Source organism: Fundulus heteroclitus, chromosome 22 (genome assembly GCF_011125445.2).
Source record: "Fundulus heteroclitus isolate FHET01 chromosome 22, MU-UCD_Fhet_4.1, whole genome shotgun sequence".
In the NCBI taxonomy this organism is placed as follows: domain Eukaryota; kingdom Metazoa; phylum Chordata; class Actinopteri; order Cyprinodontiformes; family Fundulidae; genus Fundulus; species Fundulus heteroclitus.
Window position 1 is genome coordinate 10,020,743 of NC_046382.1, and position 144,179 is coordinate 10,164,921.

General features: G+C 40.0%; 1 protein-coding gene across 3 annotated transcripts; it reads right to left on the reverse strand.

Annotated features, from left to right (window-relative positions):
* Positions 1 to 7,627: 7,627 nt before the first annotated feature.
* LOC105926138 (gamma-aminobutyric acid receptor subunit pi) lies at positions 7,628 to 107,667 on the reverse strand. 3 transcript variants are annotated; one of them, XM_036126531.1, is made up of 11 exons: positions 107,642 to 107,667; positions 101,557 to 101,624; positions 73,392 to 73,481; positions 28,982 to 29,094; positions 27,563 to 27,630; positions 23,579 to 23,796; positions 19,607 to 19,689; positions 13,173 to 13,310; positions 12,849 to 13,001; positions 10,438 to 10,631; positions 7,628 to 9,475 (listed from the first exon to the last, which is right to left on the reverse strand). In XM_036126531.1, exons 3-11 carry the CDS (start codon positions 73,442 to 73,444, stop codon positions 9,110 to 9,112), a joined length of 1,386 nt encoding a protein of 461 aa, XP_035982424.1. In that variant the 5' UTR covers positions 73,445 to 73,481; positions 101,557 to 101,624; positions 107,642 to 107,667; the 3' UTR covers positions 7,628 to 9,109. The 3 variants fall into 3 exon arrangements, with proteins under 3 accessions (XP_035982424.1, XP_012717809.1, XP_035982423.1); XM_012862355.3 differs by lacking the exons at positions 101,557 to 101,624; positions 107,642 to 107,667 and adding an exon at positions 90,967 to 91,331; XM_036126530.1 differs by lacking the exons at positions 73,392 to 73,481; positions 101,557 to 101,624; positions 107,642 to 107,667 and adding an exon at positions 29,326 to 29,455.
* Positions 107,668 to 144,179: the final 36,512 nt, after the last annotated feature.

Below are 144,179 nucleotides of genomic sequence, written 5' to 3' on the forward strand. Positions count from 1 at the left end.
GTTTTTTTGTTTTGTTTTTTAGAAAAATGGAAGACATGGTTGAATTTTTGGAAAGTATAAGGATAAAACAAGATGAATGACAAACAATGTAATAAAGGTTTATGTTCATTTTTATATCTTCGCTGCCTAAAAACAAAACAATATAAAAAGAAAGATACTAACGTTAACAATGTGCCAGTCTATCCATTGTGAAGCTAAAGTGGGAATTTCTATGAAAAGTTAATTTAGGTTTCAAAATCTTATCCAAACTGATCAAAAATCAAAGTTTTATCAAAGGGTATGCCTCCTAGGAGTTTTAAGGAAGGTATTTTTTTAAAAAAAAAGGAAAGAAATTAAGAAGATGAGAATTTCAGTGTTTCTAAACCACCTTTTTATCCATAAAGCTCCCAGCACCAAAACCCTTCCGACACCACTAGAAGAAAAAAGTGCCCACCATGGGTCAGAGGAAGCTTCTCAGTTCCCCAGAACCACTTGTATTCTGTTGCCTCTCGGTTAGTATTTGGACTTGGGAGGTTTGAAGGCAAAACTAAAGAAGGTGTCACTGAGAGCGTGATAACATTTGTAGCTATTTTAATTTCATTTGTCAGGATCTCTAAACAATTTAGAGCAAGTCACTGCTTAACAGAACTAAATGTCCATTCTGCATTTGTTTCTAAGCAGACCAGCACAAAAAAGTAATTTTTACCATACTTCTCTTCCCCCCTGAACCATAAAAATCATAATAAAACAACAGAATACATTACCGGTCATATAAGGTCTGCAAAAAACATGAACTATTCTTCTTGATATAAATATCAAAATTAATCCTTATCTCTATTTTGAAGCCTGAACAGGTTTTTCAGCTGTGGGCCCTCCTGTTAGGTTGGAATGGAGGCAAAGTGGCTCATTTGACGAAAAAGCAGCCCACTCTACCGAACACCTTCAAACAAAATTGGCAAAGGGTCAACAAATAACACGTTAAACCTTTTTATTGCTATCATTCACATTCATACACCAAATAAACATGCATAGTGGTATTATTTATTTACATTAGAGTAAGCAACTGGATCTTACTGGTGTGTAGTAATACATTTGACAAGAAGATGTCTATTGAAGTAAAGCTGTCCACTCAGCTGGAAGCCTATAACTGCAATGTCCTCCACACTGGGGGACAAAAGATGTCTCTTTTTCTCATTTTCCTTTCATTATATCCTGCCAATGTCCTGCCGATGTCCTCCTTCAGTGTCGTGCCCATTGAAAGCATTGTTCATTCTGCGTGGTTGGAGAATAGGGTCGGTATCACAGAGGCCCATTATGATATTTGAGAATGTAGATCCGCTCAGGCAAGGGGTGGGGGTTTCTTGTTGTTGTGGCTTTTTAGCTCCACGTTTGCATGCATATGTTAAACTGAGGTAATTCAGCTATTAATAATAATAATAATAATAATTAAAAAATATGCTGGGATGCTGTAAAAACCAGGAAAGTAAATGTTTGCCAACATCCACAGAGAAGATTCTGCTCAAAGTCTGGTGGAAGAGTTTGATCATTTTGACTTAAAGGAACTATACCTGAATTTGCTTTTGTTTGGTTACGAAAAATGCTGTTTATGCAACATAATATGAGTTAAAAGACGTAATTTGATCATATCAACTGACTGATTGTGTGATTGAGCAAGTCCAGGCTTTTGTGGTAGGAATAAGCAGTGGCACGAGTTGTTGCTAAACAGCATCTCCTCCAGCACGTTTATGACAGGGTATGTAAACAGAACAGCATGGCATGCATGTAAGTGTTGACCATTTACATAAGAAAGATGTAACCATTTATGTCATAGAAAACAAAGAAAAAAATCCATTGATAAAGCCTTGTTTCCTCCTCCGGAGGATTGTGCACAAGCTTGAGGCGTTTGTCGAGGGTTTCTTGGTAAAAAATCAGTTGGGGCGAGGCTTACAATTCAAACTAAACTGTTCTCCCCACATTTGTGCAGGATCAGGCATAGTTCCTTTAGTGCTCATTACTTATGATTGTGAATCAATACACGTTTGGCCACTAGCACCTGCAGCCAACTGGGGCATATGTTGAGTACGAAACTAAACCCATCCTCACAATGAATCCTCAGTTAGGTCTTTACAATGATTAATTCTGTATGTTAAACACAACCAAATGAATAAACGCAGAAGGAAAAACGGGGTTACACCCGAAACCGTGCAGAAAGAAAAATACAAACTTAAACAATACTACTTGTTTTTAAACACCAGGCAAAAGAGAGAAATTGAAATCTTTGTCTAAAGATGGCAGATGGTAAAACAGATATTAAACCATGGAGCTAAAGATCATTGACTGTACATTGACAGTTTAGCTTTCCATGACTGACTAAAGATTGTTTTAAAAGTAACTTAAGGAAAAACTCTGGTTTTATTTCACTAAGTTTGAGTTTCCACAGTAATACTGAGTAAACAGCAAGAAATAAACATGCATCTGTGTAGTTCAGTCTGTGTATTGTGGTGTTCATCCGCTCAATAAATGCGGTCTAAGTATCCTCTAATGACCGTAGAAACAATCATGGAAGAATCTTTTCAGCAAAGCACTTCAAGCATTTGACACTAAAGGGAAACTAACAACAACAAAAGCAACTTCTTTGGTTCAATTTCCTGCGAACAAACAAACCCTGGCATTGTTGGTATTTTAACATTTTTGCACCTGGCCTCCAGATATTTGATGAAGGGGATGCCATCACACTGTAATAGTAAGATGCTGATGTTCCCCTGATTTTGAGAAAAAAATGTAATGTTCTGTTGAGAAATTTGAGAATGTCAAAATATAGTAGACAATTTTACACTTCATAACAGAATGCAACATTTAGCCACTAGGGGCGCTAGACTTGTAATTTCCAGGTTTATCGCCCCCAAAGGCACTGCACTGTCGCAAAATAAAATCTCTCCCTCTTTGCTTTGAAATCTGATAGCAGACCGCTTTGGACCAGCTGATTGAGAAGTCATGGACTTACTTGGAAAGACAAGGCCACATTCACCATTCTAGATTATCCTCAGAGTCTTCCATTGAAACAGGGAGAGGGAGAGGATGAAGCACAGCCAGGGGGAGAGAGAGGGAGGGGGAGCTCCAAACTTTGACTTGAGGATAAGTAAAAGCATTTAAGGTTAGCTCTTGTATTTAAGGGGAGCACTGTAGTTCATATTACCCATTCAGAGCCAGATCTGACCCTCTCAAGTTACATTGGCAAGTTTTTTGAGAAGGGCAGCCTGCACTGAGCACTGATCTGTGTCAAGTGCTGTAGTAAACTGACCTGAAAAATCATTTAACATTGCCCAAATCATGCTAATACTTTGAATAAATCTTACAAACTGCTGCTGTGACAAGCTCAAGCATAACATCATGACTAGCTGCCCAGTATTGGACTGGCTCCATTTTTGTGGACTTAGTAAGACATGGCCTTCACTAGACCTTTGAAAGAGTGCTATGGTATCTTGCACCAAGATGTTAACAGCAGATCTTTTAGGTCCTTCAGGTTCCTACCTTATGGATTCAAGTTTGTCCCGTAGATGCTCATTTGAATTTAGAGTTGGGGGATTTGGAGGCCAAGTCAACAACTCAAATGCATAGTTGCACTCCTCAAAGCATTTCTGAAACTTTCCTATGTGGCAGGGCGCCTTACAGCCATAAATGATCACTGTTTTGCTAATGGGGTCTACATAGCCTACACCAGTGCTTCCAACATCCACATGGATGTTCATTACACTTCAGTGTGTGAAAGTTACCTTTGGATTTGTTGAGGGAAAACATTGGATTCCTGTTCTTTTGTATGTAAATTTGTTGCAAAAGCAAAATTACTGGCTACATGTACATTGATTTTATGGCTTTTAACATGCAAGAGAGATATTATATCCCCCAGGTGCCCAAGTATGATTATGGTAGCCTTTCTTGGAATTGCTCCCCTTTTTTTAACAGTGTAGCAGAAACCTAAATAATAAAAACTAAGAAATGCCATCCATCCATCCATCCATCCATCCATCTTCTTCCACTTATCCGCAGTCAGGTCACGGGGATAGGAGCCTTAGTAGGGAGGCCCAGATTTTCCTCTCCCCAGGTACTGGGGCCAGCTCCTCTGGGGAGACCCCAAGGCGTTCCCAGGCCAGCAGAGGAACATAGTCCCTCCAGCGTGTCCTGGGTCTCCCTCAGGGTCTCCTCCCGGTGGGACGTGCCCGGAACACCTCTCAAGTAAGGGAGGCGTCCAGGAGGCATCCTGACCAGATGCCCGAGCCACCTCAACTGGCTCCTCTCGACGTGGAGGAACAGCGGCTCTACTCTGAGTCCTCCCCGGATGACTGAGCTCCTCACCCTATCTCTAAGGGAGAGCCCAGACAAACTACAGAGAAAACTCATTTTGGCCGCTTGTATCCGGGATCTCGTTCTTTCGGTCACGGCCCAAAGCTTGCGACCATAGATGAGGTTAGGAACGTAGATCGACCGGTAAATCGAGAGCTTCGCTTTTTGACTCAGCTCTCTCTTTACCACAAAGGACTGGTGCTGTGTCTGCTTCACAGCAGACACAGCACCAATCCACCTATCTGTCTCCCATTCCATCTTCCCCTCATTCCTGAACAAGATTCAGAGATACTTAAACTCCTCCACTTGGGGCAGGACATCCTCCCCGACCCGGAGAAGGCACTCTACCCTTTTCCAGCTCAAGAAATGGCATGCTGCTCTTTTCACAGTGCACATAGGATTCTGTGCTCTTCTTATATTCTGGCCATTTCATTCTCACAAAGTCTGGCTACTGCTTTATGTTTTATAAAAACACAATGGGGAAAAATAGTTGAAACGACAGAGACAAATACTGGATAAATGATGTATTGCTCACTATGTCACTCTACTACAAAGGTTGGCAGCCCTGCACATTCACATGGTTAATTTGTTACTCCAGGTCAGGGACCACTGACGCCAAAGCTATCAATAATTTGAGTTTAATATGTAACGATGGGTTGTTTTCCTGTCTTTGTGACAGGTGTTGCAGTAGAACAGATGTAGAATAGAATAATCTTTGTTTTGTCTCCATATAAGGGAAATTCAGTCTAATTTTGGTCCAGTGACAGTAGACAAGAAAGTAATTCACTGAAACTTGACCTGAACAGGCAGCAGCGAGGGTAATATGTTCCATGATAATAAAGTATTACTTCATGATTAGCGACTTGTTCAAAAGCGGCTGATAAAATATTATTTCATTGAAAAGTTTATGTTAACATGTCTTGGTTATGCAGGTTACATTAATTTAGGCTTTTAGCTGTTTTATTTTCCAGGGCAGAACTATGATGCAACAAAAACCCTCATGATTTCAAAAACGAGATTTGGACGCATACCCTTGAATTTGTCTTCCAGAGTCAAAATATTACTTGCAGGCCCAAATATGTGCAAGCATCTCAAAATTGATAAATATTTTAGCCACCAACAATATTCCATCATTCTGGCTGTCTGGGTTAAGGTTGGGGCTTTGGAAATGTTGATATATGGTCTGCCTCCCGGTTTCTTCAGCATCACCTTAAATCAACAGCTAGATGGCTGAAATGTAGATACAACTGGATCTTTTTTTTAATTTATCCTAAAACTGAACTTCTGGAATGGCCTTCCCAAAGTCTCGACCCTAACATTTTTGGACTATGCTTAAAAGCTGTGTCCATGCCCAAAAAACAAACAACAACAAAAAAAAGCAAGTTCAAATAAGCCTGAATGATTCTCATGAGATGATAGGTCAAATATTCCCACCAGAATCATGCCAGAAGGTTTTGGATGGCTACAACTATGAACGTAAAACTTGAGCATCCGATTTGTGATTTGATAAAGATGTGTGTCGTAAGGCTGCACAGCAGTACAGTTGGTAGAACTTCTGCATAGGGTTTGTATAATCCCCCCATGAATGCATGGGTCCAGGTACTGCTGCCTTCTCCATCTTCCAAAACATTGACCGTCAGGTAACTAAGAAGTCAGTATGTGCATGGTTGCTTGTCCTTTAGTGGACAGGTGACCTGTTCAGGGTACACCTCGTCTCTCAATCAATGACTGATGGAGATAGGCACCAGGCACTCCTGGAAGGATAAGCGGGTAAAGACATCGAATGGATGTTGTAAATTGCTCTAGTCAGCTCACTCAAAGACCTTCACATTAGGACCACATTAACCCAATCACACTCACAAACTGACACACATTTATGCACTAATATACAGATCATCAATACACATCATCCGGTGACTCAAGGTCAATTGCCTTGCCCAGGTGCCTAAATTAAGTAGAATTGAACTCACAACTGTAAGATCGAAGAGAGCTACTGTTCCCACTGAGTCCCTGATGAATATTCCTTACACCGGAGCAAATAATTGATTGAAATGAAGTCTCTGAAAACTCAAAATGAATATGACATTCATTCTTATTATTAGTGCATTTGTGTCTGGTGGTGTTTTTATCAGCTCGGTGCATTTTACCATTTTTCACACTAAATGTCTCTATTTCTTCGTCACTAAACTTTACTGATTGAACAATTCTTACATTATATTTTTATGCTTAATGCTATTTAACGTGTACTCTATGTAGAAAATTGTTGAATGTGCAATTCTGAATAGGGAGTAGATACAGGGTCCTTCAGACTATTATGATAACAAACTGGTTTCCCGCATTTCCAGAAGTAAAGGATCAATGGCCACTTTATTCATGGTCTCAATAAAAAAAAATACAGGCAACTAAAACCTTACAGCTCAGTAAATCCTAAGCAACTCACGGAGTGATGGAAAGAAAAAGATTTGTCCAACACTGGCAGGACTGATCATCCTTTGGAGAAAGGTTTATATTTATTTTTTCCTAAACACTATTTCGATGACAAGTCTTCTTCACCTCACAACTGCCATTTGTTTTTTCCCTTCCTCTTCCTAAACGTCGGCACTGCGAACAGAAAATAGAAGGTGAAGTTATAAAATATCATTGATCACTCCATCACAGCAGAGAATCAAAGTGCTACGGGAGTTTGCTCTCACATAACAGCCCTCGTGAAATGTGTCACAAAGCATTAAATCACAGCGCCGCCTTAAAGAATATATCTTGCTTTTTCTTACTTTTGGATTATTAGATGATCAAGCTGTTTGGTTCTCTGGGTAAGGCTGGCCTACTTTTTTTATAATAAGTGATTTATTTGCTAAAGAAACATGGATGGAGAATATACAGGTGAATCTAGGTAAATTAAAATATTATTAAAAAAAATTGTAGGTTTCAAAAAATCCTTTTGCACAGCAATATATTTAAAAATATGTGTTTACTTGGATTATCAGATAGCAGTAAATAAAATTGTAATTTATCAGAAAGTATGAATATTACATGAACAAGAAATAGAAGTATAGTCTAAAAATATGGGCTTTCATAATTAGGAAGAGCACTGTTGATTTGATAGATGTCTAGTAGACAGTCACTAACCCATAAGAGGGTTAAGCAATAAATTGTGAAATGGTCATTGCAACGTTCTGTAATTTAGACAGTGGTGACTCTTCAAAATTGGGGGAAATAAGTATAGATACAGTACACATAAACTGCGAAATGAAAAGTAATTATTACATTTGCTCGCTCACAAAATGTGTCTGACTTTTGATTTTTGAGAATTCCCATTCATTTTTGTTTATTTGAGTTTATTTTTTGTGTAAGTATAAATTCATACATTTTTAATGGCAAGGGATGCTGGCCAAATTAGTGTGTATCCACGTTGTAACACTTTTGGCTTCCATGTAACTTCATGCTGCTCTCTAGTTGGTTATTTAAAGATCCTCTGGGTGCAGCTCTCTGCAACAGTGGCCAATCAACATTTTTTTTGTTTGTTTTTTATTCCATCTATTTAATTACTGATACTTGCGGAAGTGGAAGTAACTCCCCTGTCAACTTAGTTGGACAAGCGTGAATGCCACTCATACATAGAGATACAAGCAGAAGTTTGTATCTCTATGTATGCGTCAGACAACAATGACAAAAATACTGGAGAGAATGGACCAGCGGGGGGGGGGGGGGTTCAATTTATTAACATAATAATAATTTCATGAGGCTTATGCTGAAGGAAAAAAACATATTAAGGAATTCAGACCAGACTGACTAGACTCAATAGTCCAACAGCTGACAGGTGACCATGGATTAAGAAGAGTTAAGAGGGTTGTGTTGTAATCCCTATCCTCTAACGCAACCTCTAATGTTAGTAAGAGGCTTCACAGAAAAAGGAACAGAAGCATCAGATAACTGCAGTCCTATTTAGAGTTCTAGGGAGAGAGCCACAAGAAATAGAGCTTGTCACAAAACCTACTGTGGAAACCCGAAATTTCCAAAGATTTCGGGGGAAAATTGCACCTGCCCGTGTTGCTCCACTCTGTTTTATCAAGCCCAGCAGTAGAGAAATGGTCAACCAGGAAATTTTGAGGCATTTTATGCTCTTCTCTTGAGCTTCATGGAGATTCTCATTTTATTTTGCAGCAGGATTTGGTGCCTGCCCACACCGCCAAAGGTACCAGTACCTGTTTTAATGAGAATGGCATCACTATAGTTGATTGGCTAGCTAACTGGCCTGACCTGAAGCCCACAGAGGATGTATGGAGTATCGTCAAGAAGAAGATGAGAGACACCAGAGCCAACAGTGCAGACGAGCCCTAAGGCGCCCTTAAGGCAACCAGGATTTCCTTAACACCTTGGGGGAGCTAAAGGCTGATTGCCTTCATACCATGCCACATTGATCTAGTAACTCATTCAAAGGAGCTTCAAAAATGATTATATCTACTGTACAGAACATGGACAGCGGGCTGACATTTTTACTTCATCAATAATATTCAAATTCATTTAGATGCACCTGTTTTGCTGTTCAAAATGAAGCCTTACTTAAAAGCAGTAGTTTTTCCAATAAATAGATAAATAAATAAAAACAACCGTCTCGTTTGACTTTTTGCTACTTTGCTCTTTAGAACCAAACGTAGAAACCGTATAAACTCATCTAAGAACACGCTTTGTTAATGCTTTCTGTACATATAGTGCATCCAGCAAAATACCTTGTCTACATACACGCTTTGCCTTACACTCTCGGAGACTCGGTGCTGCTCTAAAGCCAACACTAGAAGTACAAATAATATGTCCAGTAGAGTAGGTTGACCATGACAAAAGAGAGGGGGAAGGTAACTCTGGAGTAGTTGTCTATGTGGTGGGGGTTCTTGATATGACAGCAGCTTAAATAGCGGAAGATTTTGCGGAGTGTGGCAAGAGTGGTGAGGCACCAGTTGGTGGGTTCTGGAGGGGACACTTCAGGCTTGGGCTCGCTGCCCGACGGACTAGATGGGCCGACAGTGAGTTCTGCCGAGGCAGTAACCGGGGCAGAAGTGACGGCAGGCTCCTTGCGTCTCTTGGCTCTGTTGGAGTGAGTGGAAATGGTGGTGACGATGCCATTCATTTCGTCCTCCATGTCGTGCATTTGGTGGCCGTACTGCAAGACAGGGAGTCACAAAGAAGAGAAACGGTTCCAGTGGAAACACAAAACAGACTTTAGTCTTGGCACGTAGTTGAAGTGTTCGTTGATTTGATTATGATGACAAAGATAATGAACACCAAGGCAAACAAAAAGGTGTGATGGGGAGAGTTACAGCATCCTTTACACTTATTGGCATTCTTGGTAAAGATGTAGCAAAAACGTTTTAACAAGTTGTACTTCAGTCATTAAATTGAGTACTTTTAGGTGGAGAACATGCTTTGTTTTTTTTTGTTTTTTGTATTATCAGTACCACAGTTATAAACACCTCTACAAATGTCAATAGAATTTATGTAACGGAAGCCTTTTTGAAACCAATCAGTGTTATTAGGAACTTTTACTGTAATCTATAGTTTCCTGTTTCACTGGAGTATATCATTAAACCAGTGGTATATTCTTAATATCAAAAAGCAGCATTGGAAAGTGGATGATGGCTGTGGCATAACCACTGGTAAAGGCGTTTAAGCGCCTTTCCCTCACCTATTATCTGTAAGGCTTTCCTGGATTTTAATTGGTTTTAAGGGGGAACGACTGTTTGGTGGTGCCAGCCAAACACAGAGCACAATCTCTGCACTATTTTTAGCAATGCTCAATAGAGTAATTTGTTGAGATTACATCTGCGCAAGAAAACTGGGACCATTTCTGTGGATGCCTGTAAAAGATGCCGCAACAGCTGCAGCCCTATTGCCAAATGGGGTCGTGGAAAGTTTTGACAACAGAGATGTCAACAAAATTGCGACTTGTAATATTGTACCATATTATTTCTTTATATTAGATTTTGTTTTATCACTGACTAAATACTTGATAATAAAAGTGTGATTTTTCTTTTCTCTTCCAGGAATGCCAGTAATTGTGGATGGTGCTGTATGAGCAAAGGCATTAATAACAAAGCTGCAAAAATATGTGCCAGAGGGTCTTACCATCATCAGCATGTGAGCGTCGGGGTGAGTGAGAGTGCAGAAGTGGGCCACGGCGTACTCGATGAGCGCTCCAAAGATGAAGCTGAAGCAGATTCCCAAGTAGACGTCGATAGCCTTGATGAAGCAGTTGGCATTGGGCAGCGATGTCCTGGCTCCCATCATCAAGGTGGTCATAGTCAGAACTGTGGTCACTCCTGTCAAACATTAAAAACAGAAGCAGGGGGATATAGGTTATTTTATTTTTTTTGTTCATAGCGATTTAAACCCCACGGTCCTCTCATGCTCTTTTTATGATTAACACCTTGGTTTGAACCTCTCTTTCGGTAGCAATGGTAGCTTCTCGTCTTACATGCTGTGCAGGCTGGGTAACCCTGTTTTTGGGGGCATTTCTCCACATTATTCTCCACACATTATTTCAAGCTCAATCAGGTTTGGATTGTCAGAGACAATGTCATGATGCAGCCTGAAGGCTGCATACTGAACATTTCTCGCTCCGTCTCCAGTGTAGTCCTGATTAGGAACACCTGTCAGGCTGCAATCACCATGGACTCATTCCACCTGCTCACTCCACCATATAAACTCACCTCAGTTTGTCCATGGTTACCGGTTCGTCTCCAGTCCTCTGAACATCATGCCTGTCCTGTTCCTGCTCGTGTCCTGGTCCTGTTCCTGTATGTTCCCATCTGCCAGTTCCTGTACCCCTGCAACCTCCATCTGGTAAATGACTCTGGCTTTCATCATCCACTTCTTGCTGCTTCAATAAACTCTGGAAACCAGCTCTGTGTGTGTGTGTGCTGTGTTCTGGGTTCATCAAAGACAAATCATGACAGACAAAAGAAAGACTTTTAAAAAAAGCTACTAAAAACCTTGTCAGGAGTTGTCCTGATGAACCTGAACACAACCACACACACACAGAGCTCAGTTTCTTAGAGTTTTTTGAAGGTTAGGTGGTTAGTGGAAGAAGAGAACCAGAGTCTGTACTGGGATGGAGCTGGTGGATAATGTGTGCAGGAGCTGGAGGACTGGGGAGAGCTGGAGGTCTGCAGGGACAGGAAGCCCTTGGGCAAATGGGAGAGTTTCTAGAGCGCTGGGGAGGTAATCGAACCAGTAGCACGGTAGAGAGAGTTCTTTGGACGCAGGGGCTGCTGTAGAGGGAGTTCTTGGAGGCGCAGGTGTGGCAGACGTGGGCAACTCAGGAAGGCATACGTGGGATAATCTCTGACTGACTGACGAGGGAGAGTCGAAGCTCTGACAGACAGACGTGGGAAAATCTCTGGCTGACAGGCGTGGAAAGGTTGATGACGATCCGGCAGGGAAGAACTGACTGAGTAGGGTTTATATAAGTGAGTTGACAGGTGGAAACAGTCCAGGATTATTACTAGCAGACAGGTGCAGGGATGCTCTGGTAAAAGAGATTTTTTTAATCTCAATGAGACCTTTTGCTGTTTAAATAAAGATTAATTGACCAAATAAGAATAAAAATAGTTATCAAAAAATATATATAAAATAAAAATTATGATGTTTATAGCAATTACAGTTTACCAGGACTTTATTCGGTGTTTCAGTTTATATATATATATATATATATATATATATATATATATATATATATATATATATATATATAAATATTCGGATCATTATCTCAAGCACCTCACCTGTTTCCCCCGCTACTTAAACTCCTGTTGTCTTTGTCTCATTAATAGACTGATCTGTTTCTGCTCGTACTTTCTGCCTAAGTCTGCAGGGTTATTTTGCCATGGTTCTGTGCTCCATGTTCTCTCTAAGTTTCGTTATCTGTTCATTAAATATTTCTATCCACAGTGCTGCCTGCCTGTCTGCACTTTGGTCCAGCTACAACCTCAGACTATGACACAAGGAGACAGAGCTTTTTCTATCGTTGCTCCTAATTTCTGGAACAATCCTTCTCTGACTGCAAAAAATCTGATATATTGAATCATTTTAAGTCCCCTTTAATAAGTCCAGTTAAGTATAAATCAGGCTTTTCTTATTAATCTTTTACTTTCTTTTACTTTTTAGCTGTTTTTTTATTGGTAAATTGTTGTTGCTGTTTCTAGTTTGTTTTCTTCTAAATGTATGGACCTATACGGCCCTTTGGTCACCTTGGATGTATAAATTGCTCAATAAATTAAGGTTTGATTGAAAGATTCCTCAAGTAATTGTCATAAACTAGTAAGTAATTTAAATTAGTTTGTCATTTATGACTCATGAATTCTCTGGGGTTCTTTGCTATTTACATTTAGCAGGTTTTCATGAAAGGTTTCTTGAAAATAAAGTGAGGTCATCTTTCCAAAAGATTTATGCCCAAACAAATGAAATAAATAATAAAATAATTGTGCTTGATTGCTATTGGATATTCTCCTGTGTGCATTAGCAAAAAAGATGCATACCTATGCATATTCGAGCTGGAACAGAGGACAAGGAAATCCAGAAGGAGACCCAAGAGAGGACCACCAGCAGGCTCGAGGGGACATAAGTCTCCAGGATGAAATACAGAATGCTTCTCTTCAGCTCAAAGTGAAAAACGAGCCTGGGGTAATGGCCTTTGAGAGAAGAGACCACAAAATTAAGAAATACTAACAAGAAGAAGAACAGAGATTTCTATTTTTGGCATGGTCAGGTTAAGCAGAAGTATCAGACTATCAATGCACTTAAATAGTTTGATTCAAAAATATTCAAACCCGAGCACTCAGAGATGTTGACTTCAGTCTTACCTGTTTCATATACAGCCTCCGAGACGGATGTGTAGTGGTCCTCTACAGTGTACTGAGCCAGTTGGAGAGTGTCCAAGCCGCTGACAGACTCATTTCCTCGAGTCCAGTAGAACATAACGTCATTGATGTTGTAGCCCCCTGTAAAAGAGCAAAAACATTAAATTAGCAAATATCACTACTCGGGTTTTAGGTGTGTCATTAGCATGTAGTCTGACCAGTTTCTATGCTGTTTTTATTCCTTGTCCTATTGCTTTATTGGTCTGTCTCAGTGAATAATTAACACTGTTCATTATGTTAGCACAAACTATTGCATAATTGATCACAAAATTAATATTCATGTTTGCCAGTCGATCATAGAAAGTAATTTTGATAGACCAGTTAACCCCTTTATGCACATTTTTAGGCCGTGGGAGGAAGCCGAGTGCCTGAGGAGAATCCTCGGATGTTCCGGGAGACATGCAAACCCCCTCCAGAAAGACCCAGCCCAGGATTTACTCAGATGCCTCCGGCTGCAAGGCGACAGCACTAACACCTGCACTACCATGCAGTCCTCAGGAGAAACATGTTGCTGCAATTAATAGTTTACCTGCAAGGACTGTGCATGTTTCTGGTCTTCACTCTGTATCCAACCCTTTAACAGATGCCATTATGAAATGATAATTATGTGGAGAATCGTGTTACAAGCAGCAATGTAGGCGTCAACCATTGACAACCAACATTGTTTTGTTTTTATTAGCTTATTTTGGTATGCAATGTGAACATCTGAGGTGTACAAAATTCCAGTATCACATTACAGTTTACATTATCAAATTATGTTCTGTCCTTGGTTCCGACCTCAGGTTTAGCCTGGGGTATTTCTGCGTAGAGTTTGCATGTTCTCCCAGTGCATGCAGGGGTTGTCTCTGGGTACTCCGGCTTCCTCCCACAGTCCGAAAACATGACTGTTAGTTAATAGATTCAATTCAATTCAATTTTATTTATATAGCGCCAATTCATGAAACATGTCATCTCAAGGCACTTTCCAAAGTCAAATTCAACCTGATTATATAGATTGGATCAGATTATACAGATTGGTCAAAAATTTTCCTATATAAGGAAACCAGTTTATTGCAACAAAGTCCCGACAAGCAGCATTCCCTCCTGGAGAAGCATAGAGCAACAGGGAGAGTCGACTCGTCTGCATTGTCCATGGCTTTGCAGCAATCCCTCATACTGAGCAAGCATGAAGCAACAGTGGGAAGAAAAACTCCCCAGATCTCTTCAAATATCCCTTAGGTGGGAGTGTGTGTGTAGTAGTCTGTCCTGTGTGTCTCCATGTTGCCGTCTGATGGACCTTCAACCTGTCCACAGCCCCGCACTGTCTGCTGGTATAAAAATGGATGGACGTTGCGATTTAGATTCAGCAAATACTTGACATTGAATGACACAAGATCACGACTGTGACATTCATGCTGAAAATATTTATTTGGCCAAAAATTAACAGCAGTGCAGCGTTTTGATGTGTTTCTTAATTATATTAGATGGCTTCCCTGTTGTCCTGTTTGCCCTGTAATATTACATTATTGACTGTCCGCTGTTGGTGGCCTGCTACACATGCACACACTCACACCTAAGGAGAATGTAGAGAGGCCAATTGCCACAAAATCAAATAAATGCAAAATATATTACAGCTGGAACTTTGCACCACAGAAGATTTGCTAATATGTACCTGAATAAATTAGATTCTTACTCTAAACGAGGAGCAAACACATAAATGTGCAGATATGAGCATTAAATCAATGCTACACTTGTTGATTTTATCAGAAAAAAAATAATTGATGTTTCCTTTGCTAAAGCCTGAATTGGCGATGAGAGAAACAGCAGGGAACGTTAATGGCTAATAGCTGCGCAATGTTCTGATCTTATTAAGACTCGGTTGTTTGGGAGTGCAGCTCCACAGTGGGGGGCTGGTAAACTGGGCAAAATGCTAAATATCTGCTACAAGAGAGACATTAAAGGAAAAGCGAAATGGGACGATGAAGCAGCTGCTAGTTTTAGACCTCATTTTAACCATTAAAAGTAAAACCATAAGATTTGGCCTGTTCAGAGCAAACTCATTGGGTGTTGAAATGTCTTCATTTGCTGCAGCTAATGTTTACTTTACGTGACACATTTTTATGCACGTGATCTGCCACAAATGACCGTAACACTGTGTGACAGAGACCCATCAGGGGTTGTTAAATCTACAGCACCTTGCTTAAGTATTTATTCTCCTCGAACGGTTTTGCATTTTGTCCCACTGCACAACCACAACCTTCAACGTGTTTGATAGGAGTTTATGTGACAGACTAAGGCGGGGTGTGAAGTGGAAGGAAGATGGTTTACATGGTATATGGCTTTTAAAATCTGATTTAAAAAGACTGAAAAAGTGTGGCACATGGGTATTTAGCCACGCTTATTTTGGCACTCCCGAAGCGAATCAAGTTGCCTTCATCCACATCTTCACCCTGTCTCCTGCATGCCGTCTGCCAAACACCTTATTATGCTTTCCTTTCACTGACGGCCTTCTTCCTGCCGTTCTTTAGAGGTGGCCAGAGTTGTGGAGTGCATTGTTGTCGAGTCGACTGAATTTTCTCACCTTAGCTGTGGATTTCTGCGGCTTCTCCAGAATGGCGGCGGGCCTTTTGGCTGCTTCTCTGATTAATGCGCCCCCTGCCCGGTTTAAGCAGACAGACGTGTCTTGGTAGGTTTGCAGTTGTGCTGTGCTCTGTCTATTTATTGGATCAAACAGTGCTTATAGCTTGGGAAATTAATAAAGCCTTTTCCTGTTTTTAACTTCTCCATAACTTTGTTCATATCTGCTGAATGGTTTTTGTTGTGTTATTTATTAGCTCTTGTTCTTTTTTCAGTTCTAGTGCTCTGGTCAGATGGGAACTGTACCTTTTGGGCTATTTACGGAACATGTGGTGGAATGCTAACCCCGCACATCACCCTTAATAAACCCTCATTATGGCAAAATGCAGCGGCAACATTATAAGGATGCATATGGATCTGGCACTTGAGCAGGGATGGTGAAGCTGGTGGGAATTGACTTGTGACTGGGACGGAGGGCCATATCTTAGCAGGGCAACAACAACCCGAAAACATGCAGCCAGAGCTACACTGGAAGGGTTTAGATCAAATGATATTCATGTGTTACAATGTCCAAGTCAAATTCAACTGAGAACCGTGACTAAAAAGGACCTGAATATTGTCGACACATCCAATTTGGGCAAGTTTCAGCTATTTGGCAAAAAAATAAATAGGTAAAACTTTTGCCTCTTCCTCTAAAGCTGGTTCTACAGTGCATTCATTCTAGGTGTCAGAACCACGTATGCATGCCACACCTTTCATGGTTCTTTATTTCCAAAACATTTTAAAAATAAGGTGCATTTCGTCTTCTTTCTTACATATGCACCACTTTGAGTCGACCTCTTACCTAATAGTTTTAATATGTGCATTATCGTTTGTGGTTGTAATGTGACAGAATATGAAAAATTCAAAGACTAAGCTTTTGCAAGTGATTATATTTCTCTTGGCCTTTTGGTTAATCAAAGAAGAGCAAAAAGGTCCTAGTGAAGTGAATCTTTCTTGTCTCTTGCTGCAACAGAAATAGACAAACCATGCATATTGCACTGGGCCCCGGAGAACAGAGATAACCCAATTAAATGTTGTTCAAAGGCATATATATATATATATATATATATATATATATATATATATATAGATAGATAGATAGATAGATAGATAGATAGATAGATAGATAGATAGATAGATAGATAGATAGATAGATAGATAGATAGATAGATGTGTGTGATCAGATAGATCACAGTGTGAGAGGGCTCAGTGTAGCAGCATACTACAAGTGTAATATAGTGAGGTAATATGAATAAGCATGTGTTTAATTTTTAGTTCTCAATGGTTTATGATGAAAATAAACATCTCAGATGCATTTTCCAAAAATATCTGCAGAGGGAGTAAGAGAACAAGAACTGTAGTTTGTTCTTTTAGCTAAATCTGAAAAGAGAAACTGTAATCTCCTGTCAGAAATGATGCTTAATTTCTTACTGCTCACCTTGTTTAGACTCATATCAAATGATCCTGATGAAGGCCACAAGCTGAAATGTGTTGGCCTGGTAAAAAATAAAATAAAAAATAAGTTTGCTCCTCAGTATTTGGAGTGTTGCTGGATGCCTCGCCTCGTTAAACCACGTCAAGTCACGGGTTAATGACCAGAACCATGAAGGGACAGCGTGGGACATGGTTGACTCTGATGCCTTTAAATTCAACATTTTCTCTCTAACTGTAATTCCTAAAAGGAACTGATCAGTTTTCTGACCTGGAGCAGTCCCACGTTGTAACAAAAGATTTTATTTTTTTTTTTAAAGGGGGGCATTCAGCGCTGACGTTTCACATCAAGCGAGCACTACAAAAGAATGACACTTTTTCATGTCGACTGCTGCCAAGAGTCACTAAATATTTTACTGCAATTCTAATTTAAACACCCCACACACTCCCTCAACATCGCTGCCTTTAAAGCTTCCTCCTGCGCAGAGGATCCGATTCTGGCACGGCATTAAAAGAAATAAATCCTTGAATATACATTTTCATAAAGAGACACCGGGACAGCGCGAGACGGAGATGGAGACAGAACGAGGGGCGGGGGGGACAGGATATGATACTGAAAAGAAACTGAGCATCAAGAAGCGAAAGAAAGAGAATTACGGGGAGGAGGAACAGATAAGAAGGAGATATTTAGGCTTGAATCATTGAAAGACCAGAGGAATAACTCTCACCCTCTCTGTTACCTGACTTTATCCTTTAAATGCCTTTCTGCCAGCCAAGTGGCACTACAGCTCGAGGTAAACGTTTTGTGCGGAGCTGAGGTTTGGTTTGCTTCTGGCAGGGATCAGACTGAGCTTAGCCTGGCTGTCATTTCACAGAAAAAGAAGAAGAAGCAAGCCAGGAATAGAGGATGGAGGAGAAGACGTATATCAAATCCATGTCCTCTGTCTGTCGAAACATCAGCAATGAATCGACTAACTTATTAACAAAAGACAGCTCTTAATCACTTCTTTATTTCAGGTACTTCTAATGACCTCAGATAAAAGAAAAAAAATTACAGTGCCTTGCAAATTTAAATGAACTTAAATAGCTCTTTTCTAGTCATACTGACCACATTCATCCAATCAAACTCACTAACATGCACACATTCATACTGATATGCAGATAAGTGCCTTGCCCAGGGGCACATTGACAGGTGGAAGCTGGAATTAAACACAAAACCTTCTGACTGCAAGATAACTACTCTACCAATGAGCCACAGTCACCCCAAGTATTCACCCCTCTTAGCTTTTTGAATATCTTGTCAAATTCCAACCTTCAATTTAATCGTTTTTCATTTTATTTTATTTAATGGATCTGCAAAAAAAAAAAAAAGTCATATTGCAGTTAAATTAAAACAATATTAAAAAAAAACTACGAATTGGCAAAATTACCATTTTTTGAAAATGTTCCCATGAAGCCCCCAAAAAATCCTTGTGCAACCGATTACCTTCAAGATGAACATAGTCGGTGAAATGTGTGCAATCTAAGGGTCACATGATCTGTCAGCATAAAGGCACCTTGCCTGAAAGGCCCCAGCACCGCTAAGCAAGAGGCGTCACACCATGGAGACCATGGAGCTCTCCACACAAGTCAGGGTGCATATTTCACACCAAAACATGAATGAAGGTGGTCAGACTAGAATAAACTGAAACCTTGTGGCCGACGTGCAAAAACGAATAAACGTGTGGCGTTTATTCAACACCCTAGAAACACCATCAGTAGTGCTGTGCATGAACAGAACATTGCAGTGGAACAGTAGCATCAGGTCAAGATATAAGACAAGTTAGACTACAAATGTCAACAGTAACATTAAAAGGCAACTCTAAAGAAAAAAATAGCTTTAAAAATGGGAGAATGCACAAATAGGAATGAATCCTTCCACAAATGCCTGACCGTCTGCAAAAGGTTGAAAGGTTCTTAAACCTTGAGCATAGCTTATATTTTTTTCCACTCAGCAACTCCTCACTAATAAAGTAGATCCTTTTCAAGAGCAACCCTCTCGCTTTGTGTTTGTATTTGATGTTGGAGCCGGCTGCTTTAACGCCAAACACTACAGATTACTCCATTTTGACCTGAAATGTCCCAGCTTCTGTTGCAGAGTGACATCAAGCGGTCTTTTGCACACACACACACACACACACACACACACCGATAAAGAGCGAACCTGCCTCTACAAGCGATGTAAAAGATGAGAGAAAGTGATGCATTTGATCCCTCGGTTTGATCACATTCACTTGAAACCATATCTACCCGCCAACTCTCAGGGAGCGTGGCCCACGTTTTCTCAACAAGCAGTGGAGTGTCCTTACAGCTCTCTAGTTGTAACGTGCAAGTCTGCTTGTCCATGGGGTACTTCGTCAGATCCATGTTGCAGGCCACTGTGGTGGTGATCCTGAAGAACAACGACAAAATAGTTATTACAGTTTTTAAAAGGTACGTTTCTACTTGAACGTAAATGTTGAGATGAGAATTAGCAAATGTGTCAAATCTGGCACCAACAAGCAGATGCCTTAAGTTTGTGTGGTGAGCTAAGCGAATTGTCGATTAGAAATTCTTTTGTGATTTTTTGATAACAAGGTAGTTAATGATCCTCACGCTTACCTGATACAAAATTAATTGTTTGTAAATGAAAGCAAAATGTAATCTTACAGCATATCAAAAGACAGAATTGCCAAAATGATCCTAATATAATGCCCCAAACACTTATAAGCAGATCAGATTATTCACATCACCCATATTAGGCAGTCGTCTGGCATTTATCAACATATTTCCATGCAGATGTTATACAGCTAATTGAATCTGTGATTATTAAGCATGGATAGACGCGCTGTCATGGATGATGTAATGCAGCCAAGACGCATCATATCTCCAGTCCTTAATTTTTTAGGCCTAACTGCATAAAGAACATCCCAACACCCTGTATGCATTGTAATTTCCGGTAAAGGTGTATAAAAAGAATTGAAATGCATTAGTAAGACTCCTGCCTTTTACAGCACATTGAGTGGTGAAAACTAGAATCCCATGTTGAGAAATAATCACCTTAACAAAACCACTGATGCCCTCCTAACACCCTCAGCAACCCGTGTGAATGGAGCATCTTTAATTTTTCATTTTTTAAGCTGACCAAGGTGTGTGCGTGTGTGTGTGTGTGTCTGCAGGCAAAAGGGCTTTTTGGGCAAAGTATAACTGTGCCACCGTCGCTTAATTAAAAAGATTTATTTTTCTCCACACTGAATAAATGGCCCATTGTTTAAAATGGGAATTTTTTCTACATCGTTTAGTGTGAAATCATGTAATTGCAATGAAACTTGAGCCAATAAATATTAACATTAGTCGATGAAAGAGACAATATAATGTTTAAATAAGAAGCTTGAAATGAGTAAACATTCCTCTGCTGTAACTCGGGAAGTAAGCCACAGTGAACTGCTTCTTCACCTCGACTGGAGCTTTCACCGCCTACCTGCCATCGTAAGGCTTCGTTGTTCTGACATTTGGTTTATTGTGCTAAAATGTGGTTATCTATCAACATTTTACCATATAGCGTAAAAAAGAGCACATCTGATCTCACAAACAGGCATGCCGCTGTATTAAAAACCTGCTCTGTTAACTGCTGAGACCTTCGCCACAATCACCCCGACGTTTGTTGCTCATCCCCTCCGTGCCCTGCGGTGAAGCACTTAGCACAGCTGTCCTTTTCCTCCAGCACCATATATTTCTCACTTCGCTCTGTGCCCGCTCACAGCTGGAATCCCCTAAGGTCGCCACGCTTCTCCTGACCGCCTTTTTATTTGCTTGTTTTGTTTTCGCTGGTCCTGTTGAGCCGCTTCTCCCTCAACACTTCTTCTGTCGCGCCGAGGTGCAGCGGGAGCACAGATTCCTGTGTAAAAAGCAACGGCCCGTGAAGATGGACCCAACCAGACGAAGACTTGCATCGATCAGCCTTCAGATGGAGTCATCTTGTCCACAATGCCACACGGGCCTTAGGAGTAGAGACACTGATGTAACGCTTTGACATAAAATGTTCACAATTTTAGGTTTGGTGCGGGCCGGGACAATGTTGAGATGCCTGGGTAAAACCATTCGACTATACACCATGCAATACTGTGCTGGTTTGGTATCTTTTCTGTGAATTGATAACATTTTTGTCCAAGCAAAACTGAATCCAGAACTCTACCAGACATTTCTTTGAACTGTCCATACATCTAGGGATTGGAAAAAGAAAGTACACCCTTTTAAGGGTTTAGGTATCATGGCATAGTAACTAGGTTTCTATTCAAAGCCGACCTCAAGTATTACAAAAACAATGCACATATTTTTCTATATTACTATTTCTTAAACACAGATGAAGCCAAAAAGGGAAAAGCTTCTTGTGAAAACTAAGTACACCCCTACTGCTTCTCATTTAGGAGGAAGAGTAGCAGGCAGGTTCTGCTAATCTAATCCACTTCGCTTTCTGATCACGGTCAGTGTAACTAATTCTGTATTGGCTGATGTTTTGGCAGATTGTTGCATGTAGGTAAAAGTGAAGTTAGAAAAACATCAGATATTCTCAGACAGACAATTGTTGCCGCCCGTTAATAGGTGAAATATTATGAGACAATTTCTAAACTGTTTGATGTCCATCGTTCTGCAGGGAGGAGGGTTATTCAGAAGCTGAAAACATTTAGGACAGTTGCCAATATTTGGAGGTGTGGACATCCTAGCAAATTAAACACTGATCATGACATTATCAGGGGAGAAAATAACAAAAAGCTACATTTCAGGGCTCAGTAAACACAATAAATGTTAAAGTTCATGAGAAAGACTGAAAAGGTATGGCTGGCTTGAGATAGTTGTGAGGAGTAAGGCTTTTCTCTCTAAAAGGTATGACAGCATGAACTAGGTTTGGAAAGTTACATTAGAATAAACTAGAATAATTATAGAAAAGTGTCCCTTGGACAGATGAGAAAGTAGAGAAAGGTCACAATAATGGGCAGCATTATGTCAAGGTGTCATTACTTGGGTTCATTTTGTAAAAACTGTCACTACAAAACCAAACCAAACTGAGTCATTACTAGGAACAACGAGTCATGTCTTGGTTAAACAGGGTGAAGGTTTTTAATGGTAAAATTAAATAAACACACAATACGACGGGAAACAAGCCACGAGGAAGAACAGCAGGAAAAAAATCGAGCAGGGCAACAGAAGGTATGAAGTTGAGAGAAGAAACCAGAGATGAGAAATGAAAACCAGGGAGTTTAAACACAGGAGCACGTGTGGAGAGAAGAGAGGCAGAAACAGGTGAGATCAGGAACAGCAGAGACCGAAGACAACAGATGAGCTAAGGGGCAAAGTGCAAAGAAAGGGACTGAAGGGAAACTGGAAAGAATCCAGCAGAATTGATACATAATGTACATAAAATGAACTAATAACAAAATCAACTAAAAAATATAAACGACATAAAAACAGACACATACAGAAACCCAAAAACTCAAACACCTAAGAATAAAAACCATAAGGGAATAAGACCGACCAAGGAAACAAAACATGCAGCTAAGAAATAGTTAAAATGCGCACAAAAGAAAATCAACAACCAAACACTTTGAGTTGGAGACAAAATTACCCTAAAAGCAGCAGCACACAATTACCGGAACAGCAAAGACGTTTTAAATGTTTCAGTCAAAGTTCAGACCTCAACCTGAATGCAGCGCTGTGACGGGACCTTAATGGAGCTGTGCAGAAACTCGTGTCTAAAGGAACTGAACCTTTTTGTTTAGTTTTAAACCAATAGCCCTAATCTTTGTTTAATTAACAACAACAGTGTGGAGTCCTTTGTGTGTGTGTTTTTTTACACTTCAAGTAACTTTCTGTCTCCCATCACTGTAAAATAAGGATAAATAGTATAATTCAGATGTGACATCATGACATTAGCGTTTAAACCAACAACTTGTGTACTTAGCCGGAAATATTTAATAAGAATGGCAACAAAAAAAAATGCCAACGGCTTGTCGTTCACACAGCAGAATATCTGCTTCACACATCCAAGCTGGACTTATTATGCTCACAGTTGCACACATCAAATGCCGCTTGACTCAGACAATCCAATAGTCGAGTAATAGTGTGATATAACTCCCAGCGTTGCAATCACATTATCTCAAATTCAGCCCACGCTTCCACCCTCAGCCTGTTTCTTCTCGATTCCCTGGCCTACTTATCTATTATTTGCTCGAGCAGAAAAACAAAACAAAAAAAAAAAAACAACAGCAAACCGAACGACCAACAATGCTCCTCTGTTATCTCACCTCAGAGCATAAAGGACGGTCCCGTTGGGGAAGATGCGGATCAGCCGGTTCTCCACGGTGATATCGTGCAGGAAGGATTTCTTGGAGTCGACAATAAAAGTGTCCGGCACCCAGAGGAGCTCCACCAGCCGTCCGTCAAGGCTCAGGCTCTTGTTGCCCTCAAACACTAAGCGCTCGTCTGTCCAGCGCTGGCGCAGGAATATGGTGGCCGTGTAGTCCTGCAGGATTGGGGGGCAAAAGTTCACATCGGCGCCTTCAACAGGGATGTCAACCGTACACTGACAGTTACGTCGCCTGCCTGATTTTGATCTCAACGCTGGCAGTTTGGTTGCATCACTGAGTGGCGAATCGGGTCTTGGAGGCCCTCTGTGCCCGAGGCAATAACTATCCACACAATGGCCTCAAGTCAGCAGGTCTGCTCTGGGTTGTGCAATACAGAACCTACTTTTTGTGCTGATGACTGGTTGAAACCTCCAGAGTGCCAAACATGAAGTAGGTTATGAAGAGAAATTATACATTTTCTTTAGCTTTTTTTTACTTTACGAATCAAAATCTGAAAATTCTTGCATGCTTTCAGCTCCACTAAATCCGTCTTTGGGGGGGAAAAAAACACCTTCAGCTGCAGTAATAGCTGTAAGTCCTTTTAGATACCATTTACTTTTGCAATTCTAGAAACTGACATTTTTGACCTTTTCTCTTTGCAAAATAGCTCAATCCCAGGATTTTACATTTTTAAAAGTATTTTTAGAACACCAGTATTTAGACAGATTTTCGATGATACATAGTTCTGGACTTGGACTGGGTCATTCTAACACGATTTGACGTAAACCATCAACAAGGTGGTTTAGGCTCCTCTTCCTTCATAGTAAATGTCCAACCCAGTCTCAAGTCTTTTGCATCCTAACCACTGTGTCTTATCAGGGGTATGCTGTGCTCAGAGCCATGTGCTGTTTTTTTTTTTATTTGTTTGTTCTTTTTATTTTTCTTTTTTGGATCACACAGAGACAGCAATTGTGCATGTAGTAAAAAAAAAACAACAACTTTGGTCTTATCTGAACAGAGCATTTCTTCCATAACTTTGCTGCGTTCCCCATGCGGCTTGTGGTAAACTGAAAATGGGATTTCTGACAGCTTTCTTTCAACAATGGCTCCTGTTGCCAGTGGTCCATAAAGGCCAGATTAGGGGAGAGCACAAGTGATAGTTGTCCTGTCAACAGATTATTCCTCCTAGAATGTGGATGTCTGTAGCTCCTGCAGGGTTACCATGAGACTCTTAACTGCTTCTCTGGTAAATGCTGTTCTCTCCCTGCCATATCTTGGTAGGATTGCTGCTCTAGCAATGCTCTTTTCCTTTTAAATTGTGGTGCTTTGGGCGATCTCTCAAGCTTGGGATATTGTTTTATAACCTAACTCTGCTTTAAACCTCCCAACCTTATCCCTGACCTGTCTGTTCTGATGGCTTTACCAAACTTTACCTGATTTTTATTTGTATTTAAAGGCTGTATATTTCTTCCCTCCCAATCTTTACATTAAAGATTGAGGTAGTTCTGTAGTAAAAACAAAACACATAAAAAACATGGGTATGAATGTCTTTCCATGACATTGCACATTTATATTATGTCTACGTTATCTGTTTATAATGTAATGAATATAAAAATAAAGCCCATCCTCCTAATAAGCACATATTTTGTTTATTTATTATTTTTTATTTTAGGATTTCAAGTACAGTGAAATCAAATTCACCAATAAAGTAATTAATTTTTCCTATTAGCCCATGAAGGGCTAATAATACTCTGACCGTCTTTTGGGGAGCCCTATTGCTCCGTCTGATATTGCAGATCTAACCTAATCTAACATAACAATATTTCAGTGTGAATAAACACATTCTGCATTCTCTAAATTTAAATGATGGCCAAATAACTTGATGGACGTGTAAACATTCTTCTGCAAGAAAAGGCATGAATCATCAACACCCATAAACTAAAGCTTCCAGCAGAAAGAAGGAAGCACATGAATCTAATGCTCCGTGAAGTGGAAGCATAAAATAATGCAGAAGTCAAAATTTACTTCATGCAGTAATTTCAAACTGCTGTTTCAATTGTCTCTTGATACGACCTAAACAACAGCAGCTTAATCAGATTGCTGCAACTAATAAACTTCACCAAGTGCTGCACAATAAACTGCTCCATAAATCACACTAGTGTTAAAGGATAGATTTAATAATAAATGTTACTTCCCCTAAAGCAGCAAGACACATCCTTGATTAAATCAGTTTTTACAAAGTACCAACACCCTTATGGTAATTTAAAATAGGCAGTGTGAAATTTGCGCAGGAAAAAGAACACAGTTTCAGCGTATTAAAGGTTTAAGACCAACAAGTTTGACAGAATGAGCCAAAGGCTTTCATTTCAAACAGAAAAGCCACAATTATTTCTGCAGCTGTTAAAATGATAATGTTAAAACATAGTAATGTTCGTAAAATATATTGATTCATATTTTGATTTTCAACATACTTAACCAGAAAGTTGACCTGCTAAATTTCGGAGTAGCTTTCAAAAGGCTATTGAACAGAATATTACTCCAGTTTGCTCTTTATGGAGTTACACAAATAAAACCGTCTGATGTTCGATCATTAATAATTGAAAAGATATGTTTGTAGCTTTTAAACAGTGTTACCTTAATAAGAGCGAAAGGTGTCTCATCCATCTCACTAAACGGACTTTAATGAGATGACTACTATAAATTTCAAATCTTTTGTAATCTTCTAAAGCCTCTGCATATCTTACTACCAGCAACAGTTGAAAGTTTACGCTGTCTGTCATTATTCATTTAGTTTTGATTTCAACTTGTAATTAACGCGTAATTAAACTAAACTATTCACAATTAATTTATCTAAAACTAAAACATGTAAAACTAAGGACTGAATGGATTCTACACCATTAGAGGTTTGGAAAAATAGAACGCATTTTGATAGTTCGCTTGAATGCAACATATGTTAATTTTATATTACTTATTAAGCTATTTTTATTGCCACACATTTACTATCTTAACCCAAAATGTATTTACCAAATCAAAATCTTGAATCTTAAAAGACCCAGCCGGCAGGTTGGTTCCAATTCAGCAAAAGTGAATTTTAAAGGTATATAGACACGTTATATGCTTTAAAGAAAGGCCAAAAACCATTTAAACATGATAAAATAAAGTTATATACACTAAGCCTCCATCCTGATAATGTTTTGATAGTCCTCTTTGTGGATAGAAATAGCACCGGCACCGGGCGCGATGATCAGATATAAACAGACGTGGCGCCATCTAGTGACAGTATCACAGAACTATCCTGATACCGGTTTGCTTAATTAATACATCAAAATTAAATTATGTCAGACCGAGCCTGACGCTCTGTAATGTCTCGCAGTAAAGCAGCAGCTCGGAGTGATCAAAGTCCAACCGTTATTAATTAAATAAGCCGATCTACAGCAAATTTTAGAGCCTCATATCAGAGCAATCACGTCAATCAACTCTACGGTCACAGCGACATTCTAGTCTTTTCCCTCTTGGAATCATATATTTTTTCTGGGTTTTTTTTCCCCACAAGATCTTGGACATTCTTCATTGTTTCGCCTGGAGATGCTAATAGCTATTAGCCGCTTTCTTGTTCTATCCCCTGCTGTACATGTGCAGTAGTTACTTCCGCAAATAAACGATTTCAATAGGCTTGATTTACTAACAAATTGAGCAAAATAAAGGCATAAAACACCAAAATAACAACTAATACACCAGCAGGACGTGATAATATTTTACAAAAACTTTCTATGCAACCCGAGTGAGCTACAGGCGTATTAATAAATAAAAAACTCCAATAATGTGGCTTTGCACCTTTAACTCATGCAGTTAATTTTTGTTTCAAGCCCAGAGTAACGTCACAAAACAGAATGATTGCATGCCATGATAAATAACTAATGGATTCAGCGGAGAGGAGCTTACCATGTTAATCTCAGAGATGGTGTCAATGCTAGCAATATCCAAACTCATTCCCACCGTCACAGGGCCGTCTAGAGAACAAAGAAAAAAAACTATTACTTCTGCCACTGGAGTTTTACACAAAACATAGACAATAATACGCTGACATTCCTTTACAAGATGGGTTTAAATGAGAGATGCAAACTATGAGGGCCTTAATCAGGCCTGTGATGTCAAAGTTCGGTCCTGGAGGGTCTAAGTCCTACATGCTTTTGAGGTTTCCCTTGTTCAGCACACCTGATTTAAAGCATTGTCATTCAAAAGGGTTTCCAGAACCTAATGACAGTTTCAGGAGTTAATAGTTTAAAAAAATGGGATGTTTGAGCGTTTTTGCAACTTTCCATCTGGGATGCCAGCTGTCAATGTTTCTTTGCTGCATCCGTTCACATATAATAATAATTTTCATAGCACAATTAAAGCAATAATTTGCTTCTAGATTAAAGATGACGTGCATTTATGCTATCCACGTTTGTGTTCAGGTGTAAGCGGACCAGTGAATATCCTTTAGACTTAGCAAGGATAACAAGAAACAATCATCTATGTTGTCATCAGGTTGTTTGAATTGATGTTCTGTCCTGCCGTCGCAAATGTAAACACAGTTTGCGGATCTTTTGAAATTTTACCTCTAATTGTGTGCTTTAAGAATGAGCTTTTTAACAAAAGGTCCAGGTTCTGCATGCAAAAAGCATGAATATTTTGAAAACTGCCTTCTTCACATTCTTAGGCTTGGCGGATGTTCTGTTACCCCTAACAGTCATAAACTCTTTGAAATAACAATATTTGGTGGATCCTACTAATAAATTGACAAAGGACCATTGCTGATTCTTTCGACTGACGAATGATCCAAAACACACAAGGCCAAATCAACACGGAGATGGTTTACCAGATAAAAACTTAACCTTCTTCCCCCTTAAATCCTACATAAAACCCGTGCTGTCTCTTTTTATGCTCCATTCTTGTGAAATGCTGTGAGAGAGGACAAAGTGCTTTCTCACTGGTCAAATAGGGTTGTACAACATTTTATAAGCAAGAGTGGCAATAATGATGCTGAACCCATGAGCTGAAATTAAAGGTTTGCTTTTTCTAAAAAAATTTAACTTTAACAGCTGTTTTTCTCCTCCATTTTTACGAGCACAGCCGACACCTTTCTCCGTATTTCTACATTTTACTGCAAGCTTTTTTTCTTTTTATCCAAAGTACACAGATTTCAAAGAATTCAATTACATTTACATGTATGAATGGAGGCATGCAATATTCAGCAAGGACATGCAAGAGCAAAATCAGCGCGAAGGCAATGCGAACTCCTCCCATTCTCTGTCACACCAGCATCCCCTGACTGTTTTGTCGCTTCCACATCTGCGCGCGCGTTCGCCGTTTCCTTACTGTCAAAGAAAGGCCTGAGATACTTGTTGTATCCTTTCATCAGCTTCTGAATGGTAGGAGGCAGAATCTCCCCTTCCTTCACTTCTGCGTTGAGCAGCGAGTTCTCTAACAACCTGAGAACAAAGACAGAGAAAGACGGCAATAAAAGGCAGCTCTCATTTCTCCTCCCCTCAGCAGGTGGATTCTTCTTTTGACGAATCCGCAGGGTGCCGAACTGAGCTCCACTGCCAGACCCAAAGGGGCCGCTGAGCTGTAGATTAAAATGGCAGCACTGAAATAGAGGACAAGCTAAGAGAAAAAAAACGTTGTGAGTTAAATTTAATTTAAAAGAAATTATTCCACACCTTTGTGTCTGTCTGTTTTTCTGTCCATTTAAGCCCTTTAAAGGGGTTGCTTTCATCCGTTGTTCCCACTTTCCTTCCTGAATGCTGTCCTTAAAGGCACACTGAAGGGTTATACCGCCTGCAAATTGAAGCAGGGGAGACCGAGCGCTGTGTTTGTGTGTAAATTACACCCTAAATGCAGAGCTGCTCTGTGCGGCGACGACCCGGAGGCACGTGCCGTGATGTAAGAAGAGCTGAAGCAAGACGGATCAGGCCATGTGCGCGGGCTGAAAAATATTCATCTCCCCGCGCTGGCAGCAGTCCCCCATGTCACTTGTGTGCCGCTGTATTGAAGTATGAAGGGTGGAGAGCGAGGATGTGGCGGCTTAAAATGGTTACGGTGTTTGGGTCCTTCAAAATCCAACCCTCCTCTGCGTCATCTGCATGTGGAGTGAATATGCTGATATCTATGAAGGCTTTATAAATAATGGATGTAATTAAAGACCATATCATTTCAACCACTGTCTTTTACAAGTTATTAGCGCTTGCTTGTTATTCTTCTACAGGCAAACTGATATATTTCTCTTTTATCCACCACAGCACTGGAAGGAGAAGCGTGTAAAGCGATGGTTGGATGGGAGAAGCCCTAAGATAACGTGATTTGGTCAAAAGGTTGCCAGAAAAATATCCGCTAATTCATTTCAAAGAGTGAAAGTTTTTTTTCTCTTTTTTTTTTTACATGGTTTAATGAGTTATTTCTGGTAAATAAAGTAAAAATAATTGTAATTTTAAATTTGTGAAGGCTTTCCTGCTGAAAGCTGTGACCATGTAGGGCACGCCTGGTGAATCTCCTCCAAACTCGGGATTGGGTTCAACAGTCGTCTCAAGACTGACGCCCTCCCAGTAGCTTCTGCACCTTTGTCTACCATACTTTTTTGTTCCACTTTAAGATGGAAAAAGCTGTTCATCAGCTGTTCAGATGGTTGAACAGCTGATCAGGAGCAGAAATACCTCACACTCCTTTCTGCCAAGGGGAAAAAGATCTTCCAACACCTGTGATGCATCATGTTACCTCAAACCTTTTCCATAAAGTAAGAGCTTTCTTATTTCTAATAAGATGCTATGATCCTATGTAAATGAATTCCAGCTGCTATGCAATTGGACTAACATAATTATATATAATAATAATAATAATAATAATAATAATAATAATAATAATAATAATAATAATAATAATAATAATAATAATAATAATAATAATAATAATAATATAATTAATATAGTCTTTCTGCATGGAGTTTGCATGTTCTCCCTGTGCATGCGTGGGTTCTCTCCAGGTTCTCCGGGTACTCCGGCTTCCTCCCACAGTCCAAAAACATGACTGTTAGGTTAATTGGCCTCTCTAAATTGTCCTTAGGTGTGAGTGTGTACGTGAATGGTTGTTTGTCCTGTTTGTCTCTGTGTTGCCCTGCGACAGACTGGTAACCTGTCCAGGGTGTACCCCGCCTCTGGCCCATCGAATGCTGGAGAAAGGCACCAGCACCCCCTCGCGACCCCACGAGGGATAGACGTGTTAGGAAAGAGATGGATGGATAATATAGCCTTAATTGACCCTTTTTAATGGTCTTGCCCGACAGTCCCTCTGTAAGTGTAACCGACCACATGACCAAATGCAACTGTCATGGTTTGCCGCTGTTGTGAAAGCGCTGTGGAAGCATCAGAAGGCAGGTAAATAACTTTAATCCAGAAGAAACATCAGGTAAGGTTACAAACAGCCAGGCTACAGACTGGGACAGAATCGCAACTAGAGATACAAACTAGAGATACAAACTAGAGATACAAACTAGGGATACAGAACCAACTAAGTAAAGCTGTTCACTGACTAAGGATCCAGCGAGGACTAAACAGAAACCCGGAACTTAAATACACAGGGGATAATTGAACTGAACAGGACACAGGTGTGGGATGATCAATGGGTGACAGAAACGGCTGGAAAGCAAACGGAAACTGAAAACATACACAATGACAGAAAACATGCACAATACCCTGAACAAAACTGATAAATAACCAAAAGCAACTAGGGATCGTGACAGCAACAACATCAGGGATGGGTGATACTGACCTAAAATGTCATAACGGTATTATGTGCTATTTATTACAATATTGATAAAATAGATGATAAAAAGTAAAATTGGGGTCTTTTTCGTCAATAGATGCTTATCACTGCAGTCAACCCCCCAAAAAATCACAAATGCTACACACCAGTTAACTTTATGTGCTGCAATCTTCTTGCCAAATAACTCAAAATAGCAGTAATATTTACTGATGTTCTCATGGTGCCAACAATGGAAATAGCTAAACTGACAGCAAAAATGATGTGCAAAATAATTCAAATTGTTTATATTTGTCAGATTAAAGGACAGTTTTCATAAGAGTGAAAGGAAATAAAAATCAGGTTAATGATTGTTGAGGGGAGAATTGTTTATCTCTGACTCAAAATCACATAAAGTTTTTCTGAATTCCAAATAAAAGAGATGTATTCAGAGTTTAATTATTACTGTTTAATAAATGTATTTTAAACAGCAAAGGTTAAATAAATTCAAATTAAAATAGTGATTTTTACCACAACATTGGTGTTACACTATCCTCCCTTTTCAGGGGTAAACATAACAATTAGGCAACCGTTTTCTGACAGCTTATGATTTTGACCCTTTTTTTCCTATTTTTTCGTTTCTCTAGACTTTGTTTTCTTTTCACCGCTGCAATGCTCTGTCTCCGTTGAAGCGCTCTGTGTATCCTCATCCTCTCTCTCTCTCTCTTTGTATATATAGTCCTCCCTCCTTTCCTTTCTTGTGTCAGTCTGTTTGGTTGCCAGATTTGTCAGCCTCTTCACCCACATGCTTGTTTTCCCACCGTTCTTCTTGGAGAATTGTTTTGTTTGCCGGCATTTATTCCAACCCGTGTCCTTTGATGCTTTTTTTTTTTTTAAATGTAGCCGCAGCTCTGTCCTGCTTTCAGTTCTTCTAAATTTTCACATAAAACACACGTATAAAAATAAAGAGAAAATGTAACTCTATTCCTATCACTCTGGATGACAAGAGGAAGCTTCCTGCAGATTGAGGATAACTTTTTTTTAATGCAAATCTGCCGTCTGTTTTATTTGTTCATTCGTGACCTGCACTGGACCCCGAAACTTCGAACCAGACTTAGATTCTGTGCGCTCAACTGGTTCCCTTATATATGACATTTTTTTTACCAATCTGTATAATCTGATTGAATTTGACTTTGTAAAGTGCCTTGAGATGACATGTTTCATGAATTGGCGCTATATAAATAAAATTGAATTGAATTGAAATTGAAATTGAATTGAAGCAACTGTTGAACCCCAACGTCTGTCAATATAAACATGTGAGCCCCTGCCATTCTGAAAGTTTATTGAGAAGTTGGGGACTTTTTATCTGGCAAGTGTTTGGATGCCCAAGTGGTTCAGTTTCAAAGAACATCCAGTCTACTGGTGGCAGCTTGTCAGTGAGGGGTGTTAGGGTGCCTTCAATCAAAGGACCAGGGTTAAGAACCACTGCTCTACAGGAGCAAGCAGGAAACCAGACCGAGGTGAGAACTGACATGCCCCGACTGTCGGCATGGCTCTTAAAATAGTCTTAAGGTCTTCACTACCACACTCACAACCATTTTTCTCATGGATAAACCTTTCATACACAAGCGCACTCTCACAAACACCTACAGGTGCTTGGATTCGGATGCTTACAGACTCACTTCCATACAGAAAACCCTTAATATTATCTTCTCCTGTCACTTTATACATGTCGTATTGATTATTACTGTATATACTTCAGTGATGGTACCAAGGTGTTACTTGATTATATCTGTAATACTTTATCAGCTGGTTGTGCTTTTCTTTTTACATCTCTCTATGCAGGTGAAGAAGCAGACTGAGGATGTTGTATCGTTCTCTCCCTTTTCTCTCCTCTTTCTTTTACCTTTTCAATTTTTTTTTCTCTTCTACCTTCTTGTTTCAGTATCCATTAAACATGAAATATTCCCAGCATTAACTATAATAAAGCGTCTTGCATGTATAAATCAAGCAGAGCACTATGGCGAAAGCAGTGAGGCTCCGTTTGTGAAAGTAAAATCTGTTGGGCTCTTTTTGGCATTAAGACAACAATTCTTACTGCAACATCGCCAGACAGGACACTATAAAGGAAATAAATAAATAAAAATAGTCTTAAGAGATATTCCTGCCATGTGTGCTGTGATGTGGTCCGTTCGGTAGAACGTCGGCACTGCTCCGACCACAAATGGGGGATATTTAACATGCTGGATTGTCTTGCTTCAGTATTTTAGCGTTTGTGGTGTGGATGGATTTACTTTTAAATCGAGTTTATCAATGTGTGGCAGACTCCAAGCTTTAGTGCAGCACCCAAAACATTTCATCACCAGCAGCCACTGCTGCCTTCTAGTGACAAGGTAGTATAATTACACCTTTTTTTATTTCAACTAGACCAGGGGTCTGCAACCTGTGGCTCTTTGGACCTTCCACGGTGGCTCCTAATAACTTTGGCTACAAATTATATTTTTATTATGGTATTTAAATGTAATAATGATAATAAATGCAGGTTTTAGCAGTTTGTTTTTGGACTAATTGATTTTAATTTTCATAACAGAATGATGCTAAAAGTGGCAGTAATATTTAATTTTAAATCAATTTTTTTTCATTATATCCACAAATATCAACATCCTCTTTTTTTAAACCTCAAAATAGACATAAAAGGTCGTTCCTTTAACGATGACAAGATATTTCATACGGTAGATCTTTATCAAAAATTATAACTTGTCTCTTTTCAAAAGGTCAGGCAACGTTTGTGGCTCTGAACGAGTTTAATTCAAGTGGACTGGAGGCAAAATGCCTCTTTAGACTGTAAAGGTTGCAGACCCCTGATCTAGTTTGTTGTGCATGGAGATGCCGTTTAAAACATTGCCATGCGATCTGCACGACGTCATTGAAAAGATCATCATGACAAGATGTGTTCACAGAAACAGAGAAAAGAAAAAGCAGTTTTTAATGGATCGTTATGTGCACAGAGCCTTGAATCCACAGTGGGGGAAAAGCACAGAAAAAAAAACAACAACTATTTTCCAGAAACCTAAACTTGTTTCACCTGACTGTGTCAAATCAGCTGCGACAGCGGGGTGCCTCCACCCTGACAGGCTGATGCCATGCTGCATAAAGTCCCACGCACATGGCTCGCAGCCTGTTGTTTCAGTTAGCAGCCGTCTTGGAAGGGGAAACCATGTTAGTAAAGGTGCTGCCTGCATTCTGCTTCTAGCACAATCCATCCGTGTCACCCTGTGTGGCCCCCCCCCCCCCCACCCCGTCTGCCCACACACACCTGTGTGTGTTTGCAGTAAAAGACGAAGGGATAAAATGACAATTAACTTTTATTTAATCAAAATTAAATGACTGAAAACACAACCAGTGTCATAAATAGAGGGCCAAAATTATCAGGATAATACAATTTAATAAAAAAACAGATTTAACAGCAACTGCCATGAAACATAAATACATGATAAAAACTAAGATTGTCAGATATCGGAATACAGCTCCTGTTTTTCTCAGCAAAATGTCTACAAAGATCTCACATCTCTTCTCATTCTGTCCATCTCAGTAAATCCCCAGGCTCTAACTTTTGGCTGTCTAAACCTTCACCTGCAGGATGAGACTTGAGCTTTCCCACCTGCCAAACAGTTGCTATCCACTGAGCCCTGACGACAAAAAAGAAAAAAAAAAAAGAAAAAAGAAGCAGATCTCCAAAACACTCCAAGAATTCATGATTCTTCTGATACAAGCAACTAATCTGCCCCTTTCTTCACCGGGTAGCAACACAGTTCTGAAGACAGAGCTACAGTTTGAGCCACACGTAAAATTACGATTTATGTACTCTCACACAAACACTCATATACATGAGCCCCCCAAGCCGCCACCCCCCACCCCCACCTCCCCTCCATGTGCACACTTTGGCACAAAGCAGACCCACCCTTGCATACCATGCTGCCTATCAAGAATATTAAGTTGCCACAGCTGCATAACTAGTGAAGACAACCTGTAGAACTTCCATCTATGCTGATTTTTACGCAACTCATCAAATTTACTTGTACTTATTGCAAAGGACTGATAGAGTAGAAACCCACTTGGAATAAATTTAGGGTCCAGCTCCAGAGACTGAAAAACAGCCTTGAATGTTCTCTGAAATAGGACCAGTATCAGTGTATGCAAAACACAATTTTCTGGCCATTCACATACTCAATATTTCAAACAGTATTGAGTGACTCCCTCCCAAACAGGTAATCAGGCTGGTTTTCCACCTGGTTACATTACAGCAGCAGTGGACACAGTGTGAGGAGTTGTAGAGCTTGTTGCTGCAACTTCAAATGTCCTCCCCCTCTATCAGAACACTGATTTTGGCTGGAATTGGTCCCATCTCTACATTTTAATGATAATTATGGGATTCCACAAAGGTTGAATGTGAACAGTTTTCCATGACTTCTGTTAAATAAAGGACTATGCAGGCAAGTGAAATACTCTACCGTTAGTTTTCTGTCCAAGGGAATAAATTTTTTTCCAGTTGGACACTGCTTTTATGCAAGGTAGCATTTGATTCAGATCCGTCCGTCCGTCTTCTTCTGCTTATCCGGGGTTGGGTCACGGGGGTAGCAGCTTCAGTAGGAAGGCCCAGACGTCCCTCTCCCCGGCCACTTGGGCCAGCTCCTCTGGAGGAATCCCAAGGCGTTCCCAGGCCAGCCGAGAGACATAGTCCCTCCAACGTGTCCTGGGTCTTCCCCTGGACCTCCTCCCGGTGGGACGTGCCCGGAACACCTCACCAGGGAGGCGTCCAGGAGGCATCCTAACCAGAAGCCCGAGCCACCTCAACTGGCTCCTCTCGACGTGGAGGAGCAGCGGCTCTACTCTGAGTCCTCCCCGGATGACTGAGCTCCTCACCCTATCTCTAAGGGAGAGTCCAGACACACTACGGAGAAAACTCATTTCAGCCGCTTGTATCCGGGATCTAGTTCTTTCGGTCACGACCCAAAGCTCGTGACCATAGATGGGGGTAGGAACGTAGATCGACCGTTAAATCGAGAGCTTCGCCTTTTGGCTCAGCTCTCTCTTCACCACAACGGACCGGTACAGCGCCCGCTTCACAGCAGACGCTGCACCAATCCGCCTGTCGATCTCCCGCTCCATCTTCCCCTCATTCGTGAACAAGACCCCAAGATACTTAAACTCCTCCACTAGGGGCAGCACATCCTCCCCAACCCGGAGAAGGCACTCTACCCTTTTCCGGTTCAAGACCATGGTCTCGGATTTGGAGGCACTGATTTTCATTCCAGCCGCTTCGCACTCGGCTGCGAACCGCTCCAGTGAGAGCTGTAGATCACGCCCTGATGAAGCCAATAGAACCACGTCATCCGCGAATAGCAGAGACGCAATCCTTAAGGCCACCAAAACGGATCCCCTCAACACCTTGGCTGCGCCTAGAAATTCTGTCCATAAAAGTTATGAACAGAATCGGTGACAAAGGGCAACCTTGGCGGAGTCCAACTCTCTCCGGAAACGAGTCCGACTTACTGCCGGCAACGCGGACCAGACTCTGACACCGGTCGTACAGAGACCTGACAGCCCTTATTAAAGGGTCCAGGTACTCCATACTCCCAGAGTACCCCCCACAGGATCCCTCGGGGGACACGGTCGAATGCCTTCTCCAGATCCACAAAGCACATGTAGACTGGTTGGGCAAACTCCCATGCCCCCTCCAGAATCCTGCTGAGGGTATAGAGCTGGTCCAGTGTTCCACGGCCAGGACGAAAACCACACTGCTCTTCCTGAATCCGAGATTCGACTATCTGACGGACCCTCCTTTCCAGAACCCCCGAATAGACCTTACCAGGGAGGCTTAAGAGTGTGATTCCCCTGTAGTTGGAACACACCCTCCAGTCCCCTTTTTTAAATAGGGGGACCACCACCCCAGTCTGCCAATCCAGGGGAACTGCCCCCGATGTCCACACAATGTTGCAGAGCCGCGTTAACCAACACAGCCCCACAACATCCAGAGCCTTAAGGTACTCAGGGCGAATCTCATCCACCCCCGGGGCCTTGCCACCGAGGAGCTTTCAATTAGCCATCTATATCAATTAGGGACTAAACTAGGCGCTATTAATTGGCACTGTTAGCAAACTGGATTGCTTTTTAAATGCTGACACATTTTTTCACTTTCCCAGATGCTTTCTACTAATTTCTTTTCATTTTTTCACTCTCTGTGACTTTAGCTATATTACATATACTGTAGCTTTACCGGTGGACTAAATATTAACATACCTGTTAGCTTTGACAATATGTTTAGTAACAGAACCACTCTGAAGATTTCTACCTTTCATGTTGGTAAAACGTTGTGTATACTAAACAATATGAGCAGCAAAAAAGACAAAAGTCAACACAGCCACTGTAGCCCCATCCATATCTGTAGGTGGTTGGCAATGCATTTGTGTTCAGACGTAAATGCGAGGGCAGAGAAATGGGTTCAGACAGAGTAATGCATTGTGATGGTGTAGCTAGGTCAGAGGGACTGAACCCTGGGGCAAAATTAGCTTTTTCACGTTAAGTTTCATGACATGGCCTCCCGACAGATCACTCTACCCATCAGCTTCCTCATCCTCCCTGTCTCCAGTGCACAGAAGGCATGGGTCCAGGCCCGCCTTGCACATTTCACAACAGATTAATTCAGTTGAGCACAACCCCTGCAGAGGGCTGAGTAACACTCTCGGTAGACCCCTCTCTAACTCTTTTAACGCCACTCGTCCTCCCACTCAGCAGCAGGCTCGACTCATACCCGCTTCTCACTCCTATTTCTTATTTCGGTGACTCATGTCATTCATTTCTTCAAGGATCCCTCCGCCGGCCCCCTTGAGCTCTCAAAATCCCTATCTGTAAGCTTTAGAGCCCAAACCCCACAAAGGAGAGCAACATGTGGGGTTTCAGGTTGCCCAGGGAGTGGGCAACCAGTTCATTTAATATTCCCTTTTAAAATATGTACAAAGAAACAGAATTACAACTCCGTGCAAATTTGGTTTCTTTTTTCTTCTCTGTACGTTTTCCTTTCGAGCTGCACAAATTTCCCCTGTAGGTGTCCAGGAAATGGGATCGTGGTGCATTCATGAGCACAATGTGTCCAAATCCCCTCATTAAGGAAGAAAACGTTTTTCACATTTTCAGGGCAATTAGTTTTTACATTTTAGGCAAAATTATAGCGATTTATGCTTTTAACATTGCATTTTTTTCTACTTTTAATAACAAAGTGCATAGAGATGTGTACTGGGGCTACAGTGACCGCACAAAAGGCATCTCAATTATTTTGAGTTATTGAAATTATTTAAAAAGTAAGCAAATCCAGCTACAAAATTCTCCCTGTAAACTTTTTGAGGGGTTGTGAGCTTCCCTACGTTGTGTCAAAGTATTTCACGAGTTAGACAACTTTTCCAAATCCTACACAATACCAGCCAATAAGAGATTCAAAGCTCAAAACAATGAAATAAAATAAAGGTACTTCCACAAGTTAGGGGAGTGGTGGCCTAGTGGTTAGACAGCAGAGTGTTCGTGTACTGGAGAGGCTGCAAAGTTCCTGGTTTGACTCCCACATGCTGCCACTCTGGGTACCTGAGCAAGACCCGTAGCCCTAAGATGTTCCCCGGACGCCGTACAGTGGCAGCCTACTGCTCCCTAAGGCATGGGTTAAATACAATTTAATTGGCATGTATGTTGCAATGACAGTAAAGACGATGATTGTGATTATTACCCTTCCCGTTGCTGCTGAAAGACCTCGTTGGGCTGCTGTAAATAACCTACTTCTTGCTGCAAAGATTTCTCTCCTCATTTATTATTACTGTAATGGAGCTAAACAGCCTGCAGCGGTGCTGAAACCCACATTACAGATAGAAGTTCTGTATATTCTCTCAAAACCCATCTTTCTCCACAGAAGTCAATGCTGAGCAACATACTGCTCACTTTGTATCAGGCTGACTTTCCTCTCCTCTGTATATTTAAGTGTGTGGCACTTATTTGGTTATTTGTTTTAACTTCAAGTGGAGTTATCATTGAACCCTTTTCAAGAAGCCTCAGGCTGATACCTGATCCAAGAATCAAGGACCAAATCTGTCCCATCTCTATATAGTTCTTATTAATATCATTGTACAACTACAAGCTGATTCTTACGTCACAATTGTATCTTAAATCTTAACACTACAACACTGACAATGACACAACCCAAGTTTATCATGCTTGCCGAGTTAAAAAAAGCTTTATAAGTTTTATAATTAGTTTTCGTTTGCTGCGCGCCGATGTCAACTTAGCATCCTTGCCTGGAAAAAGCATTGCGGCTGCTTGCAAACAACGCTCGTGTTTGTGCTAACAGCCAACTATGACACCACCCCTTGTGGTAGCATAGGGTGGCAGCCCTGATACAATTATCTGATAATTTCCAATGCCATGTACAGTACAACACGTGCCTTGGGAAATGCTCATCCAAAAAAAAAAAAAGACCATTTGACTCAGTTGCACAAAATGTTGTCAAATGACTTTGAAAGAGCCAGACGGTGCAGCTGGTCTTGGCAGCGTCAGTCAACCAACCTCATTCTAGTTAATGAACAGGGAGTGTAAAAATGCAAATGGCACCCTTCTCTTTGGGAGGGGGGGGGGGGTGCTTTAAGCTGTGAATAATAAAGTATCATCCTGCCGCGTATCATGTATAAAAATGACTTATTCAGAACACCATATGAAAAGAGCTGTAGGACCCTACTTGACTTTTAGTCTTTAAAAATAAAGCCAATTCATATTCAAACAGCCGATGGCATTTGGCTCTTATTTATTCAGAAAACATTAAAAAAAAAGGATTAATTTTCTCTCTGTTGTGGGCTGAGGTTACACTGCCCCAGGGTTTCCAATGTAGAGCACCCTTGTGATTTCCTGGACAGCAGGTTGTAGGAAAGAGACGGCATCTGGTGTCTATTGGCAGGCTGCTGGGTGTAACAGGTAAAACATATGTTATTAGCTCTGGCACTGCAGGTGTGTAGAATCATTAAATTCGTACTGGATGCTCTGGTATACAATCTCTTTTCCTCCCTTAAAGAGAATATTACATCTTTGCTTCTGTGAAATTGCATTAAAAAAAAAAAACTGCCTCTGCTCTCATGCACCGAGATGATATTCTGCTCTGAAGGGACTCCTCAGACCCTTCAGCCATTTCAGGCACAGCGATATTACAGAGGCAGGGAACCAGGCTCCGCGACAAGAAGCCCTCCTGAGTTTGTCTGGTAGGCCTGCGCGCATAAAAGCAGCTGTTTCTCCCTTTCATGTTATCCCAGTGAGCTCCCTGGGCTCCTCCGCATCGGAGAGAGCAGCAGCAGCAGTGCTCCCCTCCACCAAATAAAGAGCATTTGCTGTCTTCATAAGTCCCCTGAAGTCAGAGAGGAGCCTCAGAAAAAGATGTGACGGAAGAAACACAAAGCTTTGTGTCATAAAAGAGGATGGATACATGAATCTGGGTAGATATTTAAAGCAAAATGCACACAAGCAGAAACATACACCTTTTTTTTTTTTTTTTTTTTTTTTTTTTACCGCCAGAAAAGTAGTGTGCGTGTCAAGTTATTAGTCTAGGCAGAGTAAATAAGATAAGCAGCACAGTATTGATGCTCCATGAATGTTTCTCTTTCTGTTGCGTTTCATCCACACTCCTCGCTGTGTTTTATTCTAGGTTAGAGTCGAGCATACGGAGGCCTGGTCCTCAATCCGGCTGATTCGGGTTTGATTCTGGCCTGAGCTCCTTTGCCTCATGCCCCCCCCCCCCCAACCCCTCTTTTCCTGTGTGAAAAACGAGTCACTAGTGCCATAACCCACCACCCACCTACCCCCCAAAAAAGGAGAGAATAATAGGGACGTGGAAAAATGTTGAACAGTTCTTGAAGCTGAATCTGAATAGTGAGGTGTGCATATTTATTCAGCTCCCATGAGTAAATACTTTGCAGAACCATTGTCGTTGCTGCAGCTCCATCTGCACGCCTTTTGGGCATAATCTCCACCAGCACTGCAAAAAACGGACCTAAAATAAGTAAAATGTTCTTAGAACATGTGTTTTTGTCCTAGATTTTAGCAGGTAAATACGATTATCAGTATTTTTACCCCTAAAATAAGATAAGTAGACATCCTGCATTTGAAAATAAGATGATGGAGATGAGTTGTCCTTATTTTAAGTGGAAAAATCTTATTCCATTGGCAGATCATCTTATTTACCTGCTCAAATCAAGGACAGATACACTCATTTTACGAAGATTTGACTCATTTTTGCAGTGAGTTTTGGCCGTCTGAGGACAGAAGGTATTGCCCATTCTTCTTTGCTAAAACCCTAAATTCACTGTAAGTGCTGAATGGATAGCTTCTGTTAACAGACATTTTCAACTTTAACCTCAATTTCCCATGTAAGCCTGAACTTTGATTTAACCCACAAGTGTCCTTTTATCTAAACCATTCCTCTGAACCTCTGGCTGTACGTTTAGGGATGAACCTCCACTCCAGATCTCAAGTCCTGTTTACCCCCTAAGAGATCTTGTTTCAGGATAATACTGCATTTATCTCCATTCATCTTCCCATCAACTCTAACCAGCTTTTGTGTCCCTGCTAAAGAAAAGCATGCCGCAGCATAATACTGCACCACCATGCTTGTTTAACAGGTTTTCACCACACCGCACATTTTCTATGTAAGCCAACATTCAATTTTGGCAGCTTCGCATTACTTCCTCTCTACAACGTCCTTCTTCTTGACACTTTTCAATAAAGGCCAGATTTGTAGAGTAAATGGTGAGTGGGCCGCCGTGTGTTGGTAGGTTTTACGGTTATGTCATAACATTTTAATTTTAAGATGATGGATTGAACGTTTCTCTGTAACATGTTCGAAGATTAGGATATTGCTTTGTAAGCTAACTCTGTACTAGCCTTCTCCACGACTTTAACCCTGACCTTCATCAAGAGCGGGTGAATTTGTACTGAAAATTAATTACAGGAGAACTCAGCTTACTGATTTATAAGGTGACTTTTGAAAGCCACTGATGGAAATGTATTTTATTTACATGCATCAAAACGGTGCGGAGTTCCTATATGCTCACTGACTGATAGCAATAATTTAATGCCGTTTATGTTATATATAATTATGTGAGACCATATTTGGCCTAAGCGCTTTACTTTATTCATGCTCCAAAACAAACGAATTACATTTTTGATATCATGAAACTTTAGGTTTTAAATTATGGTGAAACCCCTGATTCTGTATGATCCAGTACAAAAACAAAATGAAATGAAATGTAGACACGCCGAGTGCATTTTATCTGTAAAAACAGTTTATGTGGCTCTGACCATAAGTTGAAATAAAAATCTGAAAACACCGAAGAACATAGATGAGGTGCTAAGGCAATTAGTGTAAAGGGGGAAAAAAAAACAAAAACAACAGCTCATTAGATTTTACTGCCATCCATGTCAGGGATTTGCAGGGCTAATTTTAACAATCTATTTGGACTGGTAAATAAGAAGTTGGAAAATGTGCCATTATAGTGAGGAGCAGACTTGTCCTCCATCCACTGTGAGCATTATGTCAGGTTTGGTGGAAATCCTGCACATAATATCCAATTAGCTGGAATGAGACAAACACAATAGCTTTTAAAGTCACAGAATAGCAAACCCAAAAGGACATTAATGCTTAAAGGTCATACTATATGGTATTTTAACAAAAAATAATGTTGAGCTGTAGAAAAGTATTTTTTTTGTTTAAACCTTTATTTTACCAAACAGATCCTTTTAAGGTTAAAAACCTATTTTTGGAAGGAGTCCTAGCCAAGATAGGCAGCATACAGGGTTATCAAATTAAGTTATATAGTTACACAGAAAAATACCCATAAGAGTCGTAAGAATATGAAGTACATTTTAAAGATAAAGCTAAGAAAAATGTGTACATATAACAGAATTAAGCTCAAATCTTCTCAGTAGCAATAAAAGCTCTCAAATATACTAAGTTTCTTAATTTCCAGTCATTGTGCAACATTTTTCATAAAGGTGCAGATTAAACAAAAGCTTTCTAATCTATTTCAGTGCCGACACATCAGACCAAGTCATTCCATGATGCCAGTCTCACTGTACAGTAAAGCAGTCCTATTGTCATGTTCAAGAAACCAGAGTATTAGAGAATTTTAGCACTTTTATCTGATCTATGATGGATAAACCCATCAGAAGACATTCCATTCTCCTTTCAACACAATTGGTGGATATTTTCTCTTTGTCAGGTCATTATCGCTAAACCTGAGGTGTGCATGAAAGTCCCAGAACATCAACATTTTCTCAAATACTCAGACCGGCCATGTAGCACCAACAACTATTGCAAATAAAAATGCACCTAAATCTTCTTTCCTCTCTCATCAGATTCCCAGTATAAACTTCAGCCAGACGTCTTTACCACACATGGATACCTACATGCACTGAGTTGCTGCCATCTGATTGGCAGATTTACTATAAGGGTGTAGGGAGCATTTTACCATCTGTACTCAATATAATGTCCGGTGAGTATATTTGTCTGAATTTGCGCAAATCTAAATCTTCTTAACCTTTTTGTCTTGCCAGCTAACTCTCCAGGAATCCCCTGTGAGTAATTGACCCAACATGGGCACTGTCATAGAAGCAAGAGGTCTCCAGCTCCCTTCATCAATGCTAAAGAAAACTGTGTCCGGTGGAGTGAGATAATGACATTTCCACAAACTGCAAAACCCGGATGCAAATTGAAATGGCTCTCGGGGGGAATAAAATGCTCAAAAGACAAGAAGAAACTCTGACTTCTGAGAGCTGTATACCTTGTAGCTTTGAAATGATATCAGAAAACCCTGCATAAAAACCATCTGGTTTAATTGGAGTGTGATATTCACCAAACTGCTGCCTGCAAAGTTTTAAAAAAAGAAATCAGGGTTTGTCAAGCATGTCTTTTGCATTCAATTTCCTTCCTTAGCACTGAAGTATCTTGTGAGGTGTATGATTCTGATTTGCATCTGCAAGACAAACCCAATGGTAGAAGCCTTTATGGACAGCAGAAACATGAGATGTTACTGCTTCATAAAAAAACGCTTATATCCTTATGTAGTGTGATAATATTAGTGTAGCGTGCACAAGTCTATTATACATTTAAGGTTGGAGTTAAATAGCATACAAAACTTTATTGTCTGTCCCCGATGGTGAGCAATTTTTTCTTTTGACTGGGCTCCAACAACAGCATTCATGCACTTAAAGTACAATAAACACCTCAAAATTCACATAAGCACCCCCACTACAGCATTTACATTTGCATCGCAGATTGTTTCATTAGAAGAGACCCAATAGTTCCCTCTATTCTGAATTAGGTCCTCACCAGCTAGGTGAAGACGGACGGAGATGAGCGGCTGAGATCTCGCGAGAGCTGTGCGTAAGTAAAATGGAGGCGTTCATGTAATTCAAATCAAACAAGCTAAGGTAAGAACGAACCAATAACTGAAAATAATACAAAGTTAAAGCCCAAACATTTACAACTGTCTTATTTTCTACGAGGGAACAAACTGGACGAAGAGACCGTGACGAGCCTGGAGTGCTACCTGGACGAGTGTTTTGATAGCATGGTGATGGGGAAGGCCCAGAAGCCTACGGCTGCTAGCACACCGTCACTTAAGCGCACTCGTTCTAATTCCACCAGTGCTTCTTCTTCATCCACTTTGTCCCCAGACAGGAACTTCAGCGACATCTTGGAATCCATCGACAAGAAGCTTACCAGCCTTGACGCGCGTCTCGCCTTGGTAGAGGTTCTACACAAGGAGTTTCAGTCTCTAAGGGAGTCGGTGGAGTTTAGCCAAGCCCAGCTAACAGCTATGGCCGCCGAGAACGACGCGCTGAGGGGGAAGGTTACGGAGCTGACCGAAGGGTTTATCCAGCTTTCCGGCGAAAATAAGAAAATGAAGGAATCCATTCTGGACATACAGTCGCGAAGTATGAGAGATAATCTCGTCTTTGCAGGCATCCAGGAGCAGCAGGGAGAGATAGCAGAAGAAACGGTCCGGAACTTTCTCCAGCAGAAGCTAAAAATCCCGGCGGATCAGGTAAAAAACATCACTTTTCATCGAGTCCACCGGCTCGGAGGTAAGAAACCCGACAAAACCCGTCCTCGCCCGATCATAGCTAAATTTGAGCATTATAAACAAAAAGAATTTGTTAGAAGTTGCGGCAGGGAACTGAGAGGGACAGACTTTAGTGTTAATGATCAGTTTCCTAAGGAAATCCTAGATCGCAGGCGAGTGCTGTTCCCAATCAGGAAGAAATACATGATGGACGGCGTTAAAGCCACCATATCGGTTGACAGACTTTATATTAATGGACAGTTGTTCAGGGATCAGAAGATCACCCCTTGGCTTTATTAGTTACACCACAGGTGGACTTAAAGCATGTTTCAATGATTTAAAATAAATAAATAAAATAAATAAATAAATAAGACGCACAGATCGGTACACGGTGATAAATTAAATACACGCACAGCTCAAGAGCACGTTGGTGTTCACGGTTGGGTACAGAAGGCACGGGCTGTGGTTTATCCCTTTACACACTCTCTTACTCTTTGCACTTTTTTATTTTTTTGTGTATTTCTATCTTACTTGTCTGCTTCTTTCCTGAACATCAGTCAATCACAAGCACATCATATGATGCTACCTGGGTCTATGTATGACTATTTTCTCAAGGGCATGCACCTTCTAACTTCTCACTCACATCTATGGCGAATGTAAAGTTTGTGACATGGAATGTGCATGGGGCTGGCACCAGAGAGAAAAAAATGAAGATCATTAACCAGCTTACTAGATTAAAGGCAGATGTTGTATTATTGCAAGAAACCCACAAATCAGCTACAAATGCAAGTGAGCTTAATTCACCTGAGTTCCCTAATGTGTTTGCGGCCTGCTATAACTCTAGACAGAGAGGTGTAGCAATCTTAATCCACAAAAGCGTTAGTTTTAAAATATTAGATAAAACTATAGATCCTGAAGGTAGATACATAATAATTAAAATAGCTATCCATAACCAGAAGCTATGTATTGTCAGTATATATGGTCCAAATGTTGATGACCCCTCTTTTTTCCACCAATTCTTCCTTGCACTTTCAAAACACGGGGATTGTTCACTAATTATAGGAGGTGACTTCAACTTTGGTTTAAATAACGATATAGACAGGTTGAATAAAACAGGGGCTCAGCGTAGTTGGCAGTCAGTAAGTGTAGTAAAACAATACATGAGTGATTTTGGTCTTTGCGATGCATGGCGTTCTCTTCATCCTATTAGTAAAGAATACACTTTTTTCTCAAATGTTCACCATTCGTACTCTCGTCTGGACTACTTTCTAATAAGTAGCTCACTGCTGTCGGTTGTTTCAGAGACGGTAATTCATCCTATTGCTATCAGTGATCACGCTCCTGTTACTCTCACCTTAATTAATAAAAAAATAACCACACAAAACAAAAGCTGGAGATTTAATACATCACTGCTTAAAGATGAAGAATTTATAAAATTCATTAAAGAACAGTGGGCTTCATACTTAGAATACAATGATCAACCAGGTACATCGGCATCGATATTGTGGGAAGCTGGAAAAGCAGTGATGAGAGGTAAAATAATTTCTTTCTCATCTCATAAAAAGAAAAAAGAAAACAAAAAGATTCAGGAATTAGAAGAAAAACTTAAGTTACTAGAATTATCTCAAGAAGAAGGGAAGTTAGGTAAAATCCGTGAAGTAAAATTAGAATTAAACCACTATATTGAAAAGCAAAATAGATTTCTAATACAAAGACTCCGAATAGAAAATTTTGAACATGGCAATAAGTCAGGAAGCTTTCTAGCTAATCAGCTTAAAATAAATAAGGAGAAAACTACCATATTTGCAGTTACAGACTCAACTGGTAATACAGTAAGTGAACCAGAGTGTATAAATAATACCTTCCGCGATTTCTACAAATCTTTATACACACCACAGATAAATCCATCAGAGAAGGATATTAAGCAATTTCTGGATAAAATTACACTTCCTAAATTATCAGATAACCAAAGAATGACACTGGATTCCCCGCTGACAACAGCTGAAACCCAGGAAGCTCTTAAAAGCATGCCTAATAAAAAGGCTCCAGGTCCAGATGGATTCCCCACTGAGTTTTATAAAGAGTTCTGGAATATTCTAGCCCCAACGTTCCACAGAATGTTGCAGGAAATACAGGAAAAAGGTAGATTTCCAGCTAATATGAACTCTGCCACCATCAGCCTTCTGCTCAAGCCAGACAAAGATCCTGTGTTGCCCACTAGTTATCGTCCCATATCCTTAATTAATGTGGATATTAAGATAATCTGTAAAGCCTTAGCAAAAAGATTAGACAAAGTAACTCCTCTCATAATACATCCAGATCAAACTGGTTTCATCAGAGGAAGGCAGTCATCCACAAATACACGCCGATTACTTAATTTAATTGATTATTCCTACAGTAAAAACATTAAAACCAATATATTGTCTTTAGACGCAGAAAAAGCATTTGATAGAGTAAATTGGAAATTTTTATTCGCTACTCTTCATAAATTCGGTTTTGGCGATTTATTCATAAACTGGTTAAAAATTCTATACAATTCTCCAACAGCCTGTGTCAGGACAAATAATCAAATATCTTCCAGTTTTTGTCTACAGAGGGGCACCAGGCAAGGATGCCCTCTTTCTCCATCACTTTTGCCATCTTTATAGAACCTCTAGCAGCAACAATCAGACAAACAAAAGCTGTAAAAGGTATAAAATGCATGAAAATAGAGCACAAGATTAGTCTGTACGCGGATGATGTATTACTTTATCTCCAGCATTCAAATAATTCTCTTTTACAAGTAATTAGAATACTAGAATCTTTCTCTAAAGTATCAGATTACTCGTTAAACTGGTCTAAATCTACGGTACTGTCAATTAATTGCTCTCTCGAAAACTCCCTAAATTTACAAATGCAATCAGGAAATATTAAATATTTAGGTATTACTGTGTCGAATAAATTAACAGATTTACTTAAACTTAACCATGCCCCACTTTTAAACAGGATAGAAGAGGACCTTGAAAGATGGAAATCGCTTCCAATCACACTTATGGGTAGGGTAGCTTCAATAAAAATGATGGTCCTACCTAGAATTAATTATTTATTTTCAATGGTCCCCAATAAACCATCATCTGACTGGTTTAAATCTCTAGACTCTGCCATTTCTAAATTTCTTTGGAAAGATAAACCCCCACGTCTTAGCTTAAAGACAATACAGAAGACTAAAGACAGGGGAGGATTAGATCTGCCCAACTTCCATAACTATTACTTAGCAAATAGGCTACAATACATCTCTAAATGGATAAAAAATAGTCTTTTAGATGAGCCTTGGTTAGATATAGAACAGGAAATGTGCAATAATATCATGATTTCAGATCTGCCGTTTATAAGCTCAAATATAAAACGGCATACATGCTTCAAAAATATCAACATTAGTTCTACTCTGACAGCATGGTGGGAGTTCCTCAAAATGACAAAGTCATCCCTTATCCCATGCAGTCGTACACCTATCTGGAATAACCCTGATATCCTACAAAATAATAAAATGATAAACTTTACATACTGGAAGAATAAAGGTATTAAATATCTGGAACATCTACTTGACGGAACCGAGTTCATCAATTTTGCTAAACTAAATATGCAATATGGCATTAGTAAAAATAAATTCTTGGAATATGAACAACTTAAATCTATAATAAAAATAAATATAAGCATATTAATGGTGGTTTACAAGTCCCAACTAATATAACAGAGTTCTTAGATTTAACCCCCCCCCCAAACTACTGTCTAAATCATACAGGACACTGACTAAAATAGATGATTCGATATCTCTTCCTATAATGAAGTGGGAAAAAGATTTATCAGGCACCTTTGAACAAAATTTCTGGGCTCAGATATGTCTAAGAACTTTCAAATTGACTAGAAACACCAACTTACAACTAATACAATACAAAATCCTTCACAGAGTACACTACACAGGACAAAGATTATTCAAGATGGGTCTGGCACAATCTAATATCTGCCCACACTGCATAGGCAATCATCCTGATAATTATTTTCATGCGTTATGGTTATGCACACCAGTCCAGAGGTTCTGGACACAGATATGTAAGGACTTATCAAGGTGCTTGAGCTGTAAAATTACACCATCCCCATCAGTTTGCCTGCTCAGTAATTTTGAGGAAAGTCCTCTGAAAAAAGAAATAGTTTACATGGTTTTTACTGCTTTATGCATCGCAAAGAAAACTATCCTCATGAATTGGAAAAGTAAACAAAATCTCAGTATCAATCAGTATAGAGATCTTTTGTTGGATCATATTAATCTTGAGACAGCATCTGCTTCCACATCTGATTGGTCTCTTTGGGCTCCTCTGATCAACACCATCACTTAGTGGAATAGGGGGCGGTGGGTTGCTTCCTGCAGGGCGCAGTGGCTGGATGGAGGGGTTCCTGGGGCCCTGGAGGCACTTGGAGTAGGTCGCCTGGTGGATCCGGCTCCGGGGTCTGTTGCCCCCATCTGGGGGGAGTTTGGGAGGCCTACCGGTGGCCTACAGCAGCCGCTTGCGGCGCTCTTTGGGAGCTGCGTGTTGACGGACGTGGGTTACTGACCTGGTAGCTGTGCTGCCGCTGGGTGGGGCCGGGGTGGGTCTGGGGGTCTGGGGTCCCTGGGGCGCGCCGCCCTCGGGCGCGGGCCCCGGCGGGGCCTCGGGGGTTCCGGTTCCGGGGGGTGTGCCGCTTTTGGTGTGGGCCGGCGCGCGCCCGGGTGTCCGCCCCTGCACGGGGCCTCTGGTGCGCTGGGGGGCCTCGGAGCCCGTTGAGCTGGTAGGGGGGCATGGTCATTAACACCTCTGGGCAGATGCTTTTCTCCTTCATTGACGTTATGGTGGGCTTGTGTCCGGCCCCCTGTCACGGTCCTGGTCCGTGTCGTCTTCCGGTGCGGGTTTCACCTGGGGGGTGGGGTTTGGGGTGGCTCGTGCGGGCCGGCTGGCCAGGGTCCCCCCCTCTTATTATTATTATTATTAATAATATTATTATTATTATTATTATTATTATTATTATTTATTATTTATTATTTATGTATTTATTTAGTTTAAGTAGGCTTGGTGGGTGGGCTGGGGGGGCTGAGGTGTTGGTCCTGGTGGGTGGTTGGCTGGCGGGCCCTGCGGCCTCTCCTTGGCCCCCGGACTACGGTGGTGCCGCTGGCGAGGCCCCCTTCTCTGGGTGGGGCTTTCGGGGAGCGGGGGTGCCTATTGGAGTCAGTAGGGGAGCTGGCTCCCTGGGTTGGCTTCCCAGTCATTTGCTCCCCATCCCCGGACTCCTCCCTCTGCCTGCTCCATCACGCCGCCACACATGTAGGTCATGAGGGAGGGGGCGTTACTGGAGGTTGCCACTTTCTGGTGACGCCCCTCTCCCCAATTTTATCATGCATCTTAGACACTTTCACTTCAAACATTTTTCACATCGCACACTCATATAGGCCATGGTAGGGGGGAGTGGGGGGAAGACGTCTGGGGGGGGGGGGCTTATGTTGTGTGGGCCTCACCTCGGACGGCTCCCTTCACCTCCTCTCCCACTTAGACATTGAGGGTTCTGGGCAGTCACACGGAGGGGGTGCGCTGGCAACAGCTACCTTCCGGAAGGGGGGTGGGCTGTGCCGTGCATCCCCTTCGGCGCTCCCAGTTTTTAAACGCACTTGAGAACAACATGCAACAACACAACATTTGAGCAGGCGTAGGGAGGGTCGGGGTCTTCTGCACACCCCCGTTCTCCGATGGCGGCAAGGAGTCTGGGGCCTGGAGGAGGTGCGGGCCACTGTGTCCGGGGTCTTGGCGGGGGGCTGCGGTGTGCAGTCAGCGGCTTGCCAGGTCTGGGGCTGATGCCTCTGCTCCCCCCAGGGGGCGGGGGGCAGGGATGGCAAGGGTAAGGTGGGGGGAGGGAGGGGGTTTATTAGGTATTTAGGGGGAGGGGAGGCTCTGGCCGGGTGGCTCGTGCGGGTCATGTTGGCCCGCCCTCTTGGGGGGGCCCGGTCCGGGGGGCGTCTGGTCTGGGGCCGGGGCCGGGGGTCGGGCACGGGCAGTCGTATAGTCGATTTGGGGTGACCCCCCCCCCCCCCCTTTGGTCAGTGTTGGATGTGAGTGTTATGTGGGAATGTGTGTACAGCGTCTTTTTTTTTTTTTTTTTTTTTTTTTTTTCTGTGTGTGTCGTGAGTGGGGCACAAGGGAGGGATGGGGTGAATGAGTTTTTTTTTTTCCAGGTATGGGTGTGGTCCGCTCCCTCTCCCAAAAACATCTCAAGTCTCCGATAGGTGCGGAGCCCATCCCCCCACGTCCTGCCCTCCTCCACTTTGTTGGCGGGCGCCTTGGCCCCCTGGCGCATTGGTTGGCTTCGGGTTTGGGGCGGGTTCCCGGGCGTGCGCCGGCCCACTCCCGGCGGCCTCTTCGCGGGGCCTGGCCCCCCGGGGGGCGGCCGGGGCCCTCGTCGCGGGGGCGGGGCGCCCCTGGGGCCTCTGGCCCTCAGGGCCCATGGCCGGGACCACTTCAGCGGGGCTAGCTGCCGGCGGAGCCCACGGGCTCATCTCCGCGGCTCTTGAGGGCGTCGGCATTGCGGTGGCTGGGGGATTTCCTCGGGGTCGTCTCTGCTCCTCCCTTGGGGGGGGGGGGGGTTGCAGATATCCTGTGTCGGCCCCTCCTGGGCGACCTGCTTTAGGGACCCCTTTGGGAGTCCGGGGTTACGGGTCCCCTGACGCCTACCTCTGTGCTCGGGGAAGGTGGGTCTTCGGTTCTCCACAATCACTATCAAGCTATTTCTGGATAATCTTCACCTAAACTAGTGCACTTTCACATCTCCCACAGGTGCTGGGTCCCAGGTATTAAGTGTTCACTTATATACAGTAATCTTATAATTTATTTATTTATTTATTTATTTATTTATGTTTTTTCACTTTCTTTTTTCAAATATCACATTACACATGTCAGCTTACATAATAATATATATGATTTAGCAATGGCATCTAGGTGTTATTCGAGTGTATCTGTAGTAGCTCCGTCCTTTCTGCAACTTTGAACAGACTATTTTTGCTGTCACATAAAGTTTAAATATCTGCTTCTAAAGCTGGAGCAAACCCTTCACTCTGACAGCTGGTACTTTGATGCATAATGCAGAGGAAGGATGAGAACTACGTGAGAAACAAAACTGTTGCTTGTTCAAAAAGATGCTGGGATGGGCAGGATGCTTTGTTTGGGAAGGGGGGGGGGATTGTGTATTCACCTAAACATCTATGATCAGCTGCACGATAAAAACGATTGGGAACATTGTGATTTAGCAGACCTTCCTGTTGTGAATGGTCACTATGCAGAATGGGAGCAGATGCTTTTAGTTTGGAGCAGAAATGGAATAAAACCTGAGTTTTTTAACTTAGCAACTCTTAGCAACTCTGGATGCTCAATTGCAATTTTTTTGGCAGATTTTTTTGAGTTGGCCGTTCATACTACTATTAAATGTGGCCGTCATCAGAATTCTGTCTGAACGGTTCAAGATCACAAAGATCTTGAACCGTCTGAATGGTTCAAGATCGCAGACAACGTACGGAGACATCACAGAGCAGCGCGCTGTTTACAGAAGTAGTGGTGACTGTAATTGTTTCTAGAAGTGTTCAATAAAGTTTTGTTAAAGAAAAAAATGTATACTGGCCGATGTCTCTCCTTGTTACAGTTAGAAAGCTGCTGCGGAGGTTCTACACCAAATTTAGCAGGGTGGGGCCAGTGTTTTTTCATAAGAGCACAGAACGAAGGAGTTGGGAAAAAAAACTAAACAGGTCAATATTTCATCATTTAATATATTAAGCAAGCCAAAGAGCTAATTGTGGCTCTGGAACTGCACGTTGGTGATCTATTGCAATACGGCTAGAGCTAAACGTGAAACAGCTCAATTTTTAAATTGTTTTTAGAGTAAAACTGTAAAGGTAAAAAAAATATAATTGGTCCAAGTGACCAATCAGTTACTTTATCTTTGTCAGCATATATCATTGTAAGAAATTCGTTTAATATCATGTCTTAAGTACAGGGACCATGACAGTTCTGCAGGGGCACTGGCCCCTGTTGGTCCCTGTCTAGAACCGCCCCTGCTTTTGTGCAATGGGAGCCGACAATATTAGGCACACATCAAAGCAAGATTAAAAAAGGTAACAAAAAAGACACATCTAATGACAACGGTCTTCTATGGAGCGCTAACTGCTGCTGCTATGTGTGGATGAGTAGTGAGAGACAGGAGAGGGACGTGAAAAATCAATAAAATGCGACACGATCGTTCAGACTAGGAACGCTTTCAACAAAATCCGATACATATCCAAATTAGTACCACATACAGAAGTGGCACAAATCAGATTTTTAGGGGGATGAAAAGATCGGAATTGGTGCCATGAAAAATATGGATATGGGTAAAAAGATCAGATTTGTGTCTCATTTCCATACAGTGCGAACGTAGCCTTAGACTTTAGCTGCTTTGAAATCTCAAAAAACAACATGTTCAGAACTAGTGCACTAATGACTGAAGACTTGACTTGGACTTGAAGCCTAGGAGTGTTTTTATAAAAATATGAATCTTAGATTGCCCTAAATGAAACTTGCTAATACCTGACTTCATAAAAACTGTTTTTTTTTTTTTAACATCACTTGTCAATCTCAATAACTTGTAGCTTCATTCTATGGCAATACCAACTGATCAGATTTTCCTGAAATCCTCCAGTTACAGACAGATCTAATATCACAGTTTGCATTCTGCAAACACTGCTGTTGCAGCACTTTCATTTAGCAATTTCATCAAATGGTCTCAAAGGTAATCTGCAATCACTGCTAGTACATTTTCCTCTCAATTTCAAGCCAACTGAGCAATTAGTCATGACGAAAGAGTACCCATCCATAAAAACCTAAGCAGCGTAATTAGCTTTGTGTTTTCTGTGCTCAAAGACACTAACAGATATGTTAGAAACGAATGCATCTTTATTAAACGGCACTGCACATGACAACACTGAGGGAAGAGTCGGGATAGTTTTACACAGTGCTGCACAGGAGTGAAGTAAAATAAATGGCAAATGTAACAATAACTTAATGAGGAATGGCTCTATGTAATCGGAGGTGAATGCTGACATATTTCAGCTAAAAGAACAATGAAATATTCAAACCTTGAAATACAAAATGCATTAATCTGTCAGAGACCAAGTGGTGCACTTAAAAAATGTCGGAAGTTTGTGGACATAAATCACTGACGTACATAAAATACTAAAATAAAATGTTATCCACATAGAATGTGGCATAACGTCCCAACTCGGTACAAAGAATGTGCACGCTGAAAAAGAATATTTTAAAGTTAGTAAGATAGAGTATTAAGTCAGTCCTAAAACACCAAAGGTACCATGCAGGACCCTGTAAGGTTTCAATTTGATAAATTAGTTACAAAGTCTGGATCATTATCATCAATTTGATCAAAAGTGACTTTTTGGGGCAAAGTCTTAAAAGGCAAAGGCCTTCATGAGTTTCTTTGCATGTTCCCCCACAGGATCAGTGGAGTATAATCTAAAGTCTAATTTCCTTTCTGGAGGCCTATTATAGCCTGGCAGCTTTTTTGTCAAAGGAAACTTCAACCAGAGAAGACTTTTCAGGAGTAATTAGGAGAGACATGTCATAAAGATTACTGACCCTGGAAATGAGATGGAAGACCCAAATTTGTGTTCACCACAGACAGTTGAGATTTTATGTAACGTAAAGGAATGAAAAGAGGGAACGTAATGGGGGAAAAGTACCCAAGTTACCGTCAAATATGCATTGTTTTGAAACACAAAACACATTTAACCTACTTTTTTTTAGTATTTAGACAGCAGCATTGTTTCTAATCTGAATTTAGGGGTTTTCTTCTCAGTGTCAAAAGATAAATAGATCTATAAGGGTAACTATCCAGCAACAGTGAATCTGTAAAATTACAATCTTTACAGCCACAGGACAAACAACCACGAAGCTTGCTTAGGAGCAGGGTGCAAGCGGATCCACCACGATGTAGATGGCAAGAGAAACGATGTAGGAGTTATTCTGTTGGAGGAGTCTGTCAGGAATGTTCTGGAGGTAAAACGAGCATTGCGTATGGCGATGAGTAGCCAGAAACTGAAGGTGTGATGTTCAGTGTTGAGAGCGGTTATGTCCCACAGGTGGGACGTGAGTGAGAGGAGAAGGAGAAATTCTGCAGCGAGTTAGATCAAGTGACGCAGAGTATCCCCAAAGACGAGAGAGCGGGTGGTTGCTGCAGATATCAATGGAAATGTTATGAGGTGATGGAGAAGCGATGAACAGATTTGGTGTCCATAACAAAAAATGCAGAAGGACATGATAGATTAGACAGTTTTTTTACATTGGTTTCCCAAGGCAGAGAGTCAGCAATGGGGAAGGATGTTCAGCAGGATAAGGTGATTAAGGACCAAAAACTAAATGTACTAACAGGTGCAAGAAGAGTGATAGGAAGATCAGCGAGAGCGACCATTGTGGATAAGGAAGTAGCAACGACTAACAAGAAAATATTCACGTCGCAATCCTGAACAGTTCTATTGGGAGTTTTGGGGCAAAATTCCCTCAAATTGTTGTAATATCTGTGGAATATAACCACAATCTGGATGAAGGCAGTGTAACGAGAGCAAGGAAAGGAAATTCTTAAATCAAAACATTTTAGAAAGTGAATGATTAAACTGTTCTGTCTCCTTATAAAAATCATTTTGGTAATCATTACTGACCTAACATAGAGAACATTTAGTTTCATTCAAAGTCAGCCAGTGTGAAAAAATGTTACTTCAATCCAGAGAGACAGAAAGATCGATTGGCATGAATTAGAGAAATTCTTTGGCGCTCGGACCCTGGCAGAAAGCTGCAAAGGTTTATTAGCATGGATGTTCATTTGAGGATCAGGATTAGAGAAATCCTAAAACCTTCTGCACCATAAGATAGAGCTTCAGTTTCACAAGGTACCTTCACTGTTGACTGCAAAGGCCAGATGACAAAAACAACCTAAGGAATGATTTTCATGGGATTTTTTTTCCCCAAGAGAGATCGGTCCCGTTTGTAAGAAAGAAACCAAGTAAAACTCTGTGATCATGACAATGTGTTTCCTCGTTAAATCTTGTTTGACACAACCTCTGATTTAGAACCTCAAAGGAGGGCCAAAATATGACATCTGCTTAGTATTAATTAAAAGATACTACACAGCTTTATGAGGGTTACAAGGACATTATCAGTAGCGCCAGCCTGGTTGTGCTGTATTGTAAGATGATCCTTGGGGCTTTACATGTACTTCATATTCAATATAGACCTAGAACTTCCCTTTTTTTTTTACAAGGATATTAAATGTCTTATCTAAATTAAAAAACAAATCTAGAATGAGTAAAGAGTTGGGGCTTTTTGGTTATAAAGGGTGTACTGCTTGGATTTACACTAGTTGGGTGCTGACTTTTACTCATTTTAGGAGAATCATTATTTTATTCACACCAACATCTGGAAAACCCTTTAACTATCTCAGTTATGGCCTATTTATATATTGTTCTGTTCATATGTCAGCTCTAATATTCACAGGAACAAGGCGGAAATTAAGACCAAATGAAACAAGGACACATTCCAACTGAATTGGAATATAATCAGAAGTTAACTAATCTAAGCAGTTCATAAAAGTGAAACTCATAAAGATACATAAAGGGATGTATTTTAAGTGTTTTACTTTTGTTATTTTCAATGATAAAGTGACATTCTGCTGGACAAGTGTAGAGTTAGCATGATTATCTCGACCATTACATACCATTGTTTCTGAAAAACATGAAAAGAGGAAAACTATATCTGAGGAGGCCAAAAAGAGAAAGTGAGACAGGGATCGCTCCAGAGGAAAAACAAGAGTGGGATCTAATTTTCTCATTGGTGTTTGATTAAAGAGCAATCGCGATGCAAGACCCATTCTATTTTTAGCATCATTATTATTAGACTGGTAAGTTGTGTTTTTGCCAGTCATATACAGGATATGGTGTTAAATGTTGAGAAAATGTTACTGCAGAATCTGAGATTGTTTAACAAAGCAGAAAGGCGATCACATACCATGCAGTGACAATGATTCACAAACTGATGTCACTTTGTAACTTTTTTTTGCAATATCAGATGGATTTATAACAAAACACACAATGTAGATTACTAAAGAGAAATTCAATGAAGCTTAGCCACAAACGGAAGACAACATTGACACACAAATAACTAGAACACTATGAATCGTCTTTGAAGTAATTAAATGACTTCTCAATCTACTGGTCCAAAGTTGTCTGCTATCAGATTCCAAAACATGGAGGGACTTTTATTTTGTGACAGCGCTGTGTAGGCAGTGGTCTTCAGGGGCGCTAAACCTGGAAGTTATAGGTCTAGCGCCCCTAGAGGCTAAATGTTACACATCCTGCTCTAATACATCTATTTGAGTTTCACACTTTTAATTGAAAAATTGACACAAACCTACTTTCGAATAATGTTCTTCTTCACTCTGCTGAGTATGCTTTCTTTTTCTTTTAGACATTAAATTTGTTTTATCACAATTCAAAGCATAATAAGAGCTTTAATCTCTTTGCATTGCAACATCTCTCCTTTCTTGTGCATGAAGGAACTGATACCTTCAAAGAATATCCACACAAAAAATAACATTCTCCTCTAAAGGTTCATTGTGCAACAGGTTCCAAAGTTTCAATTGCAATAACCTGATACTTCTTTTCAGCATCCATTCAGTACTTGGAATTTAAAAAAATCCAGAGCAGTTATAATGTCACCAATGTGTTTGATGGTTGGAGGTAATGTTAAGTGCCTGGTGTTTGTCAGAAAGCCTTTGGCATTTTTAAAATCTTATACAAGGCTAAACACTATTATCAATCCAATTCAATATGAATGCATTTCTCATATCTGATGGCATTTAAACGCCGTAGCAACACTTGTAACTTATTAACTTACCAAATATTGCATTCAAAGAGTCATTTGCTATTAGAGTATAGCGAACAGTGATATTGTAATGATTATAGCCGTTCAATACCTTGTGTAACTTTAATTTTAATTTCTTGAGGTAAATAAAATGCAGGTAATATACTCTGCACTATCTCAAGTAAAAAAACAAACATTGAAATAACTCCCTAATAGTGGTGTAACCTTTAGCTGTCTTTAATTTGCATCTTATATACTAAATTGTCCTTTCCAAAAAGGGACTTATTATGAACATTGTCTTGTTCCATCAGCTGATATGTCTAATATTTTAATATTTATTTTGGACATTTTATTTGCATCTTATCTTGTTCAGAAACTTACATCCCCTTGACTTCCTTGAGTGAGAAGTGTTTCCAGCCTGCCACTGCCTGAACAGCCAACTAAATCTGGCTGACCCAAATCAGGCCGGCTTTAACGTGGTCTGCTCCACTGAGATGGCTGAGAGCTCTGTGTCAGAGCCCCTGTGGCAGACAGAGCCGCAGCACTGTCCTCTGGTTTCCTCTTATTTAACCTTTGCTATGATAAGCCACGTGATCCTACAGTCTGCACTCTCCGGCATGAATATTTAAAGCGTTGCGTAATCGCGTTTGGGATCATAGCTGACTGAACAATCTTTCGGAGCGTTAATTAAACACCGAATATCTGCATTGTTTGTTTGTTTTTGTTTTTTTCAAACTAGGATTTCCCCCTCTGGGCCCAAGGTAATCCCTGTCACTTTCTCTCGTGGAAAAGCGTTCAAGTGGTTAGGGAGCTGGGCTGCTAAGGTTGGCGGTTCAAAACTCAGTCTGTGGCTCTGCGTCCCTGAGCAAGACCCTTGACAACAGATTGCTCCCTGTGTGCCACTCACCGTCGGCAGCACGCGGTTCCCTAAGGGGTGGGTTGAATGCAAAAAAAAAAATGTCCCTTCTGTGCGACTCTAAAGGGGAATATTTATTTATTTATCCTGGTCATTTGCTCATACGGCTCTTCGTTTTACTTCTCCGCGAACCCAACAACCGAGATAATTCCTTTGACAAAAAGCTAGGACCACCAACTTTAGGCTGATCCAACGCTCATATCTGCTAATCAGCATTTAGCCAGGGCATATTTCACCATTTGTTCAGGCTGTGATCAGCAATCTCTTTAAAACTAAAGCTTTCCTCTGTACTATAGCATATCCCTCATCATGCAGACTGAAATGCTTACATGGCAGAGAATATTACAATGTTTGATGTTTGACCTTGCCAAGGAGGCACATGACTCAAATATTCATAAACCTCCACTGCCTACCAGTAGGGCTGAACGATTTTGGAAAATAATCTAATTGCGATTTTTTTTCTTAAAATTGCGATTTAATCCGATTTTTTTTCCAGTTTAATTTATCATGTCTTTTTAAACATATACAAACAACAAATCATTTTGTTTCCTCGCTGTGTAGATCAGGTGCTAAAAGACCCACAGCATCTAAACTCAGAGCAGAAATGATTGCGTTCTGCCTACGATATATTTCAACCAAAATTGCAATTTTGACTTTTCTCTGCGTTAACCACAAGCAGCAAAAATGCCCTCTAAATAAAGATGTTTGTAAACAAAGACTATTTAAAACAGAATATTTAAATCAGAATATTGTTCAAGAGAACAGCTTTTAGTTGATTTGGACATCAATCCTTGTTGAACATAAAGTCCAACCAACAAGCAAGTCTATGTATTAAACTGATTGACCAGAACTTTAATGCTATGTATGATTATATAAACTCTAAAACAAGTAATAAAATTAGATTATCTCACTGCTGCAACTGTCTTCCCTTCCATGTGGAGGCAAACCCACTTTAAACATTTTACCAACACCTAATGGACGAGTCTAATTCCCTAATTGTTACAGAGCCAAAAATTGCAGACTCTGCGATTTGGAAATTGCGTTTTTTTAAATCTCGATTATATTGAAAATGCGATTAATTGTTCAGCCCTACCTACCAGAATTGAATTTCTGTGTATGTGTATATATGTATGCTTACAGAATAAGCAGTAGTCCCCTTTAACCCCCTTTCTGACCTCAGTTTAAGAGGCTTATGCAAAAAAAAAGATCATTAGGTACCAGAACTTCGACAAACAAGAACAACTTAATTAATACCCTTTTCATGAAGTGATTACATGAAGCTGAAGCGGGTCTCTAATTGTTATTAAAGTGCAGCTTAAGTGTTCTGGTTTACTCTCACAGTCAAAAGACCTCCTTGTTTAATTAATTGCTTTATTATTTGGCTTTGGGTAAGTGTGCAAGCATGTCCTGTCTCTTTGTATTAGCCTTATGAAAGATTCACGGTCTGTACAGGGTACACTCTGCTTCTCTTAGTGTCGTTTGATAAACAGTTGTTTGGAGAGAGGCTTAATAGTATTTAAAATGATGAGTAAAAATGCAGCAATTTTGACTGCTGTTACAATAAAATCATGCGTCTCCTCATGAAAAAGTAAAAAAACAAAACCAAACAAACACGCATTTAGTCAGATTTGTGTTTTTGGATATCAATTGGTGAACATGTTTTAAATTTGGATTAAACAATACTTTTATGGGATACATAATATTTTTACATTTGTTTTTTTTTAACATATGTATCGTAATTCTGCTCATAAGAGTGCATCCAACCGCAGCATGAGAATAAGGAAGAAAGGACATTTGGGTAACTTTAAAAGTTGCAAGGCTTTTACCACAAGACAGACTGGTCTGAGTATTTCAGAAACTAGTGTCTTGTTGGGAATTTCGCTCACATTTCCAGCTTCTGGGGCAAAAGGGGAAGGATATGAAAAAGGAAAAATAGTTGTGGATGAAAACATCCCATGAGGTTACAGGAAAATGAGCTTGTGGACATACAAAAGCCAAGAGTACCTGAAATATATGGAGTGTTAAAGGGGACAATAAATAAATAAATAAATATACTGTAGAATCACATTTAGCCTCCTACAATAATGTACCACACCTCAAAATGATGGAAACAGCCTCAATCAGAAGTAAACTGAATATTTCTCTTTTTTTGTCATAGATGTAAATGCACGTTGGTCTGAACACTGATCTGCTGATATCAACAACATAAAAGCATGGATCCATCCGGCCATGTATTATCAGCTCAGGCTGATGGTGGTGGGTTAGTGAGAGACATTTTCTTGACATACTTTAAGCCTTTAGTAACAACTAGGTTTAAGCATCACAACCTACCTGTGCATGCTGATCATCCATTTCTTAAACAGCACAATGTAGCCCTCTTCTGATGCCCAAAGTGACAAAGATCAAATCATTTCAGACTGCTTTTAATGAAGTACAAAACTATGTCATCGGCCTTCATAGTCACCAGAACTAGGTCCACTAGAGCACAGCTGGAATATGATGGAACCAGAGAGTCCCATCATGAATATGCAGATGACAGATGTGCATCTACTGTGTGATGCTATCATGTTAATATGGATTTAAATCCCCTTTGTTAATCTGTCACTTCAATAAAGAAGCCAGATCTAAAGGCAACAGGGGTGCTAACCTGGTACTAGCAATGCGTACATAAAGAATGACCACTGAGTTTTTACTTTGTCTTAAAAGAAAGTATAAAGTTCATATACCAAACCTTTTGAGGTGTCAGCTACAACATCAGTTTGTATTGTTGGAGACTGATGGCAACCAGACCAGAGCAGAAATACAATTTCCACCTGAATACCACCAGAATTTATTTATATATTTAATATTATTACCCCCCCCCTCCCCCCATAGAGTGCTTTTAAATCCTTGGGCACATTTCAGGTCATTTCTATTACTGTTTGGACATTTCTCCTGACTTCTTCCTCCTCACTGACTTTTAAATCAAATCTTCATTGTATGATCTTGAAATTCAATCTAGATATGGCTGTCACAAGTTATTTCTTGTGGTTCCCATTATCTATTAATGCCTGAGTGTGTTTTTACATACATATTTCAACTTTGGAAATAGAAAAATACCTCTACTACTATGATCTAACTGTAAAGTACGTAATCCAGAGTTTGCTTTAAATGCGGGTACACTTATAATGCAGTTTAAGTAAGCAGCAACCTTCATTCTGCACAGTGAAGTAAAGTGACTTTTCCCTCAACCCTAGTACCCACAAGAAACTGGCACATATGAGCTCAATGATTTTAAAAGGTCTCAGATTGCAGCTTTAGTCGTTAATGTTTTAATCCTGCCACAACAAATCTCAATCAGCAGTTGGTTGTGGTGCTGGATTTGAATGATAAAATGCTAAATTGGCCACCAAGAAGCAAATCCCTGGGGATGCTGGGGTTAACAGAACACCCCTGCTTAGATGGGGATACCAGTAATAGGCAAGGCAGAGCAATTACTGGCGTGCTCACATCTCTGCCAACCAAAACTTACACAAGTATAATTTGAATGCTTCTACTCCAGACTATCCTCATCTTTATTTCTACAACTAGTGTATTTGGAACTCCTAGTTAAATTAAAGTTTTAATTCTAGTCCAATAGGGGGTTATAATCACTTTTAAACCATTTAAAAGAAACCCCATCTTCATTCTTGCATTAGTTATGAAAGTTGAGGAATCTTACAAGGTTTCTGTGGGAAAACAGCTAACAAAATGCAGTTTTATACAGTCACACAAATACTAGTGATGGCGGTTTTACAAATGGATGCATTGGTCCCCAGTGATAGGAGTGAAAGCGGGCTGCAACTTATGCATCATGAGGATAAAGACTCTGATGCACAGCCTTCTCATGGAGAACTTCAGATGAATGTGGTTTGTGGAAAGAGATTTCCCTCCAAAAGTGTAACTGACAGAAGTGCTGTGATAAGGCGCCGTGTAAAGCAGAACAGCGGAGAAAGCCTGACAGAGATGGCTTGATAGCTGTGGCTCATGTGGAACAGACGACTCATATACAGGTTTGAAAATGTATTCGTGTCCTTTGAAGTGTTTTACATTTTTTCACATCACAAGCAGGAACTTTCATGTATTTCATTGGGATTTTACAGTAATACCCAAAGTAGAGAACCGTTTTCAAGCTGACCGAAAATGAAACATGGTTTTCGATCTGTTTTTTAAGAATATCTCAAATGTGTGGCATGCATGCATCTTTAGCCCCTTTACACTGATTCGCTTAAACACAAAGGTTACTCAATTAAACAGGGTCTACCTACATGTAATTTAATGAGTGTAATCACAGTTGTCTTGGCGTGTGGGGCAACGATAGTGCAGAGGTTACGGAGTTCGTCCTGCAATTGGCAGGTAGCCGGTTAGATCCCCCGCTCTGACTGTCTCCGTGGTTGTGTCCTTGGGCAAGACACTTCACCCCCATTGCCTGCTGGCGGTGGTCAGAGTCACGCATGTGATGAACGCTGCTCACAGAAATGACTACACTGAGACGTAGCACAGACCCAGAAATTTACCAAAACAATCATGGAAGTCTTGTGTGCTTCACTGCTGTTATGCACATCTGTGCTTTTATTACGGCAACAATATAATTTTGAATGTCAAAAGAAACTCATTCAATGCAGGTTTAGTGACATTATATTTTTGATTTTGGAGAGGTGTCAGCGAATGCTGGCTGCAAACCAAAGGAGACAATGCGCTCTGCGTATTCTAACTCCAGTAGTAGTGTTAACAAAACTAAGGGCTAATTTTAGCTCATTAAGTCCATCCAATAAAGGCATACGGGTTCTATAGTTGGGGTGGATCAAGTATAGTTTGTATTGAGACTGGAAGTGAGCCGCACCAGTCAATTTGGAAGTGGTCTGGTTGTTTGGTCCAGACCAGGGTTTGCTTGAGTGTATTTACACCTGCACAAAAGGTCTGGACCGGGGGGGGGGGGGGGTTTACAAGCCCTGGTCCGTTTTAAACAAACTAAACATGGATGGCTAGTATGAATACACCCTTAGAGAACATTCATGAACAAAAAGCAATTATTAAGATCAAGAAACGCAACAGACAGGCCAAAGAGAAAGTTGTGGGGGAGAAAGTTGTTGGGACTCTTTAAGCAGGGTATAATCCTTTTGTGTTTCAAAAGACTATTTTATGAAGAAATGTTGGCAAATAAATCTATTTCTAGGTGTGAATAGCTAGTAAAGACAGAGCCCCAAAAACTTGCACCTGTAACAGCATGAAAAGTACTCAGTTGGTGACCCTCAATAAACATGAGGGGAGGAAATTAAGGCCATAAACTCTTCTTGAAAACAGATGGAACTTTAGATGCAAATGACTGTAAAATATAATTACTTTAATAATGTCAATGGGAATAGCAGGTAATATAAGTGACAAATAAGCTGAGTGGCATAGAAAAGCATGACTAGCCCAAACAAAATGAGAAAAGTAACTGGCAAAGGGTGAGACAAAACTTGCTGCAGAACCTGAAGACTGATAAGGGACAGTCAACTCAAAATAAACTTTTTACCAATAGTTAATAGGGAAGAAAACAGAACTCACTGATAAAAGAGATATAAAGTAATGAAGGGACAAAGGGCTTCAAAATATAAAACAGGAAGCATATTCAACATAACAAGACTTCACAGACCTGAGGAAAGATTTCCAAAGTCAACTGCATGGAAAAATGAAAAGGTTCAGTATAAAAGTGAAAAACTGTAATTGTAACACTAATCCTTGGCTAGTTTTGCAAGAAGGCCAGCTTCCTCATTGTTCAGCTGTCAGGTAAATTATAATCAAAAGCTCATTTCTGCTGATCTGACTCCAACATAGTCAGAAAGATGACTTGAGACAAGCCAATGACACTCTCTTCTGTGCAGCATAAATCAAAGCCATGTGTAAAGTCTGGACTTCTCAAAATGCAGCCTTGTGCTCAACCAAGGGAAGGGTGCTAACCATACTTATAGATCCGTCAAGCTTTTATCAAAAGGAGAGAAAACAGCTCTTTATCTTATAATGTAGCATATGTGCTTGGACACTTGAAGCAATTAACTAGACTTTTCTAAGAAATGATTTAAACTTACTAATAGGTTGTCATTTGACAAATGGTAACTGGCCTGAACTTGTATAGAACTTTATCAAGTCCACTACATTCAGTCTAGGGTTGGAAATTTTCCATGGAAATTAATGTGACTTTATGGGAACAAATTTGGGAATTTACACAATTAAAAGCTGTCCAATGACAGGGCAATACACTATAGCATAAAAAACACAAACACACTTTAATACCTCTGTTATTCCTCCGTCCATGCACATGTGGTACATGGAGTACCCTTCCTTGCATACACTTCTATGCACTCTGCATCCCTCTATCACATGCACAACTGATCTGCACAACTCAAGACTGAAGACTCCATATTTCTGGAAAGCTCAACTATTAGGGTTGTAAGAATGTGTTTTGTGGTATATTGTGATACTTTAGGTGCACATTATTAAGCATCATGATTCTTTATAGCTATCAATACATTTGTGACAACATCATGCATAATTAAGGAGCTACCACGTCTGCTCTGGTGGCAGGCCTATCAACACTCGTTTGGCTGCAGTTCCCAGGCTGGCCACCAGGGGTGGGTTTTGAGCAGATTACTGTATTTTTCTGACCACAAGGTGCACCGGAATATACGGGGCACTAAATATTCTTCCCAAGTGTGTAGTATCACTCATTCACGTCCCCAGCTCTCTACCCATCTCTGTCGGGAGGACAGAGGAGTTGAACAACACTTTCCCCGTGTCTAACATACGGCCTAAATAAACTTTGATATTGAATTAACTTCCTAGGTATATTGTTGCTAGCTCGTACTCCGGGCCCAACGGCTCCCACATACTCAGCATAATGTGCGCTTAGTGTGAGCTTGGTGGACTCCGCGCTGACTCTCCGTGGATGTTTTACCCTTCATAGTTGAGCGTACGGTTGCCTACATTTCTTGCCTACATTTCTTGTGACTATTCCTACACTTCCCACACTTTCTGTCAATGGGACGAAGTGGCATAACAAACAAAACTGCACCTTTCAGAGTGGCCTTTTATTGTGGGCAGTCTAAGGCACACCTGTGCACTAATCATGGTGTCTAATCAACATCTTCATATGGCACACCTGTGAGGTGGGATGGATTATCTCAGCAAAGGAGAAGTGCTCACTATCACAAAGACTGGTTTGTAAACAATATTTGAGGGAAATGGTGATGCGGAAAAAGTTTTAGGTCTTTGAGTTCATCTCATAGAAAATGGGAGCAAAACCAAAAGTGTTGCTTTTATATTTTTGTGAAGTGTATGTAGCACCTAAAGCTCCCAAAAAATCATTATCAATGCAATCTATGATTTAATTTCACCATTTATGGCATATTTCATTGTCACCTTTGAGTCAACAGAGCAAAATCCTGATTAGAAAACAGTTTGAAACTTTTCCAATTCAAAAATAACTCAAATCCATAAGAATCTAAGTGGAAATCTGTCTAAAGTTGCTCAATGCAATGCTGTTTATTAACGGATTCTGCTCATCTCAATTCTTGCTGCTCTTTTTATGACATTGATCCGAATACACTCAAAGTACAATTAGCAGGAAGCCTTTTCTTCAGTAAACTTTTTTAAAAAGTTTTTTTGGAATCTTGCAGTTGAAATCTAAACTCTATTGCCTATCTGTACTTTTAATGGTGAAAAATTACAAAAATACCGGTTAGTATCCTTATTATTGGAGTTCTTGGATAGTTTTCTAAGCAGTTGCCGCTACACTGCTGCATTCTGGAACTGGAACAGCTGTGGTTGTATTTGTAAGAAGGTTAGCATTGGGACTGAAGTTAGTATGGAGGCTGTGAGTTGCCTTCCCATCAAGCTTTAAATTGGTCCTGGCATTATGTCCTACTTTAGCGATGGTATCTTCTTTTAAGTGTTGGAATCAGTGATGTCACATCAGCAAGAGCCCTGGAGCATTAAGTTGTCTAAATCAGTTCACTTCAGGATCCTTCTTTAAAACCTCTGTGATAAAGTACTTGGTGAATCCGCATTTCTTTTACAAGACACACTAGAAAGTCGTGCAACAGAATTTCCTATTTAAACGTCCTTGGAATCCACACTGTCTGCGTATAATAAATAAGGACAATTTGAATGGTTAACATAACAGCAAGCAAATTGCTTTTTTTCTCCCAGACCAGTGTTGGTGTATTGTTTGAAAGCGTTTGATTACACACCATGGGGGTATACTGTTCTCTACCGAAACCATGAAAAACAAACTGCCATTAAATGGATTTTGATGCAGTAAAGCAAGATAAGCAACATGTTAGCCTTTAATCTGTAAGTAATAGGCTTCTCTGCCTTCTGTGTGGATGCTGTGAAAGCATTGGGAGTTTTTTTTGTTCTTATGATTCCATCATGAGAGCTTAAGTGAGAATGACTGCTTCTTTGGTGCAGTCTGAATTGTTTCTTAGGTCGTTTTTACGGCTCATAGTCCTGTTGACTCGGTACGACTGAAGGCTCATTTGAACTGCGGTTTACCACATTCTGCAACTTCGGGTTTGATCTCAGAATACAGTCTGTCAAACAAACAGGAACTTTTGAATGACGTAACTTCATCTTCATCTGTGGTGGTGCAGAGGGTGCAAAGCATAGCATCCGGTTATTTTACTAAGGAGACTTGTCCTTTTCCACTCTTCTGCAGCTCTTCTAAAACATTGTGATTCTTGTTAAAGCTGACCAGAAACTGTGAAAATTTATCCTTCTGACCAGATGGTTATCTGATCTCTAACCTCGTCCTCAATCCACAAGCCATTTCTCCAAGGTATATAGTGCTGCACAAGTTTGTGTTGGTTGTCTTTACCCCTTATGTGTTGGCAAGAAACTTGACTGAGGACCCAAAATCCAAGCCAGACAAACAGTATGCGAGAAAGAGGTTTATTTAAATGACAAACCTGGTGACAGTCAGGGAACCTCTGCAGGAAGAAGATGGTTACAACATGGAACTGACGAGAGTGGGCGGGCTTTACTTACTGCAGCATAATGCAGATCAGCAGGGAAACAATTCAGAATCCAAGGACAGGCAAGGGTCATACATCAGTTGGCAGAAATCAGCAAAAAAAAATCCAAAACACTTTGGCAAAGCTCAGGTTGGGGCACTGAAACCAGGTCTTGGTGACCGAGACCTATGGTTTTAGATGGACCAGAGTTTGCTTCTTTGATCCAAATCCAGAGTTTGATTACATGCACACAGACCTTTTTAAACAACCCAGAATTTCTGAGCAAACCAGCTAGAGTTCATTTTAACCGGGCTGGTGTGAATGCACCTTTATCATTGGCTTGCAGCTTTTACTTTAGTCCTTATTGCTGGTCACAAATGTACATAGACCACATTCTGGCCTAAAATGAGGAATCGTGTGTCCATGGAAAAACTTGTTTAATGATATTGTGTTATGCATGACTTTGGCTTGATCTTGATAGAATAAGACATGGAGAAGATTTCGCACATCAACATCACATAACGTTTCTCCAAAACTGATTTAAAAACAAAAAAAAAACACTTCGGGGAAGCTGAAAAGAGGCTGATAGCAATGTTGAAGGTGCTGCGGGAATTTCTGGCAATGTTTGGTTTCTAGATGTTACAGCAATCTACTTTGTTCTCCGTTTATCTGCACTAAGGTGCGATACTGCAAGACCGAAAACTATCTTCCGCAGAAAATTATCAGGTAAAAATCTCCTAAAATCTCGTGGGAGTCTAATGAAATAAAACTTGAACGTTTCTGCACCCCGTTCCAAAAGGTATGTTTTGGCATAAAGCAATGCTGCAGATCCTCCACAACAACCCCATGCCCATTAAAAGTGGAAGTTTACAACATGAAAAACAAATATAGTAACTGGCTGTGGGGGGAAATGAACAGTTTAAAATAACAGATTGGACCAAATTCTGATGATGAAAAGAATAAATTACACGCAGTTGAAAGCGTTTTTTTTAAAAATGTGTTTAGAATTTAATTTATGCTCTTTATCTACTATGTGGTGCAGGACTTCTATTTTTTATCCAGCCCGTTTTGGACGATGACAGCAGATAATGTGGTTTCATCGCCACATCTAATGTGATGCACAGGCTTGGCAGTTTCTTGTCTACAGAAACTGCTATTGATCGTTTTATTTGTTTCAAGCTAGTTCACATCGATAATGGAACTGATTGAGCTCGAAAGTCGTCAGATTAAGGTTTGGGATCATCAGTCCATGCAGGTATCCGTCTGGCTCGATATTGCCATGCATCAAGAAGGATCGCAAGCGTTTAACCGAGACAAGCAGCGAAAAGCTTGCAACCCTTAAACACACTGCTAATAAACTGAACTGCTCAGTCAGCACGCTCCTTCGGGGGACATGTGGAGTCACTGTGGGGACAAAAATGATGCTCTTTCGCAAAGCAATCGTAGGATTTTCAGTGTTGTTGTTTTTTTTTTTAGGCCCAGCGGGAAAATTATTAGATCTACTGATAAAAGGAAACACTTCTAATGGTCTTTACTCACTCATAAATATGACTCACTTCATGACTTTTTGATTTACTGCTTTAACTTTAGAAATGTTACTTTAATTTGACATGTATTTACGATGCAAGTTATGTGTAAAAGCATCATTCCAAAAAGTAATAACATTAAAGCAGTTGGATTACCCCTACTATTACCTTTCTGCATTGCATGTACGTTGTTTTAATCTTTTTTGAGTGAGTCAAAGCTGTCTGACTTTTTCAGAGGACACAGCCTTTATTTACCTTCTACACCTTTAACCCTTCAAATTTTTGTTCCGTGTCCTTCAGGTTAGAACAATGCTGGGTGCTGACTGACAGTGAAGCACTGTTAAAACATCCTTTAGGATGTTAAGTTTAATCAGTGGTACTCTGCTTCCTAAAGATAAAGAAAAAGATAATTCATTCCACACAGTCCATGTCCACACATGCTTTACATTGCTGCAGGTCTCCACCTAACGCACTTGTATTTGCTCGCTTTTCTGCCAGGGTCTTCCCAGCTCGGCGCTTTTGTTTCCTCTGCTCAAGCTATGCTGCATTTAGATTCTTCTTGCAAAGTGAAGGCGCTCTCCCCTGAACGCACTGAAACTACGGAAGCTTGAGCGCTGAGCATCGAAGTGGTCTGCCAACTTTCTCTGGAAGCAGGAGAATTCACGTTGCCTCTGTGCACGGCAAAAGGGAAACCCTTTCAGTTACATTATGTTTTTTTTTTTTTAAAACCAATTTGATTGTACTGCAAATTGATGAAAAACATATCTAATTTTTCAATTAAGCAAACAGGTAATAAGCTAATACATGATTTTAATCATCAGCCAGAAGTTCTGCAGATTCCGTGGTTGAGCAAAAAGTAACTCGAACAAATTTGGAGAGGCTACATAGAAGGATATCTGGATGAAGTCAAGGAGAAGAAGGACTTTATTGATCTACCATGTTGGAAGATGACTGGAACGAGTAATGTGGGCGGTGCAGAAGGTGTGCGGAGTCCATAGCTCGCTATCGATGGCTATATGGTTCTTGAACACAAAAGCAAGATTTGTGCCCTCATGTTCAGGACGTTCATGGACAAGATCTCAGTCATGGAGAGGAGGGTATCTGGTTTCGGAACCTGAAGGTCTCCGTTGCTATTGGTCAGATGATAGGGTTCTGTTGATGTCTTGACGCCATGATCTAGCATACCCTGGGGCTGTTGGCTGCAAATGAAATGTCTGGTACAGCCCCTGGCTATAACTGGTCTTGTGGTTGACTTTTTTTTCTGTGGTAAGGTTCCTCCTGTTGCCTAATCTCCTGTTAATGACTGCCTGGCTCCCTCTGCTGGTGGACTTCCAGAAGGCCTTCAAAGTTTACCGATACAAAGATGTTTGACCGGAGGATGCTTGGACAGCATCGGGCACCCAGAAGCTTCAGCCAATGATGGATGAGAGGGAGAAGTAAAAGCTGGCCCTACCGTTCTATCGGCATTGCTGTGCTTTGTCTGCTTTATGCCATTGTTTGCTTGCCTGCTTGGCTTTGCTTTAATTCGATTTGATTTGTTTTGCTTCGCTTCACTTCACTTCAGCGACCTTTGTTACTTCTGACTTGGTGACTTCTGCTGCCAAGGGACTCTGTTTGAGAAAATGTGTCATTCTTGCAGTTTGAGCCACTCGTTTTACTCCCTGCTCTTTGCTAGTTTTGTTGTGTATATTGTGCTCTTTTGGGTCTTAATTTTCTCAACAACCGGTCGTTTTAACCTGAAGAAGAGAGTTTTTGTTCTAAACAAGATCATTTTTGAAGAAAAAAATGTATATTTTTTTTGTATATTATTTTGTTGTGTTGCAATTATACCTTAAAAATAAATTGCAATTTATTCTTTTCAAAATAGTTGTTCTGGTTTGGTCGTTTATGTTACGTCCATAGAGAACCGGAATGTAACTGATCTGTTACCGGTTACATGAAGATACATAGTGTTACAAGTTATATATTTGAGTCCAATATTGTTTACATATTTACAGAAGATATTGTGAATATTATTTATATATATAAACAGCATATGTACCAAAAATACAAAAGAAGTTATTATAATATATATTAATAAAATATTAATGTTTTATGTGTGATATCCATGTATATTAGTAACTGTATAATGTCCTCACATTCATACGGTTCCAAAGCTTCACCCAACACACACAGAAATGCTGGAACTGATGATCTGTGGTAATAATGATTTAAAAATCTAACTTAATCGGCGTATTAGTTCTGTTGTTTCATCCACACTACATGGCTTGTCTGATTTAAGAAAGTATTTGATGTTAAATATCAGGCACATCTTTCATCATCTTTCCAGTGATGACATCCCTACTTACTTACTTACTTTGACTGCATGCACCAAAGCAATTTGACATAAAACTATTTATATTATTTGCTGTTTTTTTTTCTTTAGACCAGCTGCTTAAAATTTAAATTGGGGCAAAAGTTAATAGTAAACCAACTTCTCCTTACACTGATGCACCACTGTGCATAACAATTTTTATTTTTTTATTTTATATTTTATCCTTTCTTTAGTAATATAGTTATAAAGTCTTGATGCACAGTTCCTTTGAGAAAAATGCCATATTAAGTAAATAAGAAAAGATATTTGCAAGATGCTTTTTGAATAACTTTAATCTTATCGCAGGAAAATTCTAAGAAAAATCTTCTTCTTCTTCTAAGATTTTTCCTAAAAATGACTAAGAGCTACTTTTAGTCTTAGGATTCTTTGGAAAACGGGCACTGAAGACTCATGAGCTCTCTCAGCATCACTCCCTCCCCTTGTCAGCTAACAGACATACGCAATTCATTCATCCCATCGCTGAAGGATTCAGATGCACGCAACATTCGACGACATGCTTGTGCGGCGGAAAACCTGCTGCAGCCCAGTAATCTGATTGTGCAAAGAAAGGCTGCGCCATACAGAGAAGACCGTACAGCTGGATTCAGAGAGAACCAGATGGCTCGCCTTATCTGCAATGTGGAAGGTGCACTCTGCACTCTGAAAATAAAAAAGCAAAAAGGAGAGGCATCTCCTCGCAGTGGCAGACAAATATCCTCCAAAACATCCAATTACTCTCCCCCTCATGACCTCAGCAGGGATTATAACCCCAATTGTATGCAATGATAGATGCACGTAGGGCTGGATCCTTCCTCATCATTTCTTCTCAGCAGTGTCATAAACGTGGCAGTGGAGTTTGAAGGCTTCGTCTCGCCTGATGCACGAGGAGTGGTTGGTGAGTATTGACGGTTCACTGGGAAAACGAAACCACACGAGAACGCCTCTATCCCCTCCCGCGCTCGCTGCATAACAATTTCTGGCATTGTACCAAATAACAATCCGACATGACTTGATTGTGCTCCCTGGCTCTTAATATAGCTCGGCGGCTGTTCATCCCCCACTGCTTACACTTCTCTTATCTATTTGCAGCCTTACCTGCTAATGAGGAGGATAGTGAGCACGGTCCCTCCAGATACAGAGTGAGCCATGGCTGCGAAAGGAGCGTAGACGCCTGGTCGAATTTATCTGCAACGAGAAAACACAAAGAACTGTTATTTGAGGAACGCGTGAGCTGGGATTGAGGGACAGGATTGGAACCGTCACTGAAAGCAGCATTTGCTGCATTCAAATGCTATTATACCAGATCTTTAGCCACCAGGATGCCACTACAGATGACCTGGGTCCAATCGGCTGTTTTGAATCATGAGGATCCGAAGTTTCACAAACATTTTCAAATATGTCTCCCACGTGGCTTTAAGTTTTTTTTTTTTTTTCACAGGGATTGAGATGTAGCACAGTCTCTCGAATGGCTTTAAAAAAAAAAAATCTCTGATGACTCTCTTCGGGGACACGCTCTCAACAGCATAATGACCTCGTTAATGACTTCACCCCAACTTTAACTCTGACACTGAGTTCAAGACTCCCCCTTCCTGATGGAGGCTCTTGTTGGATACGTTCCCATGGTCCCAGTCTCTGTCTTCCTAAAGATGAAAGCGGAAACCGGGAGAAAAACCCCCTCAGAGACCAGAATAACTTAATGGCTGAGAGCCAATAGATACGGACGGTGAGCTGGAATGAAAAAGAAAAAACTCTTTGTGAAGCAGGAGGAAAACTTTCTGACAGAAATGTAACGCCTCTATCATACAATTCTGCCTTATGTTTCAATTTTGTGGGAAGATGCACAGCAATATGTATTACTCCAGAAATGTCTTCCTTACACATTTGACTATGCATCAAACACAATTTGATCACCAGCCAAACCAGGCCTGACAAAGTGCTTTGGAACCTGTCACATTCTGTGGCAGGAGTGCCACAACAATAAAATCAGGGTATAAAGACTCTTAAAAGAAGCAGTAAAAATCACCATGGAGAGAAAACAAAGAAAAATTAAACCTAAAAAAACACATTTAGCTATTTTTCATCAACCCATGAGGGTTAATAAGAATATTATTGAAAAAGTTAAAAAGGAATCTGTTATTTTTTCAGGTTTTTGTGGCAAACAAACTGCAACCTGCTACACAAATAGATGCAAATTGCAGCCATTTTCATTGGTACCTCACAACAACAACACCCTTTTTCAAATGTTTGCTTGTTTTCCTTTGCAAAAATGAACTTTCTCCACATATGCAGGTTTCTTCCCAGAGCCCAGAGACATCCATATATGTGACATATATTGGCTGGAAGTCTGAATTAATGCAGGTTTCACTGTTTTTTTCTCTCTGGTGCTGTTAACCTATTTACCAAACATACCTATTAAAATTTTAAATTAATAACTTAGTTTTTAATTTTTTCTATAGTTTTGCTCTTTGGTCTTGGTAGCCTAGTGGTTAGTGCTTGAGTCCTGGAGGTTCTGGGTTTAAACAGGGTTAAATGCATAGAACAAATTTCATTGGAATGTATGTTATAAAGATGATAATTATTATTTTGGCTTCAGGAAAAGGCATTTATAAGCTTTTTCGTGCTTCTTAGTACATGAGGCTTCAGTCAGCTTGGGCTAGCCTGAGAGGAGAGAAAGTAGTGTTAAACCATTTTAGTCTATGTGCATCAAGAAAGTGCATTATGATTCCTGCATTAATCGATCTGATCAGTTTTTTTTCCCTTGTGTATTTATTTGTTTCAAAAACACCAGATCTTTTGATCTGGTTGAAATTAGAAGAAATAAAGATAACTTATGTCTATAAAATGTTATTTTTCACCCAGGTATACAACCTTGCAGCTCAAATATACAATAATGATCTGCGGAATATATTTACAGCCATGCAGTCACCAGGTGAGACAGAGTTATGATAAATAAATGTTAAGAAACAAATATGAAGATACAAATGGCTTCATGTTTATGTAATATATACTTTTTGCACTGGCGGGTAAACGCTGCAGGAAAATCTGGGCTGCAAATCAGAGCAATTACGGAGCAGCAGAGTTAGGGGAATTTAGTAGAATTAGTTAACATGATGTGGGTCTAGATGCATAGTTTAATCCAAAAAACACATAAAAGACTTGGCTCATGTTAAGCATTCTAGTTTGCATGTAAAGAATTAATATGGCATTCCATTAATGTTCATTTTGTAAAACGCAAAACACTGACTTAAGTACCGGCAGACGGCTCCAACTATGAATTACAGTCTATATTTGCGATTTAGTAATGCATTAAAAGGCTGAATCATGCCTGTTCACCTGGAAGTGACAAAGCTGTCACATTACAGCACTTTCCAATGACCTGATGAGCTATTAAAAGAGCCACAATTGTCATTTTACAGTCTGCATTAGAAAGTTTTATACGAAATACCATAAAAAGGAAAGAGTATGCGCTCCCTTTAAGGTTTCCTGACCCTTTTGCAGAGAATAGTTTTAAATAGCCACATATTTTGAACTTAATGAATTACTTACCCAGCGCAGTCAGGTGCTTGGTTATTTGATTTAGGTCTGTGGAAACAGAAAGCTATATGAAAGTTGCAGGACATGTCCATTGAGGAAAACAGCACCACTTGTGAGTTCTAGGGTGAAACTATGCGGCATTGTTTCATGAAGATATGTTGGAATATTATTTACAATTCAAAAATTGTAGACAGTAACTTTCAGAATTCAAGCTTATAACATGCCATTAAAACCATCAGTAGGTTCAAGACTAAAAATATACTCCAGAATTTCTGTTTGGATGGTTTTTAGTATTAGTAAATAATAATACAATGTTGTCTTTCTACAGTCTCTCACAATGTTGTGGGGAAATTTGGGTCCACATTTCTTAACAACATTGCTTTAGTCCATTGAGGTTTGAAGAAAATTGTTTCTAATTGCTATCACAGCATATCAGTTGTCTGGACTTTGACTAGGCCCCTAATAGGGTTTTTTTATTTGCCCACTCTGTTAAAGATTTGCTGCTGTGTTTGAGATCATTGTCTTGTTCATCACCCACTTTGGGAACGCTTCCACTGGCAGATGGATGGCCTCGCACTTGACTACAGAATACTTTTTTATAAAGATAAGATGATTGATGTCCAAATGTCTGCAAGGTGCCCCATTCTTGAGGCTACCCAAACACACACAAATTCAATTCAAAAACGCTTTATTAATCCCAAAGGGGACATTAAATGCTGGTGTAACTCATGGGGATTTTTTCAACGAGTTGTTGTAGATGGCGATGGCTGCAGGCAGGAAGGATCTCCTGCAGCGGTCTGTTATACGGCGGCTCTGGATAAGTCTCTCTGTTGTTCTATCGCAGTCCAAAGAAGAGAATGCTTTGGGTTGTCCATAATGATCTTGATTTTATGAAGAATCCTTCTATGCAAAGTCATCTCCAGAGGTTCTAGATGGGTCCCCAGAACAGAGCCGGCCTTCTTCATCAGCTTGTTGAGTTTCTTTAGGTCAGTTGTTCTGATGCTGCTGCCCTAACCGATGATTGTAGGAGAGATCACACTCTCCACAAAAGACTGACAGAAGATCTGCAGCATCTTTCTGCAAACCCTGAAGGACCTAAGCTCTCTCAGGAAGTACAATCTGCTCTGTCCCTTCTTGTAGACAGTGTCACAGTTGTGTCTCCAGACTGTTGCCGACACTCGGTCCTTAATAAGGCTGGGTCCTTTTTAAGGCTTGGGGATCCTCCAACTTGTTTCCCAAAGAATTTACATTGCCCATAATAATCAATGGAAGAGATGGCTTAAATTTCCTCCTTCTCTCTCTTCTTCTTGCTCCTTTTCTGCATCCTGTGTGACTCCTTTTCAGCTCATCTGGGATTTCAGGACATGGTTCAAGTACCATTTCAGCTTTTGAGATGTTAATCAGCCGCTCCCGGTTGTAGAAAACCAACTGGCGGCTATGGTTATCCATAAGGTTTACGCATAGGCTTGCTTATGTGGTTATGCAAATCATCATTGACCATCATGCTGATAAGCTGTGCTGTGTTTTCTCCAAACATGGCGCTGTTCATTAGGGTCAAACATCTCTTTGTTCTCATAGGTCCTAAGGACATTGTTGCAGACAAAAAGTGGTTAGTTTAGCCACAACTTTCCAAACTTAATTAATGCTGCAATGTTCCTTTTAGAGATATGAGATGTCTTCTTTCCATCCCTCCAGCACTCTTTTTCTAATTGTCCTCATTACTCTGAGTTTTTAGCAATTTCTATGAACATACAACCCATCCAGAAAAGACTCCTCTCCAGCATTTCCCTCTATTTGTGAATAAACTTAACTGACTAGAGTGGTGGATGGCCTTCAAATTGCTTAGAATGTTATTGATATAATTTTATATGTTTAATGATGTTATCCGTCTATAAGTCGCTTCTCTGAGATACTTGCTTATCGTTCCACCTTAATATTGCATTAATGCTCAGCTGCATGCTCCAGATAAGCTAACTGGCAAAACTACGGGTTTTAGATGTTTTGGAGATGATAAGTTAATAAATGTATATACTTAGCTGCAGCTAGTTGCTACTTTCAGTCTGAAATGAAATCAGTGAGGGTATATTTAGCAGTTCATAAAGCTTTTTCATTTCATATTCATTTGTCTAAAACATATTCTAAACTGTTGCAAGTCTTTTAGTTAACTTGCGGTTAGATTTAAATACTCTTTAGAAGCCAGTCAAGGGCAGATCATTAGTTAAAGTAAAACTGTATTGTCACCGAATGCAAACCTGGGCCATTCATCAGAGGATCAGAGCAAAGGCAACACTGGGTGGAACCAGTAACTGAGGTAATCAGCTCTGCAAATTTACAGCAAATTGCTTATGGGAATTCAGCAGTGTTCCTGACACAGCACCATTACAGAGGAGAGCGGCTAACACCGCCACGATTAGAGATTTTTTTAAGTAGGCTTTAAATAAAAAAAGCATGCTTGGAAATTGGTAATGATGCGTGTAAACTTTAAATTATAGAACATAGGTTGATAATGAGATAAATGCTTTTAAACTCAAAAAGTACAAATCATAAGGCCAAGCTTTTTGAGAACAGTTATGTAAAATCCATCTTTGCTTTTCGAATTTTTAGTTGTGCCCGTGTAATCCGTGCATAAACCCCTGTAATCCCTCTATAAGCGGTTGAGACAAAACGCATGCCAAAGTACCGAGTGAAAGAAAGTTTGTGACTCCAATCCCCCCCAAAAAAATCAGAGAACTGATTTGGTAGGTCTGAGATTAATAAATATAACACTGTATTTTTCTCCCTCACCAGCTATAATAGGATCCATCTGTCATCTCTTTTAAATAACTCTGTGATCTTTTGACAGAAGCATATAAATCACACAAAGCTTTCGAACGAGATTCTGTGACCTTGTTTAAAATGTAAGGATAAAACAGAACCCGAAACGCACAAGCAAAATGTGCAAAGCAAAGGCTTGGTTTAGAACTTCACTTGTAAGCCTTTTTCTGTCTGCACTACAAGCAGAACAACCAGTCATTCACTATATAATATCCGATCAGATTTAGATGTATGTGGTCTTCAGACAGGTAGGTTCAACTTGTTTTCTTAAACCCCGTCTTCCTTTTCAGTGTTTGCCTAGTATTTCTGTCACAAGGAAACGCAGGTATATACCTTCAGCTACCCGTTTCTATACATCTTGCCCTTTGTCGTGCACAATTTCATGTCTAAACAGAATGCCTAGAAGGGAAATGTAGTTCATTAATATTTTTTATTTTTTATTTTTTTCAGTTTGGATGAAGGAAACTGAGGGTTAAATGTTCAAAATAACTGTAGTTATTAATTGGCCTGAGACCAATTAATAAATCAGACTGAAGGATGGTTGCCACTCCTCCGCCTCTTCACGTAGATCTGGGAATGTGGAAATTTAAATAATTAGATGGAGTTAACTCATTTATACTAACGGTGGCGAAGATTCTTAGTCATCCAGGTCATGGTCATTCCAAAAAAAGATGTTTCGCTTCCGCTTCCTTAAGAAAGCTTCCTGGAGAGGAAGCGAAACGTCTTCAACTACGGAAAACAAGTCCAGTTGCTTTGTTTTTTTACTTTTTTTTGGAACATTTATACTAACGTAGTCCTCTTGTAGCCAGGTTTCTGTGAGACAAAAAAAATCAATCTGATTATCAGAAATCAATTCATTAACTAACAAAGTCTTTGGAAGGAGAGACCTTATATTTAATAAACCACATTTAATTGTTTTACTTTTTGGTTCAAGTTGTGTCGTATTGATTGTTATGAGACTTTTGTGATTTGCTCCATTTAGATCCGTTTTTAATCTGTTTAATTTTGGCCGTGGGGTAATGGGTGGGTAACAGTACAGAAGCTGCAGAGACGTGTGTTAAACTATGCCTCCGCTTCCTGGTCTGGACCCTGGGTGGTCAGCACTGTATACATCAACATTGCTATGCTATGAAGACACCGTCTAATGCAGATTCCCTTCAAACTCCCTCAAACCATTGGCTGGGAGTTGGGATATTTTATTTCCAGTTAACTGAGCTAATCCTGACCATTTAGCTCTATGCACAGACAGCGCATTAACTATTGGACTCTTAGCCAAAGTAGGGTGACCAGACGTCCCCGATTTCTGGGGACAGTCCCCATTTTGGATGACCTGTCCCCTGCAAAAGTTGTCCCCATAAATGTCAGCAACTTCATTGTATCATGATGGAGTAAAAAAGCTTAGCGCAACAAGAGGTATTTACCCGGTACTGCCACTGTACCAATGTAGAAGAAGAGCTGAACGCACCTTCTCCGCTCTATCAGCGCTGCACTTCATGCAAAACAAACCAACCACCCCCCCAGAAAGAGATTGTGGGCCGCCGTCATCGTCCCCCCCACTCCGCTTCAACAAAATCAGAGGCATCCCCTGTTTACATTAGAGAAATCTGGTCACCTTAAGCCAAAGGCGGTTGGGGGTTAAAATAATGCGTTAATTTGGTACCTCAGCAAAAAGCTACTTACACTGTCATTTTGATGTAGCACACTGTATATTTTACATACTTACTCCCAAATACGCTCACCACATTATGTAACAGGGTGCATCATAAATTACATGCATCTTTCAAATATGCGACAGGGCTTGACGTTCCAGAGATGTTGCTTTAAGTTCTTAATTTCTCAAAACTGGATACTGAGACAGCAGTAAGGGGAAATTGTACCTCCTGCAACGAGGTTAAAAACAAACACCCTCCATCACCTGGAGTGTTATGTGATATGGTTCATAGCGTTTGAAAATATTTAATCAAAAAAATAGGTCTAAACTTGTATTTCTATACCGTATGCCAAGTGGCTATCCAGATCAAGGGGCACTTTAATGTGGGAAGATGGGGAACAGTTCTCCAAAGTCAGCTGTCGGCAGGGTGATTTTAAGCCGACTTGAAAAGGGCACCAGCAAATTTAAAAAAGATATGTCAGGCAGAGCTGAGTCACTTTATCTAATTCTTTGGATTTTCTCTCCTTTATTGCTTTTCAAGGTACTTTTCTGAGGCATCCTAGATTAGTCACATCAGATGCATGTGGCATTCAAGCTGCCGGTCCACATCATGAGTTACCCCACCCCAAATGAGCCTGACTTATTTCCCCGCACAGCTCTGGCCTACTAAACCTTAGCAATGTCTTTGTAATTTCAGAATGAAGATTATTGGACCACTTCTCCTTTGTTAAGAATTTGATTGCAATAAGGAGAAATTAAACTTACTGAATTTCTGTGATTTAAAGCTTCCCTTTATTATATTCGGACACTGTCTGACTTTAACCCGTTGTCTGTGACATTCATGCTTTTCTAGTTATAATACTGCAATTTCTAGCATATATAAATAAACTAAAACAACTAGAGATGACATATTTTATTGTGCTTACATCGTTTCAAAGAGCAGGAGCTCTTCCATGACACCATTTCCATATTTATGTTAACAGTCATTTTTCCACAAAACAAATACAAATGTAAAAATGTATCATGACAGGTATGAGTTTGGATAAAGTTAAATATTTTAAAAGTATATATATACATAACAGGTATGAGTTTGGATAAAGTTAAATATTTTAAAAATATATATATATATATATATATATATATATATATATATATATATATATATATATATATATATTAAAACTATAATACTTCTAAAAGTATTACACTCTATTTCCATTTATTTTGTTTGGGATCCATTTTGACCTTTTGATCATTAGAAAATATGACAGAAGTGACCTTCTGATGGTGAGTTTTATTTATTAGAGACATATAACCATATTCCATTACACTGCCTAGCCTGAGCCTGCGTCTTCAATACAAAGCCATCCACATTCAGCAATCCACCTTCAGTTAATCTTTAGCTTTTTCTTTCATTTCTTCTTTAATTATAAACAAAACAACTGCACTAACTGTTCAGATAAATAAAGAAAATAAAACCATCAGACTTTTTTGGTGGCTAATATCCTGTAGTGCCACGCTGAGGTTTGAAATACTATCCAACGCTTTCTGTGGCCCACAGACATCCTATATAGGACTTCACAATCTAAGAATTAAATCCAATTTTGAGGAAACAAAGAAAATTCACGTTTAATTGCTGGAGTTATCTTGCCAATCACTTATACAGAAAAATTTGATTTAGACAGTGTCTCTTCTTTTTCATAATGCAGTATGCAAGGTAAAAAAAAAAATCAGTGTATTAGCTCACAGGCTCAATTTTAGACAATTTAACACACTGGAAAATGAATGCAGAGTGCTGTTCAGGAACTGCATGGGTTTTAGAAACTGTCATTAGGATCCCATAGCTGGGAAAGCACAGGTGAGACAAATTGCATCGGTTATGGTGGTGTTTCATTAGGATAAAACTGTGTGCTTTAATTTAGCAGCATAAACAACTGTAACCTGAGCTTTGTGTGCCTTGCTGTGAGAAATACTTTTCGATTAACCTGTCGCTCAAATTCAGCAAAAAAGCACATGATGTCTCCAACACAAAACAAAAACCTAATATTGCTTTGCTTTTAGCTTGACATTTCTTTTCGACTAGAGGAATGCACCATATTGGTGTGTGTGGTGATTTAGGGAAATATTCAAAGTAAAAAAAATCGTATAGTCTGAATCAAAGGCTTACCCTTCACCTCCCTAAGGCAACATTAACAAACAGCTAATGAAAATGTGCTGATCATCAGCTTCCTAATTTGTATTATATGCCTCTGGTCAGGAGTTTACATAAGCTTATAGTATGTACTGTATGATACACTTTTAGGAGGAGTGGTGGCCTGGTGGTTAGAGGAGGGCACTTGTGTCCCAGAGAGGCAATAAGGTTCTGGGTTCGAATCTCACGGTGTCTGTCACTCTGGGACCCTGAGCAAGACCCTTAGCCCAAGAATGCTCCCTGGGGGGCTGCACATAAGCGGCCCACTGCTCCCTACACCTAATGGGATCAATGCAAAGGAAAAATTTCCTTGGATTGTACTAATGTTGCAATGTCAAAGACTATTATTTCCGATGGGAATACATATATTAATATTTGGCTCTTAAAAATCTATGTTACGGTTCTTTTTTGGGGGGCACAAGCTGAATATGCACATACAAGATACATTTTCAATGATTTTAGAAAACAAGAATTTGGTGCACAAGTTTAAATTAACAGGAATGTTTCTAACCCACAAAGGGTCAAAACGCCTACTTGTTGATCTGAGAAAATGTTTGGAGGTTGAAAAAATATTGGAGGCTGTCCTACAGCTTCATTATTCAAACTCATGAAGCAATGCAGCAGCATCACAGCATTATACTAGCATCACCGTGCTTGGCAACGGCTTCGGGGCCTGTAGGGTTGAAGCCTCTTGTTGATATTTCATTGCATACATCTTTGTGGTCAGCTGAAAATTTGTTTGACGTTTCAAGATGTTGATTTTGAACCAAGCAACCCTTTTTTTTTTGGTTCTTTCAGTCCATGATGATATAAAACTAGCTTCACTGTGGACCATGACTCTAGTGGTTTGAGCTTCCCTGGGTTGCTGGTTAAGACCCATTATCTTTTCATCAGAGAGGCGCAGTTTAGGTCTGAAGGTTGAAACTTGTTGCTGTTCCAACATGATAATGCTACCAAACACACACTAAAACTGTTGGTTGAATTGATAAAAGAGGCTAACATTTTACCTCTAGTATGGCCTTTTAAAATTGTTGAAATTAAGCCAATTAGAAATTGCGGACAAAGCTTTAAAGGTGGTTCTTTGCCTTGAAACCAACCAGCATAAATAAGCCATCAATCTGCAAACAGAAGTCGTATAATGTCTATTATAATGTCAGGGTCTTGGCGATGGCTACAGAAAATGTGAAGTTATTGTGCAAATCAATAAGACTATGGGGGAATTATTAGTGGAGGTATATGTGCATCATTAAGCCTTCTGTGCCATTTTACCCTGTGTAGATTCATTTAGAATACCCGTTAAACTGAAACTTGTTTTTTTACTTTAAAACCAGTAAGGTTCTGGGTTGTGTAATAATTCCACTGGCAAAAGAATGGTTCAAATAAATCCTTAATTTAAAGAGAGAGTCTGCGATTTTTTCTGAAGTTTCCCCAAGCTTTGAGGACTAACTGTGCATGTCCTCAGTAGGATCACATGAACAAATCTCCCAAATCCATTCCGACCTTATTTCTTACTACTGAGGCCTTCTTCTCATGATCTTGTAATACACAATGTATTAACTACTTTCAGGACCATTTCACCCAGTATAACAAATAAAGTGTTTCTGAACAGGATTAGCAACTATAGCTTTAATGACAGAACAACCTTCATGTCTATATTGATTGTATCTGTATATATGTATATATCTGTGTATATGTATAGATGTATCAGTTTGGACCTGTATTTACAGAGTTCAGTAAAAACAAGAGACATGTAGTCCCACAATCATGTCTCCACAAATTCCATTTGTTTGTTCTTTTTTTTTTTATCTTGCACAGCATTTACAGAACCTAATCTACTTTATGTCCTGAAACTAATTCTATCAGAAAAGGGAAAATACAGACCTATATAACTTTCCATTGCAATATTGTTGCATGACATTTGTTTTCTGACTATTACAAATCTCTTTGGATGCATGAATCCAATTTATTATTTACAAATATTGATCTCAATAAGCAATCCCTGACAGCCTGATAACAGAAAGTACAAATCCGCTGCTGTCTTAATGATTTCAAACCGTAATAACTCACAGAAGCTGGATCAGCACAAAGATTAATGTGGCCCTAAAACTGAGTGGGCAACCCATCAAAACAGAGGGAATGTAAATAATCAGAAATTGAGGCACACACCTCTCGATTTTTGCCTTTTTTCTACAAAGGCCCACTTCAGCGGGCTTTGCTGGGTTCTAGGGTTTAGACGAAATGAACCCGTTTAGGTGTCAGAGCAGCTCTCTCACCATGATAAGCCTTTTTGTCAGAGAGAGGAGGGCTGTTTGAACACAAAACCAGACTCTAAGGAAACGTGTCCATCAAAGGAGCCCATCCGCTTACAAAGTGTGCTTAAGCTTTGCTTTGTGATGTCATTTTTTTTTTGCAAAGTTTTTGTGGTTTTGGGCTGTTTTGCTGCATCGGCTATTTGGTAGCATGGCTATCAATAAAACATTAGGTAAACATTAACGGATGGCAATTAACTTTAATCAGTCTTAAAACATTTTACATGTAATAAAAACAACACTAATTTGTCTGTTTTAATACGAAGGGACCGTGGATTCTTCTGGGTACAACTATCGTTTATTGTTTTAGTTTTTAATTCGCTTAATCCACAAACCAAAAGCCTTTGTTCGCAGTAAACTGTCAATTTATTATTATTTTTTTTTCCTACTTTTTCAAAATTATCCACGCAAATGCATTATTGTCACAACGTATCGTCAAACAGCTTTAACTGATTGTAATGAGTTTTGTAATTAGGGAGATTTTATGATGATGTGGCATGAATAATTGTCCATGAAAAGCTCAGCACCAACAACCCCAACATCACGGCTTCTGTCTGATTACAAAACCCTTTTTAAAATCATCCAACCTGGATTTCCTTCAACCACCAACAGTTTAGGCAGCTACCACTTCTGCGATGCATCAGTCTCTCATTTGCTGCAACAATAGATAACAGAATAAAATGTGCAAAATGTCATGCATGTAAATCAAAACGAACGCAATGGCTGGGTTAAAAGCAAGGCCAAGCACGTCTCCAGGCATTTATCGCTGAACTTTTTTTTTTTGCTTCGCAGCTTCATTTTGCTTTGGATGTTAAAAGATTTCTTCAGAGAATCTTTAAGTGCACCGAAACAAAAATAACTCTAAAGGAATCACTAATGTGGAAGGGAACAAAGTAAGGGAGAACTTTTGCGGCGTGCTGGACTAGTTCGTCTCTGTCACCAGTCTGTAGGTGATTTTGTTTTTCTCAAGTCGTTATAGAGCTCGCTGGATCATAAGCAAGATCTTTTGCATCTATTTGTTTTTAACACAGAGGTGGTATCTCAAACATGATAGACTCTGTGGAAATACTACAATATCAATACCCACTGAGCTCTTTTGGTCACGTTAAAAAATCACAAACTTTTAATAATTCTCTTGTGAATTTTTTATTTTTTTTTTGTGATGGAGCAACGCAGAGTAACTCCTAACTGAATAGATGGTTGAATCTGAAAAGTGTGGCAGGCTCTTTTAATCTGATGCCTCAAAAAACAAAGACAAAGCTACTGAAACAACCTGAGCCTACTTGTGTGTATTTTAATCTCAGAATGAATGCTGCTGTTCCATTCTGTGGACAAACAGCATCAAAATAACATACGTTAGATGTAATTTGACAATAAGAGCGCCAAGACTGGCAAATTGTTGGAGAAAAAATAAGATAACATAAAATTCTCCTTTACTATCCCACAATGGGGAAATTAATGCATGACAGTGGCAAAAAAAACACACACAGAGTTAAACACTAAATTAGTCAATAAAAATAGAGCTAAATACAGGAGGTGACTTTGTTTCTCTTGTTGGTGGAAAATGTTTCTGCTCTCATCCAAAAGGCAACTTTAGTTCTGAACACGATGGGACAGACATCCATTTTTAAGGTCAGTAATAGGGTGGTCATGGTTAGTGAGTGTAATCTGACAAAATCTGTCAAACCTAATACTTCCAACCCATGTCTGTAACCAAGGAAGCCTTTTGGATGAAAGGTGGAACATTTCAAAGAAACAGAAGAAGAGATTCAGCTGCATTATTGTTAACTTAGGGTTGCTAAATGTGCTAGATGATGGGGAATCCACATCCAGTTACAGTCCTGAAAGAAAACCTGCTAACGAACTGCAAGAGCTGATTGGACTGGGGCGGAGGTTCACTTTCAAGCAGGACAACAACCCACTGTCATGCTGTAAAATGGTCCAGTCAAAGTACAAGCCCAGATCTGTTTGAGAATTGGTAGAAGCAAAGGTCTATGCTTACAGATGCTCACAATCCAATTGGATCAAACTGGAGCCATTTCGAAAGGATGGGTGGGTTTGATTTTAATAAAATCCCAGTAAGACACATGGTTCTTTGTAAAATGAAAAAGTCTGAAAAAATGTAAGTGGTGTAAATATTTTTGTAAGGAACTGTAGGCTGAGGTGGAGACCACTCCATCCTGTTTTATCAGGGAGTAAAAGCATCCAGTCTGACTCTGACTGACTTCAAATTCTCTGCATGCCAGCTAGATCTCCTGTTCATCCCTCTGCGTGATTATTACACTGAGCTGGCATATTAAACATATGCAGCATGGAGGAAAATTAGCAGTCTGTGTTGACACAACAGCAAAGACAGAGGTGGGTGTGATTAAAAAAAAACAAAAAACGATGGTGATGATTGTAAACATGTAATTAATGAAATAATCCCAAAACAACCAAACACCCAACCATATGAGAAGATAAACAATCTGAATATGTGGAAATGATGCAAAAAAAGTCAACAGACAGACTGGCATGACAAAGACATGATTTGATAACACCGGATTGAATTGTCCTTTAAAATGTTCGACTGGATAAAACTAATAACTGCCTGACATAATGTAGCTATACCAACTTTATCTACTTTTAGAAAATCAATACAAATAGAAGAGCCTCTTAAAGATGTGCAAAAAGCCTTAAATTCATGACTTTCTAGTAGCATGTCCTCATACTGAGAAATCCCGGGTTTAATGTTAACGCGTGTTAACTAGTGAGAAAACAATCCAGGTTAAGGAATAATAGTTTTAAACAAAAAACTACCCAACACCAGCCATTAAAAGCAATTGAGTCATTTAAAAAATGCTTTAATGTTTAAAGATGATTAGATTCCTGTATATTATAAAATTTAAGATCTAAACCATTTTTGCTGCTTGTTATAGTCTGCAGAGATTTCACTGAAGACCTGAAGTGTTGCTTCAAATCATAAAGATGCTGACATACACCAACATCTTCAACTGCACTTTCAGCCCTTTCAAAAGCCCCTGGAGCTAAATCTGTCAGAAATTACTTGCTTGGGTATAGGATTAAAAGCTATACTGTGGGATTAGAATGCATCAGCAAACTATTTACCTGATATCCAGCAGACAACACAGTTTGGGAGTTATTTCAAGAAATATTGTGGGGTGAAAATACACTGGGCTCTTACGATCCACTAAGATAAGCTGTATGTGGATAACTGAGAGCTCCTGCTCCTCACAGATCTCACCTCTGGTCACAGTTGGCCACGCTCCTATAAAAAGTAACTCCTGAAAATCAGACGCCAGAAGCAAACTGCTAGATCTTGAGACACAATAGAGCAATGTGACAGCAAATGACCAGACAATACCACGGGACTTCTGCCACCAGAGTGCATTAATGAAGACGCACAGCACCGTGCCTGTGAGTCCAAGCAAGGTTCCAGAAGGAAGATGCGCCGCAAACAAACCTGAAGGGTCTGAATTCATCCATTTTCTGTATGTGTTCGATCACTGCAGGGCTGCAGGACGGTCTGAATTGTCTCTTTGAATTGTGTGCCTAATATTCATGGAGAGAGTGCATCCGAAAAAGCAATCACACTATGGCTAAAATACCAGGTTCTGTGATAGTACTAAAATATAATAAAACATTTACACTTCAGCTGCAAACCTTGATAAGTAACTGTTCAAGCCCTCAAATTAATACTTTGTAAAACACCCTTTTAATTGTGTTTTTCAGCCCAATCACATGAAGTGAATCTGGTCAACATGAATTAAAGTTAATTCATCCTGTAGGGTTTATACATACATTTCATTATTTGCATCCTTTAAAGGCGATAAGGAGTTTCCTTATTCAGTGGTATCAGTCAGGAGAAGAGTAGAAAAAATATCACTGCAGTGTTTGTCTGTGAAGACAATGCTTAATAATTGGAAAAAGAAAATATGGGACAACAGGGACTTTAAAAAACTAAATGTTCCTCCATCAATGATAATAAAAGAGGTGGAATTGAGTTGCAGGAATGTGACAGCTTCCTTCTTTTTTCTTCATCTGTCTGGATGAAGGAGCAGAGTTCCAAGATAATGATGTGTTTAAGATCTTCCAAAACCTTTTTGAGGTAATTGGTTAAGTTCTGATGATGCCAAGATGAACTCACAATTGAAAAAGTTTTGTTTGCCACAAAGCAACGCTATGTTTGGCTAAAACGTCCCTATTCCCACAATGAACCATGGTGGTGGCAGCATCATGATCTGGGATTCCTTCAGATAAAACTGGGCTTTTAGTTGAGGTGGTTAAAATTATGAATAGCTCTAAATACCAGTCAGTTTGGACACAAAACCTGCAGGAGTGTGTTACACAGCTGAAGGTGAAAAGGGATTTTATTTTTCAGCCCTGCAGTGAATCTAAGGAAAGACCCAATAAAAAAAAAAATGGCTTCACTCATGGAGAAAATGAAAGTTTCGGGAAGATCTGGCCAGAGTCTAAAGGACATCTGAAGGAAAATCTGTAGGCTTGCCCAAATAGAGCTGTAGAAAAGAGATTATGTCACAATCTAAGGGATTTGGGAAGCTTTTCCAAGGTAGAATAAGCAAATATTGTCCTGTCAAGATGTGGGATGCTGAGAGCGTGCTGCATAGGAAGGCCGATTGTTTGAGCTATAAGTCAAATAATGCAAAGTAATAGTTTAAGGGTAGGAAACCAGATTATTACACCATTCTATGTCATAATGATTTTTGTCCAAAAGAACAGTTCACTTTTTCAAATTCTGCAGGACATATGTGACCCTAATGAAGTGAAACGTTTTTAAACTGTTCAACGAGGTCTAATTTTAAGAGCCTCTTCACATAAAAGAAAGATCTGCATCAAATTTAAAGAAGAATGCACACAGAGACATGCTCTTACTTATTCAATAAGAAAGCCTTATTCATAAAATGCTTCCACGTCGCCACTTCAGTTTATTATTCAAAGTAAAGAAAATCTTCTATTTCGTCCAGTTATGATGGCAAAGAAAAACGCCCCAAGCTGTGTTGTTTTGATGATAACAGGGAGCCCTTTTCATTATCTCTTCAAAACTCTATTTCCGTATATCTCACTCCCTCTTCCTCCTTTTGCTTGTGATGGCTGACCTGCTCTCTGAGAGTTGGCTGATAGGCAGCTGGCAGTTCATGCCCAAGGAGTGAAGAGAGAGAGAGAGAGAAAAAAAATGTTCTTCAATTAAGCGCTCCGCACAATCTGCGCTTGTTCCACTGATTACAGACATTATCTCAGTGGTAAATATAGTTTATGAAATTAGGGGCGTACCAGAGGCGAAAGCTCACCATAAGGCTTCATGGAGCATTAGCAACTTTTTAATTACAGATTTTCACGGCAGTGCAAATCTTCCATATCTGGGGGACATTTCGTGTTTTGGACTCCACAGCTTAACTGTTTTTTTATTTGAAGCGCCGCTGCTGGGGAACATCTGAACAAATCAGGCTTTAATAGCCACTGTCTAATTCTAAACAACTGGACTGGTCTCTTAAAATATCCACAATACACAAAGCCCTGATGTGTAGGATCCAGCGGGCGTAAATTCGCTAAGGTACCACATCATACCTTGGGGGTTTATTTTAATGTGTCTCCTGGCCTTAAGCGTTTTGCCATTTTGTTGGCTTTTTGTTTACCTGGCCCCAAGCGCAATTACAGATGGCAGTTTGGTTTCTGGGCTTCACAGCTGGTATAAAAACATGCGTTGCAAAAAATAAACAGGGTTAAAAAAAAACAGTCGCCGGAGGTGCAGTCCTTATTTTACTATTATAAGCCTTTCCTACCAGCAAAAAGCTTGTAAAAAGGGTTTAACGCATGAGCTCGGACATTACACAAACGCAGGGTGGCGAATTCCGTGCATGCAAACACGCACACGTAATGTTGTTGATATGGTTGCATTTTCGGCTACATGTAGTTTGGAAATTGGATGACAAAAAAAAGCACCGTTTCCGCACATCAAAGTTTATTTTATCAGTGCGCAGCTGATGATTCACGGCGCTCCATTCAAAGATGCGCTGCGCTGGTAAGAAGCGCACCAAGCAATTAGACGTCTCCAAAAACGCAAGACGCAGCCAATATTAAATAAAATGAACACTGTTTCATATTGTTCAGCAAATATAAACCAAACATGAAGAATGTGGAACCCGAATTTACCTGATCCGATCTATCGCCGCGATCATGTCACGCACGCGTCCGGCAGCGCATCGTGGAAATAAAGAGTCCTTCGATGAAAGAGTTCTCCCTCAGTTCGCCGGGGCTGAAACCTCCACTTCCATTCACGTGTTTTCCACTCTCCTTTTTCTAAGGCAGCACCTGCTGATCTGCGCAAACATATGTCTGCAAGAAAAAAACAACTGGTTGTGCGCTGTCAGCAGATTCCGATTAACCACCAAGTGCTAGACGCGCCGCTGCGCAATGACGCACGCCAGGGACTAGAAGCTGATTTGGAGTCTCCAAAGCCGCATGTGTTGAATCCCAGAAAACATGACGCTGTCTCCTTCTCTGTGCCCTCCGACTACAATATAATGGAGCTGATGTTATGTCACCACTAAAACCTTAAAGGTGCTCCCCTTTGTCTTCTTTTGTGAGTACGCCTTCAAATATTATGTGGTGACCAAAACCGTCCACAGCCAATCACATATTTAAATCAAAGAGAGCAAACCTGACAAAAACACATGGTGAGCTGTGTGTTAACAGTCCATTTCTATTTTAGTCTGAAGAAATCAAGTGACAATAATTGTGTCAGTGTCCGTTTAACGCTTCACAGCAGCGCTTAAAGCTGTTACTCTTTCTATTAACCCTCACACAATGGAAATAATGATGCTCTCAAAGTCAAGGAAGTACTCTCATGTTTTACATGTCAAGATGGAGGAAGATGATCTCAGTAAAAGAGCTTGATAGTCATTACTGTGTTGATGAGCTGGGTACGATCCCATCCAGGATGCCCCAAAGGGGGGTGAGGAGCAGTCAGCCAGGCAGAAGCTGATCTTAGCTCCATGTGTGTTATAATTGTTGGAGCTTGGTGTATATGCAGAGCGTAAGAATGTCACCGTGGGTGGTTTTCTCTATGTTGGCAAACAGCCATTCAGCCCAAGCGTGGCTGGGCAAGATAGTGATTTTCTTTGAATCCATACATTTAAGCTTACTGACTGGAAAAGACAGATAAGCAACCAGAAGGAATGGCTTGGTTTGGGCATAATTTAGAACATATGCAGACCGCCGATGTGTATGTAAATTATTGGATTTGCATAGAGCGGACGAAGTCTAAAACAGGCACCAGTGGGCATACTGGGAGCAGTTGGGGACATCTGGCAACTGCAGGAACATTCAAGACTCAAAACCATGGGAGAAAGTCACAAGACAGATAGAGACACACTGAGAGCAGCATTTGCTGACTGGTGCCAAAAGTGGCTTACTGGGACATTTCTATCCACTACATCCAAGGAAATTCATACAAACCACATTTATATTTCTCCATCCAACACTGTCAAATGTTTACACACAGGTAACATTTTCTAAAAGTGTTGCGCGAAAAAATAATGTTTAGCTACTCATATTTGTACATAGAGCAAAAACCAGATAATTGCATACACTGAAATAATAAGCATACTTTCTTTTTCTTTTTTTCTTTCTTTTTTTTTACAATGTCTGACATTAAACCACACTAAATTTTCCTGCTTTAGGTCAGCCCAGGTAAAATTATTTTCATAAATGCCAGGATAACAGGAGAATATTTATTTTGGAGGTCTTTTTTCTTTATTTAATTCAAATCAGATGTTTCTGTTCCTTTGTATTTGGTAGAATTGCCTGAAAGACAGTATAATTTGGCTCAAAAGGTTTGGGTATCTTTCCTGAAGCCTCTCATAATCAAAAAGCCTTTCTGTTCCAAACGTTTACTTTGTCCTTAAGCCATCTTGCAATTAATCTAGCAGTTTCCTTAGTTTCTTCATCTACACATTTGTGCCTATGCTTTAAACATCAACTTTAACAAGCTGATGTCTTGAGATGTTTTCTTTAATATTGTTTGCATCTTAACACTCACAAGATGTTGCCACCCTTTTTTCCAGAGTCAGGATGGTGATTTCAGGCTTTAAGCTTCCCACTTTTTATCTTCAAAATGTAAAAATGGTCATTGTGGCAAAACGATACCATGTTCATCACACCATGTCTCCACAAAAAATGGCATTCTCCTCGAGTGCATTGGTCGGCTATAGCTGTAGCTTTATGTTGCTTTTCAAATAATGCCTTCTCCCTCTCTGAATGTCCTTTCAGCCCATGCAACCATAACTAATTTAAGTTGCATCTTTCCAAGGACTCTGTTCTTAAAGAGTGGATACGCACTTTTGGCTCAAAATGCTTTCATCTCTGGGACACAAAACCTCTCTCCACCCCCGAATGTTAAAATGGCTCGTCATTTCTGTTGTCATGGACTGAGGTTTTTGAAGAAACAAAATGCAGACTGGAAATTGGGAGCTGCATAATGAAAACATAGATTTAATTGAAAAAAATATCTATACAAATAAACAACTTACGACAGCCCCAGTGGCAAAATCAGGTAGTACAACAGAGCCACAGGAGCAGACAATCAAACGGAGTGGCAGAAAGCATAAGTCAACGGAAGAAACAAGCCAAAGAGAAATGACAACCAGTCAGCTTATATACAGGGGAAGGAGTGGAGAAAAAGACGGCAAGATAGACGGGAGTAATCATGTGAGGCATGAGCTGGTATCAATACAACTGATGAGCTGAAGAGAGAAGGACAGAAGAACAGAAACGGAAGAGAAGCACTTGGAGGAGTTAAAGGAATATACAAAAGTGGCATGGGGTGACAGTGGTGCAGGAGCAAGGGAGGTTGTCCAGGTAGGTCGCCGGTTCGAACCCCTTATCCGACTGTCTCAAACATGCCCCAGGGTAGCTGTAACTATAGTGAAGCTCACCACTACCACCATATGAATGACTGAATAGTGATCCTTGCATACATTCAGGGTGTTCTTGTTTTAGCAGGAATTGTTAAATTTAAACGTATAACTGGTCTGGTGCTTAGATTTTGGAGGTATAGAGGCGTGGCTTGCCACACATCTTGTTTTACTCTACAGACTGCTCAATAGTGCACCTTGTGGTGAAATGTTGGTTATTGCTCCTTTAAATACTGAAGCTCCACAACCAGACGGCAATGGTTATTTGAAAGCCTTTTGTAGTAGATGAGCATTTTTTTTCCTGCCTTCACTTTTATTGACCAAATTCTCATTTCCTGTCTTCCAGTCTCGCCTCGCCTTTGTTGGAAACTGCACTGGCTTCTGCTTTCCGGACAACCACCAAGTATATGACCCATGACTCACGCCTCCTGCCTAGCCCACGGATTTGTCTGCCTGTATCTGCCTTCACCTGTATGACCCTTGCCTGTCTAAAGGATCCCACTCAAGTCTGTCTTCCAGCCCGACGCTAAGATTAAACCTGCTTGCTGTTTCCAAAACATAGCCTGGTGTGATGCCATCACTGTCTTGGCTGTCACTTTCTGGATCCCAGGAACCACTGATTGGAACCACTGCCCCCACCTGGATTCTGAGAGGGTTAATGGCTTTATTTCTGAGTTTTCTGTTGCCTATTGAATTCTCGGCACATGATATTTGGTATAAATTTCAGGTCCTTTGTCTGTTGCATTATACAAAGATATAAAATGAAAAGTTAACTAAAAATACTACAAACAGAAAACATAAAGAAACCTCAAGCACATCAGGATTGTAACATTACTGGTGTTTAAGCTTGCATTTAAATATTTGCACATATGAATGTGGCAACTTCATGCATGTAGAAATTGTACCCAAGGATGAAGCAGACTTGTGGAGGACCACAAAGGCATGACACAGTCATCAAGCATTCGCAAATTATCCATAGGTGTAGTAATCCAAGTGTGGGTATAATTCTACATTTGAAGAAAGTAAATTGGGACGTTGTTTCATTTTATTTTGCTCTATAAGTTTCTTTGCTTGTTTTTTTTTTTTTTTTACTTTTTATGTTATTTATAGCACTCAAGCAATTATAGATTACAAATCATAAATGTAAGGATATGACATTCTATTTGCAATAATCGATTGTTTGAAAATGTATGGTCTTTCTTTTGACTAAAGATTGTAAGAGGGGTAAAATGAATTTCTCGCTCCTTAAATGTGTCCAATATCCATGGTGTTCAAAGTCCATCCCTGAGTAGCTTTTTGGCCCCTTTTGCCCCAATTGGCTGCTGGAGCACAAACTATAAAAGGCAAAAAAGAAAGAACATAATCATAAATAATATTTTTTCCCAACTGAGTTAAAGGTATACTATGCAACCGGGGTTGATTTTCCAGCGAGGCTCCCCCCAGAGGGCGAAAGTAAAAGTGCACAGTCACTGTCATTTTTGTGCAGTGACAGTGAAAAAAAAATAAAATAAATAATAAACTCAATATGCTTGCATGATTATTTGACGTTAACACGCGATTCTTTGTTGTTGCTTTTGCGCGTGCATATAGTGAATGGCAGGGCAAAAACACATGGAGTTCTCGCCGTAAAGCAAGACCGACTCTCGCGGTGTTGCACGAGACTTCTGAGCCTGTGAGTGCGGGCCGAGGGCTCTTGCAATTGCAAGTACGGTATTTCCCCCACAGACCACCAGGGCGGACGAGAAAACCTTTGTTTGACCTGAAATGACTCATTTAATCATCCAAAACGGTATGGAACACATTAATTAACTGAAAAAGGTTGCATAGTATGCCTTTAACGAGATGCCTGATTAAAGGTGGAGTCGGCAAACATTCTGGAAATGAAAGGAAGAATGCCCTAGTCCCAGTAAAAAAAGTCTCACAAATCCACCACTCTGGTCTTATATCTTTCTACAGAGGCCTTCTTCTTCTTCTCATAAACTTGTATACGGTTGGCTTCTGGCAACTCTCAGCCACGTTCAAAGTATATAATGAGCGCAGCAGAGCTACAATGAATGGCAAACACCGAAGCTAACCGCTAAGCTAACCGGATACATAAACACTAGAAGTGCGCATGCTCAGCCAGCAAGTGGAAGCTAACAAGGAACGTGCACGCACACTGGCGTTACTTTTTGTTTCACCCAGCATAACAAAAACAGTTTTTTTAACAGGATTACCAACTATAGCTTTAATTTGTAGATAAATATTTCTGTATACTGTTCAAGAGAAGTTCTTGGAAGGTCTTTTGTCTAAAAGCCAGTCCCTGGAGAGACCAGTTGGCTTTTTCAGTGTGATGTCCAAGCAGACCAAACTACAGCTGGAGCAGAAAAGCTGATGTTCCTGTAATCAGAAAGGGAGACGGAGTTGCAGAACCATGTCACTCTATGCATGCTCAGTATGAGGGATTGCTGCAAAGCCACCAACAATGCAGACGACTTTCCACTGTGGCTCTACGCTCTTTCAGGAGGAGTGAATGCTGCTTTTCAAGACTTGATGAAACCTGCTGGGTTTCCTTAGATAGAAAGCTTTTTGACCAGTCTGTCTCTATAACTTGATTGAATTAACTTTGTAAAGTATCTTTCTAAATTTAATTGAATTGAATTAAATTGAATTTAATCGCCAGAGACAAATGAAGGTCATTCAAGGAAAATCAAACCGTTGTTTCTGACCCACAAATACTTTTCCTGTTACAACAACATGGTTCTTGTGTTGAAGCCTGGTGTCTCAAAGATTGGTTCCAAACTTTTAAAGTCCTCCTACATCCGTTCTTCCCATCAAATTAACATATGTTATTGGAACTAAGTATTTTAGGCCATAAAATAATTTTCTTTGAATTTCAAAAGCTAGACTTTCAAGAAGCCAGACAATAGCTCAAAATTGCAATATCCATTTTGAAAATCACAATTGTAAAGATGCGCTTGGATACAATATTTGGTATGATATTCGATTTCAAGTACCCAAGTACCATACATGTCATTTCTGTAATGTGTAAGTAATATTTAGAAGTGACATTTGTTATTACCCATCCTTTTTAGTTGCAAAAGCTTGTATGCGATTAAAGAACTGAAAGATAAAAAAGAGGAAAATGACATAATCTTAATCAATGCTAGTTGTGAACATCCATTACTTATTTTCCTGAGATTGTGTTGTCTTACCTCTCCCTAGATAGTGTTTTGAATGTTCAATTTCTTAATTATAAAAATTTCCCTTCTAGCTGTGATCAAGTGTAAAGTCTAATTAGATTTAGCAAATTAGTTTGTGTTTATTTTTGTAATTAAATCATTAGTAAATAGATGTTGATTTGAACAATAATATAATTCACTCTTGATCACATTATTTAATAGCTCCCAGTGGTTTTCCTTATAGTCCTTAAATGAAGTATAATTACTTATATTCATTTTCCAAAGTATTACAAGGGGTGCTGGTGCTGCGCTGCTGTGCATGTGTAGAGCAGGGGACAGGTGGGGACCTAAAGGGCTTCCGGCTCACAGCCTTTCCCTCCATTGACAGACCTGCTCATGATGTATCACTCCTTTATATCTTCCTGTCATGTTTGAATCCACCTGAGCCCTCGTTCATCTGCTGCTGCTGCTGCTGCTGCTGATTTCAACAAAGCGGTTTCTGCTCGGGGTTACATGACCGTGCAAAGGTTTTATGCATGATTTATCCGTGCCGGGTTCCACGGTTTTAGACGTGGGTCATCTGAAAAGGCCAGATTGAAAAATGTTGCCTGGGAGCTGTGCTTTCAGGCATTTGTCCAGTGATCTCAAGCTCTTAAAGGGTCATCTGTAATCTATTACTCATGCTGTGTGGGACACAAGTGACTAGAATAGCTGATCTGATGATGATGATATTTAAAAAGCCTCTAAAATCCCTCTTTGAAAGCCGGGCACTGGCAGACTCAGCTGCCTTTCAGAACATTGTCATTATTGTTTCTATTTATTTGAAATTGAACCACAGGGCTGCTTGTAAATATTCAAGATTTATTTGTCTCTACAAGATGAGCATGGCCATGCATTATGCAACAGTGTGACAACTACACCCTATTCAAATAACTCACCAATCTATGAAAGGGGTTTCAATCAGCAGCAAGGTGACCGTGCTCATCCCGACCAGGAGAGGGGTTTGGGCGGAAAGCCGACGGGAATTCTCATTTGGACTGCCTTCTTCAATGCAATCAACAATACAATGGCCCGCTCAGTGGATATGAAACAGAATGTAATTAGGAATAACATATATCATTCCCATATTTTAAGCAGGAAAGACCTGGAAAGGCAAAACAAAAGAGAATCTGTTCTAGGAACAACATATTGAGACTTTTAGAGCCATGAAAGAGCAACTTTGTCGGTAAATTATTACTTATTTAACTGATACTAAACACAGTACTTTGCAAGCATTCACACCCATCAAGCTATTTTTTGGATTTTGTCATGTTACAACCACAGACATCAGTGTGTTTCATGTGAGAAACATAAAGTCCTTTATAACTATGATGTGAACATAGATCCAAGGTTTTCTGTTTTCTTTTTTTGTTGTTAGAAATAAAACCTGGAAAAGTGTGACATGCATTGGTTTTCACTACATTTTGCTTTGATTCCTCCTGACAAAGTCCAGCACAACCAACGGCCTTCAGAAATCATTCTGGCAACTCTGGAGGAGCTGCAAAGATTCAGTGTTGAGGAGGAAAACCCTGTTGTCAAGGCGTTCTACAAACCAGGCCTTTCTGGAAGAAATGGCAAAGACAAAAGCTATGGTCGAAAAAAAATCAACAATAATACATAACATGAAACTTGGAAGTCACAACAGACATGTGAAATAAGTTGCTCTGGTCAGATCAGACCTAGTTTGAACTTCTTGGCCTGCAGGTGAGGAGGAAAAGTAAGAAAGTACGCCATCATGGACACATCGTATCCTCCATGAAACCTGGTGGTGGCTGCTTCGTGCGGGCGTTTTTTATAGGAGGGAAAATGGATTGAGCTAAATACGGGGGCAAACCCGGAAGAAATTGTGTTTTAGGCAAAAAAAACACTTGGGGCAGACAAGGGCGGAGGCTACACTTTAAACAGGGAAATGGACTTAAATATACAGCCAAAGCTAAAATTAGATGCTTTAAATCAAAGCACGTTTATGTTCGACTGGCCAAGTCAAAGTGATGACCTTGGTAGAATTTCAAAATTGATGTTCACATGTAGTCTGTATCCAATCTGAGTGGACATCAGGGATTAATACAAATGCATGTCACAGTTTTCAACCCACATAAAAAGTATGCACTTATTCATCGTTGTCATATCATACACAGTAAAATATACTGTCAGGTTCAAACACCTAAAACAGTCATTAAACAAACACAAGGAGGAAAGACAACAGGTTTTATGGTTATAACGTAGGTACGAATACTTTTGCTAGACATTTCAACTATTTACTTTTAATGGCATCTGAAAAATCCAGGACAAATTTATTAATGAACAAATCATTAATCTTATCCAGTCTCCAATGTCTTACTCTAATGCCTCATTATATCATGCTGTTTTTACACAAAGTAAAAATCCACAAAGGCTGGAAGAAAGTTGGTAGTCTTGGAAATAGGAAACGCTGCCTGCCACATGATTAACTTTGGCTTGGATGTTCACAGCACTGAAGCGGTTTCATGTCATCCGTGATTTTATTCTGCAGCCACACAACCTCAGTGGCTCCTCTCATTACAGTGGGTATATCATTAAGTTGGGTGATAAGTGCAGACTCTGTTCATTTGGGGGGATGGTTCTTCATCCTTTATTTTATCACCACACTCTTCTTGCCACATCCATTGGCACCTCCGGTAATGATGTGTGAAAAGCCTTCAGATGAATTAATCCTCTATAATAGGAGCATAATCTCGCACCAAAACATTCATAAATGTGCCACCTTTAATTTAAAAGGATTTATTGTGTTGGGGGGAAAAGAAATTGCAAGCGTAAGAAATTATTGTTTTTAACAAAATCCCTGGTTACGCTGTTAATGGTTCCTTACACAATTATTAAAAATTAAAAGTGTTGCTGGCATGAAATATTGCAGATTGATTGATTGATTGATTCATTCATTCATTGATTCATTGATGTATGAGTGCACGTTTATATTTCTGAACAAAACAAAATCAAACAGAGCTGAAAAGTGATCAGTTTGTAATTCTTAATTTTTTAGAGCTGATCAAGGTTTCTTGAAATATTTCTTTGGTGATTTATGTATTTCTGCTTCTTGGGCTATAAATCTGACAGAGAGGACACAATCTCTTTACCATTGGTCACTTGGATCCGAAACAAACTTAATTTTTTCCCACCACACATACAGGAGGTAAGAAAATAATCAAAGTTCACTGTTAGCGAACTGCAGCAGGGACTGGCATCCAAGTCTTTATAAACATTAGATGGGAAAGTGCTAAAGTGAATGATTGAGCAATTTGCCAGGATGACACCTCTTCTGCCCTACCACCCCAAACATAAACAAGTAGAGTTTTTAAAACGACTTAAACAGATCCGTGTACTTCGCTGAAATGAGACCAAGATTCTGTCTTTCTGCAGTAAACCGTTCAAGTGGGTTTGGTTTGAAACAAAGTATGCATATTTTGAAAAGTAACTCCAGCCCACCGTTGGAGTTTCTGTGATGCTGTGTGCCTATGTCTCCTCCAATGCCCCCAGGAATCTAATTGATGTGCATAGGATTGTGAACTCTGAAATGCCAGGACAATATCAAATAAAAATCTGGTGGTCTCTGCCAGGTTCAAATTATATAACCAAATCCAAACAAAAATGGTTCCCAACATACACACATGAAATCTAATTCTCCGACCCAAATCACGCAGAAAACCTGTGAGGCGAGATGAAGTGAAGAGAGAGTAAGAAAGAACATAGAACTCCGGACAGTCCAGAAAGATTGTGCTAAGAGGACAAAAAAAACCTCTCTTACTCTATGCTCCAACCTTGTGAAACGTTACACAAGAGGACCAAGATTTTCTTAATTTCTAAGTGTGAGATTGTTTTACTGCAACAAAATGTAAGACATTTTAACCCGACAGAGCCAATCAACGTGGCTAACATTGTAAATCACCTTGAACAATTGTTATTCAAATGGAAAGCCCAGAGCTTCCTGTTCACAACACATTGTGTTCACTCAGAGACTTTTTCATATTCACTAGAACAAAAACCACAACAGGAGAAGTGGTTGTTTGAAAAAGAAAGAAAGATAGGAAGCATTTATATAACATCTAGTTTCCCTTTGGGATAAATAAGGTATTTTTTCACTGAACTGAATTTGAATGAAAATGCATGATTGCGTTTAATTGACAGCCTATCTTTCTTCATTTACCCCAAGTGATACCATCTGAGTTATTGCCTCTCTGAAGATCCCAACTTGTCACAAATATATTCACGTTAAACTCGAACAAATACATGCTACTGGTCTGAATATGGAAACCAAGAAATTGTCTGAGGCTCAACTAGATTTTCTTTTTTACAAAAGAGGAAGTGGTGATACATCCTGGCAGAGTAATGGTGGAATAAGCTGTTCAAAATTTCCTCCACAAAAACGTGTTTAATTTTTTTTTTCTCATCCACGCTCTTTCATCCTCATTAGGCAGCAAGCTTTGGAGGAAACCTCTATCAAAGCGTCGTTGTGTCTGGCTCCACAGGAGTAACAGAAAACCCTCATTAGACAGACGCTGTTGCCAGAGGGGACCGTGGTATCTGGGGTAAAGTGTCGCTGGATTGCTTGCTTCCCATTCACGGGAACAGATGTCATGAGGCAGTGGCATTACCTTTTCATTCCACACGAGCTTTCCGTCATCCGGTGTGTTCATATCGAGCGGTTCTCCGAGAACTATTGCTGCAAAGACAGAAATTAGCGTGCTGTGTGTATCATAGAAGCCTTTTTTGGGTTATTGGTTCAATCACATTGTACATGTTGCATTCTAGGTCATTAGCAGAGTTGGGGGGGGGGGGGAAATCAGTTTGATTTCCCTGTTTATGCTGGTTGTGAGCTAGGTCATTAAAAGTAAGTGTGAGAAGTTTTTCACTGGACCTTATTTAACAGGGATTAACGGATCGTCTCAGCAGAAGTTGCTAAGACAAATCCAATTTAATTGTTGGAGGAAATAGCAGTGCCCCGTGTACTGTATAATTGGTTCCCTCATCACATTTTCCTGTTTTCATCCCCTCCTCCTTTTCTCCCTGCCTGTCATATCCTTCATCGCTCGCCCCGCTTTGTAAATATTTGCCCATTTGATCCCTTGCCTGTTCATCCCTGGTCTCTGTCTTCATCCTTCGCTCCAACTTTGTTTAATCATATAGTTATGCACAGACACAGTGAAAGCCGCGGCATTATTAAGGCTATTCCTGGATCAAGTGTAAGGATTTGATCTGTCACAAAAATGCCTTTGAAGGAAGAAAATGATCAAACTTTCTTGTGTCCTCCGAAGAAGGCTTGTGTGTGACAAAACGTTATCTCGCAGCATTGGGAATAAACCTTGTATCAGTCTTGTGATTTTAATACAAAAATTATTATTTTTTTTTATTATTTATAGATTATTTATAGTGGTTCTCACTTGTATTATCCAAAAGCATGAAAACATTTACATGTTTGAATAACTGGATGGCCATCCAACAAAGGATGCTCACACTTTTCATTTACTTTCTGCTCTAAACTCCTGCAAAGAAAAGCTGAACTGTCCCCTCTGGGTTGGGGATCTGTCCATGCCTCAAGCGGAGGAGTCTAAGTATCTTGAGTATAAGTTCACTGAGGGATGTCAGGGTGGAGCGGAAGATGGACAGATGAATTGGGGCTTCGGCTGCAGTAATGTGGTTCCTGCTATGGCCTCTTCTTGTGAGAACAGAGCTGAGCCAAGAAAAAAAGCTCTGGGACCATCTACATGCTTACCCTCTCCCATCGTCACAAGTTATGGATAATGACCAAAAATGATTGAGGCCAAAACGAGCTTCCCCTCCCCTTTTATCTGGGGGGAGCACAAAGTAGAGCTGCTGCTTCTCCTCATCGAAAGCAGTCAGTTGAGGCTTTTCAGGCATAAGGCATCACTTTGGAGGTTTTCTGGGCAGGAACCCCCCGGGAAGACCCATAATTCACTGGAGGGGCTGTAGTTATTTTGGGAATAGGATCAACCAAAGCTGGAGTGACATCTGTTGGCTTCCCCCCTCCATGGGGATTCCTCCCAAATTGTCCGGCCAGATCACTCTGTTGACTCCAAGTACAATACCAACATCCCACAACTACTCACAATTCACTAATACCCCTTAAAGGAACAATAAGTAATAATGACACCTAGTGGTTGCCATTTGAACAGCACAAACTCAATACCTTTCTCGGAGACCCACCACTTACCCAAAATACCAAATACTCTCATATGATTGTCTCTTATATAGCTCCTTTAAATATTTCAGTCTAACACATGATGTTCACATTTAGGAGAATTCAAACATTAAGAAAGACATTGCTCAAAGAGCGTCTTGCTTTTTTCCAAGTAGACTACCTCCTCCTTATATAAAAGTTGGCCAACTGGCTTTAGGCTGTTGCACAGACATAATACTTTGACTCTCCTCATAGCTTTTGAATTATTAAGGGATCAGAAATATTGATTTTTTTTCTTTACCTTTGCAGTACATGGTCCATCAGTGTCGCTTGTGTTGTTAGGTATTTTATGCAGACTTTGCGTATTTCATGGTTTGGAAGGTGCACAGGACTTTGGCGATATAAAGCATGGAATAAGTGGTTAAAGCTTATGGATAATAAGAATTACAGTGAACATGGGGATTTATCTGCCTACATAATGTTTAAGGTTCCACTTAGCTTCTCTGGTTTCCATATCCTGTGGCCATCGGGCAAAAGACAACTTACTCTATGGTCAGGTCACCACTCCCAAATATTTTCTCCAGTTATTAATGATTTTCTCCAGTTATTAATTTATGATGATTAATTAATCTTCAGTTTGCCTTGGTATGTCAGTACCACTGTGAAGTTTTAATTTCAGTTCTCTTCTCCTGACTGATACCCTTATACAATAAGATAATTTTGATCCCTTGGTTTAGCTACAGGAGGCAAATACCTTTATATCAGGGGAAGCAGAGTCACTATAAATAATGTCAGCGGTAAACTCAAGACTGAATGCTGATATTGAACACATCATAAAAAAAATGGCATATTAATAGGGGACCTTTTATAACCCATGTAAGATGGAAAATTAGCCTTTCTTAACAGTGCCAGATCACACGAGGTGTCAGGAATTGATGGGGTTGGGGGGGGGGGGGGGGGGGGGGGTTAGGGGAGGCATTAACAGAGAAAAAGAAAGCAGAAAAATCTAATAGAAGAAACTAGAAATAAGTCATGAAAACCAGGGAGTTTAAATATAGAGAGAGGTGTGGAGAAAAGTGAGGCAGAAAACAGGTGAAAACATTTAAAAGAAAAGAAACATCCGGTATCATGAATTGATGGGGTTAGGGGAGGCATGAACAGAGAAACAGAAAGCAGAAAAATCAAATGGAAGAAACTAGAAATAAGTCATGAAAACCAGGGAGTTTAAATACAGAGAGAGGCGTGGAGAAAAGTGAGGCAGAAAACAGGTGAAAACATTTAAAAGGAAAGAAACATCCGGAACTGATGAAGCAGATGAGCTGAGGAGAGGAGTGCAATGAGCAAAAACTTAAGGGAAGCACAGGGAAGGAATCTAACGGGAAATAATACATAGAATGAACTGAAAACAAAAGCCACCTATCCGCAAAAATATGATGGGATAAACTACAAAATAAAAAAGGAAAAAGCATAAACATAAGCACCTAAAGATAATACACAAAAGGGAATAACTGGAAAGCACTGTCTTGTAAACTTCAAAGTCAAAACCCAACACAAATATATCAAAGTCCAAACACCTGGAGATCGTTGCATGAAGTGAAACTAATTATTTTATAAAAAAAAAAGAAAAGGAAATAATTCTGAGAAAAGCTAAATATCTAGCATTACTGTCTCAAACATTCTTCCATAAAAACCATGAAGGCATTTCAATTAGTGTATAAAAGTGTAATTAAAGTATACTGGCAATGAAATAAAAAAATAAATATGACTTTGTAGTTTATAAAGAAAGTAGATGTTTTTTATTACACAGTTTGTATGCCCCAGTAAATTACCACCGTTCAGTTCCTGTCCTGTTCACAAAGACAGAAGCAAATCCAACTGTTTACAGGGACAACAATAGTGAATGCAGAGGCAATGCGCCTGTTTTATTTGACAAACACAACAGTTAAATACAATAATCCACTGAGACAAATACACATTTTGATGTTTTGGTTGTGTGAGATCTGTTTTGTTTCCATGGCAACATTCTGAATATGCTGCATCTTAATGTCTACTGGGATGTCAGAGAAGATGGGGAAGGAGGTGTTCTCAACACAACCCAGCTCAAATTTTAAACAGACGGGAGGTTGCACACATACTCTCAACACCAGTGGCATAAAGAAACAAGGCTTCTGGCTGCAGAACTGTCAACTCCACGGGATCCTTTCCAATCGCTCTACCTGGACTGTTGTTTGGACAGCATTTGCATTTGCACAGCTTTTGGCACATATTGCATTTAGGTGTCAGCATGGAACTTCCTGGAACTTATTATGTATGAATGCTTACTTCGTTATGTCTGCAGTTTGTCATATACTGTTCCTGTCCTTGAATGTTTTTATGTTTCGAAAGAGGGGGTAAACTGTCCTGGTTACTACACTTAATTTGAAGTGGCTCTAAGTATAGAGTATTTTGCACACAGTAAAACGAAATGTGAAACGCAAAGTCACTCCATTCTGCATCTGTTGAATAGTTGACTATTACTAAGCAGAAGAAAATAAACATAGCAACCCAACAGGCATGCATAGACCTTCAGTGTTAAATTGAACTATTCTTAGAGGCAGAGCTTTTCAGCAGAACTGAATGCACAAACTGAAAGTAACTCAGTGAATATTGTATCTATATCACTGAGAGCTGGCACAGAAAAGTTTGCTGCGTTAATAATCTCATGGGACAGAGACAACTTTTAAAAAAAAAAAGACTTCTGCACAAAGAAGTTTTTTTTTTTTTTCCTTTTTGCTGTTACTTCAGTTTTCTATGAGACTGTGAGCGGCTGATACAAAGCGTCAGATAGTACCAAGAGATGTGCTCAACCAGCAGTGAGTTAAAGGGTCAAACACAAAGGGCATCCGACACAGTGTAGGCAGCTGGGAGTGTTGTGAAAACTGAAGAAGATCAGATGAGGCCCAGAAAATAATAGCCAGCTCCACAGTGATTTGAAGACAGAGTTGAATGAAGAATCAGCTTTTAAAAATCGTCAGAAATTTAAATACTCTGATCTCGGACCTTAGTATTTTTGGAAACGCTATTCTTGGCAAAACAGAGAAATTCCAACTTGATTGTTCCTTGGCATTGATATAACTTTTTCCTTTCTTTCTCTGTGCTTTTTTCTTTTACCAGACTTAACATGTTCCTTGAAGGTAAACTGAAATGAAATCTGCAAATATTGACATAGCTTGAATATTATTTGGCGAGGTACTTCCACAAAACATTCCAGGGACCGATTTCTTGAATAAACCTCAAACTTGAGTGAATTGTTTTTTAGCAGTTTGTCTACATCTGCTGAAATGGGCTTATTTTGGTGAGCGGAGCTGCGTGAAATCTATTTGAGCCACGCCCAGGTACAACAGAACGCTAAAAAAAACACTACTTTCCAGTTGTTTACTTGTAGCCATGGAAGAAGATGGTAAATGGTAAATGGCTTGTACTTGTATAACGCTTTATCAAGTCCGAAGACCCCAAAGCACTTTACACTACAGTCATCATTCACCACTCCCGCACACATTCACACCCTGACGGTGGTGAGCTATGTTAGTAGCTACAGCTGCCCTGAGGCAGACTGACAGAGGCGCAGCTGCCACATAATGGTGCCACCAGGCCCAAGAACACAACGACTGAGACAGTTGGAGCAGGGGATTGAACCGTCAACCTGCCAGGACAGGGTTAATATCCTCCTCTCTATCTGCCTTTCTTTACAAAATATAGTCTGGTAAAGCTCCTGCCCCTGGCAATAGGTCCTGCTGCTAGTGGCTAGTTATCTTTTGCCAAATGTACACATTTCATGTCAGACTTACAGTTTGTTTAAGTAAAGAAATGACACTCCAGTGGTGTTTTCAGGCCATTTCAAACAAGTAATTGCAATGCACTGAAGAACCATGTTGAATATGTACACATCAACTCACTACTTGTTATTTATTTTTGGTGGCTTCCCTTATATCACACAACTGAGTGGTCACGGTAAATGCTGAAGACACCAGAAGCATTTTTTTTTAATATGGTATACTAAAAATCTAATCAGTACAATTATATTTTATTTTGCATCTTTTATAATTAGCATATTTAGAACTTCTATTTTTAGGAGATGCTAGCTTCAAAACACTTCAGTTCACTTTCATGTTATTGTACTGCTGCAACACCAGTTGAGACCAACCTTCTCTGCTTAGTGTTAGAAGTTATGCAAAATGTTTTCCATGGTTTTCTACCATCTTTAAGGTTCATACCAATTAATATGTCTCCTGCTACGCTCTGTGACAAAGTGGTTCAGTTTGTGTTTACCATTTGTCCCTTATTCTTATTTCTGATTCATTTACTTTCTGTAGCTGGCCATATTGCTTAAATTTAAACATTAGTTTGCAGCTCTGCTCCACTTACTATCCCGGGTTTGTTTGTGTTAGCATTAGGTTGCAGTTTCCATCTATATGTTTAGGTTAAAGCTACTCCTGGATTATTGGTTGAACTTGTTTATTTGGTTTCAAATTATGTTCATATTTTTTTTCCTTTTTACTCACCATTGTTTGTCCCTTGTAGATCTGCAGCAGAGCAGGAGTATGGGAGGGGCCGGCCCAGTACTTCCTGCTTAAACGTCTGAATGATGTCACTGATTGTCTTGCTGGATGCTACCAATTAGAGGGTTTCTTTAGGAGTATTGCTTTGTTTTTCTTTAAAGTAACTTTTTGACTTCTCTTGTATTACATGGTCTATTTTGCAGACCATTTTATTATATAGGAGTTTGTAAATCAGATTAATAATTGTAATTTTGTTTTTCTGTTTAGTTTTCATGTGTTTTCCTTTTCCCTGTTTAATTGTGGTTTGGTCCACTCAAGTGCAGGTGTGTTCCCACTTGATTATAAAACCGTGAGCTCTTGGAAGCTCAAGAGGAGAAAAAGAGGAGTGTTCAGAATCCTGTTGAAAATAAAAGTCATCAGAAGCTGGAACTGTTGACTGGGGCTGTTTCTTCGGTTCACCTTGCTGACCCTTGACCTCACTACCTTACATGCTCATTTTAAATAAATCAGTATTTAATATTTTTGACTAGTTTGTTTTATTTAACATTACATGTACAGTAATTGGTAGGGTATAATCTGTAGATGGTGTTGCTGGGTTTTTCTTTTTTTGCTCATCATTTTGAACTTACGATAGACTTTTTAAAATTCAACACAGTAACAACTATCACATATTCAACCGTCACCACTGACTTGCCAAAATAGAATAGCATTGCAAAACATAGTGTAAAAAATAATGTCATAAAACAGAAAAGTACATATTGAATAGCATAGCACATAACAACATACTATAATATAACAATTTGTACCATAGCATAGCAGGCTATAGTATAGCATGGTAGTATAGTCAGGATTAGTATAATAGGACAATTGTTCACACTTAAAAAAAATTCTGAAGCTAAAATAAACATGTTTTTCTCTTTGTGAGCCAAACAGGATGAAGGTAATGGTATTGTAAACTTAAATGTGAGTGGCCGTGTATCAGCATCTGAGCTACTATGGATCAATAAATCATTTTACTAGAAATTACATAACCTTGGCCTGATGAACAAGTGATTTGGCATTGACTGGCAGATGATGGATGATGTTGCAGCAAAACTGGAATTGTTTTCATGTCTCTCTGTCAGACTCATCTGCGTTATGGGACTCTGTGCTCCACATTCTTTAAGGGCTGTAATTAGGACACTGTTTTGCATAAAGTGTCACCATGAGGGAGAATCCATGACACTGTTTCTGTCACTTTACTGTCAACATAAAAACATCATGAGGCAGAGAGAAAGCCAAGAGATACAAGCATAGATCAGTGCTGCGGACAAGCATTCATATGTACTTAATGTCATACAGTGTATGTAGCATGAAGATGTGTCAGATTTAGTACATACAGCCCAGCACATGTCTAACATGCTATATTTCCCTTTGCCTCTATGAATAATATATGAATATCCACATATGTAACCATAAACTCACTGAGGTTTGCAAACAGACAACTGACAACCAGGTCTCGCTCATCGCATCTTGAGGGTCAGAGATCTTTCTTTCTGGATGCTGAATGGAGTGAAGGCTGGCACGACTGGCTGCCGCTGCTCACCAGCACTTTTAGACTTATTTCAATGTTTTTTACTGTTTCTTGACCCACACTTGACAGTACATTTGTTCTCATTCAGGGAAAACCTCTTCACTAGTTATTTGTGACAGATAAACGACTCAACTGTCACTGCTGCATGGCTTTGTTTGACCAACACTAGCTCACCTGCCCTGCCCCGACTATCTAGCCTCATCTGGACTTGCTCACCTTGAAGTTTGGGTTGATCGAGTGCATGCCAACAATGTGGTCCGACAGGATATACATCTGATCCGTATTAGTCTGGATTCTACTGTCGCTTGCTCGCCAGCCCATAATGGGACTGCTCCAGCTTTCAGCTGTGGAGCTCCCGCTGCGTTTCCCCCTGCTCAGGCCGTCGCTGACTGCACTACACCTCCACCTGGACATCGCTTTCCTGTCCCGTCTGAGATACATCCAACAGGGGGTCCCACCAGAGCTTCTGAGTGGACACTTGAAACACAATCAAGTCCATCCGGTCCAAGTCCCGTTGCTCTTCATCCAACACCGGCCGTGTTGACAATAACAGCATGCTAACCAGCCTAGCCCGATCAGCTAACACAACTGTGACGTCTAACACCACCACTGTCAACTTCGTTCTGCCAAACATCTGCTGACTGAATCCAGATAATCCATCAGGGTTTTGGTTCAAGCTCCTCCAGTTTCACTTCTGACCTTCACTCGCTCACCCATTTTCTTCCTTCGAGTTCCCCATCCTCTCAAAGATCGCTGAACTCATCTACAAGTCCAAGCCCACCACATGTCAGGTCTGGTTAAATCCTGCCTCCCCACTCTGGCCCCCCTCATCTCTGCCATTGTCTACTCCTCTCTCACCACTGGTACTGTTCCTACATCATTCAAAACCGCTGCAAAAAGGCCCAATCCTGAAAAAAACTGGTGCTGATCCTACCAACTTCAACAACTTCCACCCTATTTCTAATCTCTCCTGCTATTTCACAATCCTTGAGAAAATAGTTGGTACTCAACTTCATGCCCACTTATCACTCAATAATCTATATGAACAGTTCCACATAAACTGCACTTGTAAAAATCACCAATGACCACCTCATGGCAGCTAATTCTGATCTACTCACTGTCCTCATCCTGCTTGACCTGAGCGTGGCCTTTGACACCATGAGCCATCCCACCCTCCTCAATAGATTATTTTCCATTGGCATCACCCACACTCCACTTGACTGGGTCAGATCCTACCTCTCAGCCGCACTCAATTAATTCAACTCAAATACGTCTCATCCCAGCCTTCTCCCATCACTGCAGGTGTGCCCCAGGGCTCTGTCCTGGGCCCCCCCCCTTTTCAACATTTACCTTCTTCGTCTTGGCAAGATCTTCCGTAAGTAAAATATCTGTTTCCACTGTTATGCGGATGACACCCAGCTCTACCTCTCCAGTAAATCCATCTCCACTCTCCCACCCTCATCCCTTGCCGACTGTCTGTCAGACATAAAATCCTGGTTCTCTTCCAATTTTCTCAAACTAAACAGTGACAAAACTGAGGCTCTCCTCATTGGTTCTAAACCAATCCTCCTCTTAGCTTTTAAGTCCATTCACAACCTTTCTCCTCCCTACCAGTCTAATCTCCATGTTGCTGCACCCTTCCGTACTCTCCAACTCTCCTCCTCTCAGGTGGATACCTGACAGTGTTATTCTATTCTATTCTCTTTTTATTTTTTTCTATCATTGACATACGTCTATCGATCGATATATATTGTTATTGAATTATCGTCCAGCCCTACCTCAAATCCAAACTCAAAACCTACCTGTTCAAAACTGCATTTTCCCTATGATTTCATTTGCAATGTATAATTTTAACCTGACTTTTTATTTTTGCCTTATGATTACTTTTTATTGTTTGTGTTGTGTAGTTTTTAACCAATGTATGGTGACCTTGAATGTCCAGAAAGGCGCCTATAAATAAAATGTGTTATTGTTATTAACCTTAAGGCTCACAGAATCTGTTTCCTCTGCAAACTATAGGAACAAAAACAAATCTGTGTTTTTGCAAGGGGTGTTGGTAGCTGCACTTAAAAGCAACTAAAATTGTTCAAAGAACCCCAAAATAGTTTCTAATAAGATATAAATATGCTCAAAGTTATTAACAAAAAAGTCTTCTGATGTAGCTCAGTGGATTTAACAGTGAGGTCTCTGAGTGTGACTTGCCTCATTTAAGCACACATTCAGCCAGGAAATGATGAAACACATTCAGGATCCTACAAAAGCAATCATATACATGTCTGGGAGGTATAATTAATTACACACACAGCTATGAGATGAGGGAGAGAGATTCTTTGTTTAGGTTATCTTTGAAGTATACTTAATTATAGTTCATCAGTATGCTCTTAACCAGCTCCTCAAACAATAAAATATTATATTTGGTCAGCAAATTAAAGTTTCACGCTACACTGGTCTCCAATTAAACATATATCTTGACTCATGACCTCCAAAATGTAAAGACTTGGGGATTTTTGGCAGACAATTGCAGTCCTGTAAATGGTTCATAAGAACAGGAAGCTCACAGGTCAAACTAAATAAATCTCTGGGGATCTGCCAGAGGAATGTAACAACGATTTTTTTTTAAATAACAGTTAGAAGATTTTAAAAATTAGGCTAAACCAGCAGGCTGAATAAATGTTTTTGACTTTCAATTGTTTTACAACGCTTTTTGAAAAGTACTAACTCTTTCCAAATTGTCCACTACAACTTGCTAACAGAAGAAAGTATACTTTACTGTGACTTTATAACAAGGAGTAACAAAGGGCTGTGCATAATTGTGTAGTGCAAATAAAATGAGACGGTAGAAAAGGGATGTTTTTCTAACTGAAACATGTTTTCTATGTATCCAGCTTGCCTGAGTCAATATTATGCAGCCAAATGTTTTCCTGACCTTCGATCATCAAGTTTTTGGGTAATATCGTTACCAGCTTTCCAAAATAGATCATGTTATATTGGATGGAGAGTATTGGAGAGAATTAAAGTCTTTCCACAGATTTTCCTGCAGAATTTGGCTCCATCTATTTTCCCATCAACTCTTTTCAGCTTCCCTGTCCGTACCGACAGAAATTATCCACCACTATGTTTTACTATGAGGATGTGTTCAGGGTGAATTATTATATGTCATATTTAAAGTGTTTCGGGTGTAATTTTAATTTCAACTGACCCAAAACCCTTTCTTCTACATGTCTGATCTTTGCCTTGCAGAGCTACTATATATTCTGTAGCTATTGCGAAGATCCCATTTTTCTCTTTGCTGCTTCTCTGATTAATGTTATGTTGCCCAGCTAGTCAGTTTAGAGAGATGGCCATGTCTTGGTAGGTTTGCAGTTGGACCACAGTCTTTCCATTTTTATGTTGGATTGAACAGAGCTCCGTGGGATGTTCAAAGTTTGGGATACTGTTTTCTAACCTAACCCTGCTCTAAACTGCTCCACAACTTTTTTTTTCCTGACACATCTGCTGTGTTCCTTGGTCTTCATGATGCTGTTTGTTTACTAATTTTCTCTGAAAAATCTCCAGGGGCTTCACAGAGCAGCTGGATTTATACAAGTGATGGGATTGATTTATAGCTCTTTGAAGGGAACTGGATCATCAGGATCTGTCTACTTTAAAGAGTTATTCAAAAGAGCTGGTCAAATGATCCATTTTGAGAGGCTACACATTTCAAAGCAGGAGGCATTTTATCCCTAATGTTAGGTTAAATATATATATTTTGGGAATCCTGGCATGCGTGAGTGAAATTAACTATAAAGTATAACCATCTGTATTAAGTTAGATTAAAATTTTTATCTAAAGGTGCAAAATTGAACTGTAACTGTAAACATTAACCAAATAAAGTCTAAAACTTACCAGACCAATCACAGTGTTGGAGGCGGGAGTTTACGATGTGTCACTCTTTACCCATAATGCAGCAGAGCTCTTCTGTAGCCATAACAGTCAAGATGCCATGGAGTGATGTTTTAATGATGCCCTTTATTACGTCCTGAATGAGCTGGATATGTCTTTAAAAACTCAAAAACTGGCTCCTCTAAGAGCTAAAACAGATCATGTTGCTTGGAGTTTGCGTCACATTCCTCGTGATGTGATTGGCTGTAACCTGTTTCTACTGACGGTGTTAGTCCCGCCTTTAGCTACTCCTGCTTCTGCTCTCCGCCTACACAGAAGCTTTTTTCCTCTGCTCCCTGTTCGTTTGTTTGGATTCTTCCTGCCTTTAACTTTTATCTCCAGGCCAAAACTACAGCTATTTTAGATCGGTAACTCAAGGATTTACATATTTAATTTTTATTTTGTCCCGTTTGGACTCTGAGAAAAGACCAGCTGATGTCAGTTCATCAGTACAAGATGCCTCCCTTCACCTCAGAGGACTTTGACAAGCTTACGCAAAAAAGTGCTGTAATGCAAACGAAAATTCAGCAACTTGAAGGAAATTTGGAGGTAAACGGGTTTGAGATTGGCACAAGTCGCTACATGATTCCGAACAGTGACAACCAGCTCAGCAACTCCAACAAACAGATCACCGATGGAAATGGGATTAAACCCACCTGCATCCCACCTGGGAACACCCTGGGCGCAAGGCCAAAGGATCAAAGTAGAACCCCACAACTAGATAAAGAGAACTGGCCGATATTACAGAGAAATGCTCCCGCTTTCTGACAGAAAAGGACACAACAATGTGCTGAAAATTTTGGAAACCCACTCAAAAATAAATTTGTGGCACTTCAACCTTGCACCAAGGAAAATAATCCTTCTCCTGTCAACAATCAAAGGTATGACAGCTTTCTAAGCGGTCTTCTCCTAAGCCCCCACAGAAAAGGCGCGCTACAGCTCTGCAAGCATTAATATTATGCAACGCAGCTGTAAAGGGGATTAAGCACTTCTGTAACAAGAAGAACATAGAAGTGAAGATTTATAACTGTAACCTGGTGTCTGATATCTCCGAGGACCTTCTAGAGATCATGAATGCGTTTGCAGAAGAAAATCTGAAGTCTTGAAGAAGGATTAGTGGACCTCTTGTGCCCATTTATTGAGGAGATTAGATTTATTTTCAAGACTTCTGATGCTTAACAAATTTATGGTAAAAGCATGCACTACAAGATCTGTGGAATTTCTTAACAATTTTATTATATTTTGTGGAGAAAAGAAATCCCTTCAATAAAGACGGCATTTCACTAAATAGACCAGGTGCAAAACGCTTCATTTCCAACATGTTTTTCTCTTTGAACCACGCACCAGCCACTCTGTCCTCAGACAAGGTACAACAAGAGCATAAACAGACAATAAGCCCTGTGCATCCCACAACAGCCAAGATAAAGACTGCCAAGAAGATGACACAGGAAGTGACTTCACCATCATCCCAGGAGGATTTACCCCAGAACTCAATAAGCCAAAAAGACCATCAACTAACTCCAACAACTAACTCCAACAACAAACTCAAAACCTACCACCTACCACCACTGGGAGATAGCTGCAATATATCTGTGATGATACATGGTAGAAAGAATAAAGCTAAATGGATAAAAAAACAGAAATAAACTATCCTACTTAGAGGTCATAAACTGCCAGATACAACCAGCCACAGAGACAATATCAACCACCAAGTCATATAAATTGCCTTTATTAAACATTAAATCTTTGTCTGGAAAATCATATTTAATGAATTACTTCATTACTGACAATAATCCTGATATTATGTTTTTAACAGAAACGTGGCCAAATGAATTAGAGTCAACATCTCAAGACTACTATTTTCTTTGTGAGAGCAGACAGAAAGGGACAGGTGAAGGAGTGGCAACATTTTGAATATTTAACTCTCCAGGTAAATGGCCCGTTACAAACTACGTTCTTGAATGTTTACAGGACTCCTAAGTCCAAATCTAACTTTTTTAAACAAAATGAATGACCTCCTATCTGAGATATGTGGGGACAATGACAACCCTGAAGACAGAAGTGCAAAAGAACTGTGTGACACATTTAGAAACTTTGGTTTAACAACCAACACACAAACAGGGACGCATTTTAGACTTGATCATCACTAATGGTCTAAACATTTCAAAGGTCAATGAAGTTGCCCTATCTGATCACTTCCCTATTACCTTTGAAAGCATAATTTCCAATGACTCATTTAGCCAATGGGGCATCGTAAGAAAATGCATCTTTAAGGATGATGCCACTGAAACCTTTAATCAAACTTACTCATCTACTTCCACTTTGTCCTGTAACTCAGTAGATGAACTAGTAGATAACTTTCAGTCTAAAGTTTCAGACATCATTGACCGCATTGCTCCAATTAAAGTGAAGGTTGTTTCTGCGAAGAAAAAAATATCTGTGGAGAAGTGCTTAGAAGTGAAGGAATCTTTCTTCTCTGAGATCATCAACAAAAAGATTAATAATACTCGTGCCTTATTTGCCACAGTCAACAGGTTAACAAATCCTCCTGTATCCGTGGCTTCTGAACTCCATTAAAATAAGCAAATTCGTTGCAGGCCCTGGTGGAATGCTTATTTCTTCTTTACTAAGAAATAAGCAAAAGATTACCAAAAGATTAGGATCAGTCTGTACATCCATGTCAAATTCATTACCAAAGCTGTGTTCAACTAGAACTGATCTTGACAAAATGTCCCAATTCAGACAAATAAACTACAAAAACCTCGAGAAAATCATTCACCAGCTAAGTTCCTGCTGCTGCTGCCTCGAAGTTATACCCACAGCTTTCTTTAAGAAAGTTTTGCCTGTCATAACATATGGTTTGACTCAGATAATAAACACATCCTTCTGTCAGGTACATTCCCTCAGTCTTTAAAAACAAAAATTATCAAACCACTGCTGAAAAAAAAACAACAGTTTGGACAAACTACTTCTGCATAACTACAGGTCCATCTCAAACCTCCCCTCCTTCAGTAAGATTATTGAAAAAGCTGTGTTTTAACAATTAAACACCTGCTTAACAACGACCAGCCGCTTTGACGTTTTCCAGTCAGGTTTCCGCGCTCACCACAGTACAGAGACCGCCCTTATCAAGGTGTTTAATGACATCCATATAAATACAGACTGTGGAAGAACCACCGTGCTGGTTCTATTGGACCTTAGTGCAGCATTTGATACTGTTGATCACTCCATCCTGTTAGAACGCCTGGAGAACTGGGTCGGCCTCTCTGGTACAGCTCTCCACTGGTTTAAATCCTACTTAAAGGACAGGGACTTTTTTGTGTCAGTAGATAACTTTACATCAGAGATGACAAAAATCACATGTGGGGTTCCCCAAGGGTCCATCCTGGGTCCCCTCCTGTTCAATATCTACATGCTCCCTCTAGCCCAGATAATAAAAAACAACAACATCAGCTACCATAACTATGCAGACGACACACAGCTCTACATCACCATGTCACCAGGTGACTATGGACCAGTTCAAGCACTGAGTAAATGCCTAGAACAAATCAATACATGGGTGTGCTAAAATGTTCTTAAATTGAATAAAAACAAAACTAAAGTAATCATTTTTGGACCAATAGATGGGTTATCAAGAGTTAGTTCACAGCTTCAGTCGCTTCAGCTAAAAACCACTAATCAGGCCCGAAACCAGGGTGTAGTGATGGACTCAGACCTGAACCTCCAAAAGCATCTAAAGACAATTACAAAATCAGCTTTCTATCACCTGAAGAACATTTCCAGGATTAAAGGACTAATGTCTCAGCATCTGGAAAAACAAATCCATGCATTTTTTTTAGTCAAATTTATTACTGCAACGGTGTTTTCACAGGTCTGCCTAAAAAGTGGATCAGACAGCTGCAGCTGATCCAGAACGCTGCTGCCCGCGTCCTCACTAAGACTAAGAAAGTAGAGCACATAACCCCAGTTCTAAAGTCCTTCCACTGGCTCCCTGTTTCTCAGAGAATAGACTTTAAAATACTTTTGTTGGTCTAAAAATCCCTGAATGGCTTAGCATCTAAATACATCACAGACTTATTATCAGTGTATCAACCCTCCAGACCACTCAGGTCCTCCAGTCCCAGCCGGCTCTGCAGAACCAGAACCAGAATCAAACATGAGGAAGCAGTGTTTAAATTATATGCTGCACTTATGTGGAGCAAACTCCTTGGGCACTGTAAAAGTGCTGAAAATCTGGAGTTCCTTTAAATCACGGTTAAAAACCTATTTGCTTAGAATTGCCTTTATATGTTGAAGTTGAAGTTTGTAGTCCCAATTTGTGGTATGCTGTATCTGACCTGCTGCTACTATTCCAATGCAATGTGTTTGCTTGGCTAGTGCCTTTAAGCTACAGGTGTAGAACACAGTGATGCAAAAGGCCGTTCAAAAGAATGGAGTCGTCTGTGAACATCACATTACTAATTTATACACTCAGGTGGACTCTAGTTACTAAATATGGGACTCCTGAAAGCAATGTCTCGTTCTGCATCTTAACAACAGGTAGTTGAATACATTTGTATTTGCATTTATAGAAAATGTTGAAAACCATGTTTCAAATTCCCTTCACTTTACAATTAAGTACTACTTTGTGTCACTCTATCACATAAACATAATTTTTCTTCCGCAAAAACAAAAGGATTATACATTTTTCAAAGGGTGTCATTATTTTGCAAGGAAGAAAGCTGTGATCCTGATTAAATCTTTGTGTACTCTGAATAATTGCTTGTCTAACAAGTATTTTACTTCGTAACGATGCAGCTAATCTCTGATTCTACTGTGGAACAAAAATAATTTGTTGAATATTCAGTAAGCTTAATTAAATGTAGCTGAATTAAAACAAATGAATGATTTGTATTATGGAGTTATTCAGCAACATGTCACAATATCTTTTCTTGCAACCCGAAGGAACATTATGTCAGATTTTTTTCCCGTCTTATCTTGTTTTAGATTCCCGCTGTCATGTTTGCAACTGTTGTGTGATCTTTTCGTCTTCTTGATCTTTCCCCTTTTGTCATTTATATCGGGCTGCATATCCTCTCCTGGATGTGCGTGCTTTCTTCTACCGTGGCTCCCTGGTGACTTCCATACACAGCTGGTATCCATCATCCATCATGATGCAGCTCATCACAGAGCTGCACTTTCTTCAGTCTTCTCTTCACCTACTGCCAGGTCTCTAGTCAGGCATCCTAGTCAGTAAGTTCCCTATTTTTACTGTTGCATTTTTTTTTTAAGTCAGTGTCAGGTTTTAAAATGGGTGATATGACTTTCCACCCAGGGCGCCATCAAATCAGTGCTGGTACAAATGCAATCCGGTTATACTGTATTTTATTTTGTTATGAGCGCACAAAATGTATTGACCAGACTGTAAATACCCTGAAAGCTATTGGTGTCTGGTGGCAATTTGTGACTTTCGGTTCAGACCCCACTTTATGTCATATTCTGTGTTTTATTTTTTTTATCTGTGTACGTTGTTCTTTATCTCTTCTTAAAGTCTCATTTTTGTGTCATTCTCTTGTGAGAGATGTCCCAGTAGGACGTCCCTGGACACACCCAAAGGGAGGCACCCAGGGGACATCCTGATCAAATGCTCAAGCCACCTCAACTCATTCTTCTCGATGCAGTGAAGCAGTCTCTCTACTTTGAGCTCATGTCCTAAAAAACAGAGCTCCTCACCCGATCTCTAAGGCTAAGCCTGGCCACCCTCTAGAGGAAGCTCATTTTGGCCGCTTGTACCTGGGATCTTGTTTTTTTTTTGGTCGTGAGCCATACCTCATGAACATAGGTGAGGGTCAAAACGTAGACGGACCGGTAAATCAAGATCCATCGGTCACATCTCGTTCCATCCTACCATCACTGGTGAATAAGACACCAAGATACTAAAATTCCTCCGCTTGAGACTGACCCCCAACCCAGAGGGGGCAATTCACCATTTTCCGATCAAGGACCATGGCCTCAGACTTAGAGGAGCTAACTCTCATCCAATGCATGGCCACATCATTTTAACTCCCTACAGTGCAAAAAAAAAGATCATGGACATCTTTTTTTTTTTTTTTTTTTTTTTTTTTTTTTTTTTTTTTTTTTTTTTTTTTTTTTTTTTTGCATTTGATTATAATCAGTTAAGTTAGGAAATTCTGAAACAGCTGTCTGGCTGCATTTCCACACATAACATGTTTGCAGGTGTCAGCTGAGACAATCTCCTAAGATGATGAAAGATTTTGCATGCAATACTCACAACTTCAGAAACCTTCCTAATGAGCAAGGAATAGAGGGTAAAAAAAAGACCCGTTGGATGTGCAATTCTTTGGGGGAGGTAAAAAAAAATACACTTAGCCTTACTCTGACCTGTAGTAAATTATGCACTTTAAGCATATTTAAATAACTGCGTGTCCTTCTCACACATCAACCTAATTAGTAGGATCATAGCAAACAAGTAGAAATGCATATTTAAAGAACTGCCCATGAAATCAATACATCGCCATAAGATAGTATAGGATATCACTTTTTAAAAGTAAAGTGCTGTGGGTTTTATTTTTCTTCTTTCTTTTTTTCAATCTTATCGACTTTTGCCTGGTTTTTAAGCAACATAAGTGTTGGGAAATGATCATCAAATGATGCATGGTGCACATTCATTGTTGTTGGTGCAGAAGGATTTGGAGAAGCGACTGCATTTGTTTCTGGAAGCGACAGATTTGGCTGCAGTTACTTTCCCCCGGATGTGACTGTACAAAGCGTTGTTAATTATAGCTTTGTTATTGTGAGCAATAATCACGCATCAATCCTTCCCATCAGCATGAGGCCACAATCCCAAAAAAAAAAAAAAAAAAAAAAAAGGCGCAAACAGGACTGGCCATCTCCACGTGTCATCTATTATAATTACACTGATTCATGAGCATAGCCAGCTCCTCTGAGCATTAACCCAAACAATCTACCAGAAGAGGCTGACGCTAATGTGGAGTTACAAATGAGTAGATTTATTATTGATTGATGACCATCAACGCTTGTTTGCTGTACAAATACTGCTGGCCGTAAGCGTGAAGGTGACTTTGCTCTCTCTATATATGTGGCTTGGCTTTTGGCCTTGATCAAACATGCTGTTTACGACACAAACTATCATTTTGTCTTCTGTCTTTTTCACAGATGAGAATCACATTAAAGCCCAACGTGAAGTGATTCGTCATGCATTGCCTCATGCTGTGGGCTGTATTCTTCCTGTGGTACTGATGAATTGCAGAAACCCTAACCCTGTGGAACAACGAGGAAATGGGACCGCCTCCAAGTTCTTAGACGTTACCTCAACTAAATGGCTAGATGCTTGTTGCTTTAACACTGTTTAGTGTTCCAACAGGATAATGATCACAATCATGTCAAAGTTATCTCTTGAATGCATAATGTAGGAGCCAATTTTTTTTCCATTATTAATTATATTTTTGTGTATAATCTAGTTAGGGTTATTTATTTAACTTTATTGTTTGATATTTGTTTTGAGATTATGTATTGGTTATTTAGTTTTCTTTGCTTCTGGTTAGTTATGAGCAATTTGGGTGGATTAAGTTTATAAATAGGCTGTCAGTGGTAGGGCCAGCATGCATCTGGGTGGGGCTTATGTTGTTTTTTTTACCAGCGCAAGAGAAGCAGGAAGGAAAACGTTTGTCAATTTCTGTTTGTTTGCTTGCAAAAGAGAAATAAATCACAAACTAAACGACTTTACCTGGAAAATGGATTTATTTTTGCCTCCGTGAATTACTCGTCCAGGGTGCATCTGTGGCCCTTGTGGATTTTTGGAGATGTCAAAGCTGGGCCACAACAGATAAAGTTGGCTAATATCCGTGGATAAAGCAGGCTAATGACCTTCTGGAATGGCGCTCTGAAAGCCCCAACCTCAGGTTTGTTGAATGTGCGCAAAAACGGGACTTTGTCAGGCAGAACGAGATGAACCCAGATAACGGTGAGCAGGAAGTTCTAATCATCTGGCTGACTGCTACAATGGTCTTACTTTGACATGCTTTACTTTTACCTGATGTGGATCTCTAATCTTTTGGATTTTCTCAGTAAAGAAGTTAGCAAATTCATTGCAGGCCCTGGTGGAGGGAAGTTAAAATGCCACATACACAGGGGAATTTGTTAACCTGTCGACGGTGGCAAATAAGGCACGAGTATTATTAATCTTTTTGTTGATGATCTCAGAGAAAAAATTTTTCCTTGCATTTTTCAGATTTAAGTTATATCTGTAAAGTCTCTCTTTATAGATGTCATAGTGAACCTGGAGTCTAGACGTTGTCCACCTGCGTTCAGCTTTTGGACACTCCCCTTTTCACTTCTAAGAAACAACCTTCACTTTAATTGGAGCAATGCAGTCAATGATGTCTGAGACTTTAGACTGAAAGTTATCTACTAGTTTAACTAGGTTACAGGACAAAGTGGAAGTAGATGAGTAAGTTTGATTAAATGCTTCAGCAGCATCATCCTTAAAGATACATTTTCTTACGATGTCCCATTGGCTAAACGAGTCATTGGAAATTATGCTTTCAAAGGTAATAGGGAAGTGATCAGACAGGGCAACTTCATTGACCTTGGAAATGTTTAGACCATTAGTGATGATCAAGTCTAAAATATGTCCCTGTTTGTGCGTTGGCTGTTTAAAAAAAGAGACTTTCTCTTTTCAATATAACCTTTTGCATGAACTTTTTCATGGTAGCGTAGTTTTGTTTGTCTGGGGGCTCTTTAAGGCTTCTGGAATTTTTAAGTGTGTCACACAGCTCTTTTGTGCCTCTGTTGTCAGTATTGTCACTGTGAAAGTCGAAATCTCCTACAATAATTAAACAGTTATAATCAACGCATATCAAAAATATGAGGTCATTAAGATGATTAAAAAAAAGTTTGATTTGGGCTTAGGAGGCCTGTAAACATTCAGATACATAGTTCTATTTACCTGGAGTCCCAAATATTTAAAAGAGTCGAATCTTCCCAGAAACACCTTTTTACACTTTAATTAATCACTAAAGAAGGTTGCCACTTTCTGTTACCTTTGCTTTGCTGTCTGCTCTCACGGAGAAAATTGTAGTTTGGAGGCGTCGACTCTATCAGAATAGGTGCTTCATTAAATTCAAAGAACCATGTTTCTGTTAGAAACATAACATCAACATTATGGTGGAGCAAATTTAACTATAGGCTTTGTCAAAAAGGAAAGCTTTAAGCCTGGTCTTAAAGGTAGAAAGGATGTCTGCTTTAAAAATAAAAAATAAATAATGTCCCAGATAAACAGAACAGTACATAGGAGCAATTTAAAAGGCCCTTTTTACGGGGATTTTGACCTACTAAAAAGTATTTGCATATATTGTACAGTATATGCAATCTATACCTGGTTGGTACTGCTTGAGTGAATTTCTGCATCAATGCTGCGTAGTTTTAAGGCGATAAGTTTATGGCACAGCTGAGGTAATAAGACAGGCCAGGTTGCTTTGATAGCGACCTTCAGCTTGTCTGCGTTGAAGTCTCAGGTGTCTGTCTCCTCGCTCTTCTCCCACAGCCCATTGCTACTTTATAGCGTTTAGATGAGGTGCGTTTAGGTCACGCCGTGGGCAGTGAAGCACATTTTGGTACTTTCGGCAGCGTGGACACCTGCTGTTGGAAAATAAAACCCGCATCTTCATAAAACTTGTCAGCGGAGGGAAGTGTGTACGGCCAAGCAATTTCCTGGAAGATGACTGGGCTGACGTCACACATGGTAAAACACAGCGGAACAACACCAGCAGGTAACATGGCTCGTTATCCACCTTTTTCTACTCTTTCCTTCCACTCCACTTTGCATTAGCATGCTTCAATATAGTACCCCGTGATGCATGTATAGCAACGATTTATTGTGGCTTTTGCTCATTGTGGAGGATGTCAATACATGTCAGCTAGACAACTGTCTTGCTCATGATGGTTTAAACATTGTGTAACATTTCTTCATCAAACAAACTATTTGTATGTAATGGATTAATCATCTGATAAGATGAATTTTAGGTTTATATTAAATGTACTCCTTTTTTTTAATAACAGTTTTAATCTGAGATACGCCTGTAAGTGCCAGGAGCAACCATTAAAATAGGAACTTAATCACAGGGAAAGTAAGGTAAGTGACAAAAAAAAAGTCTTGTAATTAAGTTTCAGACAGAATGCAATGAGCACATAGTTCAAGATATTGCTCTGCATCACAGGAGGCTGCAGCGAGGCAGTATCTCTTGGAGTAAATGAAATTTACTGCTCTTATCTCAAGATGTCATAATCAGTTATCTCCAAAAGTTGTAAGCCTGCAATTCAGAGATAAGATCGTCTTTTTCCTGCATTGCAGTTCATCAACTTTCATGGCTTGATGTATCTAAAGTTTATGGGGTCTTGTAACTGGATATAAACATATGGTTTATCGCTGCGATGCAATATGGAGCGCGTGACTCTGTCTCAGAGCCTGGATCAAGTGTAAAATCTATTGCCTTGCGCTGCTCATCTATCATGCATGCACCATCTGCCTGGGGATTCATCGCACCTCTTTCCCCTCCCCGTCCTCAAATCTATTGTCTCTTCTTCTTCTTCCTCCGCCGACTGTCTCCCTCTCACTGAGTCGCTGTCGTTTTGTTGTCAGCATTCTGGCAATGATCAGGTGACAGGGCTGTAAACCATGTCAGATTAGCAAGTCTGCCATATTATCCAGAAATGTGTGGGAGACTACAAAGCCCTGTCAAGTGCCAAGGAGGTGCGGTGTGTAATCTCTCTGCGCAAACTCTGCCTCAGGACACAGCAGAGTTTTTTTTTTGTTTTTTTTCCAGTGTAGTGCCGCAAAATGGGAAAATAAACTACAATCAGATTTGGCTGCTGTGATTTTAAACCTTGACCATGTACAACTGCGGTAAGAACTGAGAGCGAGAGAGAATAAATGTAGACTTGACTACTGCATTGCATAATGTTGTTCTTTTTTCTCTGCCTCTGCCAGACACGGGCAAATTATTGACGCTAATCGGTTATCCCACACTAAAGATGATTTTCCCCCCAGCGTTTTTCAAGTTAACACGCATCCCACTCGCTGGGGGTCCATTTCCGGAGGGATTTCTCCACTTGATATTTTCTCGACCATGTGAAAAGCCACTGAAATGCTTTTCTCCTTTAAAAAAAAAAAAACACCCAATCAAAGAAGGGGAACGGAAGAACATTGAGAAAGTCAAAGCAGGAGAAATGCTCATACTCGTGGCTCCAGAAAACACCATAAATTGACTCTTCAAAGCTCAGTCGGTGACCTACTTTTGTGCAGCCAATTATACGACGTCTCCCTCTTGCATCTTTTTTTTTTTTTTTTTTTTTTTTTGTTTAAGTGGGTCAAGATGTCTGAAAGAAAAGGGAAAACAACCAAACAAAGTTGGGGCGTTGCACATAAGGTGCAATGTTTGTTCCCCTCGTAAAGCTGATGATTAATAAATGTGTCGGGTTGTCCTTATCTATTAAACATAAGATTGGTAGCTGATGACACATATTGAAAGACATGCTGAGAAATATAGCGACAACTTCAATGCGCTGTCTCCAGATGGAAATCTTAGCACTTACATTACTGTCTTATGCAAAGCACTTTTGAGATCTTTGAGCAATGGCCTGTATGAAAAAGACAAAAAAGCCCAACGAAGGCGTGATCGGCATTGTGAGCACGTCGACGGAATGACTGTGACTGATTACTTCTCGGATAATAAGCATCCATGATAGCGGAAAAACTGGCAACCCTGCCAGAGCAATCTGCTGCTGAACAGTTGCCTGCTCCTGATTAATAGGTTTTACCAGCTGACAACAACCAACTGGCTGACTTTCTGTGCACCTGCACGAGTCCTGATATGATAAATCTGTCATGGATGTCCTCTTGTTGGCTCTTCTTTTACATACTGACTTCTTCTGCGTCCCAGACACATGGCCTCCCACATGGTCACGATTCTCCCAATTTCTGCTCTGCACGCACCTTAGTTGATGAACTCCTTCAGCATTAAACACCCACAACTGACAATGCAGTTAGATAGTTGTCTTTGTCTCATTTCTTCCTTCTCTAGAATCTGTTCTACTAACGGGTGGACCTGTTTCGGTTGTATTTGCATGTTATCTAAGCCATTACAAGGCCTCTGTTAGGCAGCAGTATATAGCTTGGTACTCCACATTACTCCAGACTTTTTGAATTGAGAAAGCTTCCTGGAGAGGAAGCGAAACGTATTCAACTACGGAAAACAAGTCCAGTTGCTTTGTTTTTTACTTTTTTGGAATGACCATGACCTGGATGACTGAGAACCTTCACCAGCAATCTGTTCTACCATTTGGACAGATGTTTTTTTTTGGCATCCCTGGTATAGAAGTGCAAACAGCCTCAAAGTAAATGAATTGTTTATTGTAGTACCATGTTCTAAGACTGAAGATTTTGCAAAAAGTGGAAGGACAGTCATCCTATGTGAAGCAAATATGTTTTTTTAAGAAATTAACCAGTGGCCCAATTATTAGTATCTGTAACAATTCCTTTGAAATAACAGTAAGTTGACTTTTTTGATTTATCCTTTTTAAAGTTGATCTGAGCCTCTAGGAAGCTCAGAAGTCAATTAGGCCGTTCTGTTGACATGATTGAATACGACATGACACAGAAGCCCATTTCTTTCAGCTATACTGGCCACTAGGCCGGACAAGGACCCAAATTTATTTTGACACCATGCTCAGTGAGGGGGTTGGTAGGGGAGGTAAAACAAATCTCTAAAGCTCATCAGTGGAAAGCTGCTAGTTGCCACAGCAATCATCAGAAACTATACATATCTCAATCAGTTGCTTGGGAGGCCACAAAAAATTATTTTTCGAACTTATTACAAATATAATCATGTGAAGTTCGCCAAACACCTCTGGGGCTTAATTAGGCGTGCTTTGGTCTAATACTACTATGATCAAGGCTCTGGAAATGGTATAGTAGAGGGCATGTAATGCTGTGGACTCCCACCTCAAAGGTCCTGGAAACCTTGTTACATTGCATGGTATCGCAGAGTTTTAAAAAAAACGGAAAATGTTAAGCCAAAATCTGGTGACCTCTGTCAGGAAGTTAAAAGATCATCCCCGGGTTTTTTCAGCAGGATAATGGCCCCAAACATGTGGCTAAATCAACGTAGCTATGGCTTCCCAGACATTGAAATCAATCATCCTCCATGGACAAATCAGTCGCCACAACTAAATCCTTGAGGATCCTCTGGGGTGAACTGAAAAGAGGAGAGACTGATAGAAGACCCAATCTGGAGAGATTACTCAAAGAGAAAGTATGCTACCTGGTGAAAAGTCATGAGAGAAGACTAAGTGCTGATTAATAGGCTTAAAGTAAAAATAACTAAGTGCAATGCTTATCATTCCTTATTAAAAACAATACAAGAGTATTGCAGCAAGTGCAAGGGAGTTGTATTGCTATTCCGATGGGAAAGTGAACATTGGACTGTGTAACTTCTAGTTTATGAAGACCTTTAGATTCTGCAGGAAACATGTTCCACAGAACATGCGATCTAAATAGTCAGACCATTTTAAATGATCAATTTAAACAGGTTATGTGAGTCGCTGTAGTGGTAATGTAAAGAGTTTTCTTATGACATTTTTAAATCATGTTGGTGTCTGTCCAGCTGGTGTAGTTTTACATTGGTTTCTAATGTCCAGGCAACAGTTTCCAGTTTAGCATTTACAACTAATTTCAAGTTTAATTTTAAGAAATCTGTGTTTTGTTTTTTGTTTTTTTACATTCTCTTTTGACTGAGGCTGTCACAGTTTCATCATCATGTGAAGTAAAGTTAGGTCTCAGAGGCGGTTTTTCTGGTCAGTAACCAGACGCTCCCATAACCATTTTTAATTTAGTTTTTTTGTTTGTTTTTATTCCTTTGAGTGTCCATAATTTCACTTCATTGTGTTAAATTAGAAATCTTTTTAACAAATGCATTAATATTTTCCTATGCATGAACTGACCTGAGTTTCCCAAAAAAAAATAAAAAATCATAAGGGGACAAAACTTAATTTATCTTTCCAGACACAGGCATCAGTTGTGAAAGGACTTTTTCTGGGTCCATTAAAGGGCACCTTGGCTTTATCTATGCGGGCAGCAGGTGACTGTATTTATTGGGATGATAATATTTTAATCAAAGCTGTTCGACTGAACAAAAACCGTAAAAATGAGGGCAGACAGAAACAGAAGAAAATCCATACAATAAAAGAGCTCTAGAGTTTTCAGCTCTTTTGTGATAATGACTCAGCAGTGCCCCTTTCCTCATAGATAACAGAGTGTTTTTTTAAATATCCACATCCTCTACTAAATATTTTGAAGGTAATACTAGAGATACTAAATGACACACCATAGAAGATGTTTTATCCATTATATCCTAAAAACCAAGAGCCATGCCTATACTAGTAGCTAAATCTGGTAGCTTCCCTTTAAACTTGGGTCTTCTAAAATAGGACCAGGACCTTGATGCTTTCACATTGTACCTTACCTGTTCTTAGTACTGTCACCCAGGTCTGGGAGCTGAGAAATTGTTCCAGGGGTCACAAGCGTCTCATGTTCTTTCCTGTAAATGTTTGGATGTTTCCAAGGGTTTGACAAAAAACAGAGTAGCAGTTGATGGCATTTTTGCTCGGCCATCACCTGTTAATCACTCTGGATCTGGACATCCTGAACAATTAAGGCACTAGCCAACACGTGTCATACGAATCCGGCCTGTCGAGGCAATTAATCCGGCCCTCAGAAGCCAAAAAAAAGGCATATAAGGCATAAAGTAGAGACATATATCATTTTAAAGTGTATAAAGTGACTAAAACTGTTCCTCCTGTAGCAAATGTTTTTTTTAAACTGTGTAGTAACAACATCCTGCCACTAGTTTTCAGTTTTCCCACAACGCATTAAAACAACCCAGAAATGTCCAAAAAGAGGAAGAAGTGATGCTGAATGATGAGTTTAAAGTGTAACTCACCCCAATATCAACTTTCTTTGCAGATAAACTGTATAAACTAGACCAAAGGGTGATACGTTTATGTTACTGTGCATTTTTCAATATTTCTATGCGAAATGAAATGGAATTATGAAACCAAAAGTATAATTTATGCAGGTGCAACCGGCCCTTTTAACAACTTCATGATGCCAAAGTGGCCCAATATAGAAATGAGTGTGACAGCCCTGCACTATAGTGTCTCAGGAGCATCTTTGCACAGCTTACATTCTGGGTCCTGTTTGACATGGTAGATCCTGGCCTGTTTTGCTCTTGTGCTCAGTCCCTGCTCTTCTTGGGCCATTCTCCATGTTTCAGTCAAGAAAAAAGGGTCTGGAAGCAGAGAAGTCTGTATAATGGGTCAAAGGCAAAGTTTCCAGGGCCAATCTTTTTCCCCAGGGTGGAAAGTTTGCCCCAAAGCATGACATGACTGAAGCCTCATTAGTTCAACTTTGTAGTCCAACTATTTTTAATATTTTTAATTTCTATTTTCCCATGTTTTATTTTGTTTCTATCTTTTATTCCAACTTATTCCAACTTTACAATGTAAAGCACTTTGCATTGTCTTTGTACTGAAATGTGCTATACAAATAAATTTGCCTTGCCTTCTCTACACCCAGATTTCCTGGACCTTTGCTCTCAATGTCCACTGACCTGTGTGTTGCTTTTTAATTAGGTTGTTGCTTCCTGAGTCCTTCATTTAGTATTTCATCACTGTGATGTCCTCTAGGATGTTACTGTTTTACACTAAATGGAGGCTTTGAGACTCGCTGGCCCCTAGCCTTCCTTTTTATATTTTCCTCTTTAATATCAATTTCCCTGTCCCAGCCTTTGTACTTTTTAAATGGTTTTTGTTCTGTGTTTCGACTTTGTTTCTGTCATTGTGTTTTGTTCTTTTTGTATGGTGACCTTGAGTGTCCAGAAAGGCGCCTTTTGAATAAAATGTATTATTATTAATATTATACAGTTGCAAGGTGCTGGACTTAGAATGAAAATTAGTTGTACGCCGATACCTGGGGGTTGGTTTGTTTTGCCTTATCTTTGCGTTCGGGACAGCGGCAGAACCGGGTAAATAGCTCTTGTTGCACTAAACGTTTTTTGCTCCATGATACTCTGAAATCAGGGACATTTCCGGGGACAACTTTTACCGGGGACAGGTGATCCAAAACGGGGACAGTCCCCAGAAATCGGGGACGTCTGGTCACTCTAAACTAAACCATCTCCTTCCTTTGATCATGTCATCATCCCCACAATGTGATCTGATTAGTTCTATGCATGTATTGATGGCCTGAACCCTATTCATTGTGCTTACTTGTTTGTGGCGGGCTTCTTGGAAGCCTCTTTAAGATCTCCATTTCACTGGCGGATCCAAAGGCATTTGTTGGAGCCCTTAGCATCTGCAGCATTGCCCCCTGGGAGTTACAATGCAGTTCTGATCCTCGTCTCAGCTTGAATCTCCTGGATATCTCCCAGCCACTCTTGTCTAGGACGAATGACTTTATGGCATACCAACAGGCCCGTAATTGAGTAGATGTCTTGCTCATTCCTGGCATCCAGCTTGATGCCATCTATGTGTGTAATATATACATTTCAAATGATTGCATAAAAGCTACACAAATCGGCCATAATACTGTGTCGATCCCCTTTTGCTGCCAAACCAGCCCTCCCCTGGCAAGGCATGGGCTCCACTGTGGAAAACGGCACCGAAATATTAGCGGCATTTCCTCATTTCCTGAGCTGCACAGTTGGTCCTTTAAGGATTGGAGATGTTTATCTAGGACATTCCACAGATGTTTGATTAGAGAGAGATCCGGGATATTATGAAGCTGAGCATACACCTTAAACTCGCTGTTATGATCCTCAAACCATTTGTGAAATAGTTTTTTTTCTTTGTGCCAGGGCGCATTGTTCGGCTGAAAGAGGCCACAGCCATCAGGGAACGTTTAAAAGAAAGGCTATACATGTTCTGCCATAATGCTTAGCTGGGCAGAACGTATCAAAGTAACATGCACATGGATGGCTAGGTGCAGGTTTTTTCCAGCAGAACGTTGTCTCTGACGCTTGCCTTTCTAGTGGTGCCATGTGTTCCCCAGGCAAGAGAGGCCCGTGCACCTGGACCCTTCACTTTGTATAAAAGCAAATGTTATTATGCCATTCATAGATTTTCTATTCCTGCTTATCCTTGTAGTGTTGAAGGGGGGCTGGTGCCTATCTTCAGCAGTCATTGAGCGAGAGGCGATTATACACCCCGGACAGGTCACTAGTCCATCAGATGGCAACACGGGGGCATACTAGAGGACAGTGGCGGTTCTAGACCAAATTTACCAGGGGGGCCAAGGTGGTGCCAGTGCTTTTTCACAGGGGCACAGAATAAAAAAAATTAAACAATAAAATGGCAATATATAACTGTGTAATAATATTAAGTGAGCCACTTGTGATTTTGGAACTGCAGGTTTCAGACCCCTGATCTAGCAGTTGAAAACTTGCCCCCAGCTTAATATGGCTAAAGCTAAACGTGAAACGTGATCTTAATTTTTAAATTCTTCTTAGAGTAAAACTTTATAGGTAAAAAATAAAATTGGTCAAAGTAACCAATCAGTTATGGTCTCTTTGCCATTGCAAATAATTATGAGAAGTGTATTTAATGTTATGTCTTTAGTACAGGGGCCATAACAGGGGCCAGGACCATTTCTACAGGGGTATGGGCCCCTGTTGGCCCCTGTCTAGAACTGCCCCTGCTAGAGGATAAGCAACCATGCAAACATAGACACACACTACTAGTGGTATCTCATAGAGAGAAATTGACCCGGCATGCATGTGTTTGAACTCAGGAAGGATGCCAGAATCGCCAGAGAGAACATTCAAACCCAAAGAAACCGTGTCGGGACTACTGTCAGACAACAGCACAACTTTTTCTATTGCTCTTTGATCCAGTTCTGAGGCTCACATTCCCATTGTTGGTGTTTTTATTTGTGGACTGGGAATCACCCTATTTGGCAATTTGAGTTGCTTTTGGGTTGGACCTTCTGGGCCAGCCTTCACGCCCACATCCATCAGGAGCTTTGGCTAACAATTTCTTGACAGTTCACCGTGTATCTTTCCTTGGACTTCTTTCGTGAGCTGCTGTTGCAGATATGCTCCGTTCCAGAGATTTTGCCCATTTTGTCTGTTTCTAACCCATCATCGTTCAAGAAAAAAATGTTCTTTTACATCATAGTACACACTAATGACCAACAGGTGCCATTATGAAAAGATAATCAGTGTTATTCACTTCACCTGTGTGCGGTCATAATGTTATGCCTGATCAGTGTAGATTCAGACCACTAAATAAAAGCCCACTGACACTGTGGCATAGTAGATTATTTTTTATTTTTTTTACAAACCCACTCTTCACTACCCTGAAACATGACAAGACAAACGGAGGCCTGAGTGGAATTTGAAACGGTGGATTGAGGTGTGAAGCGGGGGATGAAGACGCCTAACAGCTTGGATGAACATTTCTGACATGAAAAAAAAAAAAATCAGCTCATACCTCGAAGGAGCAGCTTTTACTATTTTTCTGTCTACACAGACACCTTAATAACTTGTCATTATTAGTTGTTTTTTTTATCTTTGTTTTCTGTTGAGCACAAATAAATAATAAATCCAATAACAAACTTTAAAGACGACAAATCTAAATGGTAATTGGAATAAATGTGGCCTTTTTTTTAGTCACACACACTCAAAGCTCTTAACACTATAGCCACATTCACCCAGTCTCACTCACTAACATACATTTATGCGCTGATACCCATTGTCTGTGGGCTACTTGGGGTTAAGTGCCTTGTGTCCCTTGCCCAGAGGCACATCGGCATATAACAAGGAGAACCTTGACTCAAACCCATAACTTTCCAAAATCAGGGCGACTGCTCAACCCGCTGAGCCACAGACTATTTAGTAAAGCGATGCAGAGCAACTGTGTGCGGATGTGTGTGTGCCTAACCCAAAAACACGGCAATAAAGAGCACATTGCCTGCAGCATCACACATCCAGTCGAGGCCATTTGGCAAGCAGAACTGCGCTCTGTGACACCAGGAGGAATACACTCGAACGCTGGAGGAGGAGGAGGAGGAGGAGAAAGAAGTGGAGGAAGGCAAAATGCAAACAGACTCTCAGAAATAATCACTCTCTCGCGCATCTCCCACACACTGAGATCCGTCAGCGCAAACACAGCCACCCACTTGCTCCGCGTAGAGATCCGGCGAACACTGCAGAGCCGAGCGCAGTTAAGCAGGTTTTGGGGAAAAGCTTATGGCTGCTAATCACCATCACAGCTCTCTGTTCAGCCATCACGACTACACCTTTTTTTTTAATGAGAATACCTTCATCAGAAACCAAACTGTAGAAATGGATTTGAAAAAGAAGATGATAATTGCTGGTTCAGAGCTATGTGAATTATCGAGGCCAGTACTCAGTTTTCTCTTGTCTTTCAGATGACTGCTTGTATAGGACATTGGTTGAGGTTCAAATTTCTAAATTTTAGCCTGGAGAAATGGAAACTGTGCAGCTGCTGGAGCGAGGGTTGCATATTACTGCAGATCTGCAGAAGGCTTTCTGACGGCAGCGCCTCTCTAGGAAAATAAATGTTAATGTAGAGGAATAATTTCTTATTCGTTGTTCTTTTTTTCAGATGCTAATGAGACATATCATGGTTTACCGTTCTTAACCTATCAGACTGACTTGCCCCTCTGTCTAAGGGAGGATCTAGTTTGAGTGAAGAAGAGTAATAGTGTAAAGCATTACAGCTTGGAATTGGCAGGCAAATAAAAAAGAACTGGTTATCTGTTCTTTAAGTTTACAGCTTTTTTTATTGGCAGTCAGAAAATCTAATTAAGTCCTATCTGTATGAGCCAGTGAACATTCACCGCATCTAACCTTGAGTTTTCCTTTGTGTCTGATCTTTTCCTTCCATGTTTGAATTTGTCAGACCTTTAATTCCCAGTCACAACGTCATTTAGAGTGCGGGAAGCTTTACCTAAACAAGAAGGCTTAAGTTCCTTAAATAGAGGAATAAATGAATCATTAAAAACACACATAATCCCTCCAACAATGTTTAATTAGTGTTGTTTTTCAGTTTAGCTCCTACTGAAAGGATTGCTTCCAGCATCAAATATTTTTTTTTTGGTTGCATTTTCATTGCCTTGTGTGGCTTGATGTGATTTTTTGCCATTTTGTCACTTATAAACCACAAATTTCAGCATATTTTCTGGATTAATTTCTTTGAGGGACCAACATAAAGTAGAGCACAATTGTGAAATTGGAAGAGAATTTAATACTGCACACAACCCTGCATACACTATACCCATGAAACGCCTCTGTTCAGCCGAGAAGATAGTTAGAGTTGATGGGAAGATGGACGAAGCTACATATAGGAACCATCTGGGAAAGAAAATCTGTTAGAGGCTTCAAGAAACTTTAAACTGGGGGTGAGGGTTACCTTTCAGCATGATAGTGATCCCTAACATACAGACCGATTTGCACAACTGTGGTTTAGATTAAAGCATACTTGTGTAGAAATGGTCCAATCAAAGTCCAGACCTAAAGTCAACCAAGAATACGTGGTAAGATTTGAAATTAGCTGTCCAAATTTGCTCTTCTTACCCCAAGAATGGGGATAACTTCCTGTCTCTCGATGTGTAAAACCTTGACAAAAAATCAGGTAAGACTTGCCAAATACTGACTCAGTGGGACTGAAGACAAACACACGTCATAACCTTTCAGGTTTTCGTTTGATGAAAACAACAAATCGTTTTGCTTCCACTTCACAACTACTGTATTCATGCTCTGTTTATTGGTCTATTACATGAAATCCAAGTAAAATACATTGATTGTTGTGCTTGTAATGTGACAAAATGTGCAAAGTTCACGGGCGTAAATACTTTTGCAATGCCCTGTGACTTGGGATTTAAAGCATCGGCACCAGGGTCACCAACGCGGTGCCTGCGGGCACCAATTAGCCCCCAAGGACCATTCGTGGTAGCCATAGGCCTGTTCACAAAAATAGCACAACCCTCCAGTGAGCTGTATTTACAATAATATTTTATTCAGTTGCTCTTCCCATTTTAATCATACTTGTATTTACATAAATTTATAAATGACAAAAGTTTGGTCAGTACAGGTAGCTTTCCGTATGACACAGTACCGACGAAGTAGCTCTCAGTTTCAGAAGGGTTGGTGATCTCTGACCTACGCTTTCACTGAAGAGCATAACTTTAATTTAATAAATCTAAATCTAATAAAGAATAAAACAGTTACTGAACCACGGTTAATCCACAATGGCACTCGTTGCCGCTGCTTCAGTCGTAATTCCAACGTGTACTAAGAGAAGTACCTGTGGAGAAATAGGTCTCACACGGTTTGATTATTTCTCCAAAACGAAGCGGAAAACAAAAGTTTCCATCCATCAAAGTGGCAGCGAATGCTGACTTCTACATCATGTGGCATGTTTGCACTTTACATTTGGGTCAAACTGCGATCGTTCCTGTGCAGCAAGATCAACAGAACACAACGGCAAAACGTCTGTGTCAGCTCTGCCGTGGTATCACACGCCTTCATCGCGTTTCAGAGAGATGTTTCAATTAAATCACTGACAGAGCATTGTGTTTAACAGCAACTTTGGTCTACTATTTCCCACGTGTTTTTCTTTTTTTTTCTCTGACTGACAGAAATTAGACCCACTTTATTCAACAGACAACTAAAAGACTTAAAAGAAGAAGACCGAAATAGAAATAGTGAAGCAAATCAAACAGAAATTTTCCAGCTTGGAGCGGAAAGATTCCTTTGCTGCAGCTGGAGTTATGGCAACCATTTAGCTTCAAACAATAAGACAAGCATCAGATTGGCTTGGCTTTTTTTTTTTTTTGGATGGGTAAGCACGGTTAAAACGAAGGCTGGCAGCGACAGAGCAGCATTTCAGGTTTTAATGATCACATCTTGTGTACGAGAATTACTCTCAGTGTGTGGTGGGAGGCTTGGGATTAGAAAGGAATCATGACAGCAAACCACCCAATGCAATCTCACATTAGTGTCAGCGGCTTTCTCATTTGAATAACATAATAAAACGACGGCGGTGCTGCCATTCGTGTGCGTGTGCGAGCGCGCGTGCACGAGTGTTTGCTCTAGACTCGGCGAGCAATAGGCAGAGAGAACATGTAATGTGAGAGAATGAGAATGTAATGGGCAGAAAGCTGAGATTTGCTAGTGATCGTGTGTGTGGCGGGAGGACAGAGATGGTGGGGGGAGAGAGAGAGACAGCAGAGAAATTGGGATCTGGTGAGGGGCTGAGTGGCAAATGTAAAAACAGACTTTAAAAAGCTTGCTTCTGTTTCAGGCACAATTACCAGCTCTTCAGCTACAAAGTCTCACAATTCTACAAGGCTGTGAAACATTATTTTAACCCTTTCTGGGCTTCTTTCTGTTTGGTCACATTTAAATGATCCAAATCATGAAGCAAAAGGTAGATATCACATAAATGGAAGTTGCCAGCATGTGGTGGTTGTCTATGACGCAACTCTGCTGCTCTACCGACAAATGCATTGCCCTCACAAATGTAGCAGCATTCAAAGGGAGATACACAAGCTTTAAACTGTATTAGATTCATTGCAATGGAGTGTTGGTACAGCAAAGGAATAATATTTTTCTACTATGCATGTCATTTTTGTGTAATAAAAATAACAATATATGTAAATGTTAAAAAAATAATAAAAGCCTCATGACCAATTCATCCTGAAAAGGTATTAATATATATATATATAATATTAAATAATAAATAGATGCCTTGTATGAATACATGGAAAATTGTCATTAGAACTATGCTTATTTAAAGGTAGCATATTTCGGTCAACTACTGCACAGATTGTTTAAAAATGTGCCTTCAGAAGCACCAAAAATCAAACTGTGCATTAGAAACGTCAGTCACTCCTTATCGGTAACTACATGCGTCAGATGTTTTCTCTCTAAATCCTGACTCAGCTGTTAAGTTAGGCACCAACAGAATCCCTGAGTAAGATGCCGTGCGCAGACTCCTTCATCGTGCTTTCCGACTAAAACCTGCAACGAGCCGCGCTACATCTGTGAAGTCAAACAGATGTGCGTGCTTTCACGTCGAAATAAAACTGGTTTCTACATTAATGCTTGCATCCAGGACATTAACATTGCACAGCGCATGCAGATATTCCATATATAAGCTGCTCATTGCACAGCTTTAGAGGTCCTAAAAATTCACGGATGTAAAACAGAACACGACGTTCGTCCTTGTCGGTTGCCAACTTGAAGTGCTGCATCATTACTGGTTACAAAACTTGTCTACATCAGAAGTCCAAGGACAAAAACTTCACAGAAGACAGAGACAGCAGCTTAGAGGACACGTGTAGCAAGGACGCACTGCACATATCAGAACCGGATTACATCACAAGTCATGGAAGCGTTTATGCAATGAAGCATCCTTTTCTCTGCAGCTGAAATGGGAAACAGCTGTGAATGTACATACCGGTTTGACATAAAAGAAAAACGACCTAAAGGACACAATGTAGGTTTAATAGGCTGCACCCAGCGGTGTTTTCAGTTTGATGTCTCTGCATCTGCTGTAAGATGCAGAGAAGCTGTCTGTTCACAGGAGGTGTCTGCAATATCTTCCCAGAACATCTTACGGATCAAGCTGTGAACTGCGCCCCCAGGATCTGTGGGGGTTTGGGTGCATGTTTGGCATTCTGAAGTGGATGTGAAGCAAAGGGGTAAAAAAAAAAAAAGCTGAATCAGTTTAAAGTCTTTCTCAGCAACAAATATAAATGCATTAGATGTTTTTTTTTTTTTTTTAAATCCTTGTTCAGCAGGAATGCTTTCTACGCAGAGCACTGAAGAAATAACATTATTCCGGTCATGAGTGGACTTTTGTATCAGCAACCCTGATCCAAACAAGTACAGAATGAAGTACCGACAGAGTGACCGCATCGCCTTATAGCGCAGAATGAGCAAGCGTGGCCGGGTAAAGCAAACAGTCAGCACTTGTCAAGCAAGGTCAGTATGGGCTGAGGATGTAAGGAAGCTGTTTTCATTTTTTTTAAGAGGCCCATGCATGTCTCAGAACATGTGCACCCTGCAGGCCTGTCAAAAGACTTAAGTGACAAAAATGTAAGACATGTAATACCTTTATTACCCCACAACACGAAGATTTATCAATATTGAAGATGTGGACATGAAATAGAGGTACGGAGAATGTCTGCATTAAGTAGATCTTGATGTCTTGGCTCACATGGGATCATTTTCAGAAGCATAACAGTCCATATGTGCCCTTACATAAGGTGTATCCCCCAAGTAGGACTGTGAGTTTAGAGGGAAATGGCCTAATCTTTCCAATTCAGTCTGGTGAAAGAAAAGAAATGTGAACCGTAAAAAAGTTTGGGCCATCTCGAAGCCGCTGTGATGAGAGACATGATACCACCCTCAATCGCTGCTCTGTATTCCTCTTCCTTTTCTCTAAACACGAAGACGAAACCTGTCAATTCGATGAATCCTTTCCCAAGGAATTGGCGGTTGTTAACTCTCCTAGTGGGATTGGCAGGTCTTTGATATATTCATAGTGAAGTGATGTGCAGGATTAGGTGTGTGGCTGACAGAGAAACGCTGCATGAGGAGAACAAGAGCAGCACCGAGGAGATGACTAAAAATAGTGTTTATTTGCTGTAACACAGATGCTTGAGCTCCGTTGATGACAGCGGGTCACATTAACCACAGAGATGGTCACATGTTCCTCATTCACCATATTGGATTTCTCTGCTGAGTCATGTCCCTCATCCTCCAGAATAGTGTTACATGACAGAAACATTTTTACGCACCATATGTCAACGATTTAAAAGTACAGACCCCCGGTACCGCCACGGTTTCTAAACTGCCCATCTGCCGAAATTGAAGTGATTGAGATAAGAGGCGAAGCAAAACCGTCATACACAGTTTCTGTTAATAGGCCCAAAGCGTGTCCAGTGGAAGCACTGAAATGTTGTTTTTCTTAAAGTTATAATACATAATAATATGAAGAGGTGAGGCCATTACTACCTTTGTGCTGTTTGCGTAGAACTCTACATTTTAAAAGCCCTACTAAAGGAGAGGTTAAGGTCTATATGTACTCTGAAAGAATATATAAATGAGCTCTCTCCCAAGCCTGCAAGAACAAAATGATGACATTCTCTTATAGCAGCCTTGGTTTGGGAGTTGTTGCAGCTTGTTCTTCACACAGTTTCTGGGCCAATCTTTTGTTTTTCTCTTGTGCCCAACAAGCATTGTGTGATTGCTCGACATTTTGAAATGGGTTTGGTTAGTATGTTGACAAACTCTACAGTAGGAAGGAGCTATGGGACTTCCCACAAGGTCTGCCCTTGAGTTCTTGGCAAGTGAAAAATGTTCTGGCCAGAAAGGGCTTTGTTCTTGATCCAGCCACTATGATCAGAAGTACAGATTTCTCTGTTCTGTAGAAGTTTTTAAGAATATCCTTCACAATACTGAGCATGCAACTCAGCCTTATGGCCTCAAGATCACACAAAACAAAAGCTTTCATAACGGATGTCTCATCATTCCGTTACGATGATGGTCACGTCGAACGAGTATGCAAGTTTAAACATCTTGTCTCAAAGGTAGCTTCAACAGAGAAAATCCACAATCAAATTGTGTCCACGGCTTTCAATTTTACATCTCTCAGATGGCGAATCTGAGGGATGTAAATCTGGAAAAGAAGCTGCGCCTCTTCTGCGCCTCTTCTGCGCTCTGTTTTAAATATTCTTCTCGGTAGATCTGAGACCTCAACCAATGAATGGTGAATGAATAAGCTCACGGTTCTTCAAAGGCAGTATCCTGATAAGACCCTCGGAATCTCTCCGCACGTCCAAATAACCAAAGATACTATCCAAGAATCCTGACATCAGCAATCAACTTTTAAAAAAGTCCCGAAATGAAGGCTACAGTGGTTCAGCCACTCTTCAGGATGAAGGCGGTTCACCTGCTGCCAACTCTTGTGGCGCCAGACACTGGTCTAATGGAGAGTACGACATGATGCACTGAAGAAGGTGAAAGCAAAGCAAAGTGTGCGCTGTCTGAAGTCTCGAAAACTTTACCTCAGCAGCGGGGACTGTAAGGTGTAGAAAAACACTGCATAAACCATCCAACATCTAACTGCACCCAGAGCAGCACTGGTAGCTAGGATGCCCTCCTCATACACTCACCAAATTGTAGCCTCTTAGCACAGTTGTTTGACCACTTGTGACAGTAAAGACATGGCATGAAAGTTCCTGTTTTAACATAAAAAAGATAATTATAAACCATCAGTTATTCAAGTCAGTTCTTCTTGGTACCTGACTGCATGGTGCTTCAGTATAGCAACAGCCACTTAAAGGTAGAGTGGACAATTTCTCCAGAAATTCATAAACTTTCATAAACTTGTACGAGGTTTGCTTCTTGAGACTCTCAGAGATTTTCAAAGTATACGGTGAGAGCAGCAGAGCTACAATGAACGGCTAACTCCAAAGCTTACTGGACACATATACATTAGAAGTGTGCATGCACAGTCAGCAAACGGAAACCTACAAGGAACATGCACGCCCTTTGTGTGAGCGCATCACAACGATTGGCATGTGGGACAACCAATAGATAAAGTAATTCCGCTGAAACTTGAGGCACAGAGGGGGGAGCATTGGCAGGACCAATCCTCTGACCAAACCCTGTCATTTGGACAAAATGGATTGGTCAGAGCTTTTACAGGTCTGCAGCTCTCACAGAGGTCAGATGTTTTTTGGGTACTTTTTCTGAATACATAATGTATTTATTACTCTCAGATTGAAGGACCATTTCACCCAGTATAACAAAAAATGTTTCTGAACAGGATTACCAACTGTAGCTTTAATCTCAATTTTTGTCTATATCCTGAGAGCTCTGGCTTTTCTTTTTCCTCTCCATTGTCTCTTTTACACTTTCTTGCCTTCCCTTACCTGAGTGGATCTGACTTCTCATCTACCTACACATCTGTTTCACATTAACTTTTAACTGACTGACAAAGAGAGCTCAACAGATTTACTTTCATAAGTGGAGCATTACTGCACAGTAGCCTGTTTAAGTGTTTTAAGATGCAGTTCACACCTGGTTCTTGCACAAAGAGTTTGAGATCAAGAAAGCAAATATGGTTCTTACCAACAACTTACCATCTCTTACCCTTATAAATCTAAATTTTAATAGAATGATAATAAAACAAGAAGATTTTTCCACAATTTGATTTATAAAAATCACATTTCCCTTTGGTAGTCCATATCTACACAATTATAAATTACACAAGTATTTTTTTGTGGAAACATGATGATCTTTTTTCAAATGGTACCAAAGCTGGCTTTTTGGTCTTCTCATAGTTTTTGCTTTGGTTCTTCAAATAAAAATGCTTGAATGGATCACCTAAACAAACCATCACTCATGCAGCTGTTAATAAGATTCTCCTCACAGAATTTAATGTACAATAATCGGAGATTCTTTGGATGTGGTAAACACATTGTGATGTCAAGATAATCTAATGCCTAAATGCTAGCAGTCTGTTTATTCTGCTCAGCCAGTTTATGCTATTTCTAGTTTAAGGAAAAAAAAAACTATGATAGAAAGCACCAGATGAAGATTTGGTTTATTTATTGGTACAAAGAGAGGATAAGCTGGTGGTGATAACAATATGTTAAAGCTTATTCCTCTGATTCTGGTTCAACATAACCAGCAGTTGATAAAATCCCTTTATTGCAGTAATAATGAAAAAGCCAATTATTGATTTTTTGGGGGTAATTTTGACACACTTTTCTTTGTTTCAAATAAGTCCTACAGGAGGGGTTTGGACCATAAACAGTCAGGTAGAATTTCATCACATTTAAGTGCAATCAATTTTGGACATAAGCAATTTGTTCAAATGCTGATGTTGTGTCCTGACATAAAAGTTTATTTGATGATGTTGTAAATTTAAGTGTCAAAAAACAAAAGAAAAGACATACGAAATCTTTAAGTGATGACTACTGTTTCACTGCACTTTAATTTCAGTGTAGTTATAAGTGTGTCATGATGCACCTGTAGATGTTTGCAAAATAAACAACCCTGTTAGCATTTCTTGACCTGTGGAAACATTGTTTATGGATCATAATATTTTAAAGCTGAAATGGCGGTGGCAGATGTTAAGCAGCATTCATTTTCAATTTCTTACCGCGTTATATTCATTTGCTGTATTTTTAAAAAAACGCCAGAGCTTTTTTTTTTTGTCATTGAGTGTATGGAGGCAGAAGCCAATTTGTTGTTCCAGTAGCCAAGAAGCAACTAAAAAAAAGACAGTACCTCTAGATTCATTGTGAAATATTATCCACATTAAAACAATCCTTAAAATAATCCTTCACTATTATAATATATCATTTAAAAACTTGAACCAAGAGACTCTTTTTTTACATTTATCTTTATCATCTCTGCTGTGACAGCACAACATTGTGTGTTTCAGGTTCATGTTACTTAAGCTTATCATCATGGAAAGCAAAGGAAGAAGAGAGAGAGCGCGAGGGGAGCAGCTCCCACAGAAATTGCTTTCATAATGTGACCGGGATGTGAACTCTGTCACCAGCAAGGCTTGTCAACAGTGGTTCTATACAGAAAACGTTGATGCTGGAAATTTCGTTACAGCTTCATAACCAGTTGAATGCATCTACATGGTTTAGGTGTTTTCAAGTCTGCCCGTTTAAACTGCAAGGACAAACAGTAGAAAATATAATGAATTAAAATGATAAAATGAGAGCAGGCAATGAGTGAGATTTTGGCTGGTTACCATGGCACCTCGCATCAGGGATGTTTCTCAAAGTATTAAATATCAGTGAGAGTCCCTCTGCTTTTGATCCAGGTCTTCCAGACACCGGCTGCTCCTCCCCCACATCCTGGCAGGACCAGCACCTGCTCTCAGAGAGACATCCGCCACCGAAGAGGAGAGACACATCAACACATGTTTACGCTCAGAAGATGAATAAGGCACTTAAAACAAAATGAGACGATGAAATTGTTTTTTATTAGGCAGGTGTGCAGCACACTTCTCAGATATCCACGGATCCAGATATTTCTGGAACTTGAACATTTTATTCCCCGCCCCCAGTCTGCATAAAACCAGATTTGTTCTTGTTGTTCTTGCTCACCATTTGTTAAATATTACCTGTCCAACTGAAAAGGAACCATTTGACATTTCCAACTGAGACAAATTTGCATTTAAAACGAGTCCAAAAGCCCCCTAAATGCCAGCATTAACACCAAAAGGTGGATGAGTAAAGAAACCTGTTTACCCCCCATAAAGCATAGTGAATGGGATCACAGTAAAAAACCCTACACTAAAATGATATGCCTCTACATATCACTGCTGTGAGCATCATTAGCATAATTGTACCTCACTTTGTGTGAAAATACATCTACTTTGTTGCTGAAAGAAAATCCCTACAAAAACATGAAACATAATTTATTCAGCATTTCTAACAATTAATCCATCAAAGATACCAACCACTTCTTCCTTCACTAAAAGCAGTACAAGATAGCACCACAGCTGGGTGTGGTGATATCGGGCAATGTTAAATAATAATGTTGTTCATAAACACACCGGTCTCATTATGCGTCTCAATCAATCAAGGATGAATGATTGGGACGATTCAGTCTGTATAATCTGATCCAATCTGTATAATCTGATTGAATTTGGCTTTGGAAAGTGCCTTGAGATGACATGTTTCATGAATTGGCGCTATACAGATAAAATGTTATTAAATTGAAATTACTTACCTTTCCCCCCCATGTGATCTTTATTACCTGTCAAGAGAAATAACAGGAGATTCCTGCTAAATTTTCAGGATTTAAAGTTAGCAGAAGTTAACATTTCTGCTAAAGATTATAGGAAAGATCACGGCTGCATAAGGGCTGGCAAGTAGAATATGTTTTCTGCAGTTTCAGGATGTATACCAAATAATCAAAATCAGTCTTTTGTCATGAATCGGAGGCAAGGGACCCAGAATTCAGCCAGGCCAGCAGAGGTTCGGTAAAATAATATTTATTAACAAAATCCAAAAACCAAAAAGGGCAGAGAAACAAACAGTCCAGTTGGGCAGGAACAGACAGAAACAGGGTGGCTCAGATCTCTGGGGAACAAGTGGTCAAAAATCCAAAAGCAAACCAATAAACAAACTTGCAGGAGGAGACTCACCTATACTCAAACAGACGACCTGGCACTGATGTCTGGTCTCAACAGTTTATATGGAGGTGGAAGCAGGTGAAACCGGTGAGAAGTGATTGCAGCAGGGGTGGAGTTAGGCAGGTGTGCAGAATAAGTAATTAGACCAGACATCAGTGCTGAGGCTCAAAACAAGAACAGATCAGACAAATATAAATAGCTGACAAGACAAGTGGACAGAAACAAACTACACACACACGATCTAATAAAGAACAAAACAACCCTGAAATACAAACCTAAAAACAGAAAATAAAGCTAAGACTAAAACTGATGACAAAACAGGATAAACTAACAGTAAACAAGAACCTAGACAAGACAAAACTCAAAGCAACCAGAGAACCTAAGGAAGGAGGGCAAAATACCTTAAACATAAACCAGAACGTGACATCTTTGGATTGTACACAACTGCAGTCAGTCAATTTTGAATTTATACTTATAGACTTTACCCAACTTAGTTAATTCAACTAGTCTCACATGTACTCCTTTACTTGAGGTACAGAAAAATATTAAGGAGATAACTAAAATGATCTCATGACAGCCAAAGTTTAGACCAATCACATATAACAGCGTAATGTAATGTTGAAACATCTAAATAACTTTTTAAAGGTTTGTAATTAGATTTTATAAGACATATTTATGATGGGCTATGATTTCTTGGTCAATGTCAAGTTGTCAAAACAATTAAATATTTGTTTCTGTTAATGCCAAATTGTCCTTACAAAGACATTTCAA

Coding starts and splice junctions, on each gene's coding strand:
- LOC105926138 (XM_036126530.1), bottom strand. CDS start 29,381: ATGAAAGCAACCCCTTTAAAGGGCTTAAATGGACAGAAAAACAGACAG. Junction 23,797..27,562: donor CCATCTCTGAGATTAACATG/GTAAGCTCCTCT, acceptor CCAATCCTGCAG/GACTACACGGCCACCATATT. Junction 9,476..10,437: donor ACGCTCACATGCTGATGATG/GTAAGACCCTCT, acceptor CCTGTCTTGCAG/TACGGCCACCAAATGCACGA.